The sequence below is a fragment of the Lepidochelys olivacea genome (assembly GCF_965140295.1).
Source record: "Lepidochelys olivacea isolate rLepOli2 genome assembly, chromosome: 2".
Taxonomy (NCBI): domain Eukaryota; kingdom Metazoa; phylum Chordata; order Testudines; family Cheloniidae; genus Lepidochelys; species Lepidochelys olivacea.
Genome location: NC_140412.1, coordinates 57,470,914 through 57,613,963, shown reverse-complemented (window position 1 = coordinate 57,613,963; position 143,050 = coordinate 57,470,914). Strand labels below are relative to the sequence as shown.

Here is a 143,050-nt window from a genome sequence, read left to right as displayed (position 1 = left end):
GGCGGATGTGATTGCAGAGCCATTGGCCATTATCTTTGAAAACTCATGGCGATCGGGGGAAGTCCCGGATGACTGGAAAAAGGCTAATGTAGTGCCCATCTTTAAAAAAAGGAAAGGAGGAGGATCCTGGGAACTACAGGCCAGTCAGCCTCACCTCAGTCCCTGGAAAAATCATGGAGCTGGTCCTCAAGGAATCAATTCTGAAGCACTTAGAGGAGAGGAAAGTGATCAGGAACAGTCAGCATGGATTCACCAAGGGCAAGTCATGCCTGACTAATCTAATTGCCTTCTATGACGAGATAACTGGCTCTGTGGATGAGGGGAAAGCGGTGGACATCTTGTTCCTTGACTTTAGCAAAGCTTTTGACACGATCTCCCACAGTATTCTTGCCAGAAAGTTAAAGAAGTATGGGCTGGATGAATGGACTATAGGGTGGATAGAAAGTTAGCTAGATTGTCGGGCTCAATGGGTATTGATCAATGGCTCCATGTCTAGTTGGCAGCCGGTATCAAGTGGAGTGCCCCAAAGGTCAGTCCTCAGGCCAATTTTGTTCAATATCTTCATAAATGATCTGGAGGATGGTGTGGATTGCACCCTCAGCAAGTTTGCAGATGACACTAAACTGGGAGGAGAGGTAGATACGCTGGAGGGTAGGGATAGGATACAGAGGGACCTAGGCAAATTAGAGGATTGGGCCAAAAGAAATCTGATGAGGTTCAACAAGGACAAGTGCAGAGTCCCATGCACCACTACAGACTAGGGACCGAATGGCTAGGCAGCAGTTCTGCAGAAAAGGACCTAGGGGTTACAGTGGATGAGAAGCTGGATATGAGTCAACAGTGTGCCCTTGTTGCCAAGAAGGCCAATGGCATTTTGGGATGTATAAGTAGGGGCATTGCCAGCAGATCGAGGGACATGATCGTTCCCCTCTATTTGACATTGGTGAGGCCTCATCTGGAGTACTGTGTCCAGTTTTGGGTCCCACACTACAAGAAGGATGTGGAAAAATTGAAAAGTGTCCAGCAGAGGGCAACAAAAATGATTAGGGGACTGGAACACATGACTTATGAGGAGACGCTGAGGGAACTGGGATTGTTTAGTCTGCGGAAGAGAAGAATGAGGGGGGGATTTGATAGCTGCTTTCAACTCCCTGAAAGGGGGTTCCAAAGAGGATGGATCTAGACTGTTCTCAGTGGTAGCAGATGACAGAACAAAAAGCAATGGTCTCAAGTTGCAGTGGGGGAGGTTTAGGTTGGATATTAGGAAAAACTTTTTCACTGGGAGGGTGGTGAAACACCGGAGTGCGTTACCTAGGGAGGTGGTGGAATCTCCTTCCTTAGAAGTTTTTAAGATCAGGCTTGACAAAGCCCTGGCTGGGATGATTTAGTTAGGGATTGGTCCTGCTTTGAGCAGGGGGTTGGACTAGATGACCTCCTGAGGTCCCTTCCAACCCTGATATTCTATGATTCTATGATCTGGTGATTTGTGATAATACCTGGCTTAAAACTGCTTACACCATTGCTGCTCTGTCTCTGCAGCCCAGAGAGACAATGGAGAGACAAAGGGAAAGCTTTTTCCTCATTTTAAAAAGTTCTAGTCTTCCCATTCGCTCTTTTGGTCAGGTGCATCTCCAAGGTGCAATAGGGCCATTTACTAGTTCTTTATATTCCAGTGTTCCTTGATGGCTCATCTGATTTTGATGGTACTTCTGGATGCGGGGGGGGGGGGGGGGCTTGATTCCCGCGCCTGTGTTCACAAGTTCAGAACAAACATTTTCAAAGTTATAAAGCAAAATTTACATATTTTCTTATGGCATGGAATGCAGACATTACAAGGAAAATTAATGTGTGTCAGCTTACAAGCATTCATAGAGTGTAAACACTCAATACATTTTTATAAGATTAATACCAATGTTAAACAAAACTTACGAACAGGTGAATTGGTCTGGTCTCCAGTTTGTTAGTTCTTAGTATATGCTTGCAGCCTGGGGAAGAGCTGACATCTGGCCTGCCAGCACCACAACCATTACATTTTAATGTACACATGACACGAACAGTTATACCATATGTTGTACACAATTGAAAGGCAAGGCCTGGAGAGTAACAAAGAACCCTATGAATATGAAAGAGTGCATTTTACCCAACAATTTGCTGATACAAAAATATTAATACAACTGGGTGCTCTGGATCTAATGCTGTCACAGATACAATATACACATGTATCAAATGTTTCGCGGCCATTATAAATTAATGTTAAATAATACTCATCTACTTTGACAGACATTTTCTGTGCCATTAGTGCTTCTTATATGTGAACAATTAACAGACTACTGGACAGTCTTTAGTTATAGCTTGCTTTTACTGTTTTAGCGTTTTGCTCTTGAGGTCTGGGGTTCAGAATTTAGTCATTCCAGTAAGACCTAGAACATGCTTCCAAGATCTTAATTTTTCAAGAAAGCACACTTCCGATATACATATATATGTTCAACTGAAGTTGTGGCTAGAACCTTCCTTGAAGAAGAACCTGCAGTCCTCCCCTCTCAACACCACAGTACGTGGGTTACACAACAAACATTGTTAAGGTTTTAGTGAGTTTTGTTTGTTTTAATAATCATACAATGTATTCAGTTAAATGTATCAATGAGCAAGTGTCAAATAGAAGTATTAACCGTTTTGACTTTTCTTAATTAACACAGCATCAAGCATTTTATTTATACAATATCCAAGTGCACCTATTATTTGAAGTCACTTGGCCTTTTGAGCTCTACTCTCAGGCTTGACAGAAATAGATGTCAATGAATGTTGGTGTTTGTTGATTTGACATGATAAAACCTACAGTGCCTTTCCATTCCCATTAATCAAATTTTAAAACTGTGACAAGGTTTTAAAAGCCCATCATGGAGTGTCCATACATAAACGTATATTGGTCTAATGAGTGAGTCTAGAAAAACACGGTACCTTGATATCACTGATAAGCAGGGGACTGAGGCAACTGCTTATTTCCAACAGCACTATAGCAGGAGATTGCTTGTAATCAGTTTAGTGATCATGTGTTTTTCTTGGCCATACATTTAAAAACATTTACAGTCATAAAAATCAGTTAATAAATTACAAATGTTGATATTAAAATTAAAACAAAGTTGAATCTAGCTGAGTCTGTTCATAATACACCAATGGAAAATGTATCCTTAGTGTTAACATACATCATTATTGCTTATATTTCATAAACAGTTCAGAGAGACAATTCTCTGAGACCTGTAAATCTGCTAACATTAGAAGGAAAAGTTATTTAAATAAAAAAATAGTGGTCTCTAACAAACAATTAAAGGTGGAGAAGGAAAGCCAGGTGTTTGGAATCATGCCTAATTAAAAACTGCAATTATTAAAATAAATCTAAATCATCTCATTAATCTGCTATTTCTTTCAGTTATGGGGGCTGCACAGTAATAACTACGAAATATGATAAAGTGTGAGTGGAAAAGTAGATTTTTGATTTTGGGATGTTTTATACAGTTAACTAAAATATTACTGTGAACAGGATATAGGATGAGAGATGCTTTGACATACTATACATACCATAAGCTGCGTAGTTTACAAGTAAATACACGATCTCTAATACAAGATCTCTTCCAGTTAATTGAGAGAATTTGTTTCTTATATTCCTATGAAAGAGTTGTGAACAGTAAACTTAAAAAATTCTCAACATTGAATTATTTTAAAAGATTCACAACTAAAAGAATGTAAGCTTCCTAACCCAGATGTATGTTACTGTATGTACATACATACTGTATGTGAGGGGAGGGCTCCTGCCTCATACTGGCAATGAGGGGCGATCAACAGGTTATCTCAAGTGCTTATATACAAATGCACAAAGCCTTGGAAACAAGCAGGGAGAACTGGAGGTCCTGGTGATGTCAAGGAACTATGACGTGATCGGAATAACAGAGACTTGGTGGGATAACTCACATGACTGGAGTACTGTCATGGATGGTTATAAACTGTTCAGGAAGGACAGGCAGGGCAGAAAAGGTGGGGGAGTAGCACTGTATGTAAGGGAGCAGTATGACTGCTCAGAGCTCCGGTACGAAACTGCAGAAAAACCTGAGTGTCTCTGGATTAAGTTTAGAAGTGTGTGCAACAAGAGTGATGTAGTGGTGGGAGTCTGCTATAGACCACCGGACCAGGGGGATGAGGTAGATGAGGCTTTCTTCCGGCAGCTCACGGAAGCTACTAGATCGCATGCCCTGATTCTCATGGGTGACTTTAATTTTCCTGATATCTGCTGGGAGAGCAATACAGCGGTGCATAGACAATCCAGGAAGTTTTTGGAAAGCGTAGGGGACAATTTCCTGGCGCAAGTGCTAGAGGAGCCAACTAGGGGGGGTGCTTTTCTTGACCCGCTGCTCACAAACCCGGTAGAATTAGTGGGGGAAGCAAAAGTGGATGGGAATCTGGGAGGCAGTGACCATGAGTTGGTTGAGTTCAGGATCCTGACGCAGGGAACAAAGGTAAGCAGCAGGATACGGACCCTGGACTTCAGGAAAGCAGACTTCGACTCCCTCAGGGAACGGATGGCCAGGATCCCCTGGGGGACTAAAATGAAGAGGAAAGGAGTCCAGGAGAGCTGGCTGTATTTCAAGGAATCCCTGTTGAGGTTACAGGGACAAACCATCCCGATGAGTCAAAAAAATAGTAAATATGGCAGGCGACCAGCTTGGCTTAATGGTGAAATCCTAGCGGATCTTAAACATAAAAAAGAAGCTTACAAGAAGTGGAAGGTTGGACATATGACCAGGGAAGAGTATAAAAATATTGCTCGGGCATGTAGGAATGTTATCAGGAGGGCCAAATCGCACCTGGAGCTGCAGCTAGCCAGAGATGTCAAGAGTAACAAGAAGGGTTTCTTCAGGTATGTTGGCAACAAGAAGAAAGCCAAGGAATGTGTGGGCCCCTTACTGAATGAGGGAGGCAACCTAGTGACAGAGGATGTGGAAAAAGCTAATGTACTCAATGCTTTTTTTGCCTCTGTTTTCACTAACAAGGTCAGCTCCCAGACTGCTGCGCTGGGCATCACAAAATGCGGAAGAGATGGCCAGCCCTCTGTGGAGATAGAGGCGGTTAGGGACTATTTAGAAAAGCTGGACGTGCACAAGTCCATGGGGCCGGACGAGTTGCATCCGAGAGTGCTGAAGGAATTGGCGGCTGTGATTGCAGAGCCACTGGCCATTACCTTTGAAAACTCGTGGCGAACCGGGGAAGTCCCGGATGACTGGAAAAAGGCTAATGTAGTGCCAATCTTTAAAAAAGGGAAGAAGGAAGATCCTGGGAACTACAGGCCAGTCAGCCTCACCTCAGTCCCTGGAAAAATCATGGAGCAGGTCCTCAAAGAATCAATCCTGAAGCACTTGCATGAGAGGAAAGTGATCAGGAACAGCCAGCATGGATTCACCAAGGGAAGGTCATGCCTGACTAATCTAATCGCCTTTTATGATGAGATTACTGGTTCTGTGGATGAAGGGAAAGCAGTGGATGTATTGTTTCTTGACTTTAGCAAAGCTTTTGACACGGTCTCCCATAGTATTCTTGTCAGCAAGTTAAGGAAGTATGGGCTGGATGAATGCACTATAAGGTGGGTAGAAAGCTGGCTAAATTGTCGGGCTCAACGGGTAGTGATCAATGGCTCCATGTCTAGTTGGCAGCCGGTATCAAGTGGAGTGCCCCAAGGGTCGGTCCTGGGGCCGGTTTTATTCAATATCTTCATAAATGATCTGGAGGATGGTGTGGATTGCACTCTCAGCAAATTTGCGGATGATACTAAACTGGGAGGAGTGGTAGATACGCTGGAGGGGAGGGATAGGATACAGAAGGACCTAGACCAATTGGAAGATTGGGCCAAAAGGAATCTGATGAGGTTCAATAAGGATAAGTGCAGGGTCCTGCACTTAGGACGGAAGAACCCAATGCACAGCTACAGACTAGGGACCGAATGGCTAGGCAGCAGTTCTGCAGAAAAGGACCTAGGGGTGACAGTGGACGAGAAGCTGGATATGAGTCAGCAGTGTGCCCTTGTTGCCAAGAAGGCCAATGGCATTTTGGGATGTATAAGTAGGGGCATAGCGAGCAGATCGAGGGACGTGATCGTTCCCCTCTATTCGACATTGGTGAGGCCTCATCTGGAGTACTGTGTCCAGTTTTGGGCCCCACACTTCAAGAAGGATGTGGATAAATTGGAGAGAGTCCAGCGAAGGGCAACAAAAATGATTAGGGGACTGGAACACATGAGTTATGAGGAGAGGCTGAGGGAGCTGGGATTGTTTAGCCTGCAGAAGAGAAGAATGAGGGGGGATTTGATAGCTGCTTTCAACTACCTGAAAGGGGGTTCCAAAGAGGATGGCTCTAGACTGTTCTCAATGGTAGCAGATGACAGAACGAGGAGTAATGGTCTCAAGTTGCAGTGGGGGAGGTTTAGATTGGATATTAGGAAAAACTTTTTCACTAAGAGGGTGGTGAAACACTGGAATGCGTTACCTAGGGAGGTGGTAGAATCTCCTTCCTTAGAGATTTTTAAGGTCAGGCTTGACAAAGCCCTGGCTGGGATGATTTAACTGGGAATTGGTCCTGCTTTGAGCAGGGGGTTGGACTAGATGACCTTCTGGGGTCCCTTCCAACCCTGATATTCTATGATTCTATGTTCAGCTCTTCCTGGTTCTTCCCTAACCTACATTGAATGGAGAAACTGTTATTATGGATCTTGTATCTTAAAAAATATGCAAGTTCCTACCAGGTCTCAATCTCAGTTGCCTAAGAAAATTCAATTTGTACATTTTTTAAAAATATCGTGAGTTACAGAACTATTTAATCCAGGGGTTCTCAAACTGAGGGTCAGGACCCTTCAGGGGGTTCTGAGATTATGACCTGGGGGGTCGTGAGCGGTCAGCCTCCACCCCAAACCCTGCTTCACCTCCAGCATTTATAACAGTGTTAAATATTTTAAAAGTGTTTTTAATTTATAATGGGGGTCGCACTCAGAGGCTTGCTGTATGAAAAGTTTGAGAACCACTGATTTAATCTAACCAAGATGAGCTGATTTTATAGTCACAGGCTTTTATCTACGCTCCTTGTTCTTCAAGTGTATCAAACTTGAGTGGCCTGATGGCTCAAATTCAACACTTTCTTCTGCAGAGTCAAACATTCTACATTTTCTCTTATCACCCATCTACTGAAGTGGTAGAAAACAGTATTTACAAGTGCTGCAATGAAAACATGATGGCCCTGTCTGCCCATAAAAGGTGTACCACTTCAATTATACCTAGTGTAGTTCAACTGTACTATCTACAGTTATACTGGCATAAAAATGCTTGTAGTGGTATAACTTACTCCCATACAGGCAGGGGAGTAAACTTTGCCAGAGATATTAAAATATCTACTCCTATCTTATTTCAGATCTTATCATCATTTACACTAAGACCACTTGACATCTCTCTGGCTATGAAAAGGGGCCTTTAAAATGAGTGTAAATGTACTTTGAGGTGACAAACTGCCAGAGTGGGGTGAAAGGGCTTTAGGGTATGTCTAAACCAGGAATATTTACTGGTAGAGCTGGATGCTATACAAGCAAAGCACTCCTAGCATGGATGCAGCTTATTATACCAGTAGAGTGCACTTTTACTGATATAGCTTATTCCCATCCACCTCACCCGAGCAAAACATGCTATACTGGGAAAAGTGCAATTTTGCTGGTATAAATTCTCTATGTTAGAGGCTATTGCTGGCATAGCTAAATCAGTTAGAGGTCACACCTTATCACACCCTGATTGAAGTCTAGTGTAGATATAATCAGTGTAAATTAGGAGTTGATTTTTGATTTTTTTTTTTTTAAGCCAAAATAGTTATACAGTACAACCCCTAGCATGGGGAGTTATATTGATATAAAGGTGCCTTAGAGTGGTATAACTTATTCCCCTTTCCATATGGGAATAAGCACTTTTATAAAGACATAACTACTCCCCCACTATGGGATTGTGCCTCTTTAATTAAAGCAGTACAACTTGTGTACAGACAAGACCAAGCGTTCATAGAATATTGTTCCTGCTAACATAGGACATGGTGTGCGGAATGTTCAAAGAAATACAAATCCCTTGCATCAGGGGTGATCTCGTTGAGTCGTTTTCTAGAAGTATGAAAGTCCCTTAAGGGCAACTGCACAAGATTTGTCCTACTTAAGTGATAATATTTGAAATGGAATGGTCTTATGATAGATTTCTTTGTCTTGTACAAGACAAAGAATAGTAGGTATTAAACAGGGAGGACTTCTTCATAAAGAGGTGTATTTATTAATGACTCCGGCACTACTGAGCTTTATTTTCTGCAAAGAGCTTCACAAGTTACAAAACATCAGCTGATGATGCTACAGAGTGGATATAGTGATAGAGGCAGCATTATTAAGTTATGCATAGCCTGCACCTACAAGCAGGCTAAGTATGATGAATGAGGAGACCTATGCAAGGATTACTGACTCCCATACACCAAAATCCAAACAGTTCCACTACTGTAAGCCACAGCAATAATGACCTGGGGAGGTCACCTTCTTCTGGACCATATAGCATGGGCACTTGACACAACTATATAAGTAGATCTCACTTAATCATTTCCTTGCCACTGCACTGGAACACCTCACTCCCTCATATTCTATTATGTGCCACAGGCAGACCCTTGGCTCCTGTGGGCTGTAATACTTCGGTATAATGTCAGCTGTTGGGTTTAGTATGTGGTGCTATCAGTGGCCTGTGATATAGGTCAGATAGATGATTGAGTGGTCCCTTCTGGCATTAAATGCTATGATTTATTGCAATAAGCCCCAACTCCTAAATGAAAATTTTGGATGCTAATAATTTACTACAGCTAAGTCCTTATTTTCTTCACTAAATGGCTGGCCTAAGTTCCACAGCAAGATTTTTGGATGATGTGGTGCTTTAATGTTGCAGACTGGAAATTCTGCAGCAGCTTAAGTTAAGGTTTAAAAGGGAGATTTTTAATGAACACTACACTCAGTACAATAGTCCCCATTACTAATTTTGATATTCAGTTCCATTTTATACTGTCACTACATTTAATTTTCAATATGCAGTTATGGATTGGCTACACTTGTCAATACAGCCACATCCTGAAAGTTAGAGGCTTTGACCCGGGGGGAAGAGAGGAAGAGTTGGAACTTTTGTGATCAGGTGAGTTTGAGGATATGAGGTAAGCACAGTAGTTGGATGTTTTTTGCTAAAATAGCAGCAAAGTAATCCATGTTAGCACTTAAATTGTCACCTTGAGGTTTTGGATTTTTAAAATTTAAGACTAACAGGGGCAACTCTCATCTTTCAGAACTCTTGTTTCAGGTTATCTGCTGGTGCAGAATGATAAACTGTCAGGGTTCCCTCCCCAATCTGAACTCTAGGGTACAGATGTGGGCACTGGCATGAAAGACCCCCTAAGCTTATTTCTACCAGCCTAGGTTAAAACTTCCCCAAGGCACAAATTCTTTGCCCTTGGAGGGTATGCTGCCACCACAAAGTGATTTAACAAAGAATCAGGGAAAGGACCACTTGGAGCTCTTATTCCCCCAAGCCCTTACACCCCCTTTCCTGAGGAGGTTTGAGAAAATATCCTAATCAATTGGTTACAAAGTGATCACGGACCCAAACCCCTGGGTCTTAGGACAATAGAGAAATCAGTCAGGTTCTTAAAAGAAGGATTTTATTTTAGAAAAAGGTAAAAACCACCTCTGTAAAATTAGGATGGAAAATAACTTTACAGGGTAACGAAAGATTCAAAAACACAGCAGAACTTTCTCTAGGCTTAGTTTCAAAGTTACAAAAAATGGGAATAAACCTCCCTCCAGCAAAGGAAAAATTCACAAGCAGAACAAAAGATAATCTAACATGCCTTGCCTGGCTTTTACTTACAATTTTTGTAATATGAGAGACTTTTAGGATGGTTTATAGGAGAAGGAGTTTTCTGACCTGAGGCTTCTCTGCTTCCCAAGAAAACACACAAAAACAAAGCCTCTCCTCCCCGCCCCCCACAAGATTTGAAAGTATCTTCGTTCCTCATTTGTCCTTTTGGTCAGGTGCCAACCAGGTTATTTGAGCTTCTTAACCCCTTACAGGTAAGGAGGAATTCTAGGCTACCCTGAGCTGTATGGTTATGACAATAACATTGCACTGATTTACATTCAAGATTTTCTTTGCAGATGTAACAGCTCTCTCTCTCTCTCTATATATATATATATATGCACTCGCAAAGAAAATCTTGAATGTAAACCAGTGCAATGCTGTCATCCTGTGCCAGCAGACAACCTGAAACAAGGGCTCTGAATGATGTGAGCTGTCCTGTTCATCTAAGGTTTATACATGTATAAATAATAAAAAAAATAATAAAAATAAAAAACTTAAGTCTAGAACAGGGGTGGTTATTTTTTGCCAATGTCCAAATTTCTTGGCCAAGGTATAGTCAAGGTCCTGACTCCAAAGTAACATTTTTCACACCGCAATAATGATGATAATAATCAGTAAATAAAAAGGTTTTGTAGTCCATTCAAAAGCAACTGGCGGTCGAGATTTAGCCCACAGTCTGCCTATTGAGTACCTCTGGTCTAGAGCATGATGCTATAGCAAATTTTGTGGCTGCAGAATACATGGTATTATAATGTCCAAAATTAGGTAACATGAGACTTGTAAGAGGTATTATGCCATGCTACTACACAGAACAATAGTAAACAAATGCTATTAAGTTATTCCTTTAATAAGGGAAACTTATCTACCTTATCTTTCTGCCTCCCAGAAGGAGAAGAAAAAAACAACAGGATTCTAACTCCTGGATCTGATCCTTTGTGAAAGATTGCAAAACTCCTTTTCTTAAGCTGTTTTGAACCTTCAAGGCCAAGGCAGGAGTAGAGCATGAGTTTGGCCTCTTTTAGCCATTTTAGTGCAGGAGGGGAGGTTGGCAAGTATAAATGCTGCCCTAGCATTTTCAAGTCATCTCCTTCAACTGTACCTGAAGTGAAGCTCCCAGAGAAAAATACCAGTTCAAAATAAACGTAAGATCATAACAGCCTCGAAGAAGAGAAATGAAAAGATTAAAGAGAAATCTGCAAAACAGTAACTTCCAAACTCTGAAGTGAGACATGTAGGCAAGTGGAATCCTACAAGGTGATATCTTGAAGCAGAATTACAAGGTAGGTAATTTTCCCTTCTCTAGAGAGTCCATATTTGCATGATTCTAAGAGTGAACTCTTAGAAGAAAAGCTTAAAAGGATGTCTCAAAAGATAGAAAGAATAAGGTTGAAACCAGAAGTAAACAAAGCCAATACCAACAGTGTACAAAAAAGGGTTTTAAATATTTTACACTCCCCCTCCAAACTCATTAAGTGCAACGTACAAGCTGTAAAATGAGGTCATAAACAAAACACACCTGTAAAGACTGATCAGCTGAAAATAAGGAATATTGTAAAATTAAACTTTCTAGGAAACAACATCACATGCTTCCATGTAAGGGAAGGCCAAATCCTGGGGCACAGAAGTCAAAGCAGGATTCCCTCCAGGGGGGGTCAAATCAAAGCAGAAGTGCTTTGCACATATACATAAAGATGATGTAACTGCTTTGCAAGAGTCTGCAATGGAAACATCCGAGGTATGCCCATTAACAGCCTTACCTCAAACTAAATGCGGTATAATGACCTAGTTTCAGGCCAGCCATATTAAAGCTATGAGATATGCAGTCAGACAACAATCTGTACAAAATCCTTTTAATATTACTCAGCAAATTGTCAAGAAAAAATTTGAACAGGCTTTAGTTCACTCCACTCTATGGAGAAGGGCTGCTCATCATGGACCTGTTGGAATAAGACGACTTGTCTGGATAACAGACTCATTGATGTGCATCTCTGAACTCACATTAAACAGAAGTTTCAGATCAGTCTGTCACTGGGACCTAAAGCTCACTTACTCTGCAAGCTGAAGTCACCGTCACAAGAAAAAATGGTTACTAACTTTTCTGTAACTGTTGTTCGAGATGTGCTGCACATGTCCTTTCCAATGCAGGTATTTGTGCCCCCCAAGCACAGTTGCCAGAAATTTTTCCCTTATTGGTATCCATTGGGTCAGCTCTAGCGCCCTCTGGCACTGCACGCTCTTAACGTCAGTATAAAGGGCCCCACCGGCTCTGCCCTCCTTCAGTTTCTTCTTACCAACCACTTCTGAAGAGGGGACAGAGGGTGGGTTTTGGAATGAACATATGCAACACATCTCAAAGAACAGTTACAGAAATGTTAACCACCATTTAATTCTTCGAGTGCTTGCACTTGTCCATTCCAATGTAGGTGACTCACAAGCAGTTCACCCAGAGGCAGGTCTGGAGATCAAATACAGTCTGCAAAGGTGTCTCCACAGACATGCCCAGGAAGGTGGAGAACCAATGCTGCCTGGGCCATGCTGAGTCTATGAGGATGACCTGTGCTCAGTCCTGCTTAATCTTCATCAGAACTTTGTGAATCAGTGGGATAGGCAGGAAAGTGTAGTGCCGGTGCCTTGTCCACGGTAATAGGAACGCATCTCCAAGGGACCCCAGGTGTGGCCCCCGAGGGAGCAAAACCAATGGCATTTCCTGTTGAATCGGGTGGCAAACGGGTCTTTCAGGGGAGTCACCCACCGTCAGAAGATGTCCCTTACAATGTCTGGACAGAGACCACTTGTGGTGAGAAGAGAAAGACCTGCTGAGGTGATCTACTAGCTGGTTCCGAGCCCCAGGAAGGTAGGATCCTTCGAGTGTGATGTCATGATCGATGCATAGTTATCACAGGAAGATTACGTCCTGACATGGAGGAAAGAACATGTACCACCCTGCCTGTTTACATAGAACATGGCCATCGTATTGTCGATAAGGACTGAAATAGATTTGCCAGTCAAGTGGGATAGAAACATCTGGTATGCTAGACGTACTACCCTGAGTTCCTGGACATTGAGTGTACAGGAAGAGTTCATCTTGGGTCCACAGGCCTTAGGTTCTGATGGGGCCCAAGTGGGCTCCCCAGCTGAGGTCTGATGCATTGCATACTAGAGGCAGGGATGGGTGAGGTCTCAAGGCTACTCCTGTGCATACCACGTGTCTGTCCAGCCACCACTACAGTGAGATTAGGATCTGCCAGGACCATAAGAACTGAGTCCAGAAGATGCCAAGAGGGAGAGTAGACTGTGGCTAGCCAGGCTTGTAGAGGTCTGAGTTGTAGCCTTGAGTGTTGTACTACATATGTGCACAATGCCGTGAGGCCCAGGAGGCTCAGGCACTTTTGTGTGGTCATGATCTTTGGAGAGATTTTATCATGGACGCAATCACGAGGAACCAGTTGGGTGGAAGTAGAGATCTCACTTACACCAAGTCCAGTACTGTCTAGTACTAGTACTATTTACTCTATCATTTGGACAGGGATCAGAGTGAACTTCTGAAAATTCAGTAAGTCCAATGCATTGAAGGTTGACTGTATGAGCTGGATGTCGGCCTCTACTTGAGCTCTGGACCGGCTCCTGATCAGCCAGTCATCGAGATATGGGAACACATGGACCCCCTCTTTTCCTTAGGAAGGCTGCTACTACCGCCATACATTTCATGAAACCCTGCAAGGTGGCTGACAGGCTGAATGGGAGCACCGTGAATTGATAGTGACTTTGGTTCACTATGAACCTCAGGAAACATCTGTAGCCAAGGAAGATCGAAATATGGAAGTAAGCGTCCTTTAGATCAAGGGCGGCAGAGCAATCCCCGGGATCCAGTGAGGGAATGATGAAGGCCAAGGAGACCACGTGGAACTTCAGGTTCTTGAGATACTGGTTGAGACCACAGGAGGGAAGTGGGAAGGTGAGGTGGACAGGAATTGGATGGTGTAACCTAGTGTTGAGGACCCATCAGTCTGAAGTAATCTGGGTCCAGGCATCCAGGAAATAGTAAAGGCGGTTGGAAAACACGGGGGTAGCAGGATCCAACATAGCAGGGATTGTGATGTCACCCTTGAGTGTCTCATCAAAACAAATGTTTTGACAACCCAGGGAATCTGGAAACTGGCTGTGTAGGGCCTGTCGAGGATGACTGAGGTGGTGGCCTGTGCCTAAACCCTCTGTTCCTTCTCCTCTGTTGATCCTGCGTGATTGTTTGAGGGAAGTAACAGGTGGACTACTGCGGTCTATATCGTTTCTTTGTAGTTGCCAGTATGTAGAGCCCATAGGATTTCAAAGTTGCCTTGGAATCCTTAAGGCTCTGCTGCCTAGCATCCGTCTGTTTTGAGAAGAGCGACGATCCCTCAAAATGGAAGATCCTAGATGGTGTGCCCCGGGGATTGCAACCAGGAGGTCCCATGCATCATCACCACTGATCTGGCTGCGGAGTCATAGGCGTCCAGGGCTGCCTGTAGGGAAGCTCAGGCTACAGTTTTCCCTTCCTCAGTAAGGGAGGAAAACTCCTGTCTGGAGTCCTGGGGGAGTAGGTGCTTGAATTTAAGCAACAACTCCCACATATTAAAGTCATAGCGCTCCAGGAGGACCTGCTGGTTTGCTATCTGAAGTTGCAGGCCCCCTGAAGAGTAGGCCTTGAGTCCAAATCTTGGATCATATTAAAGAAGTTCTGTATTAAAATCACAAATGAGTTTGATTCCCCAGAGTTTAAATTCCAGGGTATTACTAATGAAGAGGTCTCTTGGTGTTTGGTGCTGTTTCTCTCCCTCTATGTGTGAAACTTGTAAGCTGCTAATTGAGTTAGTACATTCTAAGACAGAGTCTGTTCTCAAAGCAGTTTTGTAACAACCACTCAGACAGAGAGAGACTCAAAGCAATACCCTGTAACAACAGAAACAGCACCCAGAGTCTCCCCGCCCTTTTGTTGTATTAACAATTGAGATTAAAATAGAGATAGAGGATGTATGTGGATGGATGTTTGGTGTGGATAATAAACTGAATGATCAGGGAAGTGCCAGCCTAAGAATCCAGTGTCCATCAGCTAAAAAAGCTGTCAAGTGGAAATAACCAGAGGACCCCAGAGGGCAGACTGGAATCCACCCAACAGCCCCAAGAATGGGAGAACCAAAGAACAAGATAACATCTAGCAGCACGGAGCCGTCAGGAATGTGCTATCTGCTGATTGATTCAGCAACAGCATGATGAAGCAATTCCCATAGACTGGCATAGGAAGAAATTCCTATAAAAATGGACTCTAGAAAGTGAGAACTTTGTGGGGTCTGATTCTGCAAACCAACTTCCAGGAGCATCAGATGAGCATCTAACAAGGCCCTGCTCCCTCCTCATGTCCAGGCCACCTGGCCAGTGGCTTGGCATGAGCAACTCTAGGGCTGGTAACTATGATAACAACCTTGCAGAACCTGTGTGTGTATATGAATGAATGTGTGAATAAATATGAAATTGAATGGAATGTTATAGCTATAACTAACTGCTTACTATGATTCTTTCTGTATTCACAGTAAATGTGGTATTTCGCCTTTTCCCCTTTAATAAGATCCTGCTGGTTTTTGTTTTTATTGGTACAACACAAAGAGGTTCAGGTTTTTAGGGTCCTTTGGCTTGGGCATAGAGCTCAGTTGTCCCTGGCGCTCTCACTCACTAGCCACTGCAACCAACAATGATCCGGGGAGAGGGGGGGTAAAGAGGAACTCCTTAGTCAGAACCAGATATTTACACCCTCAGCATTTTGCCATTGCTGGAAGGGAAGCGGGGGTTTGACACAGGGTCTTAAGGTCCATGATGGCATTGTGTAGTGGCAGAGCCACTCTGGATAGACCCTCTGGTAACAGAATATCCAGAAGGTCATGTGTCCTCCTTAATCACCTCCGCTTGGACCCCTAGGTTTGAAGCTACCTGCTTCAGTAGGTCCTGATACACCTTATGGTCGTCTGGAGGTGGAGAGGCTCCAGGTGCCAGTGCCTCATCTGGAGAGGACAACAAGGAGGCTAGAACCAGATGGGGAGCCTCAGTTGGTGCCTCGCCATGAGCAGGAGCCTGTGAGTCTTCTTTTTGGGGTTTGAAGCCCCATGTTTGGTACTGGAGTCCGGTTCTAGGGTGCCTTTACATGGTACTGGGAGTGCTCTAGCCTCCAAGACAACCAAATCAGATAGTCTTAAAAGGATCCCTTCAAATGGTGGAAATCCCCATGGGCTCCAAAAAGGGCACTAGATGATGGTTGGGCCACAGGGGTACTATGGCCTGGCCCCCCAGAGGTGCCAACAAGCTCAGTGCCATAATAGAGTGGGAGCAGTCAGAGGAGCAGTGTGGTCGACTGCTTTGATGGTGGGAATACGGTTCCCCCTCCAATTCCTATGAGGACAAAGAGGTGCGTTGCAGAGACCAGAGCGGTGCCGTGCCACTGGGTGCCAGAGAAGGTCACGTAGGGGACATTGAGGCTGTCAGCACAGGTGTCCCCTTGGACAGCTGATGAGCTGCTGGCACCAATTCCCTGTCATTTGGGGCCACCAGTTGTGCCGAGTCCTGATCCTCCAGGGAGCCCAGTACTGGCAGGGTCATAAGATTTCTTGCAGCCACAAAAGCTTTTGGGGTCAATGAGACTGAAAATTGACGACTATGCTAGTCTTGAATGGGCACTGTAGAACACTGCAGTGCTGGGGCTATGGGGACCTGGCGATGCTGCTCTGGGGATGAAGAGCAGCCTGACAAGGGTCTTGCTCTCTGTCCCCTCTGCCACCAGAGACTGGCTCTTCTCTTGCTGTTTGCGGTGTTTCTTCTTAGTCACCAGCGAAGATGATTGGTGCTGAGGGACTCTTGTTGATGGAGGAGCACTCTGAACCAAAGATGAGGTGCTCAGTGCCAAGTCCGAGCATGGCCGAAGTCTGGTCTTAAGGCTGCCTTCATGAGGAGGACCCTCAGGCAAGTAGCATGGTCCTTCTAGATCCGGGGCTTGAATTCTTTACAAATTTGACAGCGGTCTTTCCAATGAGCTTCCCTGAAGCACTTGAGGCAGCACTTGGGTTGTTCAAAAGGTACAGACTTGCTGCATGAAGCGCACGGCTTAAACCCTGGCAACCGAGGCACATCAGCACCAGGACAAAGAAAAACTCTAACAGCAGGAGAATGTCTCCTGTTGACTCAGCGTGGTGCAGACACTACTGTAAATTGACCAGTTACATAACTGAAGTAGTGTAGCTTAGGTCGACTTACAGCCTTAGTGTAGACCAGCCCTTAATGTAAGTTTTCAAGTCTGTATGGGGGGTTTGGCTTGACACATGAAGAAGGTGCAGAAACCTCAGCCTATCTTCAGTTAGTCTGTAATAGGGATTAAACAGCTGACAAACGTACCTGGACTCAGTCAGTCTTAGATTCTGAGAAATGAAGCTGGCCAAGCAGTTTTTGTGCATGGTAAATTAAAGGGTCCATTTGGGTCTAATAACACCATACCACAAATCTTTTCTTCTTGGTACTATAGATCCTTCTGGTAGTTTCTAGGACATAAAGAGAACATGAACCAACTATCCAAACATGATGCCAATGAATCTCTATTCTGTCAAGAACCAAGCTAACAGAGAGGCCTCCTGGGATGGGATAAAAGAAAGGTGCCATGGTCCTGAGAGACTCAGCCTGATGAGATCAGCAAGAGTTCAAAACCCTATGTCTGGGACAGTATGGGGTTACAATTAGGATCAAACTTTAGTCTCTCCTGAGCTTTGCCAGAACCTTTGCTAGCTGGGGGACAAGTGAAAAGGCATACAGAAGCCTCCTCTTGCTAATTTGGTCTTTACTCATTGCCAACAAACCTTGAACTAAGTAAGGTCCCTCATTGGGGGATGATCTGATCTTCCACTTGCTGATCCAGAGATCCTTTCCAAAAATCCATTATGGATCAATAGTGTGTGCAACAGAACTCTCCTGTCAGGCATACAGCTATTACAAATGTCTTGTGGGTTAGAGCCTTCCTGACCCATCTGAACCAGAAACATCTTTTGAGATCTGCAAAGATTCTTAGAGCATACAGGACCAAACTAATCTTCAGAAGTGTAGAATTGCTGTTCCTGGAGAAACCACATAGCTTGGATATGGAGTCCTTCCACATGGCTTTCTTATCCCAGGCTGGACACATCTGTGGTCACTGTCATTTGGATAAGTAGTGTTTGGAAGTACATTACTACCAGACTCTCCCTCAACTGCATCCAGGCCAGGGAGGCCCAGAAGTCATTGTTACTCAGATGTGATGGAAGAATCCCTCTGTTGCTGCTTCTGCTGGACCATAAGATCATGTTGCAAACATGTTATAGGTAGTACAAAAAAGTTGCAGCCTCAAGGCCCAACATTCATAGTACGGTCCAAGGTGTCAGTTACTAGCTTATGTTTTTTCTGTAGACTACAAATGTCTTGGATCCTATCCTGAAGCAGGAAGGCTTTGAATCATTCTGTGTCTAGCAGACATATACTTCAAAATGTCTGCTGGAGACAAATTAGGACTTTGGGTATTTTATCAGCCTTAGTGACTCCTACATGCTGTTTAGCTTGACCTCCTGTATAAGGCCACAGAACTTCCCCAAAATAATTCCTAGAGCAAATCTTTTAGAAAAAACACCCAATCTTGACTGAAAGAGTGTCAGTGATGGAGAATCCACCACTATTCTTGGTAAGTTGTTCAACAGTTAACACCTTATTTCCAGTCTGAATTTGTCTAGCTTCAACAACTTCCAGCCATTGGATTGTGTTACACATTTCTCTGCTAAATTGAAGAGCCCATTACTCAATATTTGTTCACCATAATGGTACTCAGATTGTAATCAAGTCACCCTTTACCCTTCTCTTTGTTAGGCTAAACAGAGTTCCTTGAGTCTATCACTATAAAGGCATATTTTCTAATCCTTGAATAATTCTCATGGCTCTTCTCTGAACCCTCTCCAATTTATATACATCCTTCTTGAATTGTGGACACCAGAACTGAATACAGTATTCCAGCAGGGGTTGCACCAGAACCAAATACATAGGTTAAATAAACTTCTACTGAAGATTCCCAATTATGCATCCAAGGATTGAATTAGTCCTTTTGGCCACTACGTCACACAGGGAGCTCATTTTCAGCTGATTATCCACCAGGACTCCCACATCTTTTTCAGAGTCATTGCTTCCCAGGATAGAGTCCCTCATTCTATAAGCTGGGACTATGTTCTTTGCTCCTAGATGCATACATTTAGATTTAGCCATACTAAAATGCATATTGTTTCCTTGAACTCAGCTTTCCAAGTGATCCAGTGGCCTGTCTTCATTATTTACCACTCCCCCAATTTATGTCATCTATTTTCTTCCAGGTTATTAATAAAAATATTAAATAACGTAGAGCCAAGAACTGATTCCTGCAGGACCCTATCAGAAACAAACTCATTCGATAATGAACACACCTATTTGATGACATGGTTTGATTAAAGCAGGATCCTTGATGAACCAGTTGTCCAAGTACAAGAACATGTGCACTTCCAGCTTGCACATGTACCAAACATCTTGTGAAGACATATGAATGGCTCCAAAAACATTGAATCGGTAGTGCTGTTCCCCGGTGAAAAATGTAAGATAGTTGCCAACCACTAGAACGAGGTGGGCAAACTATGGCCCAAGGTACAGTCCTGCCTGGCCCCTGAGCTCCCAGCCGGGGAGGCTAGCCCTCGGCCCCTCCCCTGCTGTCCCCTCTCATCCGCAGGAATGCTGCTGTGCAGGCAGCGCGGCTTGCACCCGCCCACCTCCCAGGCTTTCAGATAAGCCTGTCCTGCCACTCTGAGCAGCATGGTAAGGGTAAGGATAACGGTACGGGGGTGCTGGATAAGGGGCAGGAGGCACTAGGGGTCAGTCAGGGGACAGGAAGATGGGGCGGAGGTTTGGGGGGAGGGCGCGCGGTCAGGAGACAGGGAACGGGGGGGTTGGGTAGGGGGTGGGATCTGGGGGACAGTTAGGGACAGGGGTCCTGGGGGGGGTTGGATAAGCGTATGGTCCCGGGGGGGGCAGTCAGAGAACAAGGAGCAGGGGGGGTTGGATACAGTTGAGGTCCCGGGGGCGTGGTTAGGGGCGGGGGGTCCTGGGAGGGGGTGGTCAGGGGACAGTCAGGGGGCAGAAAGTGGGAGGGGGCGCATAGGCGGAGGGGCCAGGCTGTTTGGGGAGGCACAGCCTTCCCTACCTGGCCCTTCATACTGTTTCACAACCCTGATGTGGCCCTTGGGCCAAAAAGTTTGTCCATTTCTGCATTAGAAGTATACCTGAGTCCAAAGTCCAGAGCCAGTCACTTTACCAGAGTCAGGATGAAGACCAAACACTTCTTGGACCTGGTATTGAATCAGTTCCCTAAGAGGTGATGAGTCAGAGCCTTCTCATCTTCTAATAGAAAATATCAGGGGGGAAAAAAAGCACTCTACACCTTTGAACGAGATCCCTGAGAGAGGAGACTAGACAGAGTGTGGCCTGTGTCTCATTTGCCCTTTGCAAAGAGGTCTTCACCTGCTCCCTAAACAAGTTCTCTCTGATGTCAAGTTGATCCTTGAGTTTGCTCTGGTCCACCCCAGATACTTGCAATCAAGCAGACCTGCTGGCATCAACCCCCAAGACAGCAACACATATCACTGTTACCTGCTTTAAAGAATATCCATACCAGGCCATGACTGTGGCCTCAAAAACTAGTTAGTTCATCACACTTCCCATGGGGAAGAGAATCTACCAGACTTGAGCCTTTTTTGCTCCACCTGACCTGTGGCCATGAAGGCTGGCAGTCTATGACATGAAGAATTGCAATCATGGACTGGCCAATACTTCATTGAAATGACTCCTAACATTGCAGCTCAGAAAGTGCTCTTGGACTTCCCTCTAGACATAGTGCCTTCATCAAACTATCAGGAGATCCCACGCAGCACCCTTTAGAAGGATATACTTCTTCTGAACCACAACATTTATGCAAGGAGTCTGCCACACATTCATCATCAGCCAGATGAAAGGGCACAACAATGCTACTTGACCGAAGATTCCTGGGCCAAGTAATTCATTTGTGCCAGAAACTGTTTAATAGAAAATCAGCCATCTGTGGGCACCAGCACTGAGACTAGAACTTCCTGCACTAGAATGCCAAGACTCAGGGAACAAGTTTCAACTCAGCGCAAAAAGTGCTTCAACTTCACCAATACAGGACAACGGAATGAACAAGGCTGATATTGTTGACTTTGTGACAACCTGACAGAAGACCAAGAGTGACTGAGACAGAAACAGTATACATGGAATCACCATCCTCCTCTCCACTTTTAGGACATGAACACAGTAGGAGAAAAACAGAGACCTTGCTATGGAGCTGCGAGCAGTCTGAGGCTTAAACAGCTTGGGGGCTGCCAGCTCTTTCAGCACCTTCAGACTTAGCCTTTTTGTACGGAAGATCTGTCTCATCCGATGAGCTAGAGCTTAGTATCAGTGACTTCGCACACCAGGTTCTAAGAGCTTCAGGAAACCTTCGGAGATGAAGCCACCTCTCTGGGCTTAGTAGGGAAGCTCGGTTTGCACCAACACAGACTCACAGGATTCAGTCTTGGCCAACTCTGACTTCCAATTTGATGGGTTTTCCCCTCCCAGCACTAAGGCCAGCCTTTTGCTGGACTAACAGGAATCTGCCTAGAGGCACTGCCCACATTTCTTGTGCTCAGGGCAATAGTTGCAGATGTATCTTATACCCCTTCACATTGTGATTGACTTGACCGTGTGGCAAATATGATTGCCAGTCTTGGACATTGTTCTAATGCACTGACGAGGTTTGAAGGTGCTGGATAGACATTCTCCCTCCACCGATATCATATCTGAAATAAAAGGGGTAGGTGGGAAAGTACTGCGTCAAAGAAAGCAGCAGATCAGACAACACAAGCAGCAAGCCCAGTTAAGCATGGAACAGTAAGATATCAAGATGCCCAACTTTGGTATCAGACACCTAAACTCAAGACAGCAGTGCACAGAGAATATTGGCAGCAATGCCAAGATGCCGGCCAATTCCCCCTTCCCATCTCCCCGAGAAATTGTCATGGTTTATCTGGGTCCCAGCATTCCTTCAACCATCCCAGCTCATGGGGGAACACTGGGATCCAGTGAACAGCTGGAGTAAGGTGCAGTCTCCCAGAGAACTCTTTCACCTACTGAAGTCAAGAATGAACCAACTATCTTTTGGAGGACAACATATACATACGACTCCATCGTAAGTTGTCTCCATGATGGCTGTATCCTTTTTGAGTGTCCTGAGATAGGTCATTCTTTGCCCTCCATGCCTTCTCTTCCCTCCAAATAGAATCCAATTTAAGATGTACCTTGTGCTTCTACCATAGGGTAGCCTAATGAAATGACCAAACCACATCACCATCTACATCCAATCATTGAGCCCACAGTCTGCTGACTCTTGCAGTGCAGCACTTCCACATTGATTACACAATCTCTCCAATGAATTTACAATATTATTCTTAAACAACACCAGTGGAGTGCATTCAGCTTCCTTTTGTGTACTTTCACCATCTGCCACATTTCTGAGGTGTACACTAGTGCTGGAAGGACAATAGAGTTGTACAATCTCATTTTAGTGTGTAGATACTCTTACTCTTCCAGATGTTTAACAAATAGGAAAATGATCCACTGCCTTAACCAATTCTTGCCTTCACTAACAAAGGGAATTGTTTTCCAAGGGAGCAGTTTCACAATGTTTATTTTCAAATTACAGTGTTTTAAAATAATCTTGACCTATACGTTTATTTAAAAAAAGGAATACAACATAAAAAGCTCTAAAGATGTTTAATCCACTATGGAAAATTAAACTAAAAATGCCCAATAATCTGATGAATATCCTTTAGAATACAGAATAGAGGATCATAACGGGAAGAAAAATAAAATGATGAAAAATATGTAAGCACAGAATATACAGTACTGCTATTGAAAAAAATCAAAATTAAAATATAGCAGCAGTAGCCAAACATTTTAAAATTTGTGACACTGAATTATTTATTTTGAGAGTTTAAAGCACATAATATCTTTAATCTCTTACAGTTTTACAAAGATATCCAAAATTCCATTCCCTTAAAATTCCCATTGTAGGAGTTGTGGAAACATTAGGCTGCCACACGATTACATATCAACAACTAAATGTACATACATATCAACCAAAGTCACTCTTCTCCTCCCATTGCTCAGTTTAATTAACTTTTGATCCTTACAAAAATGAGTTGTAGGAAAAGGGAGTTCAGCTGTCATTTGGTTTCTGTTATAGAACATACAGTAAAGGTCACTTTAATGTACACTCATCTCAAATTTTAACTATGTTGTTCTAGATTTTAAGAAAAGAAAGATAAACACCAAAAAAATCTAAAATAATATGTCATCACCAATCACAAATATTGAAAAGACCTTACTTTTTACAGAACTCGTTTTTGGATACTAAGAGTTTTCCCTTTTCCTCTGAAGTGGAAGATGAGTTTTCAATTTGTTCAAACTATGAACAAATTTATTGATGTGATGCAATATGTCTTCCCAGAACAGTCCAAAAATGTACTCTGAAGTAATATAATCTCTCTTCCCACAAAGCAAACAAAAGAGTCTACAATATTCCTGCTCCCCATTCAGTATTTAAAGTGCTTGCCAAAAGGACACCAAAACAATTACATAAGTGTATATAAATATCAACACAAACTAAAAAATAGCCCCAAAGCAGCATGATAATCTAGTGGGTATTCTCCCTTCCATATTAAAGTATTCAAATGTAAAGAAAGTATTTCCTTAGGCCTTTGCAATATATAGTTGAGGAGGAGAAGGTTAAGCACAACAGTGTTATATAAACTCATCTCGATTTCCATTGCATCATTTTGCAATCACTCTGACAGCTGTGTCAGACAGCTAAATGAAGTACGGGAAATGCTTCTGTACTTCACCATGTAGGGGTCACACTTATTTCCATTCAAGGGCACTGATCTATTTTAAAAATAAGTATTTATTGTGTTATGGTATAAACACACCAAACAGAAAACAAATGTATAAACAATCTGAATATTGATATAAAAGCAAAGCAAGGTAGTTTGGAGCAAATTCTGTTGCCACTTCATATGAGGAACTCCCACTGACAGACAAGAGTTCAACACACAGGGCAAAATTCACCCATGGGGAGGGCCAACACCACTTACACCTAATGTAAACTCTATTTTGAGACAGCACAGCACTAGCAGAGTAATTTCACTATTTTCAGGACGTAAGTGATGCACAGGCTTTGTGCTGGTCCTCTCTACAGGGTGAATTTTATTTATCAAACAGCAACAGCACTCAGAATCCACGACAGTTAACTTGTTATACTTTCTCTTCTAATATACCTTGCTTTTTTGGTTTTAAATAAGAATATCCATGTTACTTTAACACGGTTTTCATATTTTCTTTTGTTTTAAAACAGCAGCATAAATGAGGCCAGCTATTTGATTATTTACTTATTCATCTCTATGTTAATCCATACAATGGTGCTGATAGGTGAATCAAAGTATAATGCTAAACACTACAGCATGTATCTTTGATAAGATGCAGTGCATTATAAAGCTTCTTCAAACCATTATATTGTATTATCACAATCCACAGTATGAAAACAATTACATCAATCTTTGACATGATGCACTGTAATAATTCTTTCAGAGGCATTAAGTTGTGTCACAGTACCATTTCTTTACTGTGGATTAGCAAGTGAATATTTGACATGATCCATTATGTGAACCAGCTGTAGGAAGAGAAATACATGGAATTTTGCAAGATACATCAATCAAGTCAATCAGTAATACAGAGCAAGTAAGTTAATAAGAAATAGATTAAATATTCATAAAAAGTTACTGCTCATGCATAGTAACAGTTTGCAGATACTAATAACTGGATCGTTATGATTAACTTACATCTGTAAATTCATGCTAAATACAGGTTAGTTATAATTAGGAGCACAAATGTTTCAATTCTGAAAGTGATTTTTGGCTCTTAACAGAAACTGACAGATTTTTTCCCCCCTTTAAAAAAAAGTGTTTATTGTGAAAGTATATGTACACCAAATTTATATTCACAACTACTTTTTACTGTTGAGTTTTAAAGGCCAAAAAGGGTTTCTAATATAATAGAAAAGATAGTAGAGTAGCCCTACTTTACTGATAATATCCATAATTCAATGGCTGTACAAAGCTGATCCATTTGATTTCTACCCACCCTGAGTTCACCATTTACACTTTTTAAAATTTATATTTTAAACATTAGATAACATACAGAAGTATGTACAAGGCTATACAATTTGTCGATTATACAGCAGTAAAAAAATATTTGAATATTTTTGGCCAATTTTTTAGTTCTATTTTGTTTTTTTAAGTTTAGCTGTTTCTGGTTCTTATTTTAAAAATAAAGTAAATGGTTATTTGATTTAGACATTTGTTTATTGACTACATTTTTTTTTAAGGAGTCAACAATAAGGCAACAGTAAAAACAGCATTGTTATAGAAATGTTGCATATGTGTAAAGGTAGTAAGTTTATAAAAGACATCAGTGTTTTCTAAAAAGACATCCTAGTTGTAGTATCATAAAATTACACAGTGGTGAGAACAATTACCTATTTTTCAACAATTATTTCTCTGTAGAAAAAAGTTAATCTAGCTGTAATTAAAGGTTTGTGAAGAAAAAGCTGGAAAAAAATTGTTATGCCTGTAGGACAAGCAAGTTAAGAAAATATACTTTTGTCTAAACTTAAATAAAAAGGTCCACACTTTTGTGTCAAAACATTAAGCCTCTGTCAAAAATGTATTTCTTTCTTTATAGTACAGGATTAAAGACAAGATGATGCTTACAAGGTAAAGAAATAATTTACAAGAAAATATATTCTGACAAAGCTTTTCAATCAAAATATTGTTTTGTAACATTCAAACATGACATACAACAACAAAAACAGCAACAAACAAAAATGTTATATGGATTGTTTTCAAACACATAAATAAATGAAATATTGTGTAGGCAGTAGGGCTCATGCTGATGGCTAGCAGGAAGTAACAGTGTGCAATCTACATGGAAAAAAGTTCTAATGTACAAATTACAGGCCCAATTGTGGACTGCAGCAAATTTAATTATATCACTGCCATTTTCTTGTATCTCCAAAAGTAAGTCTTGATTAAGCCACTCATACCCAATTATTACTCATATCTTTGCTTTAGAGATATGAGTAACTACCATACAAAAAAGGTATTTTTATTTCACCATAGGGATAACATTGTACCTCTCTCCCAATGTCACTTGAAAGCCTTCCATGTCAAAACAATTTGACAGCAGATAAACAATTTAATAAATATGATCTTATTACAGTCCTTTAGCGAAGCATGTTAATTATGCTGCTAGTTTTGCGATCACATGGCACAGAATCCAAATATAAAAGAATGGGATGGTTTCAAAGTAATGTTGGATCCCTTGCTTATAATCCCAAAATATCAAAAACTTTCCATAAGCCCTACCATCCAATTAATTTATTTTGCAGCAGGATCAAAACTTTTCTTGGTATAACATCCATTGCCGGCAATGGATGCCATAAAACTGCCAAGGAGTTCAACTGTTATTGCACAATACATGAAGACCTGGATTTCTGCCAAAAGCTTAAAAATAAAAATAAATGGAATTTTTCTGACATTTCCAGACACCTGCATTAATACTGTATGACTAATAAAAGCATGTCAAGTTGCATGGACTGAACCAGCGATCAACATGCGCCCAGAATGCACACTAGTAAGAATGCAGTCAAAGGAAGTAGTCTTCATTGTCTATAGGTCACTTCCAGTCAAAGGTTAAAGTTCAAAGACTGAATGATCAAAGTGCTCATTTTCTCAGTAGGACAATCTTCTGCTTGGAGGATCACAAAGTGGTGACATCAACAGGTGTCATCTTTAAAACAAAAAAAGATTTATGGAAAACAAATATACATTCAAATCCCAATTTTCTGAGAGGTACAGATGCAGAAGCAACTCCTAGCATATATGTTACCACATAGGTGAAAGTACAACAAATGTCTAACACTGCTGTTTTAAGGAAATTGAATTCAGATTACAAAGCAAGATAAAAAACTATAAAACTTTGCCCAGTGATACATAGTGACGTTAGGAAAAATGTGTTTATCAAAATTATGATTGATTAATGTTGGTATATGCTAATCTCATTACAAAAGACCGTTATTTTTCACATTAAATATTTTGTATTCAATATTTAATGATCCAGACAATCCATTGTAAACCTGAAATTAAAAATCTGTTTCTTCTCAGCATTTTGCCCCTTCACTGTACACACTACGCATCTTAGTTTTGATGCTTTGAGCTTTTGATGACTAAGAAATGCTCTTGAGAGATTAAAGAAATACACAGACTTTGCAAATAGAAGAAAAAATACTAGGGAGGCCACATTTTGAGCAAATCATACTGTCACCTACAACTGAGTTCAAACTACACAAGATTTTTCACCATTTATTTGAAAAAAGTTATTTGACAAGCTGGATTACTCAAGAAGTGGCTTCCTGACCAATATAGGCAAGATATATTACAAAGTTACGTACAGTTGTATGAGAAGGTGGTAAGCATAAACTTCAATACAAGCATGCATCCGACGAAGTCAGTATTCACCCACAAAAGCTTATGCTCCAATACGTCTGTTAGTCTATAAGGTGCCACAGGACTCTTTGCCACTTCAACAGAAGGGGAGAAGATTGCTATTCCCTGCCACAAATGAGTGTGTCTTAGGAACCACCACAAAAACTGTAGTTGGTGTAATAAAGTTGACATTGTAAACCTAAAGTCTTTCACATACATTGAATTGATGGAAAAAAATTCTATGTAATTGCTCCCACACAATTCCCTAGTAAAACACAATATTAATGGCAACACACTAACTTTCAGATGTGTTTCTTGTTTCCGAATATTCCAAAAGTCGTTGGAAGACTTTCAATATGTCCACAAAAATGGTCTAAGTTATAGACAGTTGAATAAATTAAGCTTGGATCTGTCTCAGAGGATATGTCTACATGTCAATATAACAGCTGTGGCTGGCCTGTGTCACCTGACTTGGGCTCAGCCTGTGGGCTTTGGGATCCAGCAAGATGGGATGGTCCCAGAGCCCAAACTCCAGCTTGAGCCCAAATGCCTACATTGCAGTGTTATAGTCCTCCAAGCCAAGTGAACTGACATGGGCCAGCCACTGATGTTTTACTGCAGTGTAGACATACTCTAAAGCACACGGGGAGGAAAACCCATTCATACTCTAAGGGAAATGCCAGTTTTGTCAGGCTTTTTTTCCCCTCCCATAGTTCCCAATGCTACTGCAGCTATTTCTGCCTTTTAAAATCTCTTCCAAATCTCATCTTACAGTGGAGTTATTCACCATTTTTTAGAGAACTGTGTAATGAAATGTCTTATTCAAATATATATGTCAAATAATGTTAGAGAAATGAATGTTATAAATGTAGTATTACAAGAATAAGAATATATAAAGGAATTTTGGCTTTTTGAATGCGTTTCTACTGATGCAGCATTTCAGAACTCAGCTGAAACTGCTTCAAGGTTGTGTAAACCGTGACACTTGGGTTCTGTGTCTTATTTGTGAAACTTTTGGTCTATGTAAATAGCAAGATGAAACAGAGTGACAAGAGGGCTCCAGGTGTGGCCCCTGCAACAAGACAAGCTAACAAGTAAAAGCTCAAGGCCATAAAAATAGATCAGTAAGAAGGATAACTGCTATTGTAAGGTAAGAACTGGATAGAGCCAAAGGTGGTGACAGCAGAGATTAGATAGAAGTAGACAGATAAAAGTAAATTTTAGCAGGATAATGCAAAAATGTATTAGTTCAGGTTAGTTATTGTGATTTATGCATGAGAATATTTTAATTATATAGGTACACAGATGAGGTAACTTGGTAAACAGAGTCTGCACAACGTTATCAAACAAGGGATACAAGATAAGTGATTAACAACAAGAGAGTGGAGAAGACACGGGGAAAACATACCAGAGATCTGAAAAGAGTCTCTGTCCTCAGGAGAGGTAATCTGGCCATTTACTTTTCTTGCCTTATCTGTTTTTGCATGTATATCTAATTCTGAGGTGAGAATAGTATTGTCTTAAAATGTACATAATAAAGGCTACAAGAAACTGTTTAAGCCTAAATAAAAAAATGAGTGTTGACCTTATCAATATTTCTGTACACACTAAACTTAAAAAAAGTTTATATTTTAAATTAAATATACTCCCCACTCCATCCTGATGGCAAGATACTCTGACCTTGGTAACAGTACATGAAAAGAAGATTTCATAGCACCAGAAGGAGGGTGAAGAACTAAAACTCTTCGTTTACAAGTTGGACAGGATGCATTGGAGGTAAAGAGCGAGTATCTGAACCATCCACAGATAGTCCTGTAAGGGTGTCAGGAAAAGCACTTCCCAGGAAAAGCAGCAGCAATCAACAACACTGTTTGGGGACAAACACCATCCAGCTTCCACAGGAATCGATGTCCTGCCTAGGTAGGCGAGGCTCATGAACACACATCAAACACCTTAAGTGACACTGTTTTTTTGGAATCTGAGACAAAATCCCCAAAGAGCTACAATCAGATGGGGTGAAGGCAGATCTGAGAACAACCATATGCCTGTGTCACTATAAAGGCTCCCACTTAAGCGTTATTCCAACTTGCGTGGCTATGATCGGAATACCAACTACTTCTTGGAGAAGGGGAAAATGTTTCATTCCCCTGCAACAGGGAGATGGAAAAATGGGACTGACTGCTTCCTCTTCCTTTGAAAAGGGCAGATCACAACAACTTCTTAAGAGTATATAAGGCTGAGGACAGCTCTTCTGCAGAAGCAGGAAGATCAGCTCTCAAGCTAAGCTTCCCAACTTCCCACAATTCAGCACATCTTCAATCAAAGGAATTAGATTTTAAACAATCTCCTTTTAACTCCCCCTGCTAGTGCCATTGTCATATAGCAGCAGCAGAGGATTTTTAATTACAGTACGTGCAATTAAGAAGAGAGGATAGTAAGGGCAATATAGGATACTCCTGAGGGAATTCTGGACCAAAACATTAAACATTCTGTGCCAAAAAAATAAAATTTCTGAACACTATATTCTAAAATTCTGCAAAAATCTGCATATTTTATTCATCAATAAATGAATGTGGAGGCTCCAGCATAGTAGTGGGGAGCAAAGGCCACTGGCTGCACAGCAATGGGAGATCACCCTGCCGCCCCTCACCTCCCACGGAGGGACACAGACTCAGCAGTGAGGCTGCACCTGACCCTGACACAGGCAAGGGCTGGGTCTGCCACAGAAACATCCCAGGGCCCTGCCCCTCCATGACTGGTGCACCAAGATAGTAAATGGGAGGGACAGAGTCTCACACTTGCCCAGCTGTGGGGCAAGCAGGCTTAGCCTGGCAGGATCCAAGTGTGGAGGGGCTTAGTGTGTGTGTGGGGGGATCCAGGTGTGGGGTGAGAGAGTTGTGTGTGTGGAGGCAATCTGGGTCTGGGCAACTCAGTGAGGGGTCTGGGGGGGGGATTTGGACGTACAGGGGCTTGTTGGGGTGTTCTGAGTGCAGGGGGAATGGGAGTCTGCAGGGGGTCCAAGTGAAGGTGGTTGGGGCTCAGCAGAGGGGTGTTTGGGTGTGGGGCTCAGGTGGGGTTGGGATGCAGGGGGATCATCTGGGTGGTGGGGCTTGTTGGGGTGAGCTCAATAGGGGGTGGTCTGGGTGCAGGGCAGGGGCTCAGCAGAGCTCTGGATGCAAGTGGTAGTGGAGATTGGTGGGGGTTGAGTCCAGTGCGGGGGGGGGGGAGGAGTCTCGGTGTGAGGGGGGGTCCAGACACAGGGATTTGGTGGACAGGGGAGCACCTCCCTGAACAGTAACCCCTCCTCCTGTGGCTGAAAATGGGGGCAGGAAGCGGGAGGGGGTGGGGGGTAGGGTAACTTCCTGCAGCCAGGGAGGTTTCAGGGGGTGGGTCTGACTCAGCCCAGTCTGCTCCTTGCAGGGGAAGAAGTCGTCCTATCTTCCTCTGCCCCCAGCCCAGCCAGGACTAACAGCTGAGCCCAGCGCAGGGTAGGAGCCAGCAGCTGGGATATCCCCAGCCCCACTTCCCTCCTGTGGTGATTTACCTCTCTGAGGGCTGCTCTGCGGGCCTGAAATGACACACTCACGCTGCTGAGGAGGGGTGCGTGACTGCTCTTGAGGCTTCCCTTTGCTTCCCCATCTTTTTCTGCGAGGAAGCAAAGAAATCTGCGGGGGACATTAATTCTGCACATGCCCAGTGGCACAGACTTCCCCAAAAGTAATAGGTTCTCTTGAAACCTGAACACCTCAAAGCACACTACGGTACATTTAGTAGTCAGTAGCAGGTTTCACATTGCCAGATAGTTCGCAGCAAGCTAGTGTTCTGTAAATTCACATTCTGGCTTGCTATGCAGTAACTCACCAGATAGACAAGCTCCGAGACAAATTTAAAATTTAATAGTCCAGTATTGCTCCAGAATTGACACTTACTTTTAAAGAACTGAGCAAAGAGGAGACCATCACATCTTTGATAATTAGCAACTAGGAAAGGAAGTTAAAATTGATTTAGGTGTTATATATGTGAAAACTTTCCAATTTCAGCAGCATGAGCCATTTTTTAAACAGACTTGTCCTTTCCTGACTGTAACCTTCCCAAGTTTGAGTTGATCTCTCTCTATTTTTATCTACTGTTACCCAGTTTTGTTCTGCAATTACTCGATTTTTCTGCCTTTCAAGCAGAAAAGAATGGCTGGAGAATTTTCCACTGTGTAAAGAACCATTTATCTGGCAGGTGAATCTTGCCCATATGCTCAGGGTTTAGCTGATCACCCTATTTGGGGTCGGGAAGGAATTTTCCTCCAGGGCAGATTGGAAGAGGCCCTGGAGGTTTTTCGCCCTCCTCTGTAGCATGGGGCACGGGTCACTTGCTGGAGGATTCTCTGCTCCTTGAAGTCTTTAAACCACAACTTGAGGACTTCAATAGCTCAGACATAGGTGAGAGGTTTTTCGCAGGAGTGGGTGGGTGAGATTATGTGGCCTGCGTTGTGCAGGAGGTCAGATTAGATTATCATAATGGTCCCTTCTGACCTTAGTGTCTATGAATCTATTTGATGACTAGTTGAATGGAAATAGAAGTTTAACTACTATACAACCGCTAGTGATCAACTTTCAGAATCAGATAATCATGTTTATTTTTATAGCTAGATTTTCACTCTCAAATCCAATTTTTCACTTGTAGGAAAACTGGAGTAGCACCTAGAGATTGCTACCCTGCAGAGACTTCAGCCCTAAATCCTAAAGAAGAGTCTCATCTTCTCTGACACAAATTAAGAATAAAATTAGAACAGATCTCATCACAAAATGAAAACTATTAACTAGTCTTCTTGGAAGATGACTACCAAGAGGAAATAAGATAATTAAGAAAAAAATCTTCCTTGTGTCAATTCCATCAAATCCTCTCGCTCTGTGCTCTGTTCAATGCCATATTTTATTTCACATCATACCTTAACATCTTCCTTTATGATATCCCTCCACTTCTTCCTGGGTTGGCCTGTCATCTTTTTCCTTCAGTCTTGTTCTGTTCCTTACCCACATAGTTGTCAGAATTGCTTTTTACATAGTTGTCAGAATTGCTTTTTACATGACAAAGCCACATGAGCCTGCACTCCCTCATTTTTTTGTTTATGGGCGTTACCTTTGAGTACTTCTCTTAACACACACATTCCTCACGTGTTCTTGGTTACGCCACTCATCTCTCAACCTTGACATTTCTGTGGAACAGATTGTTTACTCATGTTTCTTTGTTGCCCAACACTCAGGGCCATACATTAAAACTAGAAGTTTTATAGACTTTCCCTTTCAATCTTACTGGTTTCATCCTGTAACATATTACACCACTTATAGCGCTCCATTTGAGCCAGGCATTTATTATCTTAGCTCTAATTTTATCCTTCATTTCCCCAGATTCTGGAGCCCACACACTTGAAACTTTGCATTTTTGGTATTGTATGCCCATCTAGTTTCAGGGATAATTCTTCAGTGCTCACATCCTCAAGAAAAAAGTATTATATATTTCTCCAGAATTAACCAGAGCAACAGAAAAAACATGTTACAAGAGAAGAAAGGGGATGTGATTATTGAAATGTTCCTGAAACATCACATTAGTCTTGTGGATGACAGGATTTCTATTCTTTAACTCTGGGCTCAATTTTTAAACTGAAAATAAGATAATGTACATGCAAACGATAAACAGATTAAAGTTACAAAATATATATCAGTGCAGCTGATACTGTTCAATTCTCATTGGAAACAGAGTAATACCCTAAGTCAAATTCTACTAGAAAAGAGTATTTACACTGAAGAATCTTAGCCCTGGTCTACACTAGGACTTTAGGTCGAATTTAGCAGCATTAAATCGATGTAAACCTGCACCCGTCCACACGATGAAGCCCTTTATTTCAACTTAAAGGGCTCTTAAAATCGATTTCCTTACTCCACCCCTGACAAGTGGATTAGCGTTTAAATCGGCCTTGCTGGCTCGGATTTGGGGTACTGTGGACACAATTCAACGGTATTGGCCTCTGGGAGCTATCCCAGAGTGCTCCGTTGTGACCACTCTGGACAGCACTCAACTCAGGTGCACGATTGTTTGCCGTTGCTCTGACGCAGGGAGGGGCGACTGAGGACACGGCTTACAGGGTTGGCTTCAGGGAGCTAAAATCAACAAAGGGGGTGGCTTTACATCAAGGAGTATTTCAGGCAGGACTTCACAGAGGGTTCCAATAAGAAATGGTGCACCTAAGTTATTGTTCTTATTGGAACAAGGAGGTTAGCCTGGCCTCTGATTAATACATGGCTAGATTTACCTCGCTGCACCTTCTCTGTGAGTGACTGCAGTGTGACCTAGAGGAATGAGTCCCGTAGACAGGGGAGGGGGGGAAGCAAATGAGTACAAAACAAATCTGGTCTATTTCCTGTTTTGATCCACTCCATCTATCTTTTAGATCTTTGGCTGGCAGCAGACGGTGCAGAAGGACTGCATGCCATCCACATCTCATGGCTGCCTGGCAGAAGATGGTACAGTACGACTGCTAGCCATCCTCATCTCATGCCTGCCCAGCAGAAGATGGTACAATACGACTGCTAGCAATCCGTATCGCCTGCCTGCTCACCATAAGACGGTTCAATAGGACTGACTGCAGGACTAAAGAGAATGACCAGGTCAAGTCACTCCAAATTTAGTCCCTGTGCCCATGTGTGCCCAGGCGCTCCCAGCCGACGTGGCCAGGAGCACCTCGGACACGACGAGGACAGCTACCAGTCGTATTGCACCGTCTGCTGCCAGAAGGCAATGGGTTGCTGCTACTGTGTAGCAATGCTGTACCGCGTCTGCCAGCACCCAGGAGACATACGGTGATGGTTACCTGAGCGGGCTCCATGCTTGCCGTGGTATGGCGTCTGCACAGGTAATTCAGGAAAAAAGGCGCAAAACGATTGTCTGCCCTTGCTTTCACGGAGGGAGGGAGGGAAGAGGGGGGCCTGACGATATGTACCCAGAACCACCCGCGACAATGTTTTGCCCCATCAGGCATTGGAATCTCAACCCAGAATTCCAATGGGCAGCGAAGACTGCGGGAACTGTGGGATAGCTATCCAAAGTGCAACGCTCCGGAAGTCGACTCTAGCCTCGGTACTGTGGAAGCACTCCGCCGAGTTAATGCACTTAGAGCATTTTCTGTGGGGACACACACACTCGAATATATAAAACCGATTTCTAAAAAACCGACTTCTATAAATTCGACCTTATTCCGTAGTGTAGACATACCCTTAGGAACTCTAATTCTGAAAATCAGGGGAAAACAGCTCCAGGGTGCACTTTTTGGGGGTGAGTTGCAGCAAGTCTTCCAATACCAAGTAATGACAATCATCCAAGATTTTACTCTTCAATTAAAATATCCCATATATACTTATTTCAGAGAACATTGTATTAAATGTACTTTACCAACACATGATTATATTTAATAGATCAGGGTTATCATATTAAAATAATTACATTCAAATTACATAGAAAAGCATTCTGGTTTTGCTAACCTCTTTAGTATTCATCTAGAATTGCTATAGCTAAGATCTTTACTCAATTTGTTCCCAAACAACTTTAGAAGCACTAATCATCATACATCTTTTCTTTTTCATGTCTCTTACTTTCAGCTTCTTTTTATTTGTATCAGCAATTTCCAAAATCTGTTGCTCATAAAAATTCACAATGCGAGTAGAATCAACCAATTATTCTGACTGATTTTCTCCACTCTTAAACTTCTGTTTTACATCCTGATCTGGTCTACAAATATCCATTTAAGTTTGCATATTTAAAACCCTAACTCAGTTTTCCTACTAAAATATAATTTATTCTTTTACAAAAATCTTTTATTTGGTGTCCCAGGAAAAGTTTTTATTTTCCAAATTCGCTAAGCTTAAGTGTTTAAAATTACTTAAAATCCTACTTTGTATTGTTACTCTTTTGCACTCAGCCTAGCAGTCCTCTGAAATGCCTACTCCAAATTACATACTTACCATGATACCACCATTTTGTTTTCTTTGGATTTTTGTTACATGTTCTTACATAAAATGAATTATCTGGAGGTCGCCTCTGCAATAGAAAAAAAACCTAAAAATAATCAAATAATCAATATATCACTTACAGTATATTATCTATTTAAATAAACTTTTACATTCAAAAAATAAATGCCATACATTTTGTAAAATGTGTTAAAAGTAGGACTAGGCCCTGTCTACACTGATCAGGAAAGTCACTTTAGCACCCTTTTAAGCAAGAACTTTAAGCAGAGATACCCAGACAGAGCAAAAAAGTTTGCAAATTTTTCAGAACGTTTGGACAAAGAAAACTAATTATTCACTCTTATTTGCAAAAGCAAATGTAACTAAAACCACTATCAAACTAAAATACTTCTGAAGTTTGGCTTCAATGTGTCACAAGTATAGTTTTGAATCCCAGTCTATATGAAGTTTCTCATAGCTTGGTGAGATTGACCAGATGGACTTGGGTTACACCTTCACTCACGAAGATCTGCAGCCTATCAATAGCCTAATGAGTAGTGCACTTCTCTGAAAAAAGTCACGGGGTGGTCACAGTGAAAAGGGAAGAGTCACAGAAATAATAAATAGTTATAAGCATTGTTTTGTACCCCAATAATATATATTTTCCTGCAAATAATCAGAACTGAAATTGTGATGTGGTGAGAATAGACATCTGGCAAAACAGCATCATTCCAGAACTGACTGCTGTAAAACAAATCTTACTCTGAAAAATTTTTATGTAAAAAAATTGAGCCTCAGTGGATCTGCTCCATGTGCCATATCTGCTTACTTTAGAGACAAAAATTTACTGTCAGCTGTGTGGGCTCTTCTGTGCTAAGAAAACAAACTGGAAAAATGAAGGATGAGAAAAAATAACCTATTAATGTATCCTACTTCAATTAATTTGGTTCTTTACAAATAGAAAATTGTTTCCTCCTACAAAATCTTTATAACAAGTCAACATCTGCACTACTCAAAACATTTCAGTGTTTTAAGTTATGGTATACTTTATTATATTAGAAAAAAGGTAATATTATTCAAGTGTGAGAAATATAGACTTTGGAAAAAATAGAAAACTTGCAGCTTTCATTTATTTTACTCTGAGTGCATTATAAAAAAAAACAAACATACCTTTTCTTTGCAGCTGGAAAGCATGCTAATAATGCTAAGACAAACTGATTGCACTGAGAGAGCGGGGGACCAGTCTTCTGTTAGAATGGATAAACAGATATGACCATTGCTATAAACATGAGGATGAACAGGAATATTGTCACCAGTAAACATGACCTAAAAAAGAATAAAATACGGTTAGCATTTGTTAACATTTAAATGAGAAACAGACGTTCTTGTGTCTTCTGGAAACAGTAATGCCTTATATTCAAAAGCCAGATTGTGCCATCTGTTCTTACCCTGAGAAGTATCTTACTCTGTTTGTAGTTCCATTGATTTCAGCAAGACTTTTTGCTGAGTAAGGTACTAATTAACATAAGGATGGCAGAATCTGGTCCAAAATGACTTGTACTTATGACAGAAAGAACTAGTGTGAAGAACTGAAAGGTTAAACGTAATCACTACTTATAAAGAGCAGTGCAGCACAGAAACGTGCAAAGACAGCTTCTCTAAATTATAGCGATATAAAGATATCACAAAGCTTTCATGAAAATTTTTTCAGTCTTAAAGCCTCATCTTATTCTTCTATAGAGAAAGGACTATGGACTGGCTACCCACCACACTGTTTCAGTGGTTCCATAATCTACAACATTATTCAACTGGAAATACCACGAGATGCATAAATGAGTAAGTCTCCTAACAACAAATACAATAGAAATGTAAGTTCTGGGAAACTGATTTTCCCAGCAGAAAAAAAAACCTTGGTAATTAATGCTACAGACTAACAAAAAGTTGTGATTTATAAAACCACAGAATGCTGCCACATATGAAATATATAATTTTAGATTATACTCTATCTGAAGGACAATTCTGAGGTGGACAAAATAACACAAGAAAAAAAGTGTTCAGAAATAGACAGGAATCAAATTAGAGTCACGTTGCCATGGTCAAAACAAGGAAAGAAGAGTGATCGTGGCAACTACTGCCCGTAAGTCAACCTTCTATCACTAATCAAATATAAAATTGACCCAGAATTCAAAGACGGGACAAGGGAAGTGGAGGGAAAGAAGCACCCTCAGCAGCCAGCATTACTCAACTCTTCATCCAATCCCCTCACCCAACCATCAACAACTTCCCACAGTATTCACCCATCACCAGATGATGTAATAACTCCCTTTTATCTATATATTTTTATGGCCTACTGTGTGAGAGCTTCCCAAATATTTTATGGATACATTCTCACAACATCCCATAAGGTAGGGAAGCATCCTCATCACCAGTTTATAGATGGGGAACTGATACAGAAAAATTAAACAACCTGCGCAATGTCACCTAGGACCTCCCTGTTACAGGAAATAAAGTCAGATCTTCTGAGTTCCAGCCCAGTGCCTTAACCACAAGACCACCCTCCTCACTTCACTTTGCACTTTTATACTGCTATTACTGGTATTCCTAAAATACTGAAGGTTTTATTTTTTCAGACATCCAGCAATATATTTCTTTTTCAAACTAATGTCTCTCCATTCAAAAAATAAAACCTATGCACAACTCAGTAAGCAAATGCATGCACACTATGAGACAACATACATTTGAGACAGAAAACAACTTAGTGCTTAAGTGACAGAAGTTTAAACTGTTATTTTACACTATATATGCACTTTTTTTTTTAATCAAGGTGTTAAATTATACAAGACGCACTTATTATATGGCAGAATTTTTATTAAGGGAGTTCTGGCTATCTTCAACAGTCAAGCATCCCTTACTTAAATACTTAATTGTTTTCTGTACTAACCAGTGTACATGTATTGGTCTGTTTACTGTTTTACAATAAGTTGCACACAGCCACACACACACTTTGGGTAATGAGTACAAAGAGGACCTACTTGGAACCAAATGAAAGTGGCTACCCTCTTGTGGATCACCTATGAGTACTTCACTGCAAACCTGATGGGTGCAGATGTGCAGGTGCCAGTTTGTTCCTTAAAACCTAAGACTGAAAAGTCAGCATTCTAGTTTTTACCACAATACCTAAACATATCTTTGTGGTTAAGCTTTTCGTATGGCTTTTTGAATGAGTTGCAATAAATATGTCTCCATAGAAATCACCACAATTCGTACTAATTCACAAACTCAGAACTTTCAGCTGAGAGGTCAAAACTGAATGGACATGAAGACTAAAAGTACTCTCGCTCCTGGCTTTTCCTCCTTTTTTCAGGGGGTAGAGAGAGGGTTTTCTGCCTACCCACCTTCCCCTTGAAAGCCACACTTTGTAACCTTCCCTCTGGTTGTGGAGGGTGAATGTAGCTCAGCATTGAAATTGCTCCTTTAGTTGGTTTGATGTCACTAGAGATTAACATAGCAACCTTTCCAACAGGACAGTGTACTTCCTCTGCAGCTCCTGCTGCTGATTCAAGAAAAAATGAACCAAGTTTGTTCCTTAACTCATGTAGTACCAACAGATTATCAAGCTTCTCCTACCATGCCACAACACCTATGTTTGTGCTCCCCTGCCACAATCACAGCTGTGGTCCTACCTACAGTACTTCCCTAGCAGTACCGACAGGAGCAGCAGAGAAACTGCAAGGAAAGTGACATTAAGGAGCAGCACCGGGGTTTGGAGGCAAGAATAGAGGAAAAAAGAAGTTTATCATCCACTCTATATCTACATTCCAAAAGCAGAGAAACACTGCCCCTGTGTTGCTCTTTCATTGGTCAGAAAAAATCCCCAAGAGGATTCAAGTGACACTCAGAAATGTCAGATTTACTCTGTTCTTCCTAGGAGAACAAGTGGACATATTTCTCTACTGCAGAAACATGTTTAAAAGAGGTGGCAACTGCACAATTGAGTGTACAATTGAAACCCATGTAACTAACACAGAACCTTAAAATTACGAGAAGTGTGGACAATGCATATTCAGCATATACCATGCAGTTATAATCTAAAAAAATGGGAGGTAAGCGGGAGGGAGAGAGAAACTAATTACCTGAGGAGAATCAAAGGGATATCGACTACTGAACTTAAATAGAAGCTGAAATTTCTCCCCTTCATATAATGTACCTGGAGCACCTTCCATATCTACGATCCACCTAAAAAACAGACAAATCTTTAGTAATATAATCCAGCAATTTAAAATAAAATATAAAAGAATAACGGAATGAACTACCTATTATGGCACCACTACTGAACTATGCTTCGGTATCACAATGACCATGAAAGCAAAAGTAAATACAAATGGAAATTAACACCAAACCTCCGTATGTGAGAAACAAGTTTGGTATTTTATAATACTCAATCTTTGTTATAGTGTTGTAGATTATACAAGCAGCAATGCCTAAGGAAATAAATACAAAATGTGTTTCCCTATAAAATGCCTATTTGTACTCACAAGAGAAGTAAAGCCCAAGTTGAAAGACTGGTAATATGTCCACCCCCCAGTCTCATTACCAAGTCTACAACTTGTGTGATGATTATTTCTATCCCCTTCCACAGATGAAAGCAGACTCCCTTTCCATTTTATTTTACTTTTTTGCCAGGGAAATTTAAGAATAATAGAAATGTCACAAATAACATGCAGTTTACTAATATTAAATCAGAATCAAAAGGGCCATGCTCCTTTCCCTGACTCACATCTGCAAAAATGTCACTTATGATGCTATATAGAACTTAGCAACAAAGAGAATGTGAAGGTTAGCAAGACAATAGCACACTACAAAAGTGGTAACTGATTTGCAAACTAATCTACTTCAATCACTGAGCTCCTCTTTAAAGGTTGTGCAATAATAAAAGAAACTGATAGGCCAAAAAGGTACCTGTAAAATATATATAATCAGTAACTTAAAGGGAAAAACTGTCTAAAAGGCAGGAAATGCATAGTTAAAGTCCAACTATTTTGAAAAGTAACTAAAAATGGTGTCAGAGGGTTGCATGTCTATATTGTCTCAATTATACATGTCAGATATGCTCCAAGTTTTATCAACATTCCCTTATGATGATCTACATATCTCACTTATGACTTTGCTGCTTAATGTAATGGACACCCCACATTGATGCGAATAAAACCTTTCTAGTGTACACATTTTTTTCAGACATACAGATACAATGGCAAATAAAAGCATATACCAGCTTATATGTTATTTCTGAAAAAACACAAAAATATTCAGATCAAACCATCACTCTCCATAATTAGTTTCCTGAAAGAGTCTGAAGATTTGCTCTTGGTTCCCATCATCTTACCCTCAAGCTATTTTAATATTCATATAGACCACTCATCCACACTTGCTGTAGTTCAATATCTTACTCTCCTCTATTCTTTTAACCCATTGCCACATGCTACAAGGGCCATACAGAACATGGACCTTTCTCTGGATCATACAATAACCATGTGACATTTCAATAAATCACAATATTTTATTTCCTTCTGCTTCAGTTTCCCCCGCATCATGATTTAATGTCAAAATCTACCTTGATGGCAGTGACTGAGGTATTTAGAAGTGAAAGGTATAGTTTGCTTATAGTCTTTTCCCCATTCCTGTTGATGTCAAAGCATGGACTGATCTCTCATCACCTTCTCTGCAGTTTTAGATAAAACTGAATGCTTAGCATCCCTTCAGATTTTGCTCTCCTGAGTTCAGAATTGTTTGGGCACACCGAACAGACAAAGGAAATCCAAATGAGAGATTGTTGACTAAGAGGGATACCCACTTGATTTAATGCAAAATGTAGATAATGTCGAACTACTTTAGACTAATACTTTTGATCTAGAATGGTTTGCCAGAATTTAATTCTGTTCTGTCAGATAATGCATAGGCACATTTAGGCTGATTTTTAAAAAATTCCAGACAAAAAAGTTTTTTATTCTATAAAAAAAAAAAGTGCAAGCATCATTGACCCAGACAGTGAAATGTATCGTACTGTAGATTATAACCCAGTTTATCAGTTACTAGTGAACATATTAAACAGTGTACTTGTGAACCATATCACTTTTTTTATATCCATGGATCAACAGGAGCAATTATTACTCTAGAAAAAATAATATTTCACTTGTCTATAATTTGAGCTAATGTAGAAAATATGAAAAGTATTTACACACTCACTGTGTAATTGAATTTTGAACACTCTTTTCATTTAAAGTCATTCCTGGAGGTGGGTCATTCTGCAAAGCCAACAGTTCTTTTTGTAGTCTCTTCTAAAAAGAATATAAATAGGATTTGAAATATTGCATAAACTATATATTACAATAAAGCTAATTAATTTACAGTACATTTTGCTGTTTAATAAAAGCAAAACAATAAGCTCTTTTTGCCAACTATCTTCTGAAAACTTGAAGTACAGAAAATGTGCCTCAGGAAGAAGAAAGGGAGCTAGCTTCCTGCCACAAAAATTAAACAATCTATTATAATTGGTTAGATTCAGAGAAAAGTCATAAGCCTCAAACTCAATCATGTTCTCGTTTATATAAATTCCAATTATATTTACAATATATTATTGGCAACTGTCAATCCAAACTGGATTATGGTATACGCATAAAAGGCCTAATTAGGTGCCAGATGAATCCGCTTATGGCTGACAAACCCAATTTGAGAGTGAAACAGCTTGTTAAATATATTTACAATATATCAGAACAGTTCTTAAGTTAAAGCAAGAGAAGCAGATAACATAATGATACTTAGCAAAGACTTTGACACCTCCATAGTAAGAGCAATCATGGCTCCTTACTTAAGGTGGAATACCATTTTGCACTTAAAGCCGTGATTCAGACCGGTGTATAAAAATGCAGCACGGCCTCCCAAGTTTAAAGCACTGAACAGAGAATGAATTCTGCAAATTTAGAAGAACATCTATTAGTTTGAGTTAAAAGTGAAAAAATGGGTTCTTTAAGAAGTTTGGCATCTGCATCAGTCTTTTCTTCACCCTAATGAGCCTAACAGAATAACGTTCTTCAAATATTCCAGAGATATAAACTAAAATCTTGTGCATAGGTCAAATGTAAAGCAATTAGGTCAAAATTAAGCTATTAACTATAAACATGGGGAAATAGTTTTACTTTGTGTAATGACCTATCCGCTCCCAGTCTCTATTCAAGCCTAAGTTAATTATATCCAGTTTGCAAATTAATTCCAATTCAGCAGTCTCTCATTGGAGTCCGTTTTTGAAGTTTTTTTTGTTGAAGTATTGCCACTTTTAGGTCTGTAATTGAGTGACCAGAGAGATTGAAGTGTTCTCCAACTGGTTTTTGAATGTTCTAATTCTTGACGTCTGATCTGTGTCCAACTATTCTTTTACGTAGAGACTGTCCAGTTTGACCAATGTACATGGCAGAGGGGCATTGCTGGCACATGATGGCGTACATCACATTGGTAGATGTGCAGGTGAACGAGTCTCTGATAGTGTGGCTGATGTGATTAGGCCCTACAACCTATCCTGAAGGACGACCCATCACTCTCACAGATCTTGGGAGACAGGCCAATCCTTGCTTACAGACAGCCCCCCAGCCTGAAGCAAATACTCACCAGCAACCACACACCACACAACAGAAGCACTAACCCAGGAACCTATCCTTGCAACAAAGCCTGTTGCCAACCGTGTCCACATTTCTATTCAGGGGACACCATCATAGTGTGGCTGATGTGATTAGGCCGTATGATGGTGTCCCCTGAATAGAAATGTGGACACGGTTGGCAACAGGCTTTGTTGCAAGGATAGGTTCCTGGGTTAGTGCTTCTGTTGTGTGGTTGCTGGTGAGTATTTGCTTCAGGCTGGGGGGCTGTCTGTAAGCAAGGATTGGCCTGTCTCCCAAGATCTGTGAGAGTGATGGGTCGTCCTTCAGGATAGGTTGTAGGGCCTAATCACATCAGCCACACTATCAGAGACTCGTTCACCTGCACATCTACCAATGTGATGTACGCCATCATGTGCCAGCAATGCCCCTCTGCCATGTACATTGGCCAAACTGGACAGTTTCTACGTAAAAGAATAAATGGACACAAATCAGATGTCAAGAATTATAACATTCATAAACCAGTCGGAGAACACTTCAATCTCTCTGGTCACTCGATTTCTGATCTCAGAGTGAGTATCATTCAACAAAAAAACTTTGAAAACAGACTCCAACGAGAGACTGCTGAATTGGAATTAATTTGCAAATTGGATACAATTAACTTAGCTTTGAATAGAGACTGGGAGTGGTTGAGTCATTATACTAAGTGAAAAGAAAAGGAGTACTTGTGGCACCTTAGAGACTAACAAATTTATTTGAGCATAAGCTTTCGTGAGCTACAGCTCACTTCACTGCATACTGCATCCGATGAAGTGAGCTGTAGCTCACGAAAGCTTATGCTCAAATAAATTTGTTAGTCTCTAAGGTGCCACAAGTACTCCTTTTCTTTTTGCGAATACAGACTAATACGGCTGCTACTCTGAAACCTATAACAACCCCCTTGCAGAACCTGTGTGTGTGTGTATGAATGAACGTGTGAATAAATATGAAATTGAATGGAATGTTATAGCTATAACTAACTGCTTATTATGATTCTTTCTGTATTCACAATAAATGTGGTATTTTGCCTTTTCCCCTTTAATAAGATCCTGCTCGTTTTTATTTATTGGTATAACTTAGTGATACGTTGCTTTAGTCAGATCCGATGAATTTCCTATTTTATCTATAAGATTCTATCTGTACCTGAGGTAAATGGTGCTAATAAACTTCTGATTATAAAGGCGTTTTTGCCTGAGTCGAGCACTCAGTTGTTCCAAATAATCTGAGAATTGGCCCACAAATTGTCAGCCTGCACAAAGATTTTCTTGAAAATATATTAAACAGTAAAGCCACTTTTTTTGGTAGCTCCAAACCAACCATTTAAAAAATCTCAGCACTTTATTATTATTATTTACAGCAGAACAGTCAGTGATTTTTCTCTCTGTGTCTTAAAAGAAATCACATCAATGTTAGTAGGCCCAAAATCTGACTTAGCTTTCAGATCACCTTCTCTGCATATAAAAGACCTTGTAATATGTTTTGTCACAGCCCCCTCCCCCAGAAAAATCCAATAAAATCCATTTTAAATTATTGCACATTACTAATTTCATAGTCTACCCCTCCAACCACCACTCCTTTATTGCTTTCTGTCTATAAATTCCACCCTTATCCCTTGGTTAAACATGCTGTTTCAAAGAATTTAATTTCGACCTAGACTACATTAGGTCTCAAGGTGAATAAAATCCTGGGTTTTTTTTAATATTTTCATTTTGTTTTTTCTTAATTTAAATTTACTCTTTTTCATTTACACATCACTAGTTTTTTTTACTTTCTTCAAATTTTATAATCTTAGGCCTGGTCTACACTAAAATATTAGATAGACCTAGCTCAGGGCTGTGAAAAATTTTGCGCTCTGTGTGATGTAGTTGGGTCGACCTAACCCTCACCACAGATGCAGTTAAGTTGATGGAAGAATTCTTTGTTGACCTAGCTACCGCCTCTCTGAGAGGCGGATTAACTACACTAGAGGGTCTCAAACTTCATTGTACCGTGACCCCTTCTGACAACAAAAATTACTACACAACCCCAAGGGGTGGTGGTGGAGGGGGCAGAGCTGGATCGAGCTTTTTTGCCACCCCAAGAACAAACAAAACAAACAAACAACCAAAGCAAACCGCCGCCCAGACTGCCAAAGCAAAAAAAAAGAAGGGAAAAAAAATGGTGGCCAGAGAGCCGCCAAAGCGCTGCCCCAAGATTAACTGAAATGCCGCCCCTTCACATGGGCCGCCACAGGCACGTGCTTCCTTAGCTGGTGCCTGGAGCTGGCCCTGGGAGGGGGAGACAAAGCCTGAGCCAGCCCCAGGCACAAAAGGGGTGGGGGAATTTTCATCTAACAAATTTCACACCTAATCCTCATCTATTCTGCAAAAGGCAAGTCCAGGGCCTCATTAATATCCCTACTGTAAGAATGCCACAAACTCTGACACAGAAATGGTAAGGAAACACACCATGCTATTTTGAACTTCCACAGCTCAAGAAAGCTAAACCAGGCTCAACCAGGCTCTCTCTCTCTACCAGAGTTTTCAGTTTAAAGTCAATAAAACTTGTGCTCCTAAGTAACTTCAGTACATAAATATGCTCTTTAGGTACACCTCTATCCTGATATAATGCGGTCCGATATAATGCGGTCCAATATAATGCGACATTCATAACTTTCAAATAACTTCAAATTCAAATAATTTCAAACAGGGGGCGGAGCAGAGCTGTGGCTGGGGTCAGAGCTGGGATGGGGCCCAAGTGGACCTGGGTGGCACTTCCTCACCACCCGCACATAGGGGTGACCTGGGCCCTGCCGCACACCCCCACAGGACAGCATGCCCCAGAATTTGGGGACCACTGATGTAGTATAATTAAATATAGGATCATTTCTTGAATAAGGAATGTCTAATACATTGTTATATTATATACAACAGCAACTACATCAAGATATCTTACTATAACCAAATAAAACCTCAATAAGTTTGTGGATCAGAGTTATTTTAAAATTTAAACAAGTCCCCTGATAATCAGGTCCCAAATAAAAATAGTGGACAACCTACTGCAGCGAGAACTAGATTTAATACTTAACGTGATTTTTAGAATCAGACACTGGAGATCAAAAATGTCACATAACCTATTCTCACGTACTTGTTCCAGTCTAGTTTTAAAGATGACCTAAAAAGGGTTTTTTTTAAAAAACTTTCTAGAGAATCTTCATCATTAAAGGGACCTGAAAGGTTTGTGGGAGGGTTTTGGTTTTGCTTAAAGGTTTTTCTCCTGCTCGTTTTGTACCTCAGAAGGAATGAGGAATAACAATTCTGATCTTCCCTTGTTTGCTGCAGGTACTGAAGGCCTCAAAATCTATATTATCAACTTTCACACTTTAACTGGAGTAACTGGGCTGTTCAATATTTACCAAAGACTTCCTCTAGCCAATATATTAGTCATTAAAGTTAAACAGATATCAACAAAACACAAAGTATTTTAGCCAGTTTAAAGATCCCTTCTGTTCTTAATTGTTTAACATTCACTCTAAATCAAAAGCTTCTCTTCCATTTTGTAGACTTTTCATTAAATAACTGAACAGAATCTCTCAACTTCAAGAAAACGTTACAAAAATGTGCTCTAAAAATGTGTTTTAAAAGGCTTCATAATTAGTAAGATGGAAACAAAAACAATGCTTCACTAGCTCCCTGGATTCCCTGATCAAAAGGCCTAGGGAAATAAGGGATCCCTTAGACACTATCAGTAAGTTTAACAGATACCCTCGAGATTAACATCTATAATATAAAAACAAGCACTAAATTAGACTTTCCCACTGCCATATTTTCCAAGAAACAGACACTAGCTAAAACATTATTATTAATACTAGATAGCACTTTGGATCTGTGGATCTCAAAGTGCTTTACAAAGGCAGCAGTCATCTCCCTTTTCCAGACAGGCAAACTGAAAAACAAGTGTGCTCTTGTGCAGATTATTTCACAACACAGACCAGTGGCAAATACATGAACAGAACCCTGGTCTCCCAAGCCCCAGGTTGTATCTCCTTAAAGCTTCACAACAGTCTCTTCTACATAGTGTTTATACCTCTCTACAGACTTTTTTTTTTTTTTTTAATAGAAACTTTTGGGGACATAATAATTTGTAATTAGTCAAAACTAAGCTGCAGAAAGTATTCTGAAGGTTAAATAAAGACCAAACTGCAAAAAATAATCTGGCATATAGATTCTTACAGAAAAAGGAGACAAAAGATCTATTAGCCCATCTTCCTGATAAATTGGGATTGTCTGGTACTGTATGTTCTCACGTGCTTTATCCAGTCTTGTTTTAAATAACTCATAAAACTGGACTTCCATTACTTTCTTGGGAGACCATTCCAGAGTCTAATACATTTCACTCACATAATTCCTAGCTTTATTATTATTTTTTCACTTATTCATATTACTCCAAGTTATAAACCCTGAAGCTGGGTATCAGCACAGCCATATGTGTTTTGCTCCAGTTGGTACATCTTCTCTGTGGGCTGTCTGAGTGGTAGTGTAGAAGCACCACTATAGTTAAAGTTACCTCATGACATTTGCTGAAAAGTCAATGTTTCTAGGTCCTCTAAAAACATGCTTAGTTGGATCTTTTTGAAATTTTGTGTCTCTCTGGAGGGTCAAGAGTCAGTGACCCAAATTTGGAGTCATTTGATCCAGGAGTTCCAGAGATATCAGTCCCCTCAAAAACAGCCATTTTAGAAAAAGTTTCTGGGTGTTTTTGTTTTTTTTTGCCCAGCACTGGAGACCAAACTATTACTGAGCTATGAGTCAAAATGGTTTCAACCTGTGAAATTTTACCCAAGGTAGTGCATGGCACTCACTAAATTTTGGAGGGACCCAATTTGAGAACAGTAGTTAAGAAAGTGTCTATTTTTACACTGTGCATGCACCAATACAGAAGAACAGCTAGCGCAGGGGTCTCAAACTCACAGCCCGCGGGCCATCTGCCACCCGCGAACATCCCCAATGTGGCCTGCGGGGCTCCAGCAGTTTTGGAGCCGGGTCTCTCCCTTGGCCCCACCTGCCGCCCCTGGGTGCTCACCACCCTAGGCGATTTAAAATGGCCCGGGGCCCCAGCAGCACAGCGGAGCTAAGCAGTGTCTGCTTGCTTGCTCCACATGTCTTCTGGCCTCTCCCTAGGGCTCCGGGGAGGGTTGTGCCTCCACATGCTGCCCCTGCCCCAAGCGCCCCTGCAGCCAATGGGAAGCCACCGCTCCCTGATCCCCTCCCTCCCAGAACCTGCACCCCCACCCCCTTCCCACTCCAAACTCCCTCCCAGAGCCCAACCTCTCACCCCTTCTGCACCCAAACTCTCCCCCGGAGCCTGCACCCCGATCTCCTCCCCCAGACCTCCTCCCCCACCCAAATTCCCTCCCAGAGCCTTAGGCAGGTGGGGGGCGGAGTTGTGGGGGGGGGCGGGTTCTGGGCAGCATGAGTGACATTATTGGCCCGCTGGGAGGATTTGAGGACTGGCACTGGCCCTAAGGTAAACTGAGTTTGAGACCCCTGAGCTAGAGGGTTTCCACTCCTGCCATTTTATATGCTGTAAAATTCTAATTCTTGTAAGTACTCTACATTCCAAATGGTGAATGGGAATGCCTTTGGTGTGTCTTTCAGGGTGTAGGTTAACAGTAATGATCCAAACTTGGGGTAATCTGACCAAGGGGTTCCCATGTTGCAGCGCCTCCCCTCCCACCCTCTCCCAAAAAAAACAAAAAACAAAAAACCTGTTTCCTTCTACTGCCTTGTACTGTTAAATTGAACGATACAAATGACTGGTTGAATCACAGACCTTTGGACTGTTGGGAGCTCACCCTTCAATTAACAATTAAAGATAAATTAATCACAAGTCCCACCTTAAGATAAAAGGACTTTGGGGCTATGTGGCTAAGAGACTGCCATCTATAACTCTCAAATTGTACAAATGTGGGGGTAGGTGGGGCCTGAATGTAACCAAAGTCTTTGGGAGAAAAATTAGACATGAATGGTTTTGAGAAGGAAGTGGGCGAAAGAGTGGAGGAATAGGGAGAGAAGGGTTTGGGGCTGCCGTGAGAGGAACCAGGTTATGGCAGGGGCAACAAGAGAGTTGGGGGCTCACAGCACCCTGCCAGCTCCACCAAAACACCCTAACACTATTCCATTGTAACACAGTTGTACTTTGCTCCAGGCACGGGATGAATCAGGTTATAAGAGGGGAAGAAGTAATAAACAGAAATGTTTGTACACCATGGAGCACAGTTTTCAGAGAGATGCATTCCCTGCTTGCAGTGGTGAGGCCTAGGTACAATAGTGAGGAGGTGGCCAGGTTGCATGGGCAGCCCTAACTGCATTTCCTGGTTTTCAGACGTCTGAGTTTGACATACCACCAGGCAATCTTAACTCATGGAAATAGGGTTTTTTTGGCCATTGAATTGGTTTGTTTCACTTTGAAGTCCACTGGCTCAGAAGGTAAGAATAAAAAACAAAAGGGAAAAGATAAGAAATTGGGCAAAGGACACTGCTCCGGAAAAGAAAAAGAAAAGGCAAAAAGAAGTATTAATGTTTCAGAGATAAAGGAGATGTGAAAATTTGTTAAGAAAAAAGGCACCACTTTGTTATGAGTGAAATAATTCAATTCCATGACTGTTCATGTTTGTTATCACTTGTCTCACTTCTCAGAACATTTCATAACCCTGTCCTAACACTGTAAATGTGGACACTTCTACCTTCAAATTTAGTGTGTTGCACAGAGAAAGTAATCAAAACCTCCACAGCTGTTTCAACTACCACCATCTAAAAACTTATCCACAAAAGGTAGAGAGAAAAAAGAAATTCTGGTAGAAACCTGTCACAGCAGCAGGACATTTCATGTGATTACACCCACTGCAGCCAAGCCCAAGCAGCCAGTCAGCCATCCTGCCGTTCCCTCTTATTGGTGGTGGGTGGGGAGGGGAGTCTTCCCGACTCCTGATATCAAGGCTGTCTTTTTGTGAGACCCACCCCAACCTCAGGCTGCCATGCCCTCTCCCATCTTCATAACCTCCCTTAGGAAGACATTGGGAGTCTCTCTGCAGTACCCCGAATGATGCTTACATGCACCTAGGGGACAGGAAAGGGGTTCTCTCTATCACATCCTCCATTCCCTACAGACTCCGGGGGGTGGGGGGAGGAGAACCTCATCCCATCTTCACACACTCTCCAGGGGAGCTGGGAGGGGGAGGTCTTCTCCACCATACCTCTTTCTCGCAGACTATGGGGGGGCGTCTCTCTACCAGAACTCCCCCCACTCACACACACTCCCCCAGGGGCGGGGTGTCTGCCACCCCCCCCCCCACACACACACACGTGGTGTGTGTGTGGGGGTGTTTATAGTGCCCCCCATGCCCGAGGAGAGGTATCTTTCTATTTCCCCCCCCACGCCACCGTATCCACGGACACCCCAGAACCTCCCCACCAACCGCCGCAGCTTCCCCTGCCCAGCTGCCCGAACCTCCCCACCCGCCAGGGGCTGCTCCGGTCACCCGGAAACGCCGCTCTCCCTACTCCAAGGTCCCGCCCGGCGACCCTCCTCCCCGGCTCCGCCGCTAGCTCCTCACCTGCATGGACGCCATGATGGATCCGCGCCCCCCTCCCCTCTGCGCCGCCGGCGGGGACCCGAAGAGAGAGACACGCAGCGACGTCCCCCTCCCCCCCCCGTCACGTGGGGCCACAAGCCGAAAGCGGGAGGACGCATGCGCCTCAGCGGTCAGAGGTCCGGGCTGTGCTCGGTACCGGCCGCGCCCGCCAGGGTGTCACATCACAGCGAGGCGAGCGGGGCGGAAGTAGGGAACGTGCCGCGTCGGCCTGTGCGCGGCGAGGGGCCTGGGCCACCCCGTGGACTGGAGCCAGCGGAGCGGTAGCGCGCCCTGAGCCGGGAGGGGATGGGGCGTTGGGCGCTGCGCCTCTGGGTGAGCCTCCCCGCAGCGCCTGGGAGGGGTGCTCGGCGGCAGGAGAGACCCCGGGGCCTCTGGGGAGCAGGAGCTCGCCACCGCTCTCCAGTTCTCTTCGCCCCCGGGGCCTCTGGGGAGCAGGAGCTCGCCACCGCTCTCCAGTTCTCTTCGCCCCCGCGGCTGCTCCATGCGCGGAGTGGAGCGGGATTTAGGGTTGCCGGTTCTGGTTGCACGTGTTCCTGGAGGTGTTTTCACACGATGTAACCTTTAATTCCTGGAGACTCCAGGCTAGTCCTGGAGGGTTGGCATTGTATCCCCTATCCAGCCCCCGCTGATTGCAGGGAAAGCTGCAGCGAGGTCACATGAGCGTTGAGTCACGGTCTACTTCTCTGAAACTCTAGCTGGTCTCTACTGAGCATGTGCAAATTGTGATGTTTCAAATGCTTAAATTATAACTTTGCTAAAGGTGGGTAGATTTTCCTGGAGGCAGCACAACCCTGAGATGAAGGTCATGTCCTCGCTAAATAGTCATACCCCTGCTCCAAAGCACAGAGATGCTAGAGCTTCTCAAAGAACAGGGCATCTGCATTTTTGTTAAAAATGGTAGAACAAGGTATTTTTCTTTCATGTTTTCAGAAATAGCTGAAATTTTCCAGAAGGCTTCAGCCGGAGGGGAAACAGTTGGCTGGAAGACTTCAGCCTAAAGGGTTACATTTTGGTAAATTTATATGCAACCAAAAACAGAGTGAAGTGTGGGGCAGCCTTCATAATAGGTAGTGCTCCCAGTCCTGCCTCTAATACTAGTTATTCCCCCACTGTCCCTTCCCAGACTGCAGGTTAGTGTCTGGGTGAGTGCATGAATGTGTCTGGCAGATCACCTGTGAGATCCCATGATTTCCATGAACAAATAATCTGGAGAGTTTCTAGTATGATGCTGGGCAGCTCATCCCATTAGTTACTCTAAAAAATCTGCTGTGTCATCATCTAGTTGTCTGTAGACCATTTAAGTCCTGGGTTCTTTTTGTCCTTTGTGTTGCGGATCATGTAGATGCAGTCAAAGATTTTGAGTACGTATGGCCAGACATTTTTGAGTGGTGCACTTTAAAAATAAATTTTACATGCATATACATGCACAAACACCCCCCTTTTAATTGTGCAAGTATTTTATTTTTTAAAACCACCTGTAGTGTGTTGGATTGTCTATTCTGTGATTGGAGCTGGTCCTCTTACCAGAAGTTGCCATCTTAATAAAGCACTCAAGATAGTTGAATCCAAAGCTGACTGCACGGACTTACAAAGGGATCCCACTAAACTGGTTTCAGAGTAACAGCCGTGTTAGTCTGTGTTCGCAAAAAGAAAAGGAGTACTTGTGGCACCTTAGAGACTAACCAATTTATTTGAGCATAGGCTCACGAAAGCTATGCTCAAATAAATTGGTTAGTCTCTAAGGTGCCACAAGTACTCCTTTTCTTTCCACTAAACTGGGTGACTTGGCAGTATCCGGAATATGGCGTACAGTTCTGGTCACCCCCTCTCAAAAAAGATATATTAGAATTTGGAAAAGTACAGAGAAGGGCAATGAGAATAATTAGGGGTATGGAACAGCTTCCATACAAGGAGAGATTAAAAAGATTAGTTCTAGTTATCTTAAAAGAGACATCTAAGATGGCGGATATGATTGATTGCTATAAAATCATGCAGGTATGGGGAAAGTGAATAGGGAAGTGTAATTTACCCCTTCACATAACACAAGAACTAGGCATCACCCAATGAAATTAATAAACAGTGGATTTAAAACAAACATAAGAAAGTACTTCTTCACACAATGCATAGTAAACCTGTGGAACTTGTTGCTATGGGATGTTGAGAAGGACAAAGGTATAACTGGATTCAAAAAATAATTAGATAAATTCCTGCAGAATAGGTCCTTCAGTGGCTATTAGCCAAGATGGTCAGGAATGCAACCCCATGCTCTGGGTGTTCTTAAACTTCCAAATGCCAGAAGATGGGACTGTGACGGGTTGGATCACAGAAAACCCCTTGGGAACTGCCAACTGATGTGCTGGGACTACCTCTGAGCCCGCTTTCCCTGTCACCTAATAGCTGTTGAAACTCCCTTCTCTGCAGCCGATGAAGTGAGCTGTAGCTCATGAAAGCTTATGCTCAAATAAATTGGTTAGTCTCTAAGGTGCCACAAGTACTCCTTTTCTTTTTGCGAACACCGACTAACACGGCTGTTACTCTGAAACTTCTCTTCACTGAAAGCATTTATGTTTTGAGAGCAAAGGTATGCCAATGGCTGATCAGCACATGTAAGTTTTAGAAGGGAAAGGAGCCAGTAGCCTGCCAAAAGACTGAGAAAGAGGCTTTGAGATGCAATCTAGAAGCATTTTCATGCTAAAATAAATGACAAGGTCACATTTCCAAGTGAAATCCTTGTGATAGTGAAGTTAGTAGGCGTAAACAACTCGAGGTGGGATTGATGTAGGGTTAACTCTGCTACTGCCCTTTTGACACAGTTAAAATATTAAATTGAGCACCATAATTAGCTTTACTAAGTTGTATTATTTTACATGAACCAAACACCTTTACCCTAAAATGTTTTTAATGCTATATGTTATACACACAGCAAGCATATCAAGTTTAGGCAATGGGCATGTGTTCAGCTGTAAACGTGCATATTGATTAGTCAACAGGGGCATAATTACAGTGCAATAAAACTGATTTGAAACCATGGTAATGAACTTCTCAATCCTGTTCCAGAAAATCAAGGTCAAAAGATTGTGTGTGCGGCTGCCAGCACACACCCTACAGTGCAAATTAGATTTTGTTTTGTATGTTCTACTATATAAAGTACATATTAAGGCCAGCTTTGTAGGACTTTGAGTTAGGTGTTATAAATACTAATATCACCCTCCATTCTGTAATAAAAAATGACTAATTTCTCTTTCATGTCTTTTGCCACTATAGGTGCTCAGCTGCAAAAATATACAGCCCTGACATGCCCCTGAATTTATGAAAAATCTCTTTCCTGTATTTAGTTACACTTATGAAGGTTTTTAATCCAATCCAAAACTGTTTTGTGTTATTTACTAAGGTATACTCATGCAATATCCAGTGCTAACCCAATTCTGTCCTCACTCCTACACAACCCCATGGATATCAAAAGTAAGCAAAAGGTACAATTTGGCCCTTAAAAGGATCATTGTGTATCTTGTTTAGGAAACTGTTAATCTGATTCTGGCCCTGCTGAAGTCAATGGCAAAGCTTCCACTGACTTCAGCAGGAGCAGGATCAGCTGCTTTATAACTACCAAAGGTATTATTTATGCAAATTTGGCCTCCTACTTTTTCAGCAGTGGCACTGGATAATCCTCCTCTAGTTTTTATGCGAAGAAAGCTTTAGCACCCTTTGTTGTCATTGGATTTGAATGGAATATGGGCTATTTGAGTGTTCCACATATGTTGTACTGTTGCTGTATACGCTACTTCCCATCCCCCAATTTGTTGTTTCATCTGTGTGTGATATTGTAACCTAGACTGCAAACATTTTCAACATGGTGTCTTTTAAAAAGTGTTGTTAAAGTGTCTAACACAGTGGGGCCCCATACTCAGATTAAGGCACAACAGTAGAACACGTTGGAAAGAACTCTCTGCTGGTCACAATAGAACTGAGTAAATAGAACACAATGACTAGTTTATTCAGCAAATAATTTCAGTTCTCTCAATTTGTTCATGAACAGGTCATGGAACTCTTTGTTCTAAAGTATTCACTAATTTAGACAGTGAAAAATTCTCTTTTGGAAAATGGTTCACAAACGGTAGCACAAATTCTCAGTTTGCATTTCACCCCAATGCTGAGGACTGGCCCAAGGCCCTACTTATGGGCTGTGCAGGGGAAGGAGGGCTGTCTGTGTGCATTGAGAAGAGACGTCACACCAGCCCTGTAGAAGATTATACCAGGGAGTAGGGCAAGGGAGGGACAGTGGATCTTCATTTATGCTTGTATAGTGACACCAGTACTCTGTGTAAATAGTGCCGAGGGACAGCTGGAAGACCAGCCTTTATAAGAAGGTGGGGGGTACTAAGTGGCTGCTGAAAATATCCAACACAATGGATGAAATTCATTTTACCTATATAAAGCTTCAATATTGGGCCTCAGGTCTGACGCTGCACCAGCAAAGTTAACAGTTTTGCCATGGACTTCAAGGGTGCACAATCACAGTCTTAGAATCTAACTCCAAATTTTATAGAGACAGAATGAATTTCAAGTGAGCTGTAGCTCACGAAAGCTTATGCTCAAATAAATTGGTTAGTCTCTAAGGTGCCACAAGTACTCCTTTTCTTTTTGCGAATACAGACTAACACGGCTGTTACTCTGAAACCTGTACTGTGGTGGTTAGTTTCATAAATCATTTGGCATTGCTTCTGTTTCTTGATTAGTTACATAAGACATCCAACCACCACAGTGCAAGTCATGAATGTTGTACTTGAATATACAATTTAAAACTTTTTCAGTAAAGATTCAAGCATTTGGTGTTAATTCACTTTTCTTGATCATTTCTGTTAAAGCTTCAGGGGTTGAATGTTTAGAGAAAGCAAACCCAAAAGGTTACAACTATAGTCAATCAAAATTTGCCTTTGAATTCAAATGGCTATTTGTAGAAATTTTTTTCCATTATTTAACATGGTTATAATTTTCTCTCATGGTGAGCATATTGTTTTGACTGTTTACAATATTTTGTGATGTGTATAAGCAGTAAATAAAGATTAAAAATAAAATATGAAACAAGTTTACTGAACATTAATTTCTGATTTTAGTGAATATTAAAAGTGTTCATGTTAGAATTTGACAGGAAGTGCACGGAATCACAAGCATCTTTGTTGGGTTTTGTCCAGACCAGTTTTATTCCACCACTTTCCATCCCCCATTATTATCTATAAAGTGTTTTTGCAAGAGAGTTATAAAATGAACCTTTTACTTAGGTATTACTAGTGTCTTGAATATTTCAGATACTAAACTGCATCTTAATGTCTGATTCCTTGCAAATTCTACCACTTTGGTCATGTTGCACCATGTTTTCTTTTGTCCTGCCTCCTCCACCTTCCCATCAGAAGTTACTTGTACATTCACATTAATCTCCCTTTGTTAGTCCAGTGGCCTCACAAGTATAATCTGCAGTGCAAGGAGGCTACATCTCACAAGTGAGGAGGACTGCATACTTCACAAAGGAATTCTGTTTGTTTCCCACTTGACCAGTTTGGTTATTTAAAGAAGGCTATTGACCTCTGCAATGCATTAGGAATTTCTCAGGAACAGGATCTTTTGAAGAAAACAAACTGACTTCACCTACATAAAACCACTGTAGCTCACGAAAGCTTATGCTCAAATAAATTGGTTAGTCTCTAAGGTGCCACAAGTACTCCTTTTCTTTTTGTGAATACAGACTAACATGGCTGTTACTCTGGGACCACTGTACCTGCGTCTCTCCAGCAAAAGAGGATGAGAAGTGGAATCAAACCAGAAAAGAAAAAAAATGAAATACATGGGAAATAAAAGACAGCTAGAAGTAAGAAATACTCCTGAGTTTATGCTGTGACTAGTGTGTCTTTAAAAGACATATTGTTTTGCTGCCTGTTGAAATGATTGACCTACCTCAAGCTAAACAAAGATTGGTAGGTAATCCCTTGTGCAATTTGTGCCAAGCTTCTAGGCTGGGATTTTAAAAGAGAAGGGAATTAGGCAGCCAGGAGAATAGTACTTCCTTACCTCACAGGGGTGTTGTAAGGATAAATGCAATTAAGGATTGTGAGAAGCTCAGATATTTTAGGAGCTATATAAATACCATAGAGAGCTAGTGAATGATGGAATAAATGAAATAGTAATCTTGAGTATTCTGGGATGTAAGGAGATAACCAAGACATTAGCGATTATCTTCAAAAACTCATAGAAGACAGGAGAGATTCCATAGGACTGGAAGAGGACAAATAAAGTGCCAAGATATAAAAAGGGGAATAAGGACAACCCAGGCAATGATAGACCAGTCAGCTTAACTTCCGTACTCAGAAAAATAATAGAGCAAATAATTAATCAATCAATTTGCAAACAACTAGAAGATAAAGGGATAAGTAATAGTCAACATGGATTTGTCAAGAACAAATCACTTCAAACCAAACTAATAGCTCTCTTTGACAGGGTAAGAAGTTTTGTGGATGGGGGAGGAGGGGAAGTGGCATATCTTGACTTTACTAAGGCTTTTGATACTGTCTCACAGGACCAATTCATAAACAAACCAGGGAAATACAGCCTAGATGGAGCTACTATAAGGTGGGTGCATAAAGGTTGGAAAACCATTTCCAGTGGTTCACAGTCAAGCTGGAAGGGCATACTGATTGGGGTCCTGTAGAGAGTGGTCCTGGGTTCAATTCTGTTCAATATCTTCATAAATTATATAAATAATGGCATAGAGAGTACACTTCTAAAGTTTCAGAGTAGCAGCCATGTTAGTCCGTATCCGCAAAAAGAAAAGGAGTACTTGTGGCACCTTAGAGACGCTCACGAAAGCTTATGCTTAAATAAATTTGTTAGTCTCTAAGGTGCCACAAGTACTTCTTTTCTTTTAAAGTTTGTGGATGATACCGAGCTGGGCGGGGTGGCAAGTGCTTTAGAGGATAGGATTAAAATTCAAAATCATCTGGACAAACTGGAGAAATGATCCAAAGTAAACAGGATGAAATTCAAAAAGGACAAATGCAAAGTACTCCATTTAGGAAGGAACAATCAATTGCACACATACAAAATGGGAAAGAACTGCCAAGGAAGGAGTACCATGGAAAAGGATCTGGGGTTATAGTGAAGAGCAAGTTAAATATGAGTCAGCAGTGTAATGCTGTTTCAAAAAAAGCAAATACTAGGGTGTATTAGCAGGAGTGTTGTAAGCAAGACATGAGATGTAATTTTTCCACGCTACTCCACGCTGATAAGTTCTTAACTGGAGTACTGTGTCCCATTCTGGGTGCCACATTTCAGGAAAGATATGGACAAATTGGAGAAAATCCAGAGGAGAGCAACAAAATGATTCAAGGTCTAAAAAACATGACCTATGAGGAAAGATTGAAAAAATTGGGTTTGTTCAGCCCAGAGAAGACTGAGGGGGAACATAACGCTTTTCAAGTACATAAAAGTTTGTTACAAGGAGGAGGAAGAAAAATTGTTCTCCTTAACATCTGAGACAAGAAGCAACAGTCTTAAATTGCTACAAGGGAGTGTAATGGGGTGCTCACTGTACCCCACTGGTTTCAGCCTCCTGGCCCAGCTCTCCACTGAGTCAGGACTACTCCAAACTGGTGCAACACCTGTGCTCTTTATTCCTGTGTCTAGTCCCCACCACCAAACTCCAACTATTTACAGCTTAGGCCTAGCACAGGCCTCAGTGGGTACAGGGTAGTAGGCTCCTGGCGAGCCTATTCCCCCATCCTGGTCTCTGCCCCCTTGGGCTCACTACCTCCCAAGCTTTTAGCCCGTTAACGAGGCTGGCAGGTGTGGCCAGTTTCCAGGCCAGTCCCAGCTAGTTGCCCAGCCCCAACCCCAACCCTTTTCCCCTGATTGGGACTGAAGTGGCAGGAGCTGATTAGGGCTTCCCCTGCAGCTCCCTGCCACACACTTCGCCCACTAAGTAACCCCTGGGGGGGCTTGGTTCGGCCCCTTCTCCCCTTACCCGGGAGGTGATTTCGGGGCAGCCTTTGGCTTCTGCTAGGAGGTCCCCTGGATCCCCCTCACAAGGTTTGTTGGTTCTCCACCCACAAAAGCCACAGCGTGTGGGGCAGATTGCTCCATAGCTCTACTCCTACCTAGAGGTCTGCACCCCAATCACAACTGGGCGGTTGCTCTCCCAGCTGCTCCCCTTTCTTGACTGGCAGGGGAGCCGGGTGGGCCTGGCACCCGCACCGGCCATCCTGGGCCTCTGGTGCAGGTACCGAGCCCGAGGTGGCCTGGCCCTCATTGCCTGAAGAATGCCCCTGCAAGCATTCCCCAGAGCCTTCCCCCTTTAAACCTCAGACCTCCTCTCCTGCGGTTTCCACAGCGGGGCACCCCTTCAGTTGCTCGCTCTCCCCTTCTTACCCGACTTTTCTCTGCCTTTGTTGTCTAGGACCTGCTTCTGTCTTGTGGAGCCCTAGGTCCTCCCCTTCACTGGGGCTGAGGGATTCACCCCACTTTTCCTGGGGGCTCCCTCCTTCTCCCACCCAAGGGACTCCTCCCACAGCTGTTTTTCTGTCCCCCACACGGGGTAAAGCAGCCCATCTACTACCCCCACCCATTGCCAGGCAAATCTGCCCGCAACCTCCTGGGGCACCTGTGCTACAGGACAAAGCCTCCAATCCCTATGGATGCATTCCAGCATAATTTGTCTCCTGGGGATAAACAAACCAGTGCAGTTTTGAAAGTGCACACTGAACGAGGGAGCAGGCCGAGGCCATATGGACCAAACCTCTCTGGGGCTTCCTCCCCACCCATAAGGGGATGGTGGCCAGCCCTCGCCCTCGGTTCTTCTCTCCTGAACTCCTCCAATCACAAAATTTGGCAAGCTCGCCCTTCATCACCAGGCAGTCCTGGGATTTGGGACCCTGCTGCCTGCAGTGCCAGGAGACCAGTTGACCCGAGCGAGTGGGGGCCCCCTTAGCCTCCACTCTCTTTTTCTCTAGGCCACTCCCAGGGGGGAGGCTTTCAGGACTTCTTCCCCCAGTCCAGGTCATGGCCTGTCCGCACCTCCCTGTGGGGAAAGTCCGCCTCAGCCTCCTCTTCTGTCATTTTGACGGTGGCCTCCATGGTCATCAGCTGGTGCCTCCAGACTCAGACCCACATGTTCTCTGGGAGGCCCTGCACAAATTGCTCAAGAATCACCTGATTCATTATTTCGCCCACTGTCTGGGTGTTGGACCGTAGCCATCACATAGCCCAGTTGGTCAATATTTTGGCAAAAGCTCAGGGCTGCAAACCCCCTGTCCACCTGAAACTTTTGCCTGTACTTCTCGGCCAACAGCCCCATCAGTTCCAGGACAGCCACCTTCACCGTCTTATAATTTTGGCCTGGTCGTTGCTTAAGGCCATATAGGCTGCCTTGTGCTTCACCTGCCAGATAAGGAGCCCATCTTAGCGCCCACATTGCCTTATCCCAACCTACGCCCATGGCTACCCGTTCAAAAGTACATAGGAAGGTGTCGTGGTCATCGACAGGGACCATTTTACAGAGCCCCAGCCCTGTTGCACAGTTTCCATCAGTGCTTCGGGGACTCACCACCCAGTGCAGGAGCTTTTTCTGTATATTGGCCTGCTCCCGGATGAAGTCATGGAAGGTTTTTTGTTGTTCAGCCTGCCACACAAATAAGGCCTGCCTCTTGGCCTGGTGAAAAGCCTGCAGGGTTTCCTGCAGATCCTCCAGCTGCTTAGCCAGCCACTGCACCATGCCCTCCATTCTCTCGGGTTGCCACTCCCTGGTGGTGGCTTTTGGCTCCTGGGCAAGCTCCCACGTGTAATGGGGTGCTCACCAAACCTCCCTGGGTTCAGTCTCCTGGCCCTAGTCCCTAAAGTGTCAGGACCACTTCAAGATGCTGACGCACCCGTGCTCTTTATTCCTGGGTCCGGTATCCATCACAAAGCTCCAACTCTTTACAGCTTATTTACAGGTTTAGCCTAGCACAGGCCTCAGTGGCAACAGGCTCCTTCTGCACCAGCTTCCCACTTCTGGTCTCTCCCCACCTTGGGCTCACTGCTTCCCAAGCTTTTAGCCCCTGTTAACAGGTTGGCAGGTGTGGCCAGTTTCCAGGGCAGTCCTAGCTAGTTGCCTAGCCCCAACCCATTTCCCCTGATTGGGGCTGGAGTGGCAGGAGCTGATTAGGGCTTCCCCTGCAGCGCCCTGCCACAGGGAGGTTTAGGTTGGACATTAGGAAAAACTTCCTGTCAGGGTAGTTAAGCACTTGAACAAATTGCCTAGGGAGGTTGTGGCATTTCCATCAGTGGAGGTTTTTAAGAACAGGGTAGATAATAACTAGACTATCCCTAGCAGGTGTTTACTTAGTCCTGCCTTGAGTGCAGGTCACTAGACTAGATAACCTAGAAGTCCCTTCCAGTCCTACCCTTCTATGGTGGATACATCCCACTGAAAATGAATGTGAGTTGTGTACCTAACTCATTTTTGCCTTTGAAAATCTTCTTTCTAGTGATTTATGGGGGGGAGGGGAACGGATCAGTATGCTGAAAAAGCAATTATGTACATAGTTCTTCCAAAAATCAGTTTTCATACTTGATAGAGTCAGCTGAAGAAAATAACTTAACCTTTTTCAGAACCTACATAATCAACTATGTAAATTATGGCATATGTTGAACATGAGGGCTCAGAAGTTACTCATTGTTAATAAATAGCTTTACAATACACTATAGAAAGTACAGCCAATTCTAAATAAAAGTAAAAAATGTAAGTAAGTTTATGAACTAAAAGCCTTCCACATAAATCCAAAAAGTGTATTTAAATGACTTGTTAACTGCTTAATTGTAAGTGATTCCAACCTTGAAAATGAGGAACTGAGAGAAATTAAAGATTTATACAGCTGTTTCATATGGCTCATACAGAATTAAGATAAGATTGATGGAGAAAAGATGACAAGTAATTTTATACGGCTGTATAATGGACTAAAAGTTTATGAAACTTCAAAAGATGGTAAAGACCTCACATAAATATCAGAAAAGATCAAAAAGGACTTTGCAAAGAGGAGACACTACATATTATCAGAAGGAAAACAGAATTGTGCAGTGTTAGCCAACAAGGTTACATCACCCTAAACAGAAGTATCCCAATTAAATATTGGCAGAGACAACAGAACAGCATATGGCAAAACAAGAGACCCTAGAAAGGGATGTTCTGAGCAAGTGTTTATTGGCAGCATAAAATGCTGAAATTCCAAAAGCAGAAGCAGGATGCCACACGACATTTGCATGAGTTCAGGTTTTGAGAGCAAACCCCACACTAAGTGTGCAGTTACAAATATGAAACCACAAAACAGATGCCTTCTTCTCTCATTGGACTATGAAAAGTAAATGCATAGAGCACAACTAGTATTTTAAATGGACTCCAATTTATATAAAGTAAGATTTGGGTTTTGGATTAAAACACATCAGCTTTTCAAAAAGTGAAGCAGTCAGATAGCCCATATGAATAAATCAATTCTGATGCTTTCAACAAATAGCTTCTCACAAGCCAAACCATCATCTGGACAAGAAACAAGATGAAACTTTTTTTCTATAGTAAAAGAGCTACACTAGTTTGAAGTTAGAAATTTTAAAATTTCTATTTTTTAATTCAACTGGTGCAAACACTTAATGTATATGCACTTACACCAATTTAACCTTTGCTTAAATCAGTTTAGGTTAATTCTGTAATTTACTGATGTAAATCAGAATGAACCTAAATTGACTTAAGCAAAAGTTAAACTGGTGTAAGTGCATGTACATTAGGGGCCAGAACCAGTTTAGCTACATCTATTTTAAATAGCTCTAGTTAAACTGATGCAATTTTTCTACTGCAGACTAGGCCACATAGCTCTTACTAGTAATTCAGCAGCAGGCTAAGATTGATCACAGATAAACATCTTGCTAACTTTCTGTTGATTCCCTTAGGAAGGACCACAGAAATACTACAACATGACTACAGTAATAATATTGCTGTGAACTGAGGTTATTATATCTATTGAGATACCATCTTTTTTGAAATCATACGACCTACAGTGCATCTTATCTACACACCAGCTTCACTTGATAAGTAACTTTTAGACACACATCCTTTTACCTAAATCATAATTTGTTTATTCTAAGTTAAATACTTCTCAGAGGGTACTTACTTAAATTATGAAAAACTTGAAAGTGACTTAGATGTCAGTGAAACTTTCACCTGCAATCTACAAGTTTCACATAGATCTACAGAAATAATTCTGACGCAAATGATGGATTGCTTAACTAACAGATTTTCCAGTCCATTGCACAACACTACTTCTACAGAAATAGTGTTTACATGCACTAAGAAGATAGCTGAAAGAAAGCATGCATGCTAAAAAGCAGATAGATCTTAGAAATTTTTCAGATAAAACATGTTTTGTGATATCACACCAAACAGAGCTTTTCAGAGCTCAGACAAGAGGTACTGAACTTTGGGATGGATGACATGGGCATGTGTAACACCAACAGACACTCGTGTTTTAAAAGATTCTGATCTCAAGTGCATGTGCACCTAAGAGTGGGGTCCACTCGTACGGAACATCTCTAAGACGCACAATTGAGTTTTTAAGCCAAAGAATTCACCCATGTTTTAACATTTGGTTAGAGTAACAGAAGAGTTTATAAAAAGAAAAGGAGCACTTGTGGCACCTTAGAGACTAACAAATTTATTAGAGCTCTAATAAATTTGTTAGTCTCTAAGATGCTACAAGTCCTCCTTTTCTTTTTATGGATACAGACTAACACAGCTGCTACTCTGAAAGAAGAGTTTATGGCAAACTAAGATTAGAGTTACATATTACCTACTGTTACACATGGTGGTTTTCAAGAGAAGATATTTACAATCTTCAACTGTTGAACGAATATGAGAAGTTGGTGATATTTCTAGTGTGAAAGGAAAAGGCCTAACTGGCAAATTAATAAAAACCTGAATTAAGCATCTACAGTTCCATATTGGCTCCAAAAAATCAATTCCCAGAGTAGTATTGAATTAGAATTAACTACCTGTGTAGTGAGATTTTGCTTTGTTACTTAACAGGATATTAAAATCATTCATTTCAACTTGGTAAACACTATCATAAAGATTAATTACCAAAAGCATAATATGGTGTTATATTTGTATTAAATGTACACATTTCTAAGAATTCTCAAGTTTGTACTTTAACTAAGCAAACCAAAATTCAACAAATTCATTAATGGTTAGGTAATTTTAATTTCCCAACCCTACTCACAAACTTATTACCCTGCATCCCTTATTTCACAGCTCTCTGAACTGCCATTTCCAATATACAAGTTCAATAACCATTAAAAAAAAAAAAGGGGGGGGGGGAAGTATTCTGGACTTGCCAGAAAAGAATTGTGATTTTACATCCTTTAGTTCTTCCAGCATCAAGATGTATTCTGTCCACATATAGAATTAACCTCAGTAGCAATGACAGGACACTATAATGAACTAATGCAACTGTGTCAAACTTCCCAATTTACATTTCTGGATGGGAAGTACTCAAACTTTAGGTTCCTGGCACATGATTAGGCTGGTGAAACTAGTATGGTTTAAAAGGCGTTTGTTGATTAGATAAAAGGTAACCTTTGTGTTTTCCTTGTGGCTGCTCTAGTTAGGTTACTCACACAATCGTCTCTCAAGAGTGAGTTGCCAGAAGAGCTACTACTTTTTAAATCTTCTTGGATGTACACCTTTCAACCATGTTCAACACAGAGTTCACAGCATTACTATTTTCTCCTAACATTGCCACCCCATAAGCTGCTTTTAAAAATAAATCTAATTCTAACAGAGTTGATCTGTTGTTTGTCACAAAAGCATTCTTCGAAGCTGAACTACTTTTTCCATGGGGGGGGAAAAAAACCCCAACCCAATGACATTTTACCGTTTACTGCAAAGCTTTGGTCCTTCTGTCTTAAAAGAAGATTGTCAAGTAATTTAAACCCAAACCTGATTCACCTTAAAATAAATAAATAAATAAAAGTTACTAGCATATTTCTCCCACTCAGTTGTCAAGATTAAGTTACACCTTCCCACTACCCTCCAATTAGAAGAAACCACTATTTTTGTAGGACCCATGTAAGAACATTGTGCTTTTGCTAACTTGGCAGAAGCAGCTGAACTGTTCTAAAAACTGTTGACACCAGATACACAAAAACACAACATTCATATGTTGGGATGTAAATACTAAGTGAAAATTAGAAGCAAGTTTGCCTCTGTTCCATTAGATGAAAGGTGTGGAGAACATTTACCATGTATGCAGAAGATCTATTCAGATGCTGGGAAGGAAACCATTTTTTCCAAGCTTAATGGATATTACAAACAACGAAGAAAAAGAGCAGGTAGTACCCCTTGACCAGTTAAGAAGAAACGTACTATACAAAACACCAGCTGAAAAACTGAAGTGCTCATATTCCACATATTCTGAGATCATTTGGCAATAAAAGCCACTTTGAACTTTGGCTATATTTGCATAAACATTCATGCAGCTCAAAATGGTGGCCTAGTTAAATCTTGTGGCATGTGTCCCTTGAACCTGGAGATTTAAAATATATTTCAGCCAGTTGAATGGAATTCTGATCGTTCAAGTGCAAAGCTCCTTTTGTGGCAGGCCATCGTAGGTGGAAGATGATCAGTCATGGACAGACAAATTACTCCATTGTAACTCATAGAATTCTACTGTGTCCTGCAATCAAACTGGAAATGTACACAACCAAAGATTTATTCCCCAGCTATATGTAGCTGATGACTTGACTTGGGTAAATATTTATCACATGCTTTCAGTTATGGCAAAGTTAGAGATGAGCATACCTCAAAAAGTTCTTTTTGGCACCTAGCAGTCTAGATTCTTGTTAGTATATGGGGGGAAAAGGTGAGCTGAATTTAAGAAAAGGCTCATGTTAATTTCTTCAATATTTTCCACTTCTAATTTAACTGGAAATGTTACAAGGTCAGTTTAGCAGTAGTTGGCTGCTTCGGTTACAACAAGCAGCGCTTAAACATGGGGGAGGAAAGAACTGAACATCCTAAGGTCTGTAAATGATTTTGTTGAAATGTTTTGGGTGGGATCTTTTATCCACACTAATTTGCCCATCTGTAACCCAAATATCAATTTTATATATTTACAATTTATTCACAGCATAATTGTGAACATGTGATTCCGCATATAAAAATCTGCTTAAAGATAAGCAGTCACAAACCAACAAAAACTAAGTTTTAAAAATTTTTCATTACGAAATTTATTTTGAACTCAGGGAATAAGTGTTGCAGGTTTCTATTTGTCTATTATCATACCCATGTCACTATCAAGTAAATTGCATTAGCTTCTTCCCCCGCACACACCTTTATTTGTAGGTTAATTTTCTTAACAGCAAGAACATTCTGCGCAGTGCATTCTCGAACACTACTCCATTTCCTGGGGTGCTCAAAGCCATTTTAGCTTCAGCTGAATGTCTCATACCAACACCCAAAGCACAAAATAATTACACAAGAATACAATAGCTATTGCATCTTACTGCTGAAGTTAGATTTATCATCCTCTTCTAAGAATTATTTTGGTAGTAGAATTCTCCAGCCTGCCTCTTAAAGAAAGAGACTTATTGTCACACTGTTCACCATGTTTGTTTTATGGAATCTTGTTTTGTGACATGAGAGAAGAATGAGTATGACAGGCAATTACCAGCAGGAATTGAACAACGGACAATTACATGTTCCACTCAAAAATGAGTAAATATCGTTGGCTTGCCCTCTCCCCTTAAAATCTTAGTGGAAACATTGGATATATTTAAGAAATCTATGAAAGATTCTCAAACATCTTTTTAATACCCCTTTACTTCAACGAAGAACAAAAAGGCCTCCACTATTCAGCTTTTCTTGTATATGCAATGGGGAGGCAGGGGAGAGGGAAGGAAGAGAAAAAAAAAAAAAAGAGGGAAAAACTACCTCTTTGGTAGCCATATTTAAGAAGTTTAAAAGGCTTTGATCTGAGAGTAAATACAGAGTTTACATAACTGATCACAAACAGTGGAAAAGAGCCATTACAGGCTATTATTAATCTTGTATATTAGGTCAAGTGACAGTACATTATGAATAAACTTACATTTTATATAGAACAGAAGAGAGTATACAAACACTAATTATTATTAGTTACTAACATGGCTATTTAATTCTTTCTAGTAAGCCACTATCAGAAGGGATGCATTTTTATTAGACAAGTGACCTGAACATTTTAAATTGATCTAAGGGGTAAATTAAGTTATGACTGAAAAATAAACCAGGTATACTTTTCCATTTCTAAAAACACCGCTAAATTTTGATTAAAACAAAAAATTATCCTAGATACTGTTTTCAGCCCAAAGTGAATGTTTGCCAGTTTACAAATCCTTGAAAAAGGGGATTTATAATGCAAGTGCTGATATAACTTAAAGTTATAGCTATGCTAAAAGGACAATTACCCTGTAAGGTGATCAAGTTCAGAGGTTTAAAAATTGCGACAATGAGAGAAAGTTAGAAACGCTAAACACCTACACATTTAGCGAATATTAGCTTTTAAGTAGCATTGGCCTAAACTCCAGTATTTTAAATGAATATTGCATTAAAAGATAAAGTTCTGCCATACCTAAAGGATAAGGCATAGCCATCTACCAATTGGCATTTTTATTTATTTGTCTGTTTGTGAAAAGGGCCTTATTTGTGTAATCAGCAAAACAAATTTAAACTTGAATGATTGCTATGCAACAGATTTGAAGATAATTGCCTCTGCAGTGAACTTTACAGTTCTCAACCGCACACACGCAGCATGCTATATGAAAAAAGTTACTAACTGAACTACAGGTATTAAATACTGAAAAAAGTTTTACATTTTTATTATAATTTATTTTATTTAACAATCTAAGAAGTTTGCAGCCATCAGCAGTTCCAGTGCAATTTCAGGTGCAATTGGGAATTCAGGAATCTCCGTGGAGCTGTTAGTGTAGCGAACCTTGTAGGTGAAATACATGCATACTTTGGATAGGACGTGGGATGGAATCTCTCTAAAATTCACCTCATTTGTTTCATTTTCAGCAAACTGACCTGTTTAAAAAAAGGAAGAAAGAATCAGCATCAAAGTTCCCTTGATAATGAATACATTTGTATTGCATGTGTGCAAACTCATCTAGAACACTTTGTCAGTGTAGTCTCTTGTTAGGATTTAGACATTTTCAGTGTACAAGCTGTATAACAGTGTGTTAAGACATGCCACAATTACTGGAGCCAAGGACAACTTCCATCACCTTTCTTTAAAAATATTCTGTTCGTTTTGGTTAATCTGACTGCCTACAAGCAATATGTGGAGCAAAGATTTGATCCTGATCTCAGTCTGTGCTAGGAGTGCTCTCTGAGAGTTCCATACTCAGCCCTGTGAGACCCACACTGATGTAAACACCTACAAGAAACAAGGTCTATCGATGATGACCACGTGGCCTGGCTGCTAGGGAGCACGATTTAGTTTGTTTAAATAAACCTTTCAGATGATTTGAAAACATCTGGTTGTACAACAGGGGCACCACATAACCTAATTTTGTTACCATTGCACTTCCTTCCTTTGTACAGTTTGTCATTTGCTTGTTGTGTCTTGTCTTTAATTATATTGTATGCTCATTAAGGCAAGAACCATGTCTACCCTTTGGGTGTTTGCACAGCACCTACCACAATAGGGCTCCTATTATCCCTGCAGAGCCAATACAGCTTCTGAGAGCGAAACAGCTTCTATTCCCATCTTGAGAATCATCAGCAGAATTTATTACTAATTTCCAATCAATTACATCTAGGCAAGACTACTGAAGACAATCCAGCCCAAATTTAATGGGAAGGCAATGCAGATTTTAAAACGCACTTTGTAAAGCCATGCAACTTAAATAGGGAACATCCACATCAAATAAATATTCAAGTATCATTGAAATCAAGATCCATTAAATGTTTTCACGTTTCATAATCTTCTATTATGTCTGAAGAGGTTTTTTTATGTGGCTGGAGGAGCAGTTATTTACCTTGCTGTAACTGTGCATCTTAGAGATGTTCCGTACGAGTGGACCCCACTCTTAGGTGCACATGCACTTGAGATCAGAATCTTTTAAAACACGAGTGTCTGTTGGTGTTGCACATGCACCTTGTATGCTCCCATGTCATCCATCCCAAAGGCATAAAAGGCAGAGCATCCCCAAATGCTATTCCTGTCTCCTTTGTCAAGATTCTGGGCTGTAAAACTCAAGCTACAGGCAGAGGGTCCACATAGGATCCACATGTACAGAACATCTCAAAAGAACTAGTTATTATAAGGCAGAGGTCCCCAAACTGTGGGGCATGCCCTCCTAGGGGGGCACGGAGGAACATCTGGGGGGGCACAGGGAGGGAGCGCCACCCAGCACTGTTTCTGGCCCCAGCTCCACGCTAGGTGCCCTAGTTGCCAGCCCCTGCCTGTCAGCCTCCGCCCCCAGCCTCACCCCCACCTGTGGGCCCAGCCTCCTTACCCCGTCCACATCCCCCCGTCAGAGCCATGGCCATGTTCCCAGCCATGGCTCTCGGGGCAGGGAGAGGACATGGACAGAGGAAAAGGTGTGCGTGAGGTAAAACGTTTGGTGACCACTGGAGGAATATCTTAGATCTCCCATAGCTGGAATTTGCAGAGAAACCACATGGAACTCCATTCATACATTCACCAACACTATTCAGTGGTGTCAGCCTCCAGATCTGATGCTTACTTTGGTTGGGTAGTACTACAGTCCTTATTTAGATAAGCTCTGAGATTCCCTCCTCCTAGAGAAGTGGACTTCTTACTGATCACCAAGAGTGGGATCCATATGTACAAATTCTCAAAGAGAACGCTTGGTTGATAAACAGACCTCAGTCACCATTGAAATGGTCTTAGGCAAAGCCTGGCAAACAGTGTCACAAAAGTGTACAAGTCCATATGTCCAGCAATTAGAGATGTTAATGGATGATTCTGAAGTTGATTTTGACTGGCACAGGATTGGTTCTCGTTGCTGAATGTTATACCAGCTTCACGGCTGCAGATTTAGCCAAATTTCTGGAATGAAGATTCCATGGGTTTTTCTTACATGGTACTGGAAATTCTGAGCAGTGCCAAGGACCAGACTTGGAGCTGTGCTCCCTTCTCCCATGGCCAGGGAGGATAAGGAAATCTGAAATTCAACGTCAAAGAACTCAAAGACTGAATGAGCTCTCTTTGTTCTCTGGGAACCTGGAGTGACATCTTTTATAGATGGAGCACTCTCTGAATGAGGTTCTGAAGGAGATCCAGGAACAACTTTTGAGTCAGATGCTCCTCTCACGGCTTTCTCCATCAGGAAGTCCTTCACTTTAAGGGCATCTCCCTGGCTTACTAGACGCATTTTGAAAAAGATTTGCAAACTGCACACATTGCGGAGGATATGGCCTTTTCCTAAGCAAAAAAGTCATTTGATGTGTCCCTCATTCAGATAAATCACAATGTTGCATGATAGGCAGGATTTAAAAACTGGAGATTTTGACTCAGTCATACTGCTGGCAGCCACAATACCATGGCAGCTAGCTAACAAAAAACCTACCTAATTTTGAGATTTTTTTTTTTTTTGGGCCAATGGGCTGCTAACAACCAAGCAAACCACAAAACCACCACCACAAAGTTGTAGAGAAAAAAAAAATATATATGAAAGAATTAGGTACAGTAACAATGTAACAAGATAGGACTACTGTAGGTCAGAGGACAATGAAGCTGTTATGACTCACGACCAGAGGCAGCAAGAAGGAACTGAGTAGCAGCTGGGGTGGCTTTGCCCTTTATTGTCTTGGGAGGAGCAGTGCAAGGGCATGCAAGATGTATGCATGGCCCCAAGGAAAACTGCTGGTTAAAAGATTCTCATATCCTGTATGGTGGGTGCAAATGCACCAACGAGTGAGATCCATGTACACAGATATTCAAAATTTAGTTAAAAAAATTGGGTTTTGATTTAAATGGCACTGAAGACTCAAGTGTTTTTGTGACACTTTCAGCCAGAAACTCACAATCAGCCAAATGAAAGTTGGAGGAGGTGTTTTGTATTGTTTTTTTGTCATCTTATGATGTAGTCTTTACCACGTCTGGACCAGACTCTTGCTCAGGATATTCCAGCAGAAGCTGTTCAGCAGGTGTTCCCACCTATTTTGATGATATTCAGAATGAATATTTTTGGTGGGTTTTTGTTAAAGATGTGACAGAATGGTGAATTCAAAAATGTGAATCTAATCACTAACTAGAGAACAGCCAATGCGGTGTAACTAGCCAATATAAACCCCTTGCAGTTTTGGATGAGGCCCAGAATCGGTCATGAGATGACTTCATATACCCAAATCTAAGTCTGAATGCCCTTTTGTCCCTGAAATTTAAGAGGATTCGGATGCACAGTTTGGTTTTGGCCCCTTTAGTTTTAATATAGGTTCATATTCACAGACCATTTGCTATATCTCCAGATATAATTTGTCTATCTGGCAGCTAGAATCTTTTCACTTGTGAACAGTTTTACCTTGATGATTTTTTATACACAATGTGCTCAGCCATGGAACCTGATTATACAGGACTCTTCCTCCTTCCTGCTGCTGTAGCCCTTTTTGATTCTTAATTGGCAAGCCTCGCCCACAGAGTCACAGCCATGTACTACTATTTGCAGATGTGGGACAGGCAGATATAGGCCCACCTAAAACTAAAGGACCACCCCCTCAGCTAAGAGGAGGAACCACTCAGCTCAGGCTACAAGTGAGTGCATCGGACAACAAAGGGGGGGCGGAAGAGGGAGGGGGAAAAAAAAGCTACAGGAGTGAGGTCAAAGGTTGAAAAATCAGAGAACCAGAAGGGAACACCAAGCATAGAACTCCAGATAGCACCTGCTGCTCCTCAAAAGGCATCTAATGAGTCAATGTACACTCCCCAGAGGAGCTCTGTCCAGAGATGTGATTGAATGAGGGACTGGAAATAGACCCCACCCAGTCACAGAGTGCCCCCTATATCCAGCTTCATCCTCCTGAAGTGACAGGTGTGCACAGATCAGGAAATGTGGGGAAAAGTGAAGCTAGAACCTCAGTAAGAGGGGCTGCAAGATGATGCATTCTACATAGATGCGTGCCTGGGTCTCCCTCTCATCACAGAAGTGACAGGCATCAGGGGAGTTCGTGACCCATAGTAAGTACATGTTCATACTCATAACTCTCCAAAGGAGCTGCCAACAAATATACCCAGTGTATCATGGAACCAGAGTGGAGTACAGATTGGCTCAGAGTTCCTTGCCCTTCTCAGCTGGCCTCACAACGTGGTGTTGGGGCAGGACACAAGGGCAAGAAAGTGGATGGCATGATGCATAAGTGTACACAGATGTTTTCTGGGCATGGTTTGGAAGTGGACCAGCTGGATGTTGTGCAGCCAGCTCAGGCGCTTGTCAGGAGCGGCTGGGGAGACTCACACTGCAAGGGCCTAAAGAGGAGTTCTGGAGAGCCAGGAGTAAGGAGTGGGCAGGTAGCACCCTCCTGCAGAGCCAACTTGAGGAAAGGGAGAGAAGCAGGAGGCAAAAAGGCTGCTCTGAACTCCCCCAGTATAGCCCGTGACAACAAATTAAGATTAAGACTGTGTAACTACCCCAATATTGCCAAAAATAAAGTCATGAGTAAGCCCCCAAAATCATGAGATTAAAAAACAAAACAAAAAAACCTCTGTTCTGTGCCAAAAAGAGGTATTGTTTTTTTGTTTTGTTTTTTAATTTTTGAACTTCCCCTGCCCAACCCCAGTGTGCAAGAGTTCATGTTGCCCACTCTCCCAAGTTTATCGGGTAAGGTGATTTTTTGCCCTTGCTACACGAGCTCTCACCCCATCATTTGCCCATCCCCTACTCCGCAATTAGTTCTGCTCCCAGTCTCAATCCTGTCCCCACCTCCCTCATTAGTTCTGCCCATTCCCACCATCAGCACATTACTCCAGCCTCACCTCTGCTCTCCTCCCGGGATTCTTTACCCTCCTTTCCCAGTGCTGGTGGCTGCAGTACTGTCCCCTCTTCACCTTCCAGGACTGGGGGGGGCAGGCAGCTCCAAGGGCTCTTCACCACCCCACCCCCCATCCCAGGCTAAGTGTTGCAAGAAGGGAGAGGGGAGGTGGGGGAAAGCAGAGGTGCTATTCTGTCCCCATTACTCATACAAGAGGAGACGGAAGGAGGGAGCAGAGCTGCCCTGAGTTGCTGGGCTCTTTAGCTCCCATGCCCAATCCCAAGATAATAGCTTTGAGTTACTGAGTGATGGAGGCGGGGGGAGAGTTCTGCCTGCAGCAGCTCAACTGATTGTTTAGACCCAGGAGGTGGGGAACTAGAGTAGATGACCAATCAAAAGACTTGTCTGTTAAGGGTTACAGCTTGGGCATCCTCACAAGATTAGGCTCCAGCCGTGCCCATCACTAGCAAAAGAATCACAAGAGTTGGAAACAGTGCAGAGCCCAGACTTCTCCAGAGCCCAGTGGTTGAGTAGGGATGGAGCAGAATCAGCACATCTGGGGCACACTCCAAGTTTCAGACTGTACCCACCTCAGTGATATCCAAGGGAATTTCAAGATGGGGATTGTAGCAATTAGTTTTGGCTATCAGTAACTGAAAGATTTTAAAATGTAGCCTTCTCCTAATCTTAATGAATCCTCTCCCCCACCTATATGCCATTTGAAGGAATGGGAGGGGGGAAAATCACTTCCACAGACAAAAATAGTAGTAATTGTAATTGCTTGTCTTACGATAGCACCCAAAGACTTCATATACAGTTGGCACATGAATATATACATAAAACTGATAATACAAGACTAGATAAAGCTGAATTGTTCACATAGGAACAGAAACCAATCTGGACTGGGACTAGTCACTATTCATAATAGAAATTCAACTTTTATATAACAGATTATACAAATCCAAACACTCCACAAAATAGGAAAGTGAAATAACTGAATTACAAGATGCTACAAAACACATTGCACCTACCTGGACCACTCAACATAGCTTTTATTGTTCCTGATGTTAACGCATGCTCTCTTTTTACAATAAACTCATGACCATCAGACGATATCAACTTCACATACATAGCATCAGGGCCCTCACACCCACCGTATGTTTTCTCTTCTCCATCTATAACAGAAAACAGATTAAATGATACTTTCAGAATATCTGGTTAGTACTTTCATAGTATGAAGAAAGCCAGTATAGCTTATGCCTTTATTACAAGCATGAAGCCTCAGTGCACTTACTTCTGAAAGACCAAAGAAATAAAGAAATGCAAGGTAGCAAAGGAGAGGGTGGAGGATAAGACGAGGAAGTTGTTTGTTTCTTTTGAAGTTTAAGTTTTGCTATCTGCTGAATTTTTCAGCTTTGTTTCTTAGCGAGCTAATTTAGTTTTAATATACTGTTACTGATCTGTCCCCTCATTCCCTTGTCCCTGACCAATGGGTCAAAACATAATTTCAGACATTATTTCTTTTTCTAGCAAAGTCTATTCAGGGTTAATTTTTTCCTTTATATAATAAAAATAAACCCTGCCACTCAAATCTGAGACTATACTTTCTGCTTGCTCTAAAGTGGCTGTTAAACAATCCTCATGAAGTCGTATTACCAGGGAAAGGTCATGTTTCTAGCGTTAATACATTAGAACACAGTAATTAAGAATTTGCCAAATGAAGAAGAAACATCTCTTCTTACAGGCATTATCTGTTGTCATGCTTCTAAGAGAGCAATTCACAGAATAAAAGTCTTTGCCTGCATTAATGCATTCATTTAAAAAGGAACCACAACAACTTTAAAAAGTCAATTTGAGGAAAGTTTACTTATTATTGCAAGTAACGTAAGTTTACTGCAACAAAGAGTAAACAAAATGTTCTTTGTTCAAAGTGCTGTCTAAAGTAGAAAAAAACGGAAAATAGTTTCCTCTGTTTATGTGACTCACACAACAGCAGGAAAAAAATTATTTAAGTAATAGTAAATGTCACTGTAAAACAACAAAATTAGGCAGAGAGCATAATACCTGAAACTCTTTTCCCTCTCTTACCCCTCCCGCACACCATTAATTAGATTTCAACTTGTGCCTTTGGGTGATCCAAGGGAAGACTACAGAAAAATTCAAAAAAGTTTCAAAACCTGAAGTGATAAAAAAAGCAAAACACCACTTTAATCCAATTTAAAATTAGAAGTTGTATTTATAAAAGTCTATTTTCAGGTAGTGTGTGTTTCCACAAAAATAATATACATTTACATAAGTTACTATAGTAAATAGCACTAAAGTTTCTTTAAAGAGAAGTTAATAAACTGTATATTCTACATAAGATTCCATTTCAGGGTTGTATTAATGTGCTTATTTATTTTAATTTGTACATAATCAGTAAGATGCTAGACACCCTCAATATCTGCAGTCAGTACAAAAAGAAAAGTATGATTATAAGAAAGGTAGGTGATAAATTTACTTCCTTCCAGCAGAATCCAGAGGTGGTAAGAGAAGAGAGATGTACTTTTGAAGATGGGAATTTAATCAGTAATTATTAGTAAATGTCATTTCTTCTGCCACCCAAAAACAAAATCAATGATTTCTTTTGTTAAGGAAACATTAGAGATTAAGTGTACCAAATACGTACTGAACTTGTAAAGAGTCTTGTTAATTATGTCTTGCAGTCAGTTCGGAAAACATGGCTTACTCTCAGGACTATCAGGGTTAATCAAAATAAAATTACTATATAAATTATTAGATGAGGATTTTCCACCAATTACTATTAATGCAAAAGCTCAAGTTGCTAAAAAGAAATACAGCTGGGAAGGTGTCAGTGTCCATAAAAATAACTGAATCCACCCAAGCCCACGTTAAAAGCTGGCTATTTTCTCACTATGCAGTCATTTGAATGGAGAAAGATAGGGCAGCTCCAAGCACGTAAAATCAAGTTAATTACGATGACATAGTAAGCAAAATTAATTGTTACGTAAAGCTTAAAAATGCAACCTCCAAAATTCAGAGCCCTTTCCTACTCAATTCCATCATTCTAAAAGCCTCCCAACGTGTTTCATGTTTTAAAAATATGAAAAGATGTTTGTTAAAAAATTAACTTACCCATTCTCTCCTTATTAAATGTTTATTGCTTTGCGACAGCAGCTTTCACTGTAAGATGGTCTGAAAACAAGAAGTATTGACACAAGCGTCAAAATTACTTTTTAGTAGTAATTTCATAAGTCAGAGTTTAAGTGATCTACCATAAAGACTGATGTTCTAGGTATAAAGAAAATTTTCATGATGACATACAAGTCTGATTAGAAGTATTCAGTAGATTCAAGTTTCAGGATGTGTTCTCTATGCATCAGATTCTCACAAGCTTTACGAAGTGAAAGCTGACTATGTTGTAAAAATAAAGTTTTAAACCTTTAGCAGTCAAGGTTCTTAGAAAAGCTAGTTATAGTTTCGAGAACTTTAGGGGAGAAATCTGTGTACATAGATTTTGCTACTACAATGGCAAAATTCCTGTAAGAAAAAAACAGAAGAAAAATAAGCACTTTGTGTCACAGTGCAGTTAATACCGGTGAAAGGTTCACGGCTAAACAAGTGTAAAAACTGAAGCCTTCATCTGCAAAATAATTCCAGTATGGACAACAGCAATTCCAGTTTCTTTGTATGTCACTCCAGTTATGCTCTGGAAAAAGACAACTCTAGGACAGCTTGAAAGGTAAATTCCACTCACCCACTTACCAACTCCTTACATTTATTTGGGGTTAACCCTCGAAGCATGAAAATGAACACATATTAATAGAATGTTGTGGGCTTCCTAGAGACTCAGGAAAACAGCACCAGTAGCAGTGAAGTTAACAATATTCTGGTCAGTTTCACACATGCTACTCAGAACTCTGTGGACAGTAATGAAAATGTCAAGAATTCTTAGTGATTCTTTCTACTCCTTAGGAAAGCTGTGAGTAACAGCAGAGGCAGGCACTGGAATTATTCACTACAAAGAAGGACCATAAAAGGGAGGCTAGGGCAAAGATAGAGTACCAGAAGACCTCTTTCTTCCCCCTCCCCCTATCTCCCACACTGATGGAGGGATAGAGAAATGGAGACAAGAAACCTTGTGGGAAAGTGGGAGAAGCAAAGAGAGAGAAAGCCCCTTTTCCTTTCCACTAGTTTGGGAGTGGGATCATAGAAGCTTGACAATAATATACCTATTAGCCAGAGGCTGATAAAGAGAACTCTGAGCAGGGTAGAGACAAAATCCAGTAGAGAAAACAGTCCTTTCCAGTGACTAGTGGCAGAGACACTTCTCACCAGGGACCAGCTCCTGAACATTACTGGGGAACCTCCCACCTTTCATATCTGCTTGCTGAGAAATATAACAAGGCCTGAAATTTGTCAGTCTCTGCATGAGAGGGTAGTTCAGTCTGCATACCTATTCATGCCATCTGTGTTTAGTGAGACTAAACAATGGTGCCAGGCGGTGTCATGAAAAGAATGGAAGCCACCGTTCAACTCCATTTACAAAGGCCACCAAACAACGTATTATACCCATTTTACCGAGGAAACAAATTAAAGGAAAATTTTTTTTCTTATGGACCAAAGCCAAATTTGAACCAGTAATCTTATAGGTGAGACGCTCCTGACCATCACATACACTGGACCGTTGCTAGAACGCGGGATTTGGGATCCATGCCAATTACTGCGTTATAGCGGGGACAGCGTTAAAATGAAATTATATTTTTGTGATTGAAATTTCAATACAGGTATATGTAGTTGTGTATTTCCAGGTTATAGCGGGCTAACGATAGCATCAAAACTCAGAACTGTCGCGAAAAACAAGTCTACAAGATACAGTACTCACCACGGGTGTCAGTGGAAATTGTGTTTTAAAATGGAAGCGTTTTTAATGGATTTGTTTAAATGCTTTGTGTGCTTTGTTTTGACTGTCCGCTTTCAGGTGCCATGAACTTCCGTCTTCGCGTATGGAATGCCATAGAGAAATTTATGTACACTATATATATAAATATGCGTATAGAAATTTTTGTAGTGCTAATTACCTTCACCATCCATAAAGTATTGAAAACCTTAGAAAATAAACTCCTACTTGAAGGAAACAAACGAGAAAGAAAGTGTTGCTTTATTAGAGATTTAAAGTAGACATTACAATAAACTAGTCTAGTTTTTTTTTAAAAAATGTCAGTGAGTTGCTTTTGCTTCTTGCTGCTTCCGCTTAGCAAACTGTGTAGCTGCATAATTTTTATAGGTTCAACGTCTTGTGTCTCAAACCATCTCAAAGCAGTCTCTAAACCAACTACGGTCACAGCTGACGTTGGAACGACGTCCACTTCATCTTCCCCTTCTTCCACAGCGAAGGCCAATTCTTCAGCTTCTGGAATGTTGTTTGGTCCTACTACCTGAAGAATTTGGTCATCCGTTAGACTTTCAGCAACGGGACAAAATTCTTCTGCTTCATCGTCGCCTCTTATCCAGGACTCAATATTTTGTGGCTGAACAGTTACCCCGAGCCCAGACAGTTGCTGGGACAGCTCCTGAATCCACTTCATATCTGTTCTTCCAACTTTCTCCTCTGTAAATCCCTCGAAATTGAATTCCTCATCAAACTGATACAGTATGTGTCTTTCCTCCAGCAATCTTGCATGAATTATAAGGTAATGAACACAAGGTCACTTAAAACTCAAAAAAATTGTACTGTACTTAAATTTGGGATCCATGGCTGCAACCATGGTATATCAAAATTTGCGTTATGTAGATGCGTGTTCTAGCGAGGGTCCGGTGTACTTCTGAGTCTAAAATTTTCTGAGGGTTAAATTGTGCACATGCTCATACAAATTCCCTATTTTCCCTGTGCTCACCCTGTTCTTGATATTTCCATGGGAACTCCCGCAGGGAAGCCATAAATGTTGCTATTCCTGCACACAGCACTTCCTCAGGAGCAGCGTAATACTGAAACAAACCTAATTTCACTTTATAGGCTAGAAGCATATGTAATGGTAGAAAGGTTAATGGTAGAAAAGTTAAAGGTAGAAAAGTAAGGCAGGTGTCAATTTATAAAAAAAAAAAAAAAATCGACAGAATCATAATTTCAGTGTTGTCACTCTATGGTGTTGTTGAAGGAGTCACTGCCCCCCTACCCCCAATCCTGGCTCCCAACTTCAGGACCTCTGGTTGGTGGAAATTTTGATAATGTTGTCAGAAGTGGGTTGAGTTGGGTATCACTCAAATGCCCTTTCTCCTACAAACACAATGGTACCAAACATGACAAACCTAGAACAATTGCATAGATAGATATTTGAAAAAATGTTTTAACTATACTTAACACAGGCATGTCACACATGCAGCTCTCACGAAGTTAAATTGTGGCTCTTGACTGACAGTATTGTATTACCAGTTAATGCTTAGAATGATACTTGGATTAATTTTTTTTAATGTTTCAGACTACTATATAAAACAGAATGAGTGCTTCAAGCTGATTTGCCATTATTGGTAAAAAAAAAGCAGTTCAGTAGTATTGACCATCAGCTTTGTTCATTATGCAAAGAATAATAATGAGGCACTGGTTAAGATGTTAGCATCTAGCCAGAAGTTAGTTGAATCCATCCACAAATGGTTTGCATATAGTTACATAACATACATGTGTTTGAAATCATTTACTAATGTGTACAGGACTTGCGAGACCAGTTCCACACATGCAGTCTCTCAATGACCTACTGCATATGATGGAGAGCTGCAATATCGCAGAACGGATCAAGCAATTTGGATCAGGTTGAATCGATAGCAAAGCCAACTTTTGGGATGATATGGTGATACATGAAGAGGGCTGAGTCTTTGCTGCTCTTTATTTGATCTGTGGGAGTGCTAATTGGAATTTGCACCTTGCAGCACTGGAAGACTACGTGACATACTTTTTTGTTTTAGATTTAATCAAACTATTCTGCAATGCTTGTCTGGTACCTTGCTAAAATAAGAAGTTTAGAAGAGTCTGATGCTGACATATGGGAAGAATTCTGAAAAGGAAATTGGGCTGTTAAAAGGTTATCAGTTCCCTTCTGTGCACTTGGTTCAGACGAAGTCCTAGAAAATGAAAACAGAGCAATGAAAATTGTTCGGGGTAGGTGGCCATAACAGCAGCCAAACGCTCTTTCCTGACAACCCCAGAACTCCATCTAATTTCAAACCAAACATCAATCATGGAGGGATGACTTCCCCAGAAGTAACTAAGCAACATCTAGACTCATTAGGTAGTGTTAAATGCCAAGAAAGGGCAATTTTAAAGCTACAGGATGAGCTTATTCAAATTGTATTAGCATATGACAGAGCAGAGCTCATTAATATCATGACAAAAGCACTATTCAGTGATAAGATAGCTAAATATGTCAGTCGAATGGATACTTTGGGTTTCGAAGGCTTCACACGAGTCAAGACCCAAAGAATTATCCAAGGTTCTGTCAATCTATGGGTCCCAATCAAGAACAGACTAAAGTTGTGTTTGTATGCAAAGAAAATCAAAGTGAAGGTGCATGGACTGTTACAAAAAGTTAACCATAGGTCATGGTTTGCTTCTCTCCTGGGTCACATCCAGATCTCATCATGATGTTGATCTACAAGACTGGGAAAGTATGAGTTCTCCAGGGTACCACAACTGATGTTTGAATGTGACAGAACAATGCATACGTGCCAGGCAAAAAGAAAATTAATGCTCTTCTTGCGTGGTCTTTCTTAGCCAGCACCCATAGACTACATGACCAGTACGTTATGCTAGCAAAGCCCTTTCAGTGTAGCAATCATACATGATATGGCTGAGGAATAAGCTCTCGACAAACGAGGAACAGTTAATATCTGCCCACGATTTGACGAATATTTCATTATGAGATTACAAAGAAAATACTGGACCCCTGACAAAATCCACTTCATGTCTGACACCTGTGTAGAAGAATCAATTAAAAATATTACTAGAAAGAAGACACTTTGTGGTCATGTATCTGCCCAAAACAAAAATCATTGACTCAACAAATATCTTCAATGTCACAGTGAAGAAGCTAGTCTCATATTTGCATGAAGGAAGAGTCAACTACATACTTCGCAGAAAAAATGCTCCACTGTGCCTTTGCATTGCTCAAAGAATTTTGCTGTTGCATGCAGTAATACAGGTATGTCCTCAAGCTCCTCAGTGGTGTTTCTTTATAGTTCCCATGAGGAGGTGCACACTAAAATTATCTTGCATGCCATCAAATGTCACAAAGAGAGGTGCTACTGTTCTAGTGCTCTGTGAGACATTACCCAAGACTTCAGCAAGATTCTTTTTGTACCTGCTGCTTAGGAGCAGAATCGCTGTATATCTTTCAGAGATGTGTTCCTATCATTTGAACCATTAAAAGCTGCCGCACTGCCAGGTTTCCATGTCCTTTCAAGATGTGACACTGGAAGGTTGGCTGGAAAGACCAAATTATCTTACTGGAGGGCATTTGATTCAGCCTCCAAAGACTCTCTCCTCATTCTAAAGGTGCTCAGAATGGCTGAGACAGTCACTGATGAGGTCAAATGGACTGTAGGCATTTCTATGCCAAGTTTACCATTTGAAGACCAACATTACAATGCTTGCAGAGCTATGTTGATGGATGTTTTCCAAGGAATGGACAAATGAAGAAAAACTGCCCCCCAAAAGGGGTGTATTTATACTTGATATCAAGATGGCAAATCATCAAGCAATGGCATTCTATAATGCTGGGGGGAACCAAAACTACCCTCCCCTAGTGGACATGGATATGTCTTTGGTGTGATCAGTATGAAGTGAGCTGTAGCTCACGAAAGCTTATGCTCAAATAAATTTGTTAGTTTCTAAGGTGCCACAAGTACTCCTTTTCTTTTTGCGAATACAGACTAACACGGCTGCTACCTGAAACCTGAAGTTACACAAGCTCCCAAAATCAATCCTTCAGCTAATCAAATGCTTGTGTACAAAGACCAGATGATCACCACTCTGCAAATGTTCGGCCAGCAGCCTACCTTGTACAAAGATGTGTGACTGTGACGTAGACAAGGATCGGTGTGACATGTCTAACAGCATTTTGTAGACATAGTCGACACTGACAATGACTGATGAAAAACATGTTTTCAGTTCTACATGCCAAGGCTAGCTTCCCTAGGATTAGCCAAGATGCATGTCTTTTATGTAAGCAATGCATCCCTGTTGAAAGTATAATTTTAAAAAAAAGTTGACTTTTAAACATTTTCTCAACTGTTTATCTACATAACTGTTCCAGGTTTGTCATATTTTGTACCATTTTGTTTGTGGGCGATGGCCTTTTGAAAGAAAGAAATGGGTTGAGTTGGTTATCAGAGGATATTATCTAAATTTCCACCAACCAGAAGACCTGAAGCTGGAGGAAGAGACTCCCAACTGCCACAACACAAAGGGTGATATCATAGAAATTATGATCCTGTAGATTTTTATGAATCAATTGGCACCTCTCTGTCCCTTCTACCACTAACCATGGAATGAGATTTTACCACATTATATTCCCAGACTATTACAACTCCTGTTGCAGTATGAGGAAAGCATTCAGTGCAAGAGCCAAGTAGGTATGATACACAGCTGGAGATGGGGAAGTAATATTTATCTTTCTTTTTCGAACCCTCTAGCAGAGGATCTCCTGTGCTTCCTTCCCCACCCAATGAAACTGATTAAGACAGCATCAATTCCACTTTACTGCTAGGAAAGTACTACCAGCAGCAACAGCAGTGCAGGTGTAATCCTGAGTAGGAAAAAAGCAGGAGGGGTGGAGGAGTAGGAAATGGCAATGCTAAGACAAAGGAGGAAATGGGAGGAAAACAAAAGGGAAACTGGGTGAGTTGAACCCAGGAAGGATAGAAAATAGGTAACCTAGTGACAGCCTATTAGAATCCCTTACACCCAGTCAGAAGAGGCTGGGAGTGCTACACAGGTAGCACATAATCTCCCATAAATGCAGTATTTTGTGAGAGAACAAGTGCATTGTACTGTTTTCCAGCAACTACCCTCAGGATAACTGGAGCAAATTCAATATGATCCAGAGCAAGCTGCAACCAGCTTTCTTTCCCCAGCCAATGGGAAACAACGAGCCACAGAAAACTGAAAAATAGGATGAATGAAGGCAACTGTATTTGATGTTGATGCCTATCTAATTTGTTATTTTAATACCCCAGAAACAGAAAAATCCAGAAATAAAAAAATAAAATTTGAAAGTGGTTAGAAGGGTGTAAGGGTAAAGAATGTCACAAGTTATACTTCAGATTTTACTGCTTTCAGACACCTTTCCCCATATACAGTTTTTGCACACAAAAAGTCTCACACAGAAGGCTGTACTCACAATTCAATGCTTTATCCAGCAAGGATTACTTTGAAGTTGTCAGCTATACCTAGTCTTTCCCAATTGAGCTGGAAGTGGTCATAAGCATTATTTAATTAGTAATAAGTTAGAAATAGGCAAGTCAAGTAATTTAAGTGCATCCCCTTATAAGAGCAGATTAATCAGTATATTTTCTAGTAGCAGTTTACATTTGTGACCCAGGGACCTCTTGATGCCAACTAGCAGAGTGCACTGAGGATGCAAAGAGTTCTACAGGGATCCCCTAGGTCACATATATGCATAATAATCCACAAAATTACACCAAAAGGGTGCAATACGAGATCTGAGAGCCAGTACCCTACTGGCCATCATCATTTCAAAATGTATGTACAGATCATATTAAAAAAGAGTTATGTATCTATACTGGAAGTTAACTCAAAAGGTTTTGAGAATGTAAGGCAGGTAATAAGTAGTTGGGTTCCAGGCAGTGGGTAATAGAAGCTTTTTAGTGTGTATTGTCTACTTCACAATACAGGCCTATTTGAATATGGAGCCAAAATGCTAATCAAGAGAAAATGTACAGGAATAAAACAGAACAGCAGGAGGGGATCCCATTTGAGTAAAGAAAATGGATTGTTGAAGTATATCTGAGGGACAGAGATCCCCTCCTGGATTTTTTAACCACTGAGGAGGCAACCTGATAGCGTGACTTGTCCTGTGAATGGAAGACCACAGCCAAGCCTGGCTGTAATACACTGGAAGGATCTTGGGTGAGCTTTGCCCTATGAGACCTGAAAGTAACTAGGTAAACAAGTCTAGCTTCTAGAAAGCGACTTATGATTTTATTTTATATGTAACTATGTTTCCAATATTTCTACTTGCTATCATTTGAATCCCTACTCGTTGTTAGATATTTTTATAGTAAAACAAGCAAAAGTTTATTTAAATGCTGTCTGTTAAGTGGAGCGGCAATCTAAGGTGCACTGGTAAGCTGGCAGGGTACCGTTTTAGAGAATTCACAGGTTGGCTACTCCCAAAGAACATCCTATGGATCAAGGGCTGGACATTCTAGGGGGATGCTCATAGCATGTCTATTGCTAACCTGCAGAGGGACAGCGGAACCTGTGTTGGCTAAGAGAGAAGTGCTTGTGTTGCCTATGACCAGTGGAGTCAGGGAGCGGATGGACAGCAGACACAGACAAAGCTTCTTCAGACTAAGGGCAGATGGTAGTGAGGTGCCTCACAACCTTGACTACCCCTGGGAAGTGTCATAACACTTAAATACCATGTTTCTTCTGAGAATCTGGAAGCACCTTACTTAAGTATTAACCTCACTTTACAGAGGGAAAAACTGAAACCAAGGTTAAGGGCCAATATTAGGGACCTAAATATGCAGAACAGGTACTTTTGAAAATTCCACTAGGAATTTAAATACAAATACACATTTACAGGACTGAGTACTTGTGGAAAACTTGCCCTAAGTGACTTAATCAAGGTCACATTAAGTCAGTGCCAGTCAGGAAGAGGATCCAAATCTCCTAACTGCTAGTCATCTGCTCTAGTCACTAGTGCATGCTGCCTTCCTTTATTATATGGCCTTTCCCTGCCCAGTCCACGGAGAACCCACCTAAATAACAAAGATGAATACTAGACATTCTGTTGGTTTCCGCCTCTGGAGCATCTCTTTAGGGTAGAGGCTTATGTGATATTACCAAACAGGCAGCTAAGCAACCTTGCTTAACTCCCAAAGTGCACACATGTTTGGTTAGCAACAATTCCGACACCATTTCCTTTACATAAAGGCAGAAAACACAAAGCAAAACATTTAGAGGCAAAACAGGAAAAAACCCTACAACAGAATTGTAAAGTGTTTACAAAGTTGCTAAACGATTCACCTTACCCAAAATAATATTTATATCTATTTATGATTTTCACAAAATTAATTATTTGACAGACATGGAAAAACGGTCACTGGTTTCTCTAAATTGAGAAACAAAATTCATCCGTAATTAAAAATTAGTCTTATACCAGTGCCTTAAATATGCTGTGTGGATGTTAAAATTCATGTATTTTGTAAGAGTAAGGATTTTTAATCAATTATTGTACATAATTTTCCTACTTCAAACTGTTTTGCAGCATAATGTATGCCAGGTGCCTGTTACCTTCTCCGCACACAGAAGTTGTTGCAGTTCAGCATTGTATACAACTCTGTACAGTTGTTTCAGAATCAACCAAAATTAAGGTTTCAGAGTAACAGCCGTGTTAGTCTGTATTCGCAAAAAGAAAAGGAGTACTTGTGGCACCTTAGAGACTAACCAATTTATTTGAGCATAAGCTTTTGTGAGCTACAGCTCACTTCATCGGATGCATACTGTGGAAAGTTTAGAAGATCTAAAGATTCTTACAACTACAATACCCACCTGTGGAAGTGAAGAAACAGATTGATAGAGCCAGGAGAGTTCCCAGAAGTCACCTACTACAGGACAGGCCTAACAAAGAAAATAACAGAACGCCACTTGCCGTCACCTTCAGCCCCCAACGCAAACCTCTCCAACGCATTATTAAGGATCTACAACCTATCCTGAAGGATGACCCAACACTCTCACAAATCTTGGGAGACAGGCCAGTCCTTGCCTACAGACAGCCCACCTTGATTATCATACACATTGTAAGGAGAGTGATCACTTTAGATAAGCTATTACCAGCAGGAGAGTGGGGTGGGAGGGAGGTGTTTTTTCATGTTTTGTGTGTATATAGTAAGATCTTCTAAACTTTCCACAGTATGCATCCGATGAAGTGAGCTGTAGCTCACGAAAGCTTATGCTCAAATAAATTGGTTAGTCTCTAAGGTGCCACAAGTACTCCTTTTCTTTTAACCAAAATTAAGAAAGCTGCAATGTAAATCAGAAGCCCACTCAACTCCTCTCTCAGTGTCAACATCTGACATTTGGGTTTTGGGCCTCCCCCTCCTCTCAACAACTATTTTAACCATTTCCTATCCACAACAGTATGGATCTTAGATCTGGTATATCCTTGCAGGTTATGTATTCTCTGCTGCACAAACCAAGTGGAACATGGTTTAAGTTGTTGACAGTTTTGACCAGGAATTAATATGATTGCAAAGAATCCAGAGTCAATATGACATCCAGGATGGTTGATTTATACAGCCTCTTTTACATAGAGATATACAGGATTATTGAGATACAAGGACAAAGTTGAGGGACCCTAAACCATTAACCCAGCATTTTCTATATAGTAGCCACATTTTTTCCCCCTTAACTTGAATTTCCTAGCTTTCAGATGTTCATTTTTAAAAGCAAAGATACTCTTAAGTTATTGATATGTATTTAGAACCTTAACTCTAATTCAACAATGTTTGGGACTCTTGCAATAAGTCAACAGCTATGAACATTTCCTATTTTATTCAGAATTAACTGGTTTTTAATTAATATTATATTGCTGCAAACCTCCCCAGCAGAAAATTTCTTAAATAAATTTTATCTAAATACTAGAGACTTTTCCCACATGTCTCCAGTCAGATACTTCAAAGAGGAATACATTTGTTACTGAATAGTGAACAGGTTTTTAGAAGATGCCAAGTGATCTGCTTGTAACAAGCTCTCAGATTTCAATAACAGTTGCTCCCTGTAATAAGGATTATTGGAGTGGAGGGGGCGCGCAGGGATTAGCTACTCCATACACATCAATGAAAATTGTTTACTGTTAATTCCAAATCAGAAGCAGAATGTCAAACTATTCTCACATGAGGAAGTGTGCCATGAATTACAGAAATTTAATGCTTGCATAAGTGCTGAAAACAGTCAGGATTGGTCTTGCATGATTTCTCCTTCTAACAAATGACAATTGAGGCATTCAAGACTGTGAATGGTGAAATTAGTGAAGACAGAATAGCATCTTGTTTTTATCTTTCTTGTTGCAAAATAAGAAAGATGATGAAATTAAAAAATAATATATTCCGAATAATGAAAATAGAAAAATTTTAAAAGGCAGTCTCATGGCAAATCTACTGCTGAGGAAGGCCATGGATAAGCTGTAGCCTGATAATAAAGAGGGCTGAATGATGTTCTAAATCACTAACATTTACAACTGCAAAAGTAATCAAATAATATGCTTCAGGATATTAGCCTGCAGGAGTCAAAATTTTTTTTTCCAACCTGTGGTACAAATATTACAATAGAGTAGGTGCTTTATATCTGTTCTTTGCCTCTCTGAAGCATCCAGATATGATACTGCTGAAGGTAAAATACCATATTAGATTAAAAAAATAAGAATTGACATTGATTGGTCAAACAAACACGTAGGATTACAATATGACTGACACACTCCTGAGTGGGTATTTTAAAAAGCGCCCCCAATTACAGCCCTATGCAGACTACCCTGACCTTGGGTCTGGACATGCAAAAGTTGGAGCACAGTACACACTCTAACCCCTTCAACACACATGCCTGCCAAGCTGTCAGGCAGGGACTGGAGGAAAATGAATAGCACCTTGGAACTATCATGCAACCCACCAGCCATTACCATGGGTGTCAATGTGCTTGTGGTATAGGTCAGCAGCAACTTATTACCACACCCTCCCCCCATAGTAAGAAGAAATGGAGGGAGTTGTGGCTTGGAGGTATGTTTGAAGCACAATATCACCCACACTATTCAGGAGATATGCAATTTACAGACCACCTTTTGATCAAGGTTGTACCTAGAAGCACCATTTAGCCCTAGAGATTTTCCCCATAAAGATGCTAAAAAAATTCATACTGGGATATGACTACTGGCAAAACAATGGAACAGTCTTCAGTCTGCAAACTAAAATAATTTGAAGAGAGGTTTAGACAATATAATTTTTTAAAACGGCTCTCTTCAAATGTCATCTAAAGAAATTCAGCATCAGCTGCTAAGCATATGCAAGACCAGACACGTATTTAAAAGTACTAGTAAGTACATCAATACTCAAAGTTTTACCCAGTTAGTGTTATGCATGTGAGAATGAAGACTGTTAGGCCATCTGGCAAATATCAGCGTGCAAGCAGTGGGCCACTTAGATGGTTCAATAAACCGGTGGTTCTCAACCCTGGGGATATTCAGATGTCTTTCAGGGAGTACATCAACTCATCTAGATATTTGCCTAGTTTTACAACAGACTACAGAAAAAAAAAAAGCAAAGTCAGTACAAACTAAAATTTCATATAATGACTTGTTTATACTGCTCTATATACTATACACTGAAATGTAAGTAAAATATTTATATTCCAGTTGATTTATTTTATAATTATAGGGTAAAAATGAGCAAGTAAGCAATTTTTCCAGTAACAGTGTGCTGACACTTTTGTATTTTTATGCCTAATTTTGTAAGCAAGTAGTTTTAAGTGAGGTGAAACTTGGGGGTACACAAGACAAATCAGACTCCTGAAAGGGGTGCAGTAGTCTGGAAAGGTTGAGAGCCACTGAAATAACAGTCAAATATAGATATGCAAAGACATATTTATCTGTTCCAGTAAAATAGTAGCTACTGTGTCCACTGGATAACAAATTCATAATGACAGCATACTTAACTAATTTATGGTAATTAAAGACAACTGAGGGCAGATTTTGGCCATAGTAGTTTTAGAATATTAACATCTAGCTATGTGTGCTCCAACAACATATTACATCTTACTTTTAATGTACTCTATTATATCCATTTTTTCAATATACCAAGGAAGTAATATGAGTGCCTTCACCATCAGTACATTAGCATACAAGTCAAATATGATTCAGAGAGTTCACACCCCTAAAGTTTTCAAAATGTCATCTTTACACAAATAAATACAGAAGTGTGTGTAGGGACAAAATCAGAAAGGGTAAGGAACTACATGAATTACTACTAGCAAGGGACATAAATGGCAATAAGAAGAGAGTTTTGTAAATACATTAGGCACAGAAGAAAGACCACAGAAAGTGTAGGCCCACTACTTAATGGGGAAGGAGAGCTAATAGCACATGACATCAAGAAGGCGGAGGCATTTAATGCCCATTTTACTTCAGTCTTCACTATAGAGGTTAATTGAGATCAGATGCCTAGAACAATTAATATTCACAACGAGGGAGAAGGAACAAAATCCAGAATGCAGAAAAAACAGGCTAAAGACAAGTTAGATAAGCTAAATGTATTCAAGTCAGCAGGATCTGATGAAATTCACCCTAGGGTTGGGTATTTAAGGAACTAGCTGAAGCAATCTTGGAACCAGTAGTAATTATCTTTGAGAACTCATGGGAGCACATGTGAAGTCCCAGAAGACTGGGGAAGGACAAACATACTACCTATTTTTAGAGAGGGAACAAAGAGGACCTGGGAATTATAGACCAGCCAGCCTAACTTTGAAACCTGGAAAGATATAATTATTAAACAATTTGTAAGCACATCCAGGATAACAGGGTAATAATTAATATCCAACATAGATTTTTTAAGAACAAATCATGCTAAACCAACTTAATTTCCTTCACTGAGCAGTCTAGTGGATGGAAGGGTAGAGGGGAAGCAATAGACATGATTTATCATTATTTGAGTAAGACTTTTGATGCAGCCCCACACGACAGTCTCATCAGCAGATCACATTTCTGTAGTTTAGATTAAAATTACTAGAAGGTGGTTGCATAACTAGTTGGAGAAAACACTCAAAGTTTATCAATGGTTCATCGTCAAAGAGGGAGGATGTGTCTAGTGGCGTTCTGCTGGGATCTGTCCTGGGTCCAGTATTATTCAGTATTCTCAAGAATGACTTAGATAATGGCACAGAAAGTATGCTTATAAATTTTGTGAATGACACCCAGCTGGGAGAGGTTGCAAGCACCTTGGAGGACAAGATTAAAACTCAAAGTGACCTCAGCAAATTGGAGAGCTGGTCTGAAATCATCAAAATTAAATTTAAAAAAATGCAAAGTACTGCACTTAGGAAGGAAAAAATCTAAGGCACAAATACAAAATGGTGAATCTTTGGCCAGACAGTTGTGCTACTGAAAAGAATCTGGGAGAGTATAGTGGTATGAGCAGGGTCCTAGAGCTCGGACTCCAACCCAAGCCCAGAAATCTACACAGCAACAAAATGGCCCAAGTCGGCTGGCACAGGCCAACCACAGGTTTTCTTCTGCTGTGTAGACGTACCCTACAAGGATTGCTAAGTACTGGATAGGCTTCCCTGTGGAATCCCAGTCACTGGAGGTTTTTAAGAACAGGTTAGACAAACGCCTGTCAGGGATGATCTAGGTATTCTTGATCCTGCATCTGTGCAGGGGGATGGACTAGATGACCTCAATGTCCCTTCTAGCCCTATGTTTCTACAAAATATTGATCAATAAACAAATAGGCTAGGTGGAGCAGTGGGCTAATGCATTAGCTTTTCACCTACAAAAGTATAGTTTTAAGTTCTGTTTACATTCTAGGTGATTACGTTTTAATGTTATTCTAGGCCCCGCTGTCATGGGTTTACTTCACATAGTTACCACACAATTTCTTGTAAGTGCATTTACTGCTCAGGAGAAACAGAACTGAAAGATGAGTTACATCCAGATTCACAAAGATATTTAGATTCCTAATTTCTACTGATTTCTATGGAAGTTGGAGTCTAGATACCTTTGTGATCTGGGCTTTTGTGCAGATCAGGACTGAAGTATATTAATAGAGCAGTGTGAAAGAAAACTTGCACATCTATTTGCAATTCAGCTGGCTCAAGGCTGAGGGGTGTGGGGGGTCCGAATGCAGCTGGTTGGGGCTCAATGGGGTGAGGGTCTGGGTGCAAGGGGCTCGTCAGGGTAGTCCAGGTGCATAGGCGTCGGGGCTTGTCGCAGTGGGGTTTCCTGTGTGTCAGGCTCAGCTGTTGGTGGTCTGAGTGCAGGGGTGGGGGTCCAGATGCGGGAGGGGGAACAGGGCTGGGGGTGTGGGGGCTCAGCAGGGAGGGCCGGATGGTGGGGGCATCGGGATGCACAGGGGTTGGGTAGCTGAGGGAGCAGCTCCCCATAGTGACCCCTCCCCCCTGCGGCTGAGGAGCAATGGGGACAGGAAGCAGGGGTGGGCGGTAGGAGAGGATTCTAGAGGTGGGTCTGACCCAGACCCAGCCACTCCATGCAGGGAAAGTGCACTCCTTACCCACCACCAAGCCACCACCTGGGGCATCCCAAGTCCTGGGTGGGCTAGGGAGTGCAGGGTGCAGGGAATAAGTCTTGACAGGGGTGCCCAGAGCTTGGAGGGAGGGTCTGACCCAGAACCAGCCAGGGCACCTCCAGCCCTCCTCTCCCCAGTGATTTACCTCTCTGCCAGCTGCTCCAGGTGCCTGAAACCACATGCCCCTGCGTTGCTGCAGAAGGATACATAAACACTCTTGCAGCTTCCCTTTGCTTCCCCATCAGAAAGTCATTTTTCTGCAGGGACGCAAAGAAATCTGCAAATTCTGCATGTGCACAGTTGTGTAGAATTCCCCCTAGAATATTATTTGTAGCATTCTAATTACAAAGTGAACACTCAAGTCTAATCTGCCTGCATACAACATGAAAAATATGAACAATGATACAGAAATATTGCATCAAGAAAGTCTTCAAAACCATTTACCCTTTACATAGACATATAGGTAATTTTGGGGAATGTGGGGGAGAATGTGAAGGGAACAGTCAAAGAAAATGATTGTGCATAAGGAGAAAACTTCTAGTACACTGTTCTTTAAATACCTCTGCCTTCAATCCTGGCATAAGTTATTTTCTGCCTCCTCATTTAACACAAAATTCTTTCTTGTTTTAAAGTAGAACCCAGCCACCCCTTTATTTCACTATACCAATGCCAAACCCAAGTCTTCCACACTCCTATCTCTAAGGCACTGTCTAGGTGGGGAACTTTACAAAGCTTTTCCCACCTGTACCATTCCCAACTCACCTGATCAGTGGCAGCCCTAGTACAGAGAAGGTTCAGAAGATATCCAGCATTTTTACTCAAAGAACATTATGGTATTTGGAGATCAAAGCAAGAGGGGCCTTGTGCTATATAGGATTTTCTCCCTTCCCCCAAGCATGAACCCTGTAGTCTAAATGGTTTTAATGATCTGCAAGTGATCAGAAGTGCGTGAAATATAATAGGAAAGAAAGGTGTGTGGATATTTGTCCTTTCCGTTTAGTGCCAGTCTTCACTCACAAGCTGTAACACAGATGCTGGATACTGCAACTTGTGAAAGAAGACTATCATTAATGAGAAACTTTAGTTTCTCTTTTCTTCACACAAATACATTACTTTACTCCCTACAGATATTTAAGAGCATTTAGACTAGCAGGTCAGGTTTAAAAGGAAGGAGACAATCACATCTATCTCAAGGCAAATCTCACTTTGGTACCTAAGCACCGTAACCTACCTTAAAAAGGTTCCTAAATACCTCCATCCTTGGGGTTTTTGTAACGGAATTATTTCTTTCTCTTTAGGGAGGGGAGGGGAAGGAGGCGGCTCCCCCGCTGGCGGAGGAAGCCGTCAAAGCAGAGCAACAGTTACAGGACTGCTTGAGAGAGGATTTTTGTTGTCGGTGTGTGGATTCCAATGAGATTGTTCCTACCCCTACCCCTGAGCCTCCCTCAGGCCGCCCCGAGCCCTGAACACGCCCCCAGCCTCCCCCCGCCCAGGGATGAGTAATAAGATTTCCGCCCAGGGGGTGGCCGCTTCTCGGAGCGGGGCCTGGGCCCTGGCCCGGCTAGCAGAGGGCGAGGCCCGCTCCTCCCTCAGGAGGAAAAGCCTCGGCGGCGGCGGCGACCCTCCTCCCGCCGCGAGACGAAACGCGGGGGGGGGGCCGCCTCTCAGCTCGCGCCCCCTCCACTCCAGCCGGCCGTGGCGGGGACTCACTTGTCTCAGCTTCACTGCCTCCACTCCCTGCTCGCAGGGCCCCCTGTTCCGGGCCAGCTGCCTCACAATCACTTCCGATAGGTCAAAGGTTAGCGCCGCCTGCCGCCACCATAGGGACAGCCAGCGTTCCAGCCTCCTGGCCTTGGACGGTTTACCAAGCCCAGGTCCCAGCATGCCACGGCAGCCCGTGTCCCCCGGAAGTGTTGCATGCTGGGAGATGTAGTTCGCAGCCCGCACTCTACGGGCTTGGAGACTGCTAGGAGGAGCTGCTCCACCATGGTGGAGAAAAGGGTAGGTAATCGAGGGCCATGTTGTGTCCCCAGTTGGTGGATGGCTGTATTGCCAGCTCGCCAAAGTTCATGAGTCCAGCATTCCTCCCAAAAAATAATCACTGGCTTAAAAAAATTCCCAAGGATTTACATTTGGGTAGGGTGACCAGACAGCAAGTGTGAAAAATCAGGATGGGGGTGGGAAGTAATAGGAGCCTATATAAGAAAAAGATCCAAAAATTGGGACTGTCCCTATAAAATCGGGACTTCTGGTCACCCTACATTTGGGTGCTTTTTATTTGCCATCTGGTTTATCAACCTTTAGGGCTTACATTTTCAATTTTTTTTCCTGCAATGGTACAGGGCTAGAAAGTTACTTTTCAAAACAATAATAGCTGAGATTCAGCTCAATCTCCACAGATCAAAGGCTCAAGTTTTTGAACAAGAATATAATGCTCCCTACTCAAGCTTGATAGGAAGGCAACATTGGGCCCATAGAATATGGGGATCATGACAAATGATCTGTGGTGCCCCTAAAATCAAGGTGAAATGCAAGGAGCACCTAGTTATGGACCAGGACTCCATTGTGCTAGACCAGATACAAACACAGAAGAAAAAAAAAGGTGATCCTCGCCTCAAGAAGCTTACAATCTAAGTATAAGATGAGACAACAGGTGGATGCAGACAGGCAGGAGAGTACAAGGAAACAATTATTAGCATGATAGGCAGTGATGTCAGCATACGAACAACCTAATCATTGTCAAGTTTTTTGTAGGCATCATAGCAAAGGAGAGTTTTAAAGAGGGATTTTCAGGAGGATAATAAGGTAGGTTTGCAGCTGTGTATAGGGTGCTCCTCCCAAGTGTGAGGGCAGCTAGGATTGCCAGGTGTTCAGTTTTTGACCGGAACGCCCAGTCGAAAAGGGACCATGGCAGCTTCGGTCAGCACTGCTGACTGGGCCGTCAAAAGTCCAGTCAGTGGTGCAGCGGGGCTAAGGCAGACTCCCTACCTGCCGTGGCTCTGTGAGGCTCCCAGAAGCAGCGGCATGTCCCCTGTCTGGCTCCTACATTTAGGAGCTGTGGCCAATGGGAGCTGCAGGGGTGACGCCTGTGGACGGGGCAGCATACAGAGCCACCTGGCCGCACCTCTGCATAGGAGCCAGAGGTGGGTCATGCTGCTGCTTGTGGGAGCTGCTCGAGGTAAGTGCCACCCAGAGCCTGCACCCCTGACCCCTCCCATGCCCTAACCCTCTTCCCCAGCCCTGATCCCCCTCCTGCCCTCCAAACCCCTTGGTTCCAGCCCGGAGCACCCTCCTGCACCCCAAACTCCTCATCCCCAGCCCCACCCCAGAGCCCGCATAACCTGCCAGAGCCCACAATCCCCCCCATTCCCCAATCCCCTACCTCAGTCCTTATCCCCCTCCCACCCTCCAAACCCCTCGGTCCCAGCTTGGAGCACCCTCCTACACCCCAAATCCCTCATCCCCAGCCCCACCCTAGAGCCCGCACCTTCAGCCGGACACTTTACCCCCCACACACACACCCCACCCCCTGCCTCAGCCTGGACCCCCTCCCACACACTGAACTCTTCATTTCTGGGCCCACCCCAGAGCCTGCACCCCTAGCCAGAGCCCTCACCCCCTCCTGCACCCCAACCCCAATTTTGTGAGCATTCATGGGCTGCCATTCAATTTCCATACCTAGATGTGGCCCTTGGGTCAAAAAGTTTGCCCACCCTTGCCTTAGGCCCTCCTATTTTTAGGCCCTACTGGTCAGGCAGGGGGCGCAGCCAGGGCCAGGGAGGGAGCGAGCTTGCACATATAGCCGTGGAGTGCTCCTGCTAGCAGGAAAGGCAAAGCAGCCCCATGTGGCTTGGAAGGACCTCAGCCAGAAGCCTGCTGCTTCCGCTCCCTCTAGTGTGCGTCTCCCCACGCTGCAGGAACACACTGCCAGGTATCCAGTTAACACTGGTGACTGGACACTAAAAATCCAGTTACCATAGAAACCATAGAACCACAGTGCTAGCTGTGGGTGTAGTTTAAGCAGGCATTGTCCCCCAGCTCCCCTCACCCCCAATTTCTCCAGAGCTCTGCTTAGCTGTCAGGGAGGGAAGAAGCTCCCTCTGTCCATCTCCCGGGCTGAGGCTGGCAGGTAGCTCCATGACACTGCCTCCTGGGTCCTAGTGCCTGTTACCGTCATCTTCTATGTATGCTGGGTCCCATTTCTGGACAACTGGTATGTGCCTGTGGGGGGCAGAGCAAGGAGGTTGCAGGGGGAAGAGGCAGTACCAGAGCGGTAGGGTGGGAAGCTTGCACAGAACCTGCACACACTCTATCCAGCTCCAGCCAGAACTATTGCCCCTCCCTTGTATAAGGAACGAATTCCCACACATTTGTAGGAAAAACAAAACAAAACATCCCATTCTGGATACTATTAGTTTAACATTTACAGTACCTTCCATTGAGGGACTTCAGAATTATGATGCTCCATGTTCAATACTGTATTGAACTATACTAAAAATCTAAGAAATCCATTTTTTTTCTTTGATGTATTTTTCTGTACTGGGATGCATGGGCAACCAAGTTCTTTCCTTATGCTTAGCCTAGTTCCACAGGCCAATGCATCTTTGTACTTTTAAGGGATTGCAAAAGCACTGGAGGAAGCTCAACACACAATGTTGTAGGTTTCTTCCTTCCCTCTCCCTCAAGGATTTTAGCAGGCTATGGTAGAAAGATTGGCTGAATAGGCTAAAGGTAGGTTCTGTCCATTTGCTGGTTCTCTAGCAGTTCAATCCATCGTAAAAATACCTCACATTTAATTTCTTTTGAGTTTCATCCCAAAAACTTAAAGCTAAATAAACCTAAAGTTAGTCCTCATTTTTCTGTCCCAACTCAAACTAACTTCTTTCCCAAGTGGAAAACGTTGGGTCAGCATGGAACGTGTGTGATTTGAGAAGGTAATGAGAACACAGGCCATTTCCTGCTGAAAGTTACACCTGTGTAGCCTTATTGACTTCAGGGAGAACAGATTTTTGCACAATAATAGATTTTGGTCCCTTCTGCTTTTTCACACCTCATATAAGCATCTCATTCATTTTCCTCCCCTAAACTCTGAGCACTTTAAGGAAAAAAAATAAGAAAGGTCTGCTTGATTTACACATGCAAATGAAACAGGAGTCCCTTCATTCTACACTAGCCTTAAACAAACACCAGACCTGATGTAACAAGGATGTTACTACAGCAGCCTTGGTTGGACGGTTCTTTTGAAAGATCCTTAATGGTTTTTTTAAGATGCTGATTTTCAGTGAAGTCTTTTTGTTCAGGGGGGCAGAGAACACAACAGGGAATAGCTCTGTTTTGTCAACTCCTAGTCTTTCAAAAGCTGAAAGGCTTTAGATTAAGTTTGTTTAATGTTCGTACAGTGATTTTGAAGAGCTAACATAGTACAGAAGTGCTAAATATTATGACTGGGCAACCATCTAAAGATCTGTGTCACTTCTAGCTTACCATTTTCTTACAGGAAGCTTAAAACAAACAAATGCAAACTGCAGGAGCTGGAGCACACAGAACTCATGCTTAAAAAACCTCATGTCAGAGTTGCTGATCACACATTCTAGAATAGATAATACTTAGTCCTGCCATGAGTGCAGGGGACTGGACTAGATGATCTCTCTTGGTCCCTTCCAGTCCTATGATTCTATGGTATGATTCTATTCTACGATTCTAATTGTGGAAGAGCTTGGTGACAGAATGGCCTGATGTGGTGAATCACTGGAGATTAACTACAAAAACTGGGTATTATCCCACAAATAATATTTGGGTTCAATGTGAAAATAGTAATTTATTGCCCTCAGTTAGGGCAACACTGGGAGGCAGCTTTCAGAGCAAGACAGCCTAAAACACAACGCTACCCAATGACAGGTTTCAGAGTAACAGCCATGTTAGTCTGTATCCGCAAAAAGAAAAGGAGGACTTGTGGTACCTTAGAGACTAACAAGCTGTAGCTCACAAAAGCTTATGCTCAAATAAATTTGTTAGTCTCTAAGGTGCCACAAGTCCTCCTTTTCTTAATGCTACCCAATGTAATTTTCCCATTACTACTTCCTCTACTCCAGTGGATTTTACGCCTGAGTGGCTTTCTTTTACATGATAAAAGCTGGCTGCATCCCAGACTGCAGTCAGATTGAGGTAGGGTATGTGGTGTAGAGTCCATAGTTTGGGGAAAACACCTGCAGGGCTTGGCTTTGCACTGTGCCAAGTGGAGAGCTGAGGGTAGAAGCACAAGGTTGGAAAAGGTGAGCAGGATGGGGAATGTTGCAGTGTTCATCCTCATACAGATGAGCACTCCACTACTTAGGAGGAAGGAGGCCTAAGAGAAGGACAGTTTATCATCCCTCATGCTACTGCTTACTCAGAAGTATCTGTTTGAAGAATTGAGTGTAGTGAGAGTAGAATAAACTTGTTAATTTTACATAAATAAATAATATGTAAATATGTATGTAGAGAAATGTTTGATGACATAATTTTTTTTGCAATGTGTAATTCATAGGTAGGCCCTTCCCCCCCATTAGCCTTAGGCCCCTCATAACCTTAATCCGGCCCTGGTTGTAAATGGGTCCCCCCAATGTGGCTGTAATTGAAATGTAGCTAGCACATTAGTAAAGTTCTCCTCTTAATGTTCATAGCACGCGGCTTTCAGACTGTTGGCAAACAGTTGTTGCAAAAATGCACGAGCTCACTGGTTTGACACAAGTGTGAAAACCGTGAGCCCGATCCTGTGCGTTACTGGGAGCACTTGGCAGGTTTAGCAAAGCTCTTCCCAAATAACCCTGCAGACACTGGGGCTGAGCCTGTACCACTGAGCGAAGAAGCCAACGGGACTGGGTTTGCCACTGGCTTGAAGGGACTCGGATGTCTGCGAGGTGCGGCTGCCTCACTGCAAGGGGAACCAACGCGGCAGGGCTGCCGGAGGTCTGGGTTTCTCCCCCTGGAAGCGCTCAGCTCCTGAGGAGAGTTACTATTGGAGGGGGAGAGGCAGCTGGCCCAATCCCCGGCAGCGAGAGAAGCGCCTTGGCTCCTCCCCTTCCTGGCCTGCCCCGCTGCGGGGCGCGGGGGTCGGCTGAGCGCGGCCGGGACCGGGTGTGGGCGATGCCGCTCCTGGCTGCGGGCGGCCGCCGAGCCCGGGCGCTGGCGTTCTGGCTGCGGAGCGCTGGGCGGTGCGCAGCTGCCGCGCTTCCTGGTCCGCCGGGGAGCCGCGCACCAGCGGCGTGCGGCCCCCGGTGGGCGGCTCTGAACGACTCTCCAAGCGCGTCTAGTGGCGGGGTCCCGACGCTGCCGCTGGCCCGAGGTCCAGGAGCAGTTGGAGCCCTTCCCGGGGCTGAAGGGAGAGTAGAACAGGTGCAGGAGCGTGGGACGCTTTCCTTGTAGCTGGGCTGCGGGCGGGGGTGGAAACCTCCGATCACATAGCAGAGGGAGCAGCAGGGGTCTTGGCTGAGGAGGCCGACCCAGCGTCATCCCCGCCCCCAGTGTACTGGATTAATTTCCTTGTTCCTGAACAGCAAAAGTAAATGCAAAATCTCCCCAATTTGAATCCATTTTAAATCTTCACTGTTAATGGTGCGTTTAACAAAGTGTTTGCTGGTGGATAAGATTAAAGGGGCAGAGTAGAGAATGTAAAATGTGGGAAAGATAAGGTGTGTCCAGTTACTGCTGTCTATCTACCTAGGTGCTTGCCAATACAAGTGTTTGGAACTCAGGAATCAGGCCCCCTAAATCATACAAGATTAGCTTAAAAGTAACAAATTTTTAAAAAACAGAATCTGGGTTTGTTTTTTTTAACTTTCTGAGTTCACATTCTTTTTCTTTGTAACCATGTGGGCTAGAAATTTTCTTTTAAATGAAATATGAGGTTCTCGTTTAATGGCGGGACTCTAGGAGCTGGGGATTCAAGTAAACCATGACATTTGATCACAACTCACACAGTATTTGAAGAGCTGGCAGTGCTGAGGATTGATAGATGGGTGACCAGAGACTTGCAATGAGCTTGGAATGTGTGGCCTTCTGTCTGTATACAGTGCACCACTGAAATGTCTAGGGACGAAGGGTTTTATGGCTGCATATCCCATTTCTAATCCCCTGAATCATTAAATCCTCTGTTTCCTAACATTTTCAAATTAATTTAATTTACTGATATCTATTAAATTCTTGAGTTTAGTTGTAATGTAATTAATTTTTAGCCTCTATCCTGTTATAGATTCAACATCTACATCAGGAGAAATCTGAAATGTATGTATACAATGCTAATGCTTTATTTGCCATGTGCTGCTTTCATCCTGTAGATCATATTTTCTCGTGTGGCATCTGTTCGCTGCTTCAGCACCTCCTCCTTTCATGGGCAACCAGAAGATGGAAGACTAGTTTACACTGGGAATCTGGCAAAGACAGTGTTGGGTATGTGATTGAAATTGAAATGTATTGTTTGATTTATCTATACTTAAACATGTCTTTAAAACATAGTTTGCTGTTGGGAATGGAGCCCTCCTGTTTCTTCAGATCTGCACGAAGGGCCAGCTTATGGTCCCCTATATAGTCGTATAACCAACCCTAAAGGTTCAAATAAAATCAGTCAGATTCTAAAAAATCACAAGATATGTTCAAAAGTGAGCCACACTCTAAAAAAGAACCATGAGATTGCCACCCCCACCCCGCACTATGAACTCCTCATTTCTGGTCCCACCCCAGAACCCTCACCCCCTCCCGCACCCCTGTCCCCACCGGGTGAAAATGAGTGAGTGAGGGTGAGGAGAACGAGCAACCGGGGGTGGTGGTGGAGTGAGCAGTGAGCGGGGCCTCGGAGAAGAGGTGGGGCTGGGAGTGTGACAAGGGTGTTTGGTTTTGTGCGAGTAGAAAGTTGGCAACCCTAAGTAGCGCAGTAGTGAAGACAAGCCCTAAGTTCAGTCCTCTGTGAACAAAGTACATTTATTCCCTCCCAGCTAAACTTAATGGAAATATTACTCTTCTCTAGCAATATACAATATTTGATAGTTATAGCTGAGTTCATAATAGCTATACTTTTGCATAAGCAGTCACTACGCTACCAAGATTTAACTTGTTACTTTGTGAAATGTTTTGATAACTAGAATATTAAAGGTGTTTCATAAGACCTAACTTTTAGTTTATTAACCATAGAGAAGGAGAAGGGCTGAGGGCTTTGATTTCCACATGATGACTTCAGAAGTTCCATGATAAGAAGGGATTAATTAACTGGATCATCATTTAATTTAGCAATTGAAGTAAAGCAGTGGGTATATGAGAACAATGCGTATAAAGGACTGTAGGGGTAACTTTGATCATAAACATTAACCTATGATTTTCATCTCTTATACAGGTGTGAAGTTTTTCTCTTACTCTACGAGCATATTTAGCTTTTGCATGATGCCCTACATCATCTTCAAAACTGGCATTGGAGTTGAAAGTGTGATTTTACAAACTGCCTTTTACAGCATTGTAGGATTCTTTACCTTTATAACACCAGTTACCCTGCATCTACTTACAAAGGGCTATGTGGTTCGACTGTATCATAAGGCTGAGACGGACACATACACAGCCATTACATATAATGCTATTTTGGCAGAAAAAAGAACTGTGTTCCATCAGAGGGATGTCAAGGTTCCAGACATCAGCAAGATGTTTACAACATTTTATGCCAAAACTAAATCAATGCTTGTTAATCCAATGCTTTTCACATATCCACAGGACTATAACCATCTCATGGGCTATGACAAACCTTTTTATTTTGACTTAGAGGAACAAAAATAATCCAGTGAAAGCAAATAGAATTAGATGATAGAGTGCAGATGACTGTCTTTTTTAGTATTTGTCTAGTGCATCATTTCTAAAACCACGCACAATTCTATAACGCGTCCATAAGTGTCAGCTAATTTAGAGTTTCTTTATCATATTTCAGAATGTATAGAAACCTGAAGCTTTTTTAATTTCAAACAATCTGAAGTCTCCTCAGATTTAAAATTAAAATAGATGCTTATTTTGTCTCAGTTTGATTTCTGCTGTTACAGTAATGAAGAGAAGGAAAATGGATTTGATTTTAGTTTTATGCTGCAAGCTCCCTAATACAGTATTTTAAAGGAACCATGCCTTAAAAAAAGCAACATTGACTAATCAAATAGACGAATAAGAATTTTGAAGCCCCCAAAAAGGGTCTGTGTCTTAAAAAGTGAAAGGGCCAGATTTTTTGGCTTGTTTTGTTCAGATGATATAAAGCAGGGGTGGGAGCTGCAGGGATGGGGCAGCACACCAAACCGCCTGGCTGCGCCTTCACGTAGGACCCGGAGGGGGGACATGCCACCACTTCTGGGAGCTGCTTGACGTAAGCGCTACTGCTTGAGGTAACCCCTGAGCCCCTCCTACGCTCCAACCCACTGCCCTAGCTCTGATTCACCTCCTGCCCTCAGATCCCAGCCCAGAGCACCCTCTTGCACCCCAAACCTCTCATCCCCAGCCCCACCCCAGAGCCTGTACCCCCAGCCAGATCCTTCGTACCCCCCCATGCCCCAATCCCCTGCTCCAGCCCAGAGCCCCCTCCCACACTCCGAACCCCTCATCCCCAGCCCCACCCCAGAGCCCGCACTTCCAGCCAGAGCCCTCACCCCCCTGCCCCAGCCCAGAGGCCCCTTCCATACCCTGAACTCCTCATTTCTGGCCCCATCCCAGAGACCACATCCCCAGCCAGAGCCCTCACCCCATCCTGCACCCCAATTTTGTGAGCATTCATGGCCCACCGTACAATTTCCATACCCAGATACGGCCCTCGGGCCAAAAAAGTTTGCCCACCCCTGGCATAAAGGAAGTAGAGACTGTCCATAATTCCCCTGGTGGGAATATTCCCAGCATGAAGGAGTCCCCAGGAAACAGATAGCTACTGTTGCTGGCACCACAACTCCTTCCCTGCAGCTCTCTCTGGAAGGCACCGAAGGAGTATCTGGAGCACAATGCACTCTGGCTATCCCTAGTTGCTGGATGGTCCCTTGGGGATTGTGCAAGTCAGCTGGAGCAACTCCCAAGTTACTCTAACCTGTAACAAGACTGGGGTGGAGAAACTGTGAGTCCATAGCAATGCCTCAATAGCCCCTCTGCTGTGCTCAGTAAAAACAGCTCAGCAGAGAATCTGGTCCACTGAGATAATGCAGCATGTATATTTTACAACAGAACTGACTGCAGAATGTAGTTAACTGGGGTCCCATTCCATGCTAATGAAAGCTCTGAAGCAAAAGAAATCTCCCGTGGAGTACTGCATAGTCTTTTGGACTCTTTCTTTGGAATTCATAACACTGCAAAGAAAACAGCTTGATTACGAAGGGGGTTAGGCCTCTGAATTTCTCTGTCAAAATGGATTGCTTAGATCAGTTTTACTCTGTACAGAAATTGGATTTCAGTGTTTCTTTTTTAGAAAAAACAAAGGTTTGGAGATGTAAGCTGATAGGTTTTTTGTTTGTGGATAAATATTCAATTCCACCTAAAAAATCAAGATGTAATGAAAGGCTTAAAATACTTTGAGGTTTAAAAAATTGATTGAATTGACAAATAATGTAAAAGAAATTCAGATGAATCCTTTTATGCCAGCAATACACTTTATATTAGGGCAGCGGTTCTCAAACTGTGGGTCGGGACCTCCTTTGAATGGGGTCACCAGGGCTGGCTTAGATTTGCTGTGGCCTGGGACTGAAGCCTGAACCCCACTGCCCAGGGCTGAAGCCAAAGCCTGAGGGCTTCAGCCCTGGGCAGCAAGGCTCAGGTTGTAGGCCCCCTGCCTGGGGCTGAAACCCTTGAGTTTTCGGCTTCAGCCCTTCTGCCCAGAGCGGTGGAGCTCAGGCTTTGGCCCCTGCACCCAGGGCAGTGGGATTTGGGCAGACTCGGGCGTCAATCCGCTCTCCTGGGGTCATGAAGTAATTTTTGTTGTCAGAAGGGGGTCATGGTGCAATGAAGTTTGAAAACCCCTGTATTAGGGGGATCTCTTGGTGCTAACATACTAAAGAAGTTACCTTTATGAAGAAAAAATAATTAAGATTTTTTCTTTTTAGATTTCTCCTAAGTTCCAATTTGGCAAAAAGGCTTTTTGATTACAGTCTGTTTTCTTATTTTAATGTCTCACTAAAGAGAGACAAAGTATCTATATTTTTATATATTTTTATTCTATGTGTTGATCTAACTCTGGACACATTTGTTGAATCATTTAAAAGCAAACCAAGCTATGGAAGGATTTTTGTGGAACTTTTCTTGTTTCAAAATGGTTATACATCTTAAAGAACTGTTCCAACTCTCAGTGAAGAGACTCCTCAGGTAAGCAATAAAATGCAAGAGGCGGTGTGTCTGTAAATGATGGTGAAAGAGATGAGACCAAAGACAAATGATTCAGACCACCTGAAAAGTATAATAATTGCTCTGAAATCCACTGTTTGAAGTGTTAGTACTGAGTGAAATAGAATTTTATACACAACTAAAAGAAATCTATATGCTCTTGCATTTGCTTGGTCTCCCAAAGGAGCTCCTAGTTCCATGCAATTTAGTATCTGCTGTCATGGAAATTTATTTTAAAAAGATATCAGCTATGTTCAGTCTCCTGCTCTCCTTTTTTGATACCTGTTTGCACAGGCTGAAGTTGGCTTGAGCTCTTTTAAAGGAGGAGAAATGGGAATTTACAAAGGAAGGAAAAGAACATAGGAATTAGATGAAAGAAAGGGGCTTATATTTAAATGCTTTAAAACATAGCAAAATAGTCAATTTTCCCTCCTCACTTCTGCAACAAAATTTTCACTGCCATTTAAAGATTTTTGACAATTCAGAATTTTACTGATTAAACTTAAAATAGCCACACTGAGCTATCAAATCCTATGACCAATTTTTAAAATGAGGGGGGAAAGTGAAACTATTTTATCTATCTAGTTGCATCATAGCTGTGACACATATAAACATAGGCTAGTTGTCATGCTCTTTACTTAGTGTATATATATAAACTCATCTACACTAACAAAAGTCCCAATACCAGCAAGTGAAGAATGACATCTCATGACTAAGGTGTAATCCAGGGGTTGGCAACCTTTCAGAAGTGGTGTGCCGAGTCTTCATTTATTCACTCTAATTTAAGGTTTTGTGTGCCAGTAATACATTTTAACATTTTTAGAAGGTCTCTTTCTATAAGTCTTTAATATATAACTAAACTATTGTTGTATGTAAAGTAAATAAGGTTTTTAAAATGTTTAAGAAGCTTCATTTAAAATTAAATTAAAATGCAGAGCCCTCTGGACCGGTGGCCAGGACTCACGCAGTGTGATTGCCACTGAAAATCAGCTCATGTGCCACAGGTTGCCTACCCCTGGTGTAATCCGAGGTTGATATATCATAGTTATGCCACTAATGATTGATGGCAGTGGTAATCTTGCAGCTTTTTTGTTGAATTTAGACATTTAAAACACAATTTTATTAATATCAAATACAAAATATGTCTTTGCCTTTCAGCATTATATAAGATCACATTTACTAGACAAACAGTTAAAACATCTTAGATGGTTTTTATACTGAGAGTTTACAGAATAGTTATAAACAAGTTATGGAGCAAATTGTGAATTCAGAAATATCTCAGCCAATTATAGTTGAATTTAATTTCTTGGCAGGCTGTAATCCTTTTCACAATTACAGGGCTAACTACACCTTTGAGCCCCCTCTCTTTGATCCCCTTCAGATGCTAGGTCCCTGCACCTGCATTTCTGTCTGGGTGGAATCCTGAGATTCTCCTGCTCTTAGACTGGATTCCCAGGTTACAGCACCTTGTGTACCAACTGTGATTATTCAGCAGACCTGACTGGTTTCAGCACCTGCATGTCTTTCCCTTCGGAGCTGTGACCAGTGGGGAATAGTGACCCAAAACAGCCTTTTCAAAACAAAGTATTGTTTAATCTTAACGGTAGGAACAAAACCCAGTAAAAGGCATTTTAACACAGTAAAAGTTCTACATGCATATCTATCTAATCTAATTGTAGGTAGGACTGTCTTAACCTAGACTCCCCAACCTCTGGAATCTAAGTTCACCTTAGCTCCAAACTGTCTGCTCACCCCACTTCACGGAGTATGTATCTATAACCCCAGCCAAAGTCCTTTGTTCTCACTTGTGTTTCCTGAGCCTGGGCAAATTGGTTCTGTCAGCTCCACAGGTTATTGGAAGCATGTTTCAAACTGGAAGGCTCTGTGTTGTGTCTCATCCCTTGAAATGTTTGCCAGAAACCAACCCCTACTTCCTGGGTGTATTTCCTGACACAACTTGCTTGTAAATTAACTTGATATACACAAACAGTAAGTATTCAGTAACCCAATATAACCAATAACCAAGTTACATAGAGGATTAATAAATTATTACAGATCAGCCCATGTTCTTTAAAATCTTAAGTACTGTAAATTGTCATCTCATTTAAAAACTTTTTATAGGTATGATATAAAATACAGTCCTAGCAACATCCATAAATTATTAATTATATTTTCCCCACTAGCTGCCAACATGATTTCTGTGATATCTGTTACATACATAGAGCCTGTGTACATCGTGCAAAGACCAAAAAGTCTGTAAATTATGCCTAGAGAATGTTTTTGGGGAATTTTGCAGCAAATAGTGGTTTGCAAGCACAATCATTGAAATGTGTGCCTGAATTGGCCTCAGATTGTGGCTAATTATTCCATAAATGTTAAACTTTGTGTTTTTCCCTCACCATAATCAGTCTCTCATAATCTGTAAAGAAAATATTTATAAGCATATTTATATTTTTATTGTGAACAAAATTTTATTCACACAATTTGGAGAATGTTCAGGAAATTGAGCTAAATAAGGTAAGATGAGACATTTCATTATTATTTTCAACTTGTTTCCTTTACCCTACTTTTTTCAGCTGCAGTCTTTGCTTTTTGTCCACTTGCCAAAGGAGGCAAAGAAATAAAATTCCAAAGCTTTAAATTAATTTAAACAAAAGCAATGAAGCCACTAGCTGCTCTTGGCAAGGGAGTACTGCTGTTTCCCAAGCCCCTACCAGCACTGATTCTCTGATTTTAGTATGTTTACTAATTGCAAGTCCAGTTGCAAATATCTAGAACAGTAAGATATGTGGTAGAATTTCATTGTTAATTTTTTTATTTGCTGGCAGGGACTTCCTCATCTTGGAATGTGTACTGTGTCTTCCCCTCTTATTGGGGCTCATATCTTTCTCTCTTCTCAGTCCCCTCACCTCAGATAGTCTTCACAGTGGGGCTTTCCTGTCTCCTTGCTACTTGGAGGCAGACCAGATCTTTTCTCTCAGCCTGGATTTAGGACCGCCCATCAGGAAGAACTGCCCAGAATTCTCCTCCAACCAGCACACATGGCAGACTCGAGGGTTCCTCTTGGAGCAGAGCTTTCAGAGGATTTTTAAAAGACTTTAAACTAAATATTTGATTCCTTCATTGGTTTTGAGGTTTTTCTCCTCAAAACTGCTAAATTCAAGAATATTTTTTTTCTTCTGGCTTTCGGAGGAGGGTTTGAAAAGCAGCACCTCTCTCCTCCCTCCCCATTTCCAGAATGGCAGAGATGGCAAAGAGCATTGGTAATCCCCTCTCGCGCTCGCAGGCTCCAGGGATAAAGATAAACCTGCCAGCCAGTGTGTGGGTAATGTCCATCTGAGACAGTTGAGCAGGCGGCAGGGAAGCCTGGCTTTCAAGCTGACGAGTGGGTGAGAACCATGCTGCTCATTGAGCAGGCCTCATAGAAGCTTCCTTCACTGGTACCAGGCAAGCATCAGTGGCATGGAACCAGTGGTAAGTTTTTCAGTGCCTCCCTGCCTCTCTCCCAACCATGGGACCCCTATTTCCACAGCTTGCAGACCCCATAGGAAAATTTCAGCGGTGCCTCAAGGAAGACAAGTTCCTCTCCTCCTGACCCCATAGCAACCTGGAAGAAGAAATTCCTGCTCCCCGCCAGTAGGTAGACAAGGTCTGTGCTGAGACAGCTGCAAAGCATTCCCCCCCCCCGGTTTCCCCCCCACCCCTCGGTTTCTAGAAGTTGGCAAGCCTCAGCTGCCATGAAAGGTGCCAGCTCCTGTCACCTTTCTGAGACCAGTGGGCCATTTGTCTACTGTGGCTCTGGCTCACTCCTTATTCTGTGAGATCAGCCCCTACTCAGCTGGACCTAGCAGCAGGGACATGGGGTAAAGCAATTCAGATCCTCTTCCTTGGGAGATGGACCTAGCCCCTGTCTACTTCTAGTGTCTGCGGGGTCCCCAGGTTATCATAAAGTGACTCCTGTCATTACCACACTTTGTAAAAAGAGCAATGATTTTCTGGGAAGAGACTGCTTCTTATGAGGAGGTCCATAAAGCTATTTATCACAGCCACTCTGTCTCACTCACCCACATTTTCCCAGATTCTGTAGAGTTGACAACCTCAGCCATGCTGATGCAGTGTTTTGGTAGAAGGTTGTAACTCAGAGTGCCCCAGTAATGCTTAAGTTCCTTTTCGATTCTACATGGGGAAGTTGAATCCTACCTCCTTACCTAGGGATGGCTTTCTGCTTTCTACATGTAAAGATTGTCTGACGTGGAAGGGACTGAGAAGGGAAAATTCTGTCTTACCTGTGGCTTTTCAAAACATAAGAATGTCTGACCCAGTACAGCCAATGGTCCGTCTAGCCCAGTATCCTGTCTTCCACCAGTGGCCAATGCCAGATGCTTCAGAGGGAATGAATAAAACGGCAATTATTGAGTGATCCATCCCCTGTTGTGCAGTTGGAGATTTAGGGACACCCAAAGCGTGGGGTTGAGTCCCTGAACATCTTGGCTAATAGCATGGTTGGACCTGTCCTCCACGAACTTATCTAATTCTTTTTGAACCCAGTTACACTTTTGGCCTGCACAGCATCCCCTGGCAACAAGTTCCACAGGTTGATGGTGCATTGTGTGAAGAAGTACGTCCTTGTGTTTGTTTTAAACCTGCTGCCTATTAATTTCTTTGGGTGACTCCCCTAGTTCTTTTGTTATGTGAAAAGATAAATAACACTTTCTGATTCACTCTCTCTACGCCATTCATGATTTTATAGACCTTGGTCATCTATCCTGCTTAGGTTGTCTCTTTCTAAGCTGAACAGTCCCAGCCTTTTTAATCTCTCCTCAATATGGAAGCTGTTCCATACCCCTAGTCATTTTTGTTGTCCTCTGTACTTTTTCCAAGTCTAATATATCTCTTTCTTTCTAGGACCTTCCATGTCAGACAGTCTGATCCTCCCTCAGAGGATTGCCTTATGTCCAAAGTTTTTTCTGGCTATTGCTTGTTTAAGTAATTTAAAAGGGAAGTGTGTGTTCCTCCAGAGAATTCCTAAAATTAACGTCAAGGCTCTTTGCAAAGGGTTTAAAACTTTTATATAGTGATCTTCCAAAGATGAAAAATATTCTTTTTCTGGAGTTTGTCCTGGGGGGATGGTGCTAAGTCCAGGCTCATAGCAAAGATCTGGGCTGCCTCCAGTTGCCATGGAGACATGGAATGCCCTGCTGCCAAAACTGTCTGATCACCCAAGGTCCTAGAAAAAAACCGACAGGGAAGTTAGAATTTTCCCTGTTCTCACTGGATGAATAGATATGACCTCCTGCAAAGAGGTTTCCATTGCTAGGAAAGTGTGGGAGCTCTATTGTTCAAGGACTTGCCATAAAATAATGTAATGTACCACACTGGTGACTGGCAGAAGGAATGACTAAATACTTGCATGGACACTTCTTTTCACCTATTTATGCTTTAGCTGTAGAGCTCATTTTCTCTCTCATCTTGGAATACTGCCAGTGTTCTTTCTGTGTTGGATATTATAAAATAAAACAAAAACCTGTAGGAGAGTTCAGTAACTTTATTGCAGTCAGATTATCGGTTATCCATCAGCAGCCAACAATTCAAATATAAATTATTATTTTGAAACACAATCAAATGTAAGTTAAGCACTTTTATTACTCCTAGATTTTATACAACTGTGGAAAAAAACCTGTTAAAATAAAATTGTTGTTTTTTTACCTAAATCAGTGAGGAAATTCACTTCCACTCCATCTTATTCAGACTTCCACTTATTCATTCTATTGTCCCTAAATACAGTATTTCATATATAGGACCAATAGAAAGTCATGGATGTGAAGTTCACAGGTTCCTGGACTTAAATTTTTCTTAATGAGGTGATAGCTTGGTTTGACTACTTCCACGTTAAGGGCCAAGTTCTGATCTTGAGTAGTCGTGTGTGCTGTCAGCCAGGGGAGCCACATCCATACATCTGAGAACAGAATTTGAGTTTTGTCTTTTAGCTCAAAATGATTGCCCAGCTTTAGACAATGAAGTTTAATAGTCCATTATCCTATGAACTTGTAAACACTCTAAAATATATCTTAATTACAAACTTGTTCTATAGCTCTCCTTTGTTCACTTTTGCATGTTGGAGCTACACTTTCTGTATGCAAACAGTTCTTTTTCTTGTTAGTTGAACACTACAGCTACATTTGGCATAGTCAATGTTGTTCCTTATCAGGTAGATTTTTGCTGCAGGACTACCTCAGAGACCAGCTTATTAAATAGCAATACTTTTTGAGTTGTATATGTTTGGATTGCTTAAACTCCAACCCAGCAATACTCAGCATTGAAGAGCTGGAGATCCACTCCTCTATTGAATGCAGCCATAAAGAGCCACTGAATAACTCCAGCAAAATGCCACAAAGCATTGGTAAAACAAGATTATTTTCTGACTTTCTGCACCTTTCTGTCTCACTCATCAACACTCCTGCCAGGTAGGAGGACAAGTTCAGAGACTTTTCTCCTTTCCCTTTTCTCACCAATCCCCTTCATGGTAGCTTGAGGGAAGGTGTCAAGGTTCCTCCCCCACTCTGAACTCTAGGGTACAGATGTGGGGACCTGCATGAAAAACCTCCTAAGCTTATCTTTACCAGCTTAGGTCAAAACTTCCCCAAGGTACAAAATATTACACCCGTTATCCTTGGACTGGCCGCTACCACCACCAAACTAATACTGGTTACTGGGGAAGAGCTGTTTGGACGCGTCCTTCCCCCCAAAATACTTCCCAAAACCTTGCACCCCACTTCCTGGACAAGGTTTGGTAAAAAGCCTCACCAATTTGCCTAGGTGACTACAGACCCAGACCCTTGGATCTTAAGAACAATGAACAATCCTCCCAACACTTGCACTCCCCCTTTCCTGGGAAATGTTGGATAAAAAGCCTCACCAATTTGCATAGGTGACCACAGACCCAAACCCTTGGATCTGAGAACAATGAAAAAGCATTCAGTGTTTTACAAGAAGACTTTTAATAAAAAATAGAAGTAAATAGAAATAAAGAAATCCCCCCTGTAAAATCAGGATGGTAGATATCTTACAGGGTAATTAGATTCAAAAACATAGAGAACCCCTCTAGGCAAAACCTTAAGTTACAAAAAAGATACACAGACAGAAATAGTTATTCTATTCAGCACAATTCTTTTCTCAGCCATTTAAAGAAATCATAATCTAACACATACCTAGCTAGATTACTTACTAAAAGTTCTAAGACTCCATTCCTGTTCTGTCCCTGGCCAAGATGACTACAGACAGACACAGACCCTTTGTTTCTCTCCCTCCTCCCAGCTTTTTGAAAGTATCTTGTCTCCTCATTGGTCATTTTGGTCAGGTGCCAGCGAGGTTACCTTTAGCTTCTTAACCCTTTACAGGTGAGAGGAGCTTTCCCCTGGCCAGGAGGGATTTCAAAGGGGTTTACCCTTCCCTTTATATTTATGACAGAAGGGACAAAGAGTGATCTTATAGCTCTAGTCTGCTGTCTTTGTGCTTCTCTTTAACTTTTTGTGAGGCCTGGTTGGTGTTATGTGAAAGCCGCTAGTGCATGCCTAAAAGCCACATGCAACTAAAACTACTCTTGGAGGGGTGGTTTAAAACTTGGTTTAAAGAAATTTTGGCCAGCCACTGTGGATAGGGCTAAGTATAAAAATTAAGTTTATAAACCATGTTTGAGCCCTTGAATAACATGAATTGTCCCTGTCCCCACTAGCCAGCCAGATTACTTTTAAACTGGGTTAGCCTATACTGTTTTAAACTGGTTTAAAATTGAATAAAGTGAAATGATCTAAGGAAAGAGTAGCAAGAAAATGCAAAAGTTTCCCCTGTGTGTCTGTATAACCTATTAGAGGGACTTATTCCTCAACCTTGTCCTACCCTGTAATCAGTACTGGGTTTAGAATGGCACCATCACACCAAGCCCACAGTTGGAAGGAGCCCATTAAGGTTGCCAAGCAGGAGAGAGGGAAGCTCCTCAGAAGTGGGCAGGGGGGCCCATCGGTGGCTGGATCGTGCCCCCGCCGCCTGCTCCATCCCTTTCTAGGGGCCCTGCCCATGTTCTGTTCCCTCTGTGCCCTGAGGCCCTGCCCACCACTCGCTCCTTTCCCCCTGTCGCTCACCCTTAAGGCAGGAAAAAAGGGGGAGGGCATAGCCCACCCACTTTTAAAAATGATGGGGCCATGGCTCCCTATTCCCCCCTGTTCTGGCACCCCTGTTGCCAGGTGTCCTGTTTTCAACTGAAAAGTCCAGTTGAAAAGCAAGCCTGGCAGTGTCTGGATGTTAAAAATGTAGTTACTCCTGTAATCGGAATCAGCCTCCCCACCAGGAGGGCAGGAAGAGCAGCTGCTGCTGCTGCCTGAAGAAGCTGCAGCTCAGCTGGAGAGAGAGAGAACTGGCTGCCACGGACCTGGCTGTGGCAGAGAGAGGTAGGTACTGGCACTGCGCCACCCCGGGGTGGATCCTGTCTGCCCTGTCCCATCCTACTGTGCTTGCCCCGGCCTCTGCCTCACTTGTGGGACTGACCCTTTCCCCTGCCTTACTGTGCTCTAGTCCTTGCCTCACTCTGGGGACTGACCTGCCCCCTATGGCCTGCTGTGCTTTTCCTCCAGCCTCTGCCTTGCTCTGGGGACCAACCCCACAACCCTTGGGGGTCCACAGATATGTTTGGCACTGGGCCCACAAAACATTATTCCAGTCCTGCCTGTAATAGATACCTAAAAAACCCCAGAGGGCAGCAGAGGTTCAGCAGGAGATGCCTCCATCTAAGTTAAATGAGTTTTACTGCAGATGTCTCAGCTTTTGCAAAGTCTTTTCCAAAATCCTGTTTCACTAGTAATTGTAAGAATTGTACTGTTGGTGGCTGGAGAGCAGCTAGTATTACACATTGAGATGTAGGCAGTGCAACCTAGTGGTCAGAGCAGGAGTCTGACCTAGTGGTCTGAGCAGACTCAAAGGGCAGAACTGGAGTCATGGTCAGGAGACAAACCTATGACCTGAGCCAGGAATTAGGAACCAGAGCATTGGAGTTAGACAGGGACTAGGGCTGGAGTGGAGCAGGCAAGGGATAGAGCAAGGGATGGTTGGGAAGCAGGTCTGGTGCAGCCGTACTGAGCAGCCACTGTACTGCTGTTGCCATCAGTCTTAAACAAGAATCTGTTGAGCCTTCGATCGAAGGCACAGTTACTTAATGAGGATTTATTGGGCCCAGCCCAGCTCATTGGGTTGCTAGGTGACTGAGCCCGGAGCTAGCTGAGTTCATGAAAATACCACCCCCTTGAGACCTCCTCCTAGGGGCCCTTGGCCCTGGCTTGTCTCATAGACTTTAAGGCCAGAAGGGATCATCGTGATCATCTAGTCTGACCTCCTGCATATTGCTGGCCACAGAACCTCACCCACTCCTGTAACAGATCCTCTGCCCGAGTTACTGAAGTACTCAAATAAATCTTGATTTAAAGACTTCAAGTTACAGAGAATTTACCATTTACATTAGTTTAAACCTGCAAGTGATCCATATCCTATACTGTAGAGGAAGGCGAACCACCCCTTCCCCCAGGGTCTCTGCCAAACTGACCCCAAGGGAAAAATCCTTCCTGACCCCAAATATGGTAGTCAATTAGACCCTGAGCATGTGGGCAACACCCACTAGCTAGACACCTGGGAAAGAATTCTCTGTAGTAACCCAGGGCCCTCCCCAACTTATGTCCCATCACCAGCCTTTAGAGATATTTGCTGCTAGATCGGCTACATGCTATTGTGGGTAGTGTCATTGTACCAGCCCCTCCATGAATTTATCAAGCTTAGTCTTGAAGCCAGTTAGGTATTTTGGCCCCCTGCTTCTCTTGGAAGGCTGTTCCAGAACTTCGCTCCTCTGATGATTAGAAACCTTCACATAATTTCAAGCTTAGTGTCAGGACATCTTTGGTGAAATCTCTCAGGAGATCAGGAGTGTGAATGTTTTCTTCTGGTTCCCAAGGTTGCTCCTCTGGCCTGTTCTTCTTCCAGTGTATCCGATACTGATGAGTTGGGAGTCGAGGGCCTGATGGGCTTTGTATTCCTCCTGCCCGTGGACAATTACTAGGGGTAGAGAAGGGTCTATCCAGTCAGGGAAGGGATTGTCGATGAATGGCTTGAGGAGAGAAATGTAAAAGATGGGGTAAATAATGAGGGATTCTGGGACCTGAAGCTTGAAGGCCACTGGGTTTATTTGCTTGATGATCCAAAATGTACCCAGGAATTTGTGGTCAAGCTTGGCCAAAGGATGGTCTGTTCTCAGGATTCTGAGTCAACAGCCAAACCTTATCCTCTACTGAAAGGTTAGGGGTGGTCTATCTCTTTTGATCTGTGTAATGTTTATATGTTTATTTAGTGGCAAGTAAGTGCTCCTGGAGTTCCTGGTATGTTTTCTGGAGGTGGAGGACAGGTCGTTGGCTTCAGGGATGGCAAAGCCTTCAGGCAGGTCTGGGTGGAACTGGTGGTGAAAACCAAAATTTGCAAAGAATGGGGTCTGTGGGGCTGATGCATGGATCGAGTTGTTGTATGTGAACTTGGCCAAACACAGCAGTGGGAGACAATCACACTGACAGAAATTCAGAAAATAGTGGAGATACTGCTCCAGGGTCTGATTGTTGGCCGCTCCAGGGTCTGATTGCTGGCCGCCGCTTCCCACAGCTCTCACTGGCCAGGCACGGTGAACCGTGGCCACTGGGAGCTGAGGGGGCTTTGCCAGGTGATGGTCAATGTCCGCAAAATATCTCACGGCCTGCAATCAGATTACCGTGATGGGCCGCAGGTTGCCCACCACTGCTCTAGGAAGTGGGGACAACTCTGCAAAGGCAGCCTTGATGGCCAGGAGTTCCTTGTCCCATATGACGTAATTTCTCTCTGAGAGAGTCAGTTTCTGAGAGAAGACAGCACAGGGATGAAGCAATTGGGGAGGACCTGTAAACTTTGAGAGAACCACATCTATCGTGAAGTCTGAGGCATCCGTCTTGACTATGAAGGCCGATGTAGGGTCTGGATGGATCAAAATGGTGGCATAAATAAATGCTTTTTCAAGTGGTTGAAAGGCCCCTGCTTCTGAGTGAACCAGGTGAACTTAGCTCCCTTCTTGATAAGGGACATTATAGGGGCTACCAGCTCAGAGAATCCTTGGATGAATGACCAGTAAAAATTTGTGAATCCAAGAAACCACAGCATTCTGCATATATTCGAGAATGCCTTCCACTTGCTGATGGATAGGGTTTAAATGTGTCCAGAAGAAACCTCCATTCCTGGTTGAAGGTTGCTTGCTGTCTAGACACTCAAGTATAATTTTCGAAAATAAATATATGGTGGATATGGATTACACGGGATGCATACATATCACAATATATAATTATATGATAGCTAAAATATGTACATGTACTTTGTAATATAGATATTAGTTAAGAAAACTACAGAAATTCAGAAATCAAGAAATAGTTCCATCCTATTGTATTGTTTAAAAATCCTCTAAAGGAAAACAAACTTGAAAGCCATGTGTACAAACTTAATTTCAGTCTTGAACAGGGGTGTGCGCAGGAATAAAAATTTGATGGGTTTTGGAGGGGCATGTTCTGTGCTCCTGCTGCGGCACCGGGACCAGAGGATCTGTCAGCTCCCCCTGGGGCCAGAGAAGCTCACTCTCCCCATAGGCCCAGCGGAGCAAGCTCTCCCCGCAGTGGCCCTGGAGCTGGAGGAGTTCTGTGCCCACACCGATTATTGAGGGAGCTCATGTTCCTGCTTACCACTCCCCCTTGTGCATGCCCCTGATCTTAAACATCATCAATCCAGAGTAACTCTAGTGATCTTCATATAGTTTTGAAAATATTTTAGAGCAAGCTGTTGTTTCTTACTTGAAATTTGTAATCTCCTTTAGAAATTCATGTACTTCACTAACAAACAATTAGTTGGTAGTATCTCGTATTTTTATTGAAGTCCCCATTGTTCCTACCAAGTGTTCCAGGCATCTAATGGATTCTATCACTCTCTTACCACTTTGGGGTCACCATGAAAGTTGTTTTCCAACATCCTTGGATTCCACGTATTATGCCTTGTGAAACAACCTCTGAAATTCAAGCCTTTAATCTCGCTGTGCTTGTTCCCCATATATAAAATGGGTAAAATACGCCTCTACATTACTCATGTGTTGTGAAAGAAATTCATTAATACTTGTGAGGCACTCAGATACTATGGTATGCGGGTCAGATAAAATTACCAAAGTTGCTTTTTTGTATGTAATCTTTTAATTGATTTCTTATGTGCAGAACAACAAAAAATAATTAAATATATGAATTTACACTATAGAAATAACTTTTGCTAAGTGAAAAGTACAATTTATGATCTATGAAGGGCATGCAGAAATATTTAAGAATCACGAAGGTTAATTGTGATGAAATAGTAATATCATTAATACAAGGTTCCAGGTTAAATATATTTGGAAGAAATTTGTACATATAGTTTCAGTCAGACAATAGTTTCCTCTCTTAAAGGTGGTGATAAGCTTTGATACCCATGTAGATAGCTGAGAACTGAATTAGTCTTGATTTTGTTGAGTGAGTGTTGATCCAGTCTAGTTTTCAGAATTGAGGTAATCGGCGAAAGTGAAATATGTTGCATAAAATTTTTGTCTTGTCTTTGTAGATAGAAAGTACAGTTAAGAGAACTATAATACTCAAGGTGCTTGAAAATTTTGGCCTACTGGTTTCAAACTAGTCTTAAATCTGGAATGTAGGCTATGATTTTCTAAATTCTAGCATAAAGTTAGGCTCTTAAATAAGTCACCTGATTTTCCAAAATACTAAGCACACAACAACTTCTGCTGAACTCAATGAGAGCTGTTGGCTGCTCAGACCACTGAAAAATCAAGCCACTTATTTAGGAGCCTAGAATAGATTTAGAAGCCTAAAGTTAGGATTCTATTTTTAAAAATCTTGACCTTAAGCTCTTCACTAAGTCTGGCAGAAATAAAAAGTGCCAAAATTAATGAGATTATAGAAATATTATAGACTTCAGTTTAGCAAATAGTCATTAGAATGCAGTCGGATAAGACAGTTATAAGACAGATCCTCAGATCTCAGAAGCCATCCTTCTTTTGAAGACAATAGACATTGGCCTCACATGACTGAGTTTGCCCCATCCTTGGTGACTTGGGCGTTGTCTGAGTTTATTAACACTCATCTGCATCATATTCCAAATCTCATTGGTAAGCACCAACAGTGTGCTTTATTGAGGAAGACATGAAATAAGGAAAATCTCTGCCCCAAAGAACTTCTAGTATATTGTAAGAGAGAGAAGGCACAACACAGTGAGAAACATAGAAGAGGGAATAATGTAGAGGTGAGGAGTTTTATTTTCATTTATTTTTTAAATGTTGGTTAACTACTTGTGGGCAGTGCATCAGGGGCCCCATGTTTGATGGTCGAGGGGTCTTTCCTATAAAAAAATAGCTAGGTCAGTTTCATGCCTCTTATTGATTATACCATGCATGATGTCCTTCTCCTACTCACTCTAATTCCCAGTTATTCAGTACTTGGGCCTGGTGCTCTTTTACAAAGTGCATTCTTCAGGCAAGAGTACAGGAACAGTAATGATAAATACAAAGAGAGAAATCAAAAGAGAAGGGGGGGGGGAAGGCTAAAGGAATAGCCATGTGTAGAGGACATGCTGCTAAATGATATCAAGTTCATGTGTCTACAGGCTTTGTCTTCACTAAATTTAATTGTGTTAAATTGTGATGAGTTAGCTGACACGGTCATCTTCTGTATCATGTCAGCTAGTCATGGTTAAGCCTTGTCCCAGCTAGGTTTGGCATTGTCATCTAATTAGATTCCTCACAATTTTATTACGAATACTAAGATTTCCTAGTGATGATCAGCTATGTGTGAAATATGTTCTTGGACAATCTTTGGCTAATGTATCTTAATAAGAAAGTGAACTTTTTAAAATCAGTTAAATAAAGATTTTCTAAATTTCTTATGTTACACAGCAAAGCTCTCCTCAGCCATGGTAATTATGCTTTGAGATGCTACTTCTGACAAATCAACTACACTTCCTTTTACGTAATTGTGGTAATCATCTATTTTAGATTTTTTTTTCAACTTCCCTATTTGGTGTAAAATATTTTCTCTTTCATTATTCGTTTGTGGCTTAAAACCAAATTGCTAATACAATCCAAAATGTGATCACCTTGGAAAAATGTAACCGTAGATGCAGAATTTCCCCTTCTTCCCATAACTTTATTATAAAGATAGCTGGCATAAATGCAGTAAAATATCAAGTTAAGTGTACAGAGAATTTGAGGAAATGTAACAAAAAAAACAAAACAAACCCAGTAATCATGTGGCTTGTGATGACTCAGCCTAACTTTGTTCCTCTTTCCTGAAAACAAAGTGTTCAAGTAAAATATTCACCCAGATAGTACCCCCTTTATTTTTGGAAGGCTTGAAGATATGCAAGCATGTTTCAGCTTGTTTTTTTCATTCTGTTTACTTCTCGATTCACTGAATCACAAGGAAAAAAGGTGCTTTGCAGATCCTCAGATGTAGAAATATCATATTCCTTTTGTGGTAAGTAAAGGATTGTTTTATTTTCAGTGGTGTTTGCACAAGAATGGATATCCTCTCAGCAAACACTTGTCTTCCTTTCTCTTGTATTTGCCTCTTTGAGGAGTCCAGAAAGATAAAGAAATGATCCACTAGAGATTTAAGAATAATTTTGCTCTTTTTCGGTAGCTTGCGTGTATATATTTTTCTGGTATTCTGCAATTTCTGTATGATAGTAATTACACTGTGCATCCATAGATATTACCACAGTCCATGTTGGGGAAGGTATGGGGTGGGAGAGAGGTTAGCTTTTCTGATCAGGACAGGCATGTGTGTTGGTGACTTCGGAAAAACTTAAAAGACAAATTTCAATGTGCTTCTCCAATGCTGTGATTAATCAAGTTGAACAAGAAATGCAAGAAATTTACTGTGAGATAGATTTTCATAGAACTTGAAGTTTAGCTGTATGGAAAATAGGAACACTTCATGTGAGTTCCACAGTTTCACCAGTTTCCAGGGCCAATAGGAACAGCTAACAAAGTACAAGTTGAAAAAGAAATTGGGGAGGGAGGGCAGTTTTCCACTTTGCTCTCAATTGTTTCTCCTCTTTTCCCCCTACTCCTTTGCTGTGGTACATAGGCTCTAATTTAGGCCATGATCTGGCACTGAGTCACCCAAAAGGGACCCCACTGATGTCAACAGAACTCTGTGTGGGCAGAGGAGTCTGCCCACATGGTGCTTGGTGCAGGATCAGGGCCTTGGACTGTACATTCTACAGGGCAGGGGTCATGTCTTGTACAGTTCCATACACATCACACGTGCTGTATTATTAGTAAGAATGAGCTGTAACCTAAGACAGAGAGAGAATATTTGCTGTTACAATTGCTTTGCATTTATTTTCTTTTTGTTAAAATGTTAAGAAGTGCCTATGCTTGAGTTTTATGCTCCCTGACAATACAATTTACAATTTCTTAGGAATATCAGCCAGCAGCATAGTACAGTAAGAACAGTTAGCATAGCAACCAGTAAATACCACAGTACATTATATCCCAACCTATTCCATATCCTCAGCATTCCTCAGATACTCCATCAGATTACGTTTTCATCATGTATAAAATAGTACATCATGTCCTGCAAAGACAGTACAAGTAAACTAAACTGACATGATTTCGGTCATTAAAAGAAAAGTATTGAACTGGATTCCCTCTAAAATGTGAAATAATAGGCTTTCCAACACTGAACAGCCAGTGCATTTTGTACTATATCCTGTATTTTACACTGACATCTGCATCTTGTAGAAAGTACAGCAGTGGTCACTCAGAAAACAAACCATGGTACAGAATAATCTACTAAGGTTCTATTACATTGGAAGCCATGCTAGTGACAACCAAGTTCTAAGACAGTTTCACTGACCAGTGTGGATGGGGATATTTTTGTCTGACAATCGTGTTAATAGCCTCCCTTCAGCGATAGTGTGGAAAATGCATGTCTTCAAAACATACATAACTACAACAGCGTGTGTTTGTCACAAATATCCTCAACCCAATTAACCTACGGTTTTTAAAACTTAATTTCAAAAGTGGAATGATGTTATTTCTGCCTCTAAGAAGGCATCTAGAAGGATCATTTACAAACATTTTTTGATGGAGAGTGCTATTCATGCTGACTTTATTACATATTTTTTAATTTAGATTCTGTGGACCATGTTTTCTTCCTTGGTATAGTCCCTTGTTCCTTTAGTGAAGGTCGTTGGAAAATTACTCTTTTATGGATTCCAAGTAAGTCACTTTTTGTTATTTCCATCAAATTTGGGGGATTAAATTCTGTACTTGCACGAGGATAGGTCACTTCTATCTCTAAACCTCTATTCTAAATGAGAAGGATATTTAGGGGAAATTTTTCATGATTGAACATGAAAAGATAAATCATGATGATATACAAAGAACCTGATTTTCTAACACATTTATGTAAAGATGTATGCACTAAAATGTGACTCACTTGTGCATGCAATTACCATCCATCATTTTACACACTAATAAAGTAGTTGTGTGTGCAAATTCAGTTAGACAAACAATTGCCATTTGCTCATGCAGTTACTCAATTTACCATTCATGACTATTGTGCATCAATTAGGCACACAATTGCTCACATACAATTTAGAAAACTGGGCTCAAAGTATATTCATGCATTAAATGCCAAACTCAAATCAGTCTTCATTATGGAGCCTTGACTGGTGCCTCAATAATATGAAAAACATTAAAAATACACAACAAAGTTTGGTCCTTAGAACTTACACTTCATAACTGAATAAGATGGAGTGACTGTTTATAGGGAAAGAAGAGACTTTTGACAGATGCTATATGTGCTAGGAGGAGAGTGGAAGTGCCAGGAGAGTGCCTGTTCCTATGTGTCTGAGATTTTCCTCATTCTATTCAAGACCCTGTCTAAACTAGAAAAATAGATTGCATTTAAAAATGTGTTAGCTAACACATTTTAACTCACAATTTTGAACGCAAGTGTAGATAGGATTTAACACCTTTAAAAATGTGTTCGGACATTGTCGTCTACCCAAGGCCCTTCATGGCATGATTCAGTGTCACCCAGCAGTCCCCTCATAGGGGGTATGTGATCTTGGTGGATCTTTTCAAAGGGAGAGAGACACAGGGCCTGCTACAACCAGTACCATACCTCCTCTGTGTAATGATCACCTCCTGAGTTTCCTCTTTATAGCAGCAGCCACCTTCTTTAGGCAGTTGAGATGCTGAATGTAGCACCTGATTCCTGCAGAAGTACAGATAAGACTGCTGTGTGAAGATAGAGTGCTACTATAGCCGAGGAGAAAAAGGAATTGAAGTCTTCTACCAATTCATTGATCTACCTGATTAAACAGAAGGAGAAGCAACCCAGTGTCCAGATTGTGGGCATCCCAAGAAGAAGGAACAGTTTTATAACTTAATTAAAAGCATTCCCCCACAAAGTAAAATTGCTGATTAATTTTAGTTTACACTCTGACTGAGACAGTATATATATTTATTAATAATTTTCCTGGCTCTGCTATTCCACTTTGTGTCTTTATAAATACCTAAAAAGTAGCACCAGACAGTTGTTCTTTGCTTCCACAGTGCCTTTCATTCAAGTATATAAAATGGAGGTGGGTGAGGGTGATGATATTTAACTTGTGGGGTTGCTGGATTCAATTAATTTATGTTCATACATCACTTTGCTGAATTGGGGGCTACAGTTTTTTATATTTTCAATATAATTAAGCATGCATCTAATTTTAATCACCTGTGTAGTTTGTTAACTTCAGTGGAACAACTTGGGTGCATATGTCTAAACACTGGAGATGGTTGAAAACTTTCCATATTTCTCTTGGATGGAAAATGGCTTTTCAGTTATAACAGTTTTCTTTCAGTGGAAACTCCAATTTTCATGTCATGTTTTTTTTGTCCAAAAACTTTGAAAATTTGCCATTTTAAACCAAATTCCTCCCCCCCCATTTTTTTGGTGTTTCAACAACACCCTCCAAAAAATCTGAATACTTGTTTTTTGTGGGGAGTGAAGAATAATTTCCCAACCAGTAGCCACATACTTAAACACCTTGCTGAGTTGCAGCCTATGTGAGTACTAAATTTAATATTCTAGTCACCATTAGTATGCATGATTCTCACCTCATGTAGGGAGTGAATGTGTTTTGTGGAGATTTAATCAGTTAATGTTTTGCTTATTTTTTATAGGGAGTGATATAATCTTTTTGGAGGGTAGCATGGATTTATGGTATGATGCTGCAAATGTATTTCAAGGGAAAGAAGTTATTTGCCATGGATTTGATGATGACTACTCATTTTGTGGAACTCTGAAGGGAGGTAAGCATAAACTTGGGAGTTCTCCTTTGCCAAACAGGGAACAGAACCCTGCTAGCTACAATCCTGTTTAAACATTGTTGCTGGCAGGTTTGTTAGAAAGCTGTTTAACTGACCAGCACGGACAGGGATATTTCTGTGTCTGTGAATAGCTCTAGATGATGATATAAAACCATGCTAACCACATCCAGTTTTTGCGGGCCCCCTAATTCGGGGGACCTAGAAAAGTAAAGGAGAATTTCTGCGCAGACTACCATGGATAGCACTAGAGACACCACAAATTTGATACCAGCTGGTTGCCTCTAACTGAGCCAGTGCATCTGCTGGGCAGCCAGAAGGGGGCAGCTCAACAGCAGTAAAGGCCGCATGATTCAGTAGCCGAAGCAAGGGACTGAGGGCAACTAGCAAGCGACTAATCCTAGCTATGACACAGACTCTTTTTGGCATTGTTCAAGTCACGCAGGCCAAAGCTTTCAAACTTGAGCACCTAAATTTAGGCAACTAAATCCAGAGGGACTAAGAGTCTGTGGCTCTTTCTGATGTCAGTGATGTCATATATACACACACACACACGCACCCCTAAATCGTTATTCAGAGGTGCTGAGCAAATATATATACACACACCAAGGTTAAAACTTTTGGCTTTAACCTCCCTGGGCTTCAGTTTCTACATCTGTAAAATGGGGATAATATTGTTTACCAGCCTCACAAAGAATAAATTACATTGTTAACATTTTTTAAATGTCAGGCAAGTCTCAAACTTTGCCAGAATGCACCTGCAGACCTTACAGACCCTAGGAACTATAATAGCCCCTAGAACCCCAATTTATTTGGAGAATTGTCCCTTGTAAACTTCTCTAAATATTGGTAGCACTACAAAGACCTCAGCACAAGTAGCAGGGCTCCAAATCTTCTGCACTGGGGTGCTGGGGGGAAGGATGTGACCTAAAGACACCCAGTCACACCACACAAACATACACAATTAAATTTATTATGGTTAGGGTAGTACTAACAATATGCTAGGAACTAGCCAAACATATAACGTGAGTCATGATGCAGTCTCAGACTCAAAGAACTCAAAATACAAGAGTACAAGCAATGAAGGATGAGGGATAAATCATGCAATCAACATTTGCCTTTAAAAAAAAAAGAATATCTGCTACTCCCAACCAATCCTCAACCTAACTATTATTTCAGGCTAATCCTTTGAAGGCATCATGATAGGAGTAGGTTTGGAGGAGGTGAGGGTGGTGGCCTTATGGTTTAATTCAGTTTACCAAGAGGGAGATGTGACAGAATGTGCAAAGATGGTTGTGGGAGAGGCAGATAAATGTGTTAAAGGCGGCATCATTGGCAGAGCAAAGGGAGCTGGGGATGAAGGTGTCAGAGACAAGTAGATTAGTAGAGGGGCAGACTTATATAGTGTCAGTTACATTCTGAATGTATGCACTAATGATGTCCAGACCACTGACACAAGTCAGACAAATTTCCTAGTTGCATTCTGCACTTTAAGGAAAACCTAAATAGAGTAAGAAATAAGGTCTCTGTCCAACTCCCTCTGAAGTCAATGGAAACTTAACTGGCATGGTTCACTTTATCATTGTTAAGGACCAAGAATAAATAACCACTTCTTTTATAACTGTCCCTATTTTGCAGAGACGGTCAATACGACGTTTGAACTTAGCGGTTTAAAGATGCAATTGCCGAAGGTACTCACTAAAATATATATACACTTTATCTAATATATATGTTAAAGGTTACAAAAATTAGCAAAATAGATTGCTTACATGTATACTTCCCTTGAAAATAGTATTGCACCAAAACTGTACACAACAACTTCCTTACGAAATTTTTGTGTTTTTCTTACCTCAGGAATGACTCTACTTGAGTGGTAGATGAACTCAAGTTGTCCCTCTATATTATAGTTTCCTGAAAACTTTATTTTAAAAAATAAAATTAGCACAGGTGATATAACAAGTCTATTGCAAGCAAACAAACAAATCCTTCTTAACATATTGGAAGGATTATGGATATTGTGTAAATAAGAAAACGAACTGCCACTATAGAACATAAGAATGGCCATACTGGGTCAGACCAAAGGTCCATCTAGCTCAGTATCCTGTCTTCCAACAGTGGCCAATGCCAGGTGCCCCAGAGGGAATGAACAGAACAGGTAATCATCAAGTGATCCTTTCCCTGTCACTCATTCCCAGCTTCTGGCAAACAGAGGCTAGGGGCACCATTCCTGCCCATCCTAGCTAATCCATTGATGGACCTATCCTCCATGAATTTATCTAGTTCTTTTTTGAAAAAGAACTATAGACAAAGGGATTAATGTATGTATCACTCTAATGACCCTATATGTTCCTTATTAACATTTGGTGGTTTACATTAAGTAGGTACCATCCCACCTATTTCCTTGTCTTCCATCTATAACCATCTCATTCCATCTTTCAGGTTCTCTCCTCCCCTCCCTTACTGCCTGCAAAAATAACTTCCTCTTACTTGTTCTCTAGATGGTGTCCTCCTCACTTCATATATTCTCTCTTTTCCTCTTCTCCCTATTTCCAGGTCACGCTTCCATGTCTCTTTTTCTCCTCTTCCCCATTTCCAAGTTCCCCTTTGTCACACAGAGACAGTGCAGAAGTACAGGTGACAATACCGTGACCACCCTACAATAGCTTTGTGATCCCCTTTTTGGTCAGGACCTCCAGTTTGAGAAATACTGGGTCTTAAGGGCTTTACATGTTTACATTTTGCCATTTTAAAATACATATTCATGGTTTGTTACAACATCATAAAATTTAAGATTTAAATACCTGAAACCATGAAATTCAAGATTTTTAAAATGCTGTGACTGTGAAATTTACAAAAATGGATGGTGATTTGGTGGGGCCCTAGTTATTGTGGATCCAGACTTATGTGACTTAGCCAGCATTACACAGAAACTCTGTGGCAGAGGCAGAGAGAAAACCGCGTTCCCCAGTGCAGCACTGAACTGCCTTAACCACAAAACCACATGGAATCATAGAATATCCGGGTTGGAAGGGACCTCAGGAGGTCATCTAGTCCAACCCCCTGCTCAAAGCAGGACCAATCCCCAACTAAATCATCCCAGCCAGGGATTTGTCAAGCCTGACCTTAAAAACCTCAAAGGAAGGAGATTCCACCACCTTCCTAGGTAACGCATTCCAGTGCTTCACCACCCTCCTAGTGAAAAAGTTTTTCCTAATATCCAACCTAAACCTCTCCCACTGCAACTTGAGACCATTGCTCCTTGTTCTGTCATCTGCTACCACTGAGAACAGTCTACATCCATCCTCTTTGCAACCCCCTTTCAGGTAGTTGAAAGCAGCTATCATATCCCCCCTCATTCTTCTCTTCCGCAGACTAAACAATCCCAGTTCCCTCAGCCTCTCCTTATAAATCATGTGTTCCAGTCCCCTAAAGTTTTTTTTTGTTGCCCTCCGCTGGACGCTTTTCAATTTTTTCACATCCTTCTTGTAGTGTGGGGCCCAAAATTGGACACAGTACTCCAGATGAGGCCTCACCAAGTTCGAATAGGGGGGAACAATCACGTCCCTCTATCTGCTGGCAATGCCCCTAATTATACAACCCAAAATGCCATTGGCCTTCTTGGCAACAAGGACACACTGTTGACTCATACCCAGCTTTTCATCCACTGTAACCCCTAGGTCCTGTTTTGCAGAACTGCTGCCTAGCCATTCAGTCCCTAGTCTGTGGTCTGTGGGATTCTTCCCACCTTTTCTCTTCCTACAGTTCCCTTCCTCATTCACACCTTCCAATTTTTGCACTACATAAGGCAGGTATCCTACAGACAATAGTCTCCTTTACTCACAAACCTGCTCCACCATTAGAGCAGGCCCACCAGTGACCACATGAGACCAGGATCCTGTGCAAAAAATATGTGATCATGTAATTAAAGGCTGCATCATAATACATATGCACAAAAAGGTAATTCACCGGTAATCTTAATTCTTCATTTTCCTAACATCTGAGTGCTTGATGTTGCAACCTTAATAAGGTCCTTTTAACACAGTGGCTTTTTAATGTTAATTTCCCAAGTTTTTTAAAAACTTAACTGAAAAAATAGAAATCTCATCGTACTGACACCCACATTAGTCATCAGCAAGGTTGGACCTTTTAGATCCACCACACAGACCTCTGCCACTTGCGCAAATGGAGTAACTGATAGCAGTAGTAGGTTGCCATTCTCTATGTGGACCAACACTAGAACTGATTAGACAGACACTTTGCCAGTGAGTTTCACAGCTTTTTGCTGACAGCAGTGGAGTTTTGAGACTCAAGAACTGGTTTCCATTCCAGGCTCTGGAGGGGAATGTGTTCTGGTGGTCTCATACCTTTCTGTCTCTGTTTTCTCCCAAGCCTGATTCCTTCTGCCATTCTTAACTCCAGCCTATCCTGTGCCAGATCTTTCTCCCCATTCCCTGGGCTCCTCATCCTAGTCTTCTCCCCCCGAGTTTCTGGGCCAAAAAGTGACAACAAGATTGTGTGGTTTTTTTCTTTCTTTGTTTTAGGGAATATATATGATTCTTTTAAGATTATTCTCTGGTCCTTCTGAGAAGAACTTGTTCCTGTGTATGAATGTCACCTTGTTAATGAAATAGGATGGTTAAGGAATTTCAGAATAAGATGATTGCTTCAAATCATCACGGAACACAAGAACTGCTGCTGCAAGGAACTGGAATTTTATCACTGAAATAATAAACAGACTGATTTTGCATGGGTACGAATGCAAAATGCACTTTACTATATGCATAATTATAAGGAAGAAGGATAGACTCATCCATTCATATACTTGCTATAATCAAATGGCCAGCCAATTTGTGCTAAATTTCTTTGTGAAAATTAGGTACAAATGCATACTGTTTAATCTACAGAAATGGTGTCGTAGTTACAACTGTATTTCAATTATACCTCTTGTGTTATGCAGAATGTGTGTATTTCAGATTCTGCTAAACTAAGACAAGACAAGAATGTTTGCCAGAATTTATTTGATATAAAAGAAAACCCTGTGTATTCTCTTGTTCATTCTGTCTGTTTAGCTTCAGTAGCTATTCTATTCTCAGTCATTTATTTGCACCACCACACATAACAGCGAAGTGAAAGGCTTTTTAACATGCCAAGACAGGAGTTCAGGGATCTTTGGTTATCTGGCAGCAGTTGATGGTGTTAATAGCGTTTGAAACAGAGTGGGCACTGGGCAGCAGTGTTCACTGCTTACGCAGCTTGAGTAGAGCTGCCTTAAGGCAAACCAGTGTCCTAGGCACAACCCACTGATGTGGTCCTGGGCCCTGCTTGGGTGGTGGTGGCAGGATTATCCACACAAGCCCTCCCCTGGGATGGCAGGGGGTTTGCTACTGTTCTTCAAGTGGGCAAGCGATGACTTCTTCTTCAACCCACAGCCAATCTCTGGCAGGCCTGGGAGCATGGTGCCCCAGCCTGTTGCTGCTATTCTTTAGGTGGCCAGTGCTTAGCCTCCCTCACCACCTGAGCAGTGGGCCCTCTGTGAAGAGGTACTTTATGTCAGCCCAGCATAGGTCTCCATGTGGTGTCAAGAGCCCTCTGTGGGTTAGTGATGTCAGAGGGAACCAGACCCACAAACAAGGCTCTCTCTTTGGGAAGGGTGGGTGTGGTGACCTTTTCTCACTGGACCATCATTCCTGAAAGTTGGGGGACTTAATGTCAACCTCAGGGACTTTGTTTTGAACCATCCTTTCCTCTAGCCAAAGAGAAGTAGCAGAGGAGACAGCAGTAGCAAGGTGGCCCAGCCGTGGGCTATGCCCTCCCTCTGTCCTGGTCCATCAGGGAAACATGGGAGGAAGCCAGGATTCTCCTCCTCTCCCTTGGTCACCAGAGAAGGAGTAACAATGACAGACCAGGGAGGAGGGAGATCCTGATGTGCAAGAGGAGCAGCCTACTGCATTGATAAGCAGCCCCCTCTTCCCTTGGCCCAGCTGGAGAGCAAAAGCCAGGATTGTAGTGGCAAAGGCTGTCTTCCACACTAGTGAGGGCCCCCACCCAGGAGCTGCTGCAGGAGCAGCAGGGTTTTGGTCCTTCCATGCCCCCAGCTAGGATTTCTTTCCCCATGAGTTGCTGTGAAGTGGCTGTGGTGGTCTGAACTGCCTCCCCACTGGAGATTGTGGTGCCTACTGCTTTGGTCCACCATCCTCAGGATCTTCTACTGTTTGGGGTGGGGCCTTGGTCCAGTCAAGTGTGTTTGGGCAGCAGAGCCTTGCAGTCCCCCTGGTTCTTGTAGGTGTAAGCAGGGTCTGAATGAAGCTCTCCATGGATGAGCTGGGGGAAAAATATTTCAGGACCAGACTATATTTACATGAACACACCTACTCTGCCTAGGTATTCAGCACACAAAGTCTTGTTGCCAAAGTGATCAATTTTGGCTGGTGGGGGGTTACAAATTGCTTTGTATGCAGAGGTAATTAAATGTTTTTATCCTGGATTGTATGAGTAAAGAGCAGCAGAACTGTCCTGAACACACCCAGATTGATGGGAGTAACCCTCAGCTGAACTACACTTGCTAAGCAGTGGGTAGGGATGCCAAATCCCAGTGAGATGGGGGAGAGGGAGGGGGGGATAGGTGCTCCTAGCTGGTGGTGTAGGCTTTGCCTAAGAGTCCTAGATGCCATTAGACTCTCCCCCCTCAATTGTTTAAAGACAGCAGATTAGATTCAATGGGAGAGTCCTTAGTTTTGTCACTAGAGCTGAAATGACTGATAACTAGGTCTAAGTGCTGAGACTCAGAGCTGCTGTGGGGCCGTGTTTCAGTGAAAGAGACTGCCCACCCTTCACTAGCAGTGAGGTTCCATGGTAACTGGTGAAATCACTGAGAGCTGGGTTAAGTGATGGGACATGGCAAAGGTTGCAGTAGAGAGGCGGGTGATTGCACAGAAAGTGACAGCACAGCGGCCAATGGCAGCGGAGTGAAGGATGGCACAGCAGTGGTAGCAGGCAGCGATGCAGAGTGAACAGCAGTGGTGGATTAGCCACTAGGCCAATGGGGCCCGAGGCTAGGGGCCTGGCCAATTGGAGGGCCCCCGGAAAAATGTGCACCCCTGCACCCTGACCCGCTCCGCCCAGTGCTCCTGCCAGGGAGCTTGCCCTTCTCCATCTGCCTGTCACTCCTGCCAGGAGTGGGATTGGGGCGCAGGGACTTGCCCTGGCCTCCTGTGCCCTGACTCCACTCCCCAGCAGGAGTGCCGGGCAGGAAGAGCAGGTCAGGATGAGGGGGCACACATTTTTCCGGGGGCCCCCAATTGGCCAGGGCCCCTGTTGGCCCAGTGGCTAATCCACCCCTGCATGTACTACTATATCTTTTTATGGTTAAATTCCACAGGTCATCTTGCCTTCTGTATTTTCACAATAAATAGTTTAGGGCTAACTCCTGAAGATTGTAATCAGACAAGATCACTACTGACTTTGATGGGAACTTTGCTGGAATAAGGACTAGAGGATTTTGTCCAAGGTGGACCAAAGAGGATTTCAGTTCACCTTGAAGTTGCTTAATGATTCTACATCACATAGTGATCCTTAAGAAATTAACAGGAACATTGTCTTAAAATACAGTATGATTTGGATGTTTCCTCTCTGCACAGTCCAACACCAGGCTTTTGCTAGGCTAGATTCTCAGTCAGATGTTCCCTAATGAGTTAACTCTGGGGATTTTGTAGCACATATTCTGTGGAACAATAGAAAATTCTGTGTTAAAGCTGTAAGCTGATTAATAGCCACTAGGCTGTGCTGTATCTCACAGATTACTTTTAACTCCTTCCAGAGTAGCAGCTGTGTTTGTCTGTATCCGGAAAAAGAACAGGAGTACTTGTGGCACCTACCGGTTTTTCAGTGTTATGATTCCTGGACACAAATCTGACATCAGGAATCATAATGTTCAAAAACCGGTAGGAGAACACTTCAACCTCTCTGGCCACTCAGTAAAAGACTTAAGGGTGGCAATTTTGAAACAGAAAAGCTTCAAAAACAGACTCCAATGAGAAACTGCTGAGCTTGAATTAATATGCAATACCATTAACTTGGGTTTGAATAGAGACTGGGAGTGGCTGGGTCATTACACATATTGAATTTATTTCCCCATGTTAAGTATCCTCACACCTTCTTGTCAACTGTCTCAATGGGCCATCTTGATTATCACTACAAAAGTGTTTTTCTCCTGCTGATAATAGCTCATCTTAATTAATTAGCCTCTTACAGTTTGTATGGCAACTTCCAACTTCTCTGTGTGTGTGTATATATATATCTTCTTACTATATGTTCCATTCTATGCATCCAATGAAGTGGGCTGTAGCCCACAAAAGCTTATGCTCTAATAAATTTGTTAGTCTCTAAGGTGCCACAAGTACTCCTGTTCTTTTTTCAACCTCTTGCCAACTACTACATAAACTATCAGCAGATATAGACGAGCAGAATTAAAGTTTTTACTTCTAGCTTACAGCAGGCGGTCAGCTTTTTCAAACTGGGTGCCAAAAAAAGCATTTTTGCACAGTTGTATCCACTCCATTTAGATATTGGGCCCCAGCAAATTTTAGTTGGAAAATCTGAAACAAAAGTCACAAAGAATTGTTAGACAGTGTAACAAACAGAGGTGAGGGACTAATGGAGGCAAGACATCATAATTACTTCAGAGCTGTAATGATGAAGAATTTATGCTTTCATTAAATTCTGCAGACACTAACAGAGTGTACAAACAGTTCTTATCTTATGTCTGAATAGAGCTATTGGAAATTAAAGTTGGTTTCCTTTGAATTTATTCTATAAACAAACAAACAAAAAAAGGAGTCAGAAAATTTGGTAATTGATGTCTGCTTTACTATATATGTTTATCTTCATTTTGAACTTTATAATTTGCCCCATGAACGTTTCTAGTGATTATCTGAAATCTAATACTAAAGTCACAGAAGTGTTCAGGGACCATTGTCATTATTATTTATTATTATTTATTTTATCTCAAGGCAGTTAAGCTTATTCTTGGAATGTTTTCAGATACTAAAAAAAAAAAATTTAGAATGAATATGTTCTGATCATTAATGTAGTACATATCCAACAAATGACAGAAGCTAATAAGTGATGGGAAATAAATAAAGATCTTTACACATCAGATTTTTGTTAGCTTATGTGGTAAAGACCTTGTAGATGTTGGAGCTTTGTAGTACAGATATGTGGAAATAGGAAGTCTGTAGCTGAATGCTTATGATTATCTATGCTAACAGACAGAATCCTCAATATATGCAGAATACTTGAGCCCCCAACTGGTAAATAAGACACATTGGAGACCTTTCTAAGAAATTTTCAAGATATCTTAAGTATATGATCTAAGGTTGCCAGCTATTGTATCACTGATGTCCATGTCCTTATTTCTGTTTTTTATTGTTACACTATGGGCCAAATCCTGTCTTCAGTTGCACCTGGGTTACCCTGAAGTCATAACTGACGTCCATATAGAGTTCATGGCATAACTGAGGACAGAATTTGGTCCCGCATATCTTAGTGTACGTCTACATTACAGCTGCTACAGTGGCACAGCTACGGCGTCGCAGCTGTCGGCACCATACTGCTGATGTTTCCTATATCGACATAAAGAGTTTTTCCATTGTTGTAGTTAATCCACCTCTTCCATCGACCTAGCTGTGTCTATACCAGGGGTTAGGTCAACCTAATTACAGCACTCAGGGCGCAACATTTTTAACAGTCCTGAACGACATAGCTAGGTTGGTCTAATTTTTAAGTGTAGACCAGGCCTTCTACTATTTTGATACACTCTGTGGTCCAAATCATGCCCTTGCTCCTCTCTAGAGTGGTAGGATGCAGAGCTCATAGACTTGAAGGCCACAAGGGGTCATCGTGATCATCTAGTCTGATGTTCTGTACATCGCAGGTCATAGAACCTTACCCCCACACTCTTGTAATAGGCCCATAACCTCTAACTGAGTTACTGAAGTCCTCAAACCTTGATTTAAAGACTTCAAGTTACAGAGACTCCAGCATTTACTGTAGATCAAAAGAGCCAGTGACCCGTGCCCCATGCTACAGAGAAAGGCAAAACCCATTCAGGGTTTCTGCCAGTCTGACATGGGGGAAAATTCTTTCCTACCCCCAGATATGGAGGAAGACCCACCAGCCACACCTGGGAAAGAATTCTCTATAGTAACTCAGAGTCCTCCCACTCTAGTGTCCCATCTCCAGCCATTGAATATATTTACTAATCGCAGTCGCAGATGGGCCATATGCCATTGAGGGCAATCTCAACGCAATTTAACTTATCAACTTAGTTTTTTTACCCCCACTACTACCCTTGGAAAGCTGTTCCAGAACTTCTCTCCTCTGATGGTTAGAAACCTTGGTCTAACTTCAAGCCTAAACTTACTGATGGCCAGTTTATATCCATTTGTTCTTGTGCCAACATTAGCTCTTAACTTAAACAGCTCCTCTCCCTTCCTGGTGTTTATCCTGCTAATGTATTTATAGAGAGTAATCATATCTCCCTTCATCCTTCGTTTTGTTAGGATAAACAAGCCAAGTTCCTTAAATCTCCTTTTGTAAGGCAGGTTCTCAATTCCTCTGATCATCCAAATTAGCCCTTCTTTGCACCTGTTCTAGTTTGAATTAATCTTTCTTAAACATGGGAGTCCAGAATTGCACACAGGATTCCAGATGAGGTCTCACCAGTGCCTTGAACAATAGTAATAACACCTCCCTACCTTTACTGGCAATAGCTTGCCTGATGCATTTTAGGATTACATTAGGTTTTTTCATGGCCATATCATATTGACAGCTCAGATAAGCCCTTAGCAGCAACGTTCTGCCCAGCCTCTGCATGGGTGACAAGAAGTGACCTGCCCCTAACCTGCATGCACAGGACTAGACAGAATTTAGCTTGTATGTTTATCTATATAAAAACTTAAAAATATAAGGTAAAATTTGTATAAATTTGTAAAATTTGGATAAAAAGGGCTCTGTATTGTAAAAAACAGACACAGACTTGTATATTAATGTAATTCATTTTAAAAAGTAGAACACAAGTGCTAAAAGAGACGTATATGTCATATGTAACTTTAACACTAACATTTTTGCTTTCTTGGAGTCAGTTATTTAAATATTTCTCTTTGCTTTGTTTTCTTTTACAAAAAGTAGGGCTGTTGATTAATTGCAGTTAACTCACGCGATTAACTCAAAAAAATTAATTGCGCTTAATCCAACTGTTAAACAATAGAATACAAATTGAAATGTATTAAATATTTTTGATGTTTCTACATTTTCAAATATATCTATTTCAATTACAACACAGAATACAAAGTGTACAGTGCTCACTTTATTTTTTATTACAAATATTTGCACTGTAAAAATGATAAACAAAAGAAATAGTATTTTTCAATTCATCTCATACAAGTACAGTGGTGCAATCTCTTTATTATGAAAGTGCAACTTACAAATGTATTTTTTTTGGTTACATACTGTACTCAAAAACAAAACAATGTAAAACTTTAGAGCCTACAAGTCCACTCAGTCCTACTTCTTGTTCAGCCAATCGCTAAGAGAAAAAGTTTGTTTACATTTTTGGGAAATAATGCTGCCCACTTCTTAATTACTTCACCTGAAAGTGAGAACAGGAGTTCTCATGGCACTGTTGTAGCCGGCAACGCAAGATATTTACATGCCAGATGCGCTAAAGATTCATATGCCTCTTCATACTTGACCATCGTTCCAGAGGACATGCTTCCATGCTGATGATGCTCCTTAAAAAATAATGCGCTAATTAAATTTGTGATTGAGCTCCTTGGGGGAGAATTGTATGTGTCCTGCTCTCTTTTACCTCATTCTGCCATATATTTCATATTATAGCAATCTCGGATGATGACCCAGCACATGTTGTTTGTTTTAAGAACACTTTCACTGCAAATATGACAAAATACAAAGAAGATACCACTGTGAAATTTCTAAAGATAGCTATAGCACTCGACCCAAAGTTTAAGAATCTGAAGTGCCTTCCAAAATCCGAGAGGGATGAGGTGTGGAGCATGCTTTCAGAAGTCTTAAATGAGCAACACTCTGATGCAGAAACCACAGAACCCAAACCACCAAAAAAGAAAATAACCTTCTGCTGGTGATGGCTGACTCAGATGATGAAAATGAACATGCATTGGTCTGCACTCCTTTGGATCATTATTGAGCAGAACCCGTCATCAGCATGGACGCCATGTCCTTTGGAATGGTGGTTGAAGCATCAAGGGACATATGAATCTTTAGCGCATCTGGTATGTAAATATCTTGTGACGCCAGCTACAATGGTGCCATGCAAATGCCTGTTCCCCCTGTCAGGTGACATTGTAAACAAGAAGCAGGCAGTATTATCTTCTGAAAATGTAAACAAACTTGTTTGTCTTAGCGATTGGCTGAACAAGAAGTAGGACTGAGTGGACTTGTAGGCTGTAAAGTTTTAAATTATTTTATTTTTGAATGCAGGTTTTTTGGGTGCATACAAATGTAGAATTAAGTTCAAATGCCATGATAAAGAGACTGCACTATAGTACTTGTATTAGGTGAATTGAAAAATACTATTTCTTTTGTTTTTTACAGTGCAAATATGTGTAATAAAAATAGTGAGCACTGTACACGTTGTATTTTGTGTTGTAATTGAAATCAATATATTTGAAAATGTAGAAAACATCCAAAATATTTAAATAAATGGTGTGCTATTGGTGTTTAATTGCGATTAATATTTTTAATCGTGCGACAGCCCTAACAAAAAGTTTTTCTCTACTAGACAGTGCAGGTCTGGCTTGACATGAACCTTAACAGAAAATACTCTCAGAATCTCATCATTTAACCTCTTCCCCTTTTAAGCTTTCTGGTCTGCAAAGCTCCACATTAGGAACCCATCGAAGTCCATTCCAGTTAGATTTAGGTGAACTTGTTCAGACCAATTACAAACTGATCTGAAGTCTTTCCTGTCCTTCAGCTTAGAGGTTTTGAAAACTTTGGTCAAGTTTTTTTTTCTTGTCCCTCTTCATGTCCTGGCTCTTTTTTGGACCAGAAATTGAATTGTGCAAATTCTATGAAAAAAAGCTAAGGCAGGTGAGATGATATCTTTTATTGGTCCAACTTCTGTTGGAGAAAGGTACAAGCTTTTGAGCTACCCAGAGTTCTTCTTCAGGTTTGGGGAAGGAAATCAGAGTGTCTGAGCTAAATACAAGTTGGGACAGATTAAGTATAAAGGGTAAGGCATGTTGTAGGAAGCCTCTTGAAATAAACTGGGCAACTGAGGGTTGGATTTTATGCAAAAGGGGTTTGAAGTGGGCAATTAAGGGTTAGCAGATTGTGAGGTGTTTTACAAGTTGTTGTTATGAGACATAAAACCAGTGTCCCTACTGAGTCCATGTTTTTTAGCATTTAATAGAGTTATGAATTTAAGTTCCCAGGCTCGTCTTTTGAAGGTGTTGTGCAGGTTGTATTTCAGGACAAGTACTGAGAGATTACATATAGAGTGACTGTTTGTTTGTGAAAAGTGTTTGCCACTGGGTGATATGGTGCTTTAGTTTTCTATCACTTCTATGTGCAAGTTCATTCGAGAGCATAGTGATTGTCTCATTTCACCCACTAGTACTAGTCATTGGGGTATTTGATGCATTGAATGAGGTATACTATATGTTGTGATAAGCATGTGTAGGACTCGGGAATGTTGAAAGGTGACTTGTGTAGGACTCATGAGTGTTGAAAGGTGAGAGTGCTAAGTTCCCTCTGAGCTGCGCTGCTGTGCGGCAGGCTATCAAGGGCCGCACAGGTGGGGAGATGCTCTCCTCCCCTGGCTCAGCCCAGCCCAACCCCACTGGAGCTGCCACGGCCGGGGAGAGGCACAGGTGTTCCTTCCCCAGTTTAGCCCAGCCCTGCCAGAGTTGCTGCGGCTGGGAAAGGTGCCTCTCCCCCAGCCCAGGCCCACTCTGCTGGAGCTGCTGCAGCTGGGGAGAGGTGCCTGTCCCTCGGCCTAGCCCAGCCAGAGCTGCTGTGGCTGGGGCGAGGTGCCTCTCACCAGGCCCAGAGCTGCTGTGGTGAGAGAAGGCTGAGGGGAGTCCTCTCTCCTCACCACAGCCCCGAGGCAGCCAGTACCCCAAACCCCTCATCCCCAGCCCCACCCCAGAGCCCTCACCCCTCACCACACCCCAGCCCTGAGCCCCCTCTCACACCCCTCATCCCTGGCCCCATCCCAGAGCCTTCACGCCCAGCCAGAACCCTCACACCCCTACACCCCAAGCCTCTGCCCCAGCCCTGAGCCCCCTCCCACACCCTGATCCCTTCATCCCTAGTCCCACCCCAGAGCCCGCAACCCCAACCAGAGCCCACACCCCAACCCTCTGCCCTAGTTCTGAGCCCAATCCCCTCTTCCCCAGCCCTAACCCTCCGCAAATCCCAACTCTCTGCCCCAGTCCTGAGTCCCCTCACACACTCCAAACCACTCAGCTCCACCCCGGCCACACATCACCTCCATATTGGTGCCCATAACAAAATTCATTTTGCACATGGATGTGAAAAATTAGAGGGAACATTGGTGCGGGGTAGTTTTGCATCTGTTTTTCTGGTAGGGTCTGGTGCCACTTTGAGTAGGTCTGTCCAGGTCTGTGCGGAATTTGCTTCTGATTCGGGGATTGTTTGAAGCCCAGAAAGGGGGCTCAGGAAAGATTTCTTTCGGGATGTGGTCCCCATCAAATGTGGGTTGAAATCGTTTGATGATACTCTATATGGGCTCTAGTGTAAAAAAAAAAAACTGTATGGAGTATATTTCTGGTACGAATGTAAACATTAGGAGCCCTACATCCCATGAGATACCCTTTATTGCCAAGGTTTCTAGCATAGTTTTGCAGATTCCAAAGATTTGGTATAGAGCAGGTAAGTATAAGATTTTTGGATGTTTATCTGAACAGAACCTCTAAACCCATCACAGATCTTTCTCTCTCATTACTATTGCTTTTTAAGCAGCTGTCAGGATTTACTGCAGATGGAAAAATAGCTTTCCTTCACCCCCTCACCCTCTGTTGCCAAATATGTAATTAGCTAAAGAAGTTCCTGTAAAATTGTTTTTCATTAAGCACATACACGCTTTGAAATGTGCATTAACGTTCCGTTCCAATCCAGCAAAACACTTAAGCACATCAGTAACTTTAAACCTGTGTGTAGTCCTGTAGGCCACATTGGTGTACGTGTGTGCTTAAGTGCTGGATCAGGGCCTAACATACTTTGTGATACACAAACAAACAAAAGCCTGGCAATCATGACTGTCTTGATACAACACCATGTTTCCAGGTTGGACTGGAAGGTACAAGCATCCTACATAATCCAGTCATACTGCCCATTCAATTTATCAGGTCTCTCTCTCTCTCTCTCTCTCTCTCTCTAAGTGGTTCAATCCTCCTCTTTCAATGAGAATTACTTGTAATGTATACAGGTAACTGCAGGAGACTAATACTTAATTTCAGGAATGATATTAGAGGTACTGTCCTAGGCTTTGTCTACACTATAAAGGGTTTGCCAGTATAACTATACTGGTATAGCGCTAGTAGCAAACTCTCCCAGTGGAGACAGTTTATATTGGCAAAAGTGTTAATTTTCCAGTATAGTTTATACCAGTTCCCTGAATTAAATACACTGTTGTAATGATCTAAACCCCCGTGTTCATCCTTTTTACAGGATTATGATAAATTTTGTACAAAGTATGCCTTGTGAGGTATCATTTGAAAACACACATTTTGCTGATCATTATTGTCTTGGTAAAATATATGTGGCAACGTTGTATGTAAGGTTATAAGATTCCTCTGTATGGTATTGCTCAGACATGTTCCAAGTCTGGGGAGCAGCCACAAACCAATTCCCCAGAGACAAAAGGCATGCTGACACCTCAGCCTGGTGTCAATGAAATCAAATGGACCACCACCTGGTTAAGTGGCCACTCTTTGGCAGAAAAGAGGGTGTGGGTTAAAAATCTACATCTTGACAAAGAAACAGCTTGGGGTTCCTGTCCTGTTTCTGCCTCTTGAACCCCATCTGGGGATGCTTCTTGAAGAAGGGAAAACTATCAGAAGAAAGAGCAAATGCCCCAAAGGATTTCTCTCTTTCTTTCTACCCATGGCATCCACTATACCTGAAGAACAAAAGAAGCAGCATTGGACTGGGGGAAGAATCCTGACTGAAAGAAGTTCAGCCAGTAAGACTGCTGAAGCATTTGATGCAAGACCTCTGCTTCAAATTCACTCTATGTTGTTAAGTTAGGTATTTGTTGCATTTTACTTTTATTTGTCTTTTAACCACTTCTGACTTTTATGTCTTATTACTTATACTCACTTAAAATCTACTTTTTATAGTTAATAAACTTGTTTTATTGTTTTATCTAAAGTAGTGTGTTTAAATTGAAGTGTTTGGGAAACTATTTGAAATAACAGGATTTGTGCATATCATTTTTTATCCATATAATGGTGGATTTTTTATGAACTTATATTGTCCAGGAGGGTGGTGGGCAGCACAAGACATACATTTCTGGGGAAAGTCTGGGACTGGGAGTTTGCTGGTGTTACCCTGCAGTGTAATGCAAGAGTGGCTGACAGCAGAAATCATACAATTATAACTGGGAGTAACTTACATGCTGGAGGCTGTGTGAGAGCAGACTGGGAGTGGTAAAGCAGTGTAAAGAGCACCCCAGACTGGAGAATTGAGGGGACACAGCTACCCATCAGTCCAGATTGTACCCTGGGCATGACACAGCTATTCTGGCAAAAGGACCTTTTTTCCAGTATACCTGCATCTACACTGGCAAAAAGTGTAGTGTAGCTATCTTTGTTAGAGGTATGCTTTTTTTCATACTCTGAAGTGACATAACTATACTGGCAAAACTTTTAAGTGTAGAGCAGGCCCTAGTCACATTACAGTCCATGGGAGTCGAGAAGTTTCCTCCTGCATGGTACTGTGGGTAGTATGGAGAAGATTGTTTTCCTTAGATTATATCCATAGTTATCCAGGCAGCCTCCACTATGTTGGTTTGGGAAGGTCCATTAAGGTTCATTACTTGGTATATTTTCTGGTCTTCCAAGAAGTGAGACATTTCCCCCAAGATATACCTATGTATTGATTATGAATGACTGGGCTAGTTCTGATTTGCACCACATTCAAACAAGTCAGTTTCCCTTGTTTTGGATTGATACCTGCACTGAGTTTTTACTACAAAATAAACCAATGTAACTACTTCAGTAATGCAAGTAAAAAGTGAGAATAATAAGTACACACACATCAGGGAGGCTTTGCGAACTTTTTTGTATTCACTAGTACTAGGAGAAACATAAATCAGTCTATTTAAGGTGAGAGAGAGAGAGTGTCCCTGCATACTTTGCCTCCTAATGAACTGCTCATGAGTGACCTGACTCATCTTCCAACTGTCTGTCAGCTGAACAGACTGGTAATTATTCCTAATGATCACTGTGACATTCCCCAGGGGTACCAAGGGTTGTGAGGCATCTCACCACCACCTGCTCGTAGCGTGAATCAGTCTTGTCTTTGCCTGCTGTGGTTCAGCTCCATGAAACCAGCAGCCTCGGGTTGTACAAGTGCTGACTTCAAGGTCTCTGCAGACCTCCCTGTCTCTGTACAGGCTACTGATAGGCACCCTGAGTCCTCAGAGTGTTTTCTTCCTGCAGTGTCTACACTCTCAGAAATTGCCAGGTGAGCTATCCCTGAAGGTGTACAAATTAAGCTGGTGCAACTCAAGGTCAGACCTTTTACAACATCACAGCACTACAATATATTGCTAGGGAATCAGTTTATTATCAAAGGTTTAGTTTCAAGAGATAGTGAGCAAGGACAAGTGGAAATAGAAATGGTTATACAGTACATAGAAAACAAAACATACTTCTCTGTCTACACTTATCAATGTAGACTTAATAAAGTAGATTTTCTCCCAAGGATTCAGTCTTTGGCAGAGTTGCTACTTTTCAGTCAAAAGCGGGATCCATGTATTCATGAACACCCCATGCTCTCCAACGGGGTTCCTCAGTGAATAGATAACAAATATCTCTGTCTTGACCCCCGCATTATAGTCCAGTAAACTTTTCACGTGCACCCCCAGATAAGATTCTTCTCCCCAATTGTTATTTTTCTGGTTGATTTCACATCTCCTTTCTTTATTAGCATTCAGTTCAGAGCAGTCGTAGCAGAGCACAGTCCACTCCTTGCCCTACAAAAACCAGTTCAGAATCCATTAGTTGGATATCCAAACTATGCTGTTTATGTTCCTGATACCTTTACAGTTTCATGTGACAATACTGTATACAATGTCCCTTGTATCATCAGCCATTTTCTCAGGGCCCAAGAGGAGAAAAGGTCTCCTTTGGTTAAGATCTCTCTGACCAGCCTAGCTCAGACTCTCCCTTGCATGGCCTTCCTGTGACTTTTTATTTATCAGTCCTCAAGGGATGGGCTAATTAATCCTTCAATTCACCCAGCCTGCTATCCTGATTAATTACAGTTCATTCTCCAATCAGACCTCTCTGGGAGAGCCAGTTAGTGCCAGAGTGATCAGAGTGCAGGGAGTTAATAGGTAAGCCTGCACTCTGTCACACCAGTGATGGGAAGCCCATTGTGAAACAATACAATACTTAATTTAAATGCCAATTAGCTAGATGGACAAAGACTCCTGATCTGAGAGAGAACTTCTTTCTGCTGGTAACTCATACTTTGATACAGACTCTCAGGATATATTTTCAGTACACATGCACTATTCCTTAAATATCATCCACAAATACATCACACAATGTTATTAATGACAAGCATGATCCTGGCTTTCATTTAAGATCTCACATGACATCCTTTATAAATAAATACTATGACAGCTATGTGTTGGGTGTAGTGAGTTTGTCAGACCTGTTTGGAGTTGCTGACACAGCAAAGTGAACCCTTTTCCAGCTGGCACCATTGGGCCTCTCTGTGTTTCACTGTTGCACTGAAAAATTCTGCCCTATAGAAAAGGTGAAACAAATTTCTTATGTTGTTATGTATTTTTGTATCAGAACATTGGTGGAACTTTGCTGATATCAGTAATGCATTTAAAAAATGAATGTTTCTGATGATAAAGTGACACACATTCAACTGTCTGAAAGAAGTAGATTGTCAGTTTCAGTAATAATTTTGACTAGAGGTTTCTGCCCCTCTAAACATATCAGTGACCTCATTTATTTTCTTAGGGCCAGATTCTGATATTGTTACTTACATTGAATAGTACCTTATATCATGAGCAGTCTTAGTGAAGTCTATGTGAAGTCTACTTATGGAGTAAAACACTATTCATTATAAGTAAGGGTTTTGCAGTCTTCTTCTAAATTACCTCAGTGAATGCTCTGCACTTTCTTGTGGAAATAATAGACAACAACAAAAGGCAAAATTGAGACTTTACATAGGGGAATATACAAGGCAGAGGGGTTGCAGAAGCAGCCAGGCAAAGAATTGCCTAGTACACTTCTTGTTCTAGGGGAAAGTATTCTGTGTCACTCCTTTACTGGGTAGAGATTATTTCTCCCCATACACTTGTTCAGCTCCCCATACACTTGTTCACAAGCTGACTTATTGTGGAAGGTGGAGGCTCTGCCTACCTGCATAGGTGGGAACTAGTAGCCTCTAGAGACAACTCTACCTTCTGTCAACAGACAGACATTCCAGCTAGCCTGCACAGAGTAAGAAGGGGGTAAAGGACCTCCCTTACATGGCCACAGAGGGAAAGTTACAGTCTTGCAAACTGATATTTTCATTGAGCTGTTGAACTTCTGTAGATTCTCAAGTAGATAACTGGGTGCTGTTATATTCAAAATCTGTGAAAGAGCCACTGCTCTTGAGTGTAAATATAATCGAAATGCATGGTCAGCCATGATTGTCAGCAGGTATAACTCAAACTGCGTCTCTCCCTGCTAGAGCTGGATCCTGCCAGGTGCTGAGTAATTCCTGAAGGTGCTACAGGTGTTGCTCAATATCTGGCAGGAATGTGCCCGTTGTTAGTTGCAGTCTTAACATAATCATAACACGAACATACATTATGCTCCTTTAAATATGGAAGAGAACTTTTTGACAAAATAACAAGTTGTGTTTCCTCCTAGTCAGGAGCTTAGTGCCAGTCCTATTTCAAATGCTTTACATAAAGTGACATGTTTCACATGACATCCAACGGCTGTCAAAAAGTCAAGTGTGAATTGACAATAATGGAATAGATAATGTGATGCTGGGGGTTTGATCAAAAGAACAAGACATGCCCTTCTATGGACATTTTATATTTATATATAATTTTAAATATATTCTATAATTTTTATATATAATGTGTATAAAGTTAAAATGGGAACAGAGATTCAGCAGAGATTGCTATTAGACTTTATTTGAAAGAACAGTGATGCTTTTTCCATGCATCCATCAGTGCAATGGAAAGAGATGGTGTCACCCCCTTGCTCTGTGAGTATGGACAGAATCTACCATATTAAGTTAAAGAAAATTAAGAAATTACTTGTTCTGATTATTAGTTACTTAATATTTGTATTGCAGTAGAGCTCAGAGTCACCAAGCAGGACTAAGTCTTCACCTTTCCGGGCACTGTTGAAACACTTGTGAAGAGGTGTGTGTATAAAAGTTTTAAAACAGGCCCTTTGGAAAAT

At 41.8% G+C, this 143,050-nt stretch overlaps 4 protein-coding genes across 7 annotated transcripts; 2 read left to right on the top strand and 2 right to left on the bottom strand.

The window, feature by feature from the left end:
- Nucleotides 1-25,790: 25,790 nt before the first annotated feature.
- Nucleotides 25,791-51,845, bottom strand: UBE2W (ubiquitin conjugating enzyme E2 W). 2 transcript variants are annotated; one of them, XM_084621335.1, is made up of 6 exons: nucleotides 50,917-51,845; nucleotides 41,881-41,972; nucleotides 39,771-39,873; nucleotides 36,808-36,963; nucleotides 35,653-35,746; nucleotides 25,791-26,948 (listed from the first exon to the last, which is right to left on the bottom strand). In XM_084621335.1, exons 1-6 carry the CDS (start codon nucleotides 50,929-50,931, stop codon nucleotides 26,935-26,937), a joined length of 474 nt encoding a protein of 157 aa, XP_084477461.1. In that variant the 5' UTR covers nucleotides 50,932-51,845; the 3' UTR covers nucleotides 25,791-26,934. The 2 variants fall into 2 exon arrangements, with proteins under 2 accessions (XP_084477461.1, XP_084477462.1); XM_084621336.1 differs by having other exon boundaries at nucleotides 35,653-35,728; nucleotides 50,917-51,841.
- A 16,004-nt stretch (nucleotides 51,846-67,849) lies between these two features.
- ELOC (elongin C) lies at nucleotides 67,850-93,391 on the bottom strand. 2 transcript variants are annotated; one of them, XM_084619823.1, is made up of 4 exons: nucleotides 93,233-93,391; nucleotides 76,133-76,192; nucleotides 74,029-74,172; nucleotides 67,850-68,086 (listed from the first exon to the last, which is right to left on the bottom strand). In XM_084619823.1, the coding sequence occupies exons 2-4, from the start codon at nucleotides 76,134-76,136 to the stop codon at nucleotides 67,896-67,898; spliced, it is 339 nt and encodes a 112-aa protein (XP_084475949.1). In that variant the 5' UTR covers nucleotides 76,137-76,192; nucleotides 93,233-93,391; the 3' UTR covers nucleotides 67,850-67,895. The 2 variants fall into 2 exon arrangements, with proteins under 2 accessions (XP_084475949.1, XP_084475950.1); XM_084619824.1 differs by lacking the exon at nucleotides 93,233-93,391 and adding an exon at nucleotides 92,754-92,924.
- Nucleotides 93,392-98,594: 5,203 nt separating this feature from the next.
- Nucleotides 98,595-101,489, top strand: TMEM70 (transmembrane protein 70). The gene is made up of 3 exons (XM_084621670.1): nucleotides 98,595-98,896; nucleotides 99,838-99,949; nucleotides 100,887-101,489. The coding sequence occupies exons 1-3, from the start codon at nucleotides 98,648-98,650 to the stop codon at nucleotides 101,315-101,317; spliced, it is 792 nt and encodes a 263-aa protein (XP_084477796.1). The 5' UTR covers nucleotides 98,595-98,647; the 3' UTR covers nucleotides 101,318-101,489.
- A 16,836-nt stretch (nucleotides 101,490-118,325) lies between these two features.
- On the top strand, nucleotides 118,326-138,669 carry LY96 (lymphocyte antigen 96). 2 transcript variants are annotated; one of them, XM_084618315.1, is made up of 5 exons: nucleotides 118,326-118,476; nucleotides 120,144-120,230; nucleotides 122,190-122,318; nucleotides 123,972-124,024; nucleotides 138,523-138,669. In XM_084618315.1, exons 1-5 carry the CDS (start codon nucleotides 118,368-118,370, stop codon nucleotides 138,559-138,561), a joined length of 417 nt encoding a protein of 138 aa, XP_084474441.1. In that variant the 5' UTR covers nucleotides 118,326-118,367; the 3' UTR covers nucleotides 138,562-138,669. The 2 variants fall into 2 exon arrangements, with proteins under 2 accessions (XP_084474441.1, XP_084474440.1); XM_084618314.1 differs by lacking the exon at nucleotides 138,523-138,669 and adding an exon at nucleotides 126,875-127,342.
- Nucleotides 138,670-143,050: the final 4,381 nt, after the last annotated feature.

Excerpts from the sequence above, each read along its gene's own strand:
- UBE2W (XM_084621335.1), bottom strand. Across the intron at positions 39,874-41,880 it reads GTTCAAAATTCAATTACACA|GTGGATCGTAGATATGGAAG; the intron begins GTGAGTGTGTAA and ends TCTGTTTTTTAG. Across the intron at positions 35,747-36,807 it reads TTTCCAGCTGCAAAGAAAAG|GTTTTTTTTCTATTGCAGAG; the intron begins GTATGTTTGTTT and ends GATTATTTTTAG.
- ELOC (XM_084619823.1), bottom strand. Across the intron at positions 68,087-74,028 it reads AGCTATGTTGAGTGGTCCAG|GTCAGTTTGCTGAAAATGAA; the intron begins GTAGGTGCAATG and ends TTTTTTAAACAG.
- TMEM70 (XM_084621670.1), top strand. The coding sequence starts at position 98,648 with ATGCCGCTCCTGGCTGCGGGCGGCCGCCGAGCCCGGGCGCTGGCGTTC. Across the intron at positions 98,897-99,837 it reads CTGAAGGGAGAGTAGAACAG|ATCATATTTTCTCGTGTGGC; the intron begins GTGCAGGAGCGT and ends TTCATCCTGTAG. Across the intron at positions 99,950-100,886 it reads TCTGGCAAAGACAGTGTTGG|GTGTGAAGTTTTTCTCTTAC; the intron begins GTATGTGATTGA and ends TCTCTTATACAG.
- LY96 (XM_084618314.1), top strand. The coding sequence starts at position 118,368 with ATGTTTCAGCTTGTTTTTTTCATTCTGTTTACTTCTCGATTCACTGAA. Across the intron at positions 120,231-122,189 it reads TACTCTTTTATGGATTCCAA|GGAGTGATATAATCTTTTTG; the intron begins GTAAGTCACTTT and ends TATTTTTTATAG. Across the intron at positions 124,025-126,874 it reads TAAAGATGCAATTGCCGAAG|GGAATATATATGATTCTTTT; the intron begins GTACTCACTAAA and ends TCTTTGTTTTAG.